Source organism: Rissa tridactyla, chromosome 14, assembly GCF_028500815.1.
Source record: "Rissa tridactyla isolate bRisTri1 chromosome 14, bRisTri1.patW.cur.20221130, whole genome shotgun sequence".
NCBI classification, from domain to species: Eukaryota; Metazoa; Chordata; class Aves; order Charadriiformes; family Laridae; genus Rissa; species Rissa tridactyla.
Genome location: NC_071479.1, coordinates 7,776,285 through 7,920,463, shown reverse-complemented (window position 1 = coordinate 7,920,463; position 144,179 = coordinate 7,776,285). Strand labels below are relative to the sequence as shown.

The 144,179-nt window shown below is 42.3% G+C and overlaps 1 protein-coding gene across 7 annotated transcripts; it reads right to left on the bottom strand.

Moving 5' to 3' along the window:
- Window positions 1-58,446: 58,446 nt before the first annotated feature.
- CDK5RAP2 (CDK5 regulatory subunit associated protein 2) lies at window positions 58,447-142,523 on the bottom strand. Of its 7 annotated transcripts, XM_054220293.1 has the most exons (40): window positions 142,034-142,522; window positions 141,787-141,848; window positions 140,054-140,121; window positions 135,322-135,432; window positions 134,979-135,055; window positions 133,542-133,665; window positions 131,002-131,153; window positions 128,830-128,992; window positions 127,302-127,355; window positions 126,755-126,874; window positions 126,051-126,143; window positions 123,982-124,200; window positions 118,222-118,392; window positions 117,253-117,426; window positions 109,996-110,093; window positions 106,762-106,892; window positions 105,037-105,152; window positions 103,363-103,491; window positions 98,581-98,676; window positions 96,804-96,851; window positions 95,981-96,168; window positions 93,210-93,660; window positions 89,729-89,996; window positions 88,240-88,365; window positions 85,493-86,093; window positions 83,290-83,522; window positions 80,488-80,536; window positions 79,523-79,707; window positions 78,257-78,382; window positions 73,778-73,894; window positions 72,384-72,573; window positions 72,048-72,169; window positions 71,057-71,083; window positions 70,391-70,639; window positions 68,636-68,719; window positions 68,251-68,510; window positions 65,785-65,931; window positions 63,700-63,838; window positions 60,034-60,080; window positions 58,447-59,131 (listed from the first exon to the last, which is right to left on the bottom strand). In XM_054220293.1, the coding sequence occupies exons 1-40, from the start codon at window positions 142,321-142,323 to the stop codon at window positions 59,072-59,074; spliced, it is 6,165 nt and encodes a 2,054-aa protein (XP_054076268.1). In that variant the 5' UTR covers window positions 142,324-142,522; the 3' UTR covers window positions 58,447-59,071. The 7 variants fall into 7 exon arrangements, with proteins under 7 accessions (XP_054076268.1, XP_054076269.1, XP_054076271.1 ...); XM_054220294.1 differs by lacking the exon at window positions 71,057-71,083; XM_054220296.1 differs by lacking the exon at window positions 98,581-98,676.
- Window positions 142,524-144,179: the final 1,656 nt, after the last annotated feature.

The following is a 144,179-nucleotide window of genomic DNA, read 5'->3' as shown; positions in this document are numbered from 1 at the left end:
TGTATGCCACATCAACCCGCTGTCTCTCCGTTCAGAACTTGCCTTTGCCTAGAATTATTCAGAAATGTTTAAATCAGAATAATTATTCCTGAATAGCTCTCTCTGTGAGCACTTATTCTATAATAAGAGTGCTGTGTACCAGTTTAGTTTAATCTGCTTGAAAGTGAGCTAAACTAAACAGGAATAAGGCATGCCAACTGCAAAAGAAAAGATGCCACAGAATTTAAATTCACAGCTTACCTCTTGCTTTTAAGCACAAAATACCTTTTCTGGGTCAGAGAGGGCCCTGAGCAGCGCAGCCGTGGACGCCGGAGGGTTGCAGGGGAGGGAGCGCTCTGGAAATACCCTGTTCAACGCACCCATGGCGGGGGAGGAGGTGCGCAAAGGGACCTTGAGCCTGACCCCAAACGGTTGATCTGTGGTTATTCAAATTAATTCCCATGTGTATGCAAACCCGCTGGCTCACGTACTCCCCGTTCTGGGGTGTGCAGCTCCTAGCACAGCAGTCCCCCCGAGTCGGTGGTCCCCGTGCGTGGTGGGGTCAATGGGTCAGGCAGCGGCACGTAGCAAGGGGCAGAACTGGGATTAGAGACCAGTGTCCCACGACCACCTCCAAACCTCCACTTCTAACCTCTGAATAATATTAGCCCTCAGTGGAAGCAAACAGAAAGACTATCAAAACACTGCCGGATAAATATTCCTTCTGCACTGCAAACTGTTGCTTACAGCTAGTATTTTTTGGGTAATGATCTGCTTTTAGATTTTCCCTGAGATGTATATTCCATCTCTTTGACACTGTCTCAGCCTTATCTCCACTCATTTTTTTTTTCCTTCCCTAAATCTCTTTCTTTACCTTTAAAATACTCTTTCCCCGAGCAGTTACAGATGTGTCGTTGCCCGTTGTGCTCTTAGCATGCGGCTGAGCAACTCGGGAAGCGGAGGGAGGCGGCTCACAGCATCCTCCGCGCCCTGGATGCAGCTGAAGACCTGGCTGCAGCTCACCCTCAGCCCCAAGCACCGCCGAGCGCGGGGGGCACGGCACCCATCCACGCTGGGGGGCGAATTAGGCCGGAGAATAGCAGCAGAACGGTACTTTCTTAAAGGAGGCTAAAAACAACAATAACAATATATTTACAAAATGGGCGAAATTATTTAAAAAAAAAAAAATAAAATTTAAAGTCAGAAGTACGGGTTTCATTTTCTCAGAGTCAGCGGGAAGGCTCCCCGTGCAGTCACAGATGAGATTCTCACAAGTGCTTACGGCAGTTGCATTTCGGTAAAAGCCAGGTATCCGACTTCCACAGCGATACCGGGTGGGGTGCTTCTGGCCAAACTTGAGCTGTTTAACTTTGGTACCTGGCGTTACCTGGTGAGCCAAGGTTCGTACACAGCCGAAGGAGAGCACAAACCATCATCAGGCGGACACCTCGGCTGGCAGAGATCAGTCACCTTCTCCTGCAGCAGCAAATCCGCATTAGACCCCTAGTGAGGCCAGCAGGGGTATGGATTGCAGCAGAAAACGTGATGAAAACAGGGAAGGCTGCCTGGAAATGCGTAGAAAAAATGCTGGATATATAATGTATATATAAGGTGCGTTACAGGAGATTAACTTACTGCATTAAGAGCGGTCCACCTCTCCTGAGCTTCCCAGGGGCCGCAGGAAAGGGGGAGCAATTATGAAGAGTATGGAACGCCCAGAGTAACTCACCAATGCCCTCTACATCAGTCTTGAGAGAGAATTGTGAAGATACTGGGGGGGGATTGCAGGAATTGGAATAAAAGATATTCTCAGAGAGAAGATGTCATAACTGATGTTTGAACTAACAAATTTGAGGGCAACAAATTGCCAAGATACTAGGGGGGACGCTGGCAATTAGAGAGCTTGCATGTTAACGTGTGACAGGGCAGAGATGTTGAGAGCAAATCAAGCCACGCTGCTCTGACTGACGGCAGCAGACCCTTTCCCGTCCCATCACCGGCATCTTCCTCCCCTCGCTCCGCACCATCCTCCGTCACCCTTTAGTGGTGCTTCTGCACAGGCTTGGCACGACTTCCTCTAATGATTCGTTGTGTTAGTCCTTCTGACAGCTTTGCAAAGGCTTAACGAGAGTTTAATTCAAAGTTTTTGGTATGTCCCAGTGCCCTGACCCTCTTGCCTCAGTTTCCCTGGAGAGACACCACGCCAAGCCAGGCTTCTGCTGTGGGGCAGGACACAGGAGCATGGTCCTCACTGGGTGAAGATCCTTGGCTCGGGTGTCCCCTTGGCATCCCGTTCCCTCTATTCCTACAAGGCGCTCCCCTCATCCCTTTCTGCGCAGTGGGGGCCGGGCGCCGGCAGGCTGAAGCCCCACGGAGGTGTCGGTGGAAAGCACGGAGGTGATGCAAAGCTCCGTGCCGCTTCTCTAGACGGAGAGGAAATATTCCAGCCGGAGGCAGCGCGCGCGGTTGAGAGGATGCCTCCCCGGGGAGAGCTTCCAGCCGAGCAGAGCCATGGCTCTCCCCGGCCCCGTATTTTCATCAAGACGTTTCCAGGCTGCAACAGGGAGTTAAAAAATGAAGTTCTGCAGGTCACTCGCCAGCCTTCCCACAACCAAGTCTATAAAGAACAGGAGCTAATGTTTCTTCTGTGCTTGTGTTTCCTGGGAAGGGTATGTTAATATAGACGGTCTTTATTATCCTATCTGAAAAGATATTTCATTTTACCAGTTTTTACTACACAATCTCAATAACTGGAACTTGTTTAAAGGCTCACTGCTCCAGGAAAATGCATTACATCTTGGCTTTTAAATCCGCCAGCTCCCATTTATTGGTATTAATAATACATTGGGAAAGCTGTTCTTTTTATTTTATTTTGGTCATCTGAAATTTTTTTTTTTTTTTTGGTAGCTCTAAAGTCAAATATTTAAAAAAGAAAATGTTTTCAAACAGCATTTCTGTATCCTAGAGGTAACCGCACGCTGCATCCTATTAAGGAGTCATTTGCAGTGCTTAGGAAGGGGAAAGGCGAAGAAGAAAAAAAAAGAGAAAGTAGCAAAACTGTTTCATAATCATTTATGAGCCCAAAGTGTCCAGGGAAAAAGTTTTTAATAATAAAAAAAAATACCTAAATTAGTTTCCATTTAAAGTTTAGGCGTCTTTAATTTATAAACGCTATTTAAGCAGAGAAATGTTGATGAGGGCTAGAGTAATTATTCGCATAAGTGGAAATGCAAAACTTTGGTGCTTCTACACAGTTCATTCTACTTCTGCTAACTCCACTGAGCTTTTTTTAAGCTGAGCTCACCCGGGGAATCGCTGCCTGCATGTTTATGTATTTACTGTAGACGACACTTTTTTTTTTTCTTCTTTTTTTTCTTTTTTCTTTTTTTTTTTGCCGAGCTAGCATAGGCTTTTTAATCTTTCTCTCGTTTCAGCATTGCTATTGTGAAAGAGGATATTAATGGTCAGGCACTTCTCTCAGGAACACTGGTGTAAAATCAGAGTAAATGGGCTGAAGTCAGTGGAATTTTTCCACTTCTTAAGCCTAGCCGCATCCGAATACAACCCCCGGAGCTCGAAGGCGCTGGTCACCCAGGATCACCTCCTGTTTACCTCCATCTCTCTCCTACTGCGCTAATCAAAATGGGAGAGAGGAAGTTTGGCCAATAACAATTTTTTTTTTCCTATGCCGTATAAATGCAATCCCTGCATTATTATATTGAAGCTGGGAACCTCTAAGCAATTACTTCCCAGCACATTAGTGTCCATGTACTAAATGCTAAAGTGTTTATTCAGTGCATTGCAGGATCAGGTTATTGCTGAGTCTGTCCATCATGCCAAGAAATTATTGCTATAAGTGCTTTAAGAGCATGGCCAGTACAATGGAGATATAACCAAGCTGAAGGACTGCGGTGCTCCTGCTCGAGGTAGGGAGGTCAGGCATGTCTTTATTTAGAGGGGAAGGGAAAAAAAAAAAATAGAGGCTGCAAAAGTGTTCAGATGCACAGAATCTCATCATCAAACACGCATTGCTGTAGGAACCAAAAAATAAAAAAATAAAAAAAAAAAGGACACAAGCAACTTTATACTGAAATTGAGTGGAAATTGGAATGGTGAAGGAAATATGCTTTCTTTTTCAATTCCAGATGCTCATGCAGTCTTTTGCCTGGGATTAAGAGGTCACTTATTGCAGCCTTAAAGGATAAGGACTGGGCTAGATAGGAGAATCAGCAGCTGTTTATTCTGTAAATGTTTGAATATGAATCAGGTCCTTCGTTTTCAGAGCTTCGCTTATTACTTTTATTTACCAGGATAATATCAAAAGTCTAATTAATTCTCCCCACCTCTTTCAATTCTCAGCGTCTCAGTGCTTCAGCAAAGCTGGAACCCTTTAGAGCTTTCTATCTATTGAATGAAATATCCTTGTTTATAAGGATGGCTATGTCTTTATCTTTTCAGCTGAGATTGCCTTAAAATGTACTGGTGCAGAGCACACAGATAATGCTGGGAGAATAATCATTTCTCGTTTTTTTGCATTTGGTTATCAACCGGTGGTTTATTTCTGTAATCGTCTTTCTCAGAGTCCTTGCTACACAGTGGTTAATATTCAGGAATTATTCTTCTCCCTTTCAAAAGTTAGAAATATCAGCCTCAGTGAGACAAACTGAGGTCCAGGGCTGTTAACTGACTTCTCCAAAATCAGACAGGGAAGGATTTTAAGGCCGGGATTCAACAGACCTGAAAGTGATGTTCAAAAAATGGTGCCTAGTCCTCAAGTACTTCTGCAGACTGTCTCTGGGGGGAATTGCCACTCTCTGGAGGTCTTTCTGGAGACAAATCTTAGACTAAATGGAGCCCTAAAAGAGCTAAAGTTGGGCCTAGTAAGTCCCAATCTATATATCTGGGCTTCTGCTGCAGTGACTAAGCCAGAGGACCTGATTTGGGTTAAACTGCAGGGCAGTCTGCAGGCCTTTGCCATTGCCTTATTTCGCCCTGTTTCAGCCTATTTCCAATTACCACCTTCCAGAAAAAAGCTTGGGAGGAGGGCAGTTTCCTAGGGCAAAGATGACAACCAGCATTTCACCAAGCCTGCAGCAGAGCCCGGTGACTCCGGTGCCGCGTTGGGATGGTGCCAAGGGTCACCCCATCCCCAGGAGGAGAACAGTGCTGTTGGTCCTCACAGCGATGTTCCCCCCTTTCCCGGATCAGGTAGCAGGTACCAGTGTAACCTTGAGCTTCCCCGCGCTGAGATGACAGCTCCTCCTCTAAAGCCTTGTCTGGTTTGACTGTAAGCTCTTTAAGTTGGGTCTCTCTTGTAATACTCGTACATCTCGTCCTAGAAAGCTGCCACAATAACGGCCCTTATCTTGATGAGGGACTCAGTGTGCTGCTCTAGTGCATTGTAATAACAATATCATTAGAAAAGTTCCTTCATATCATCCAGCCCAAGGACAAACGAGATCTCCCTCTGCGCTAATTCAGCAAGGATTTTGTTTATTCTTGATTATTTCTGTTGGTGACGCTTGTATTACTGGAGTTCGTTCTGTTTGCTCACAGCACTCGCTGCTGCTAAAAGCCTTTCTTTTTCAGTTTGACCTAAATGTTTCCAGTTTTTAAAAATGTTTAGGTAATTCCTAGTGACTCCTCTTAGCTTTTAAGCAAAGCTTCTTCCTTGTTAAATCTCTGGTCTCCCCAAAAGTAGTTGTTGAGTAAAAATAGCTTGTAATAACATTGTGGCCCAAGGATGTGCACAAGGGGACCAGCCATTTCTTAAACATATCCTGAGAAGTTCTGTGTTGATTATGCATTCGTTATTGATAATTATTAATTATATGCTGGTTATTACAGCGCTCTCTTGTTTTATTGGCGTGCTATGCATTTTACAGAGGCTAAAGCCATTCTAAGAGAAATGGGTGACATTAGCTCAGCACAATGATTAATAACTTTATGATAATGATGTATATCTATTTATCATTGAGCTCTGAAACACACAAGAAAGTCCTATGGAAGCTCCTTCACACCCTGCTTGGTACATAAAGGGGTGACTTTGCCACTGAGATTGGGCCACTTCTAGAACGAAAAGAGGAAGATGATAATTAGTCCCTAATAATTAGCAGAGGTTGGCTGGACTTGTGCCTCTTGGGTGTTTGGAGGACTCTAAAGCTATGGCTAAGCTTACATAGTCAACTGGGCTTCTTTGAGCAGGCCTGATGTCCAAGAAATGCAAAGTTGGGAAAACAGGGTCACTCCCCTGGTGTCTAAAGGGTGACAACTAAACAGGGGTCACCTCTGGAAATCTTGACCCTTCTTCTCCCACATCTCTTTGAGCGCTTCAGTGCTGGAAACACCCTGGGAGCGCAGCCTCAGCCGTCGGGGTTGTCTCACTTTAGGGCAGTTTCTTCTCTCCCCCACATCCAGAGCCCTGGGGACACGGCGGCGATCCAGACCCACCCGGACGTGCCATTGACAGATGCCCTTTGGTGAACAGAGTCACTCAGGATTTACAGCAGCACCCAAACCCTTCCCCTAACGCTTCTTTAACTTTGGCTCCGCCGAGCCAGTGTCTGCTTTGATTTGCAGCCTTGGTGCTATTTGGATGTACAGTAAGTAGCCTCTTGCTGGCAAATATGAGACGCTGATAGCTTCTGAAATCTATATTCTATCCTTGAGATAACAAGACAACAAATTTTTTACATCTTGGAGGGGGAAAAAAAAGTGACAGGCTTTTAGAGGAGGAGATCAAGATACGTGTCCCTGTCCCTCCACTCGGGATTCCGTCATTTCCCCAAGCAGGGTGACATAATCGGGATGATGGAAATGTCCCATTTCCCAGAGAGGGGGCAGGAGGGGGGACTGCCAGCATTGGGACTGGATTGATTTCCCTCTGCTGGAGCGATTACACTTCTGAAGTGGCAAAAAATAAATAATAATAAATGAGTAATAAACACCCCATTTGAATCTTTAAATGAATATCGGATTTTAATTATGAAGGTTTAATTTTCAGAATGGAAAAGCTACTTTTACACAATTACTGCATGCAACTTTTAATTAACTTTCAAGAACTTTCTCTTTCTTAAAAAAATCTAATTAATAATACTTAGGGAACTATTAGCATAAAATAAGTCAAAGAAAGGGGTAGAGAAGTATAAAACATATATAGTGCAATATATGTTGGGAGAAAGAGACTTGCTAATTCTGAAAACAAAGCCAAAGCTTCCGGCTTTCCTAATTCTGGCCTATAAGGAGCTTTTTTGCTGAATGAAAGCGTGAGAAAGACATGGGAATCATAGGATTTAGAACAGAAAATACTGTTATGTTAATTAGCTGTTGCAGAGACCTGTAAGACTAGGAGAGATGACCTATCTCACTCACCAAAGTTCCTTTATTTTGGGGAAATATGACACTGGTGGATAAGAGATCCAGGGAGACGGTGAATGAAGGGGTAAAGAACGGGTTGGGAAGCCACACGGTTGCTTCCCACAGAGCCCTAAACCCAGCTGCAAAGAGAAGAGAGTGAGCCGAGCCTCCTGGGCTGGGCAGGAGAATGCAGGCGAAGAGGCACCGTGTTTGCTCGTGACCCGCCGGGAGGCTGGGGCTGGGGGGGATCCACAAAATCACGAGCAAAAGCGGAGGGAAGGAAACCTTTCTGAGGCACTGCACAGCCCTCCGGAAGGAAGGATGGAGGGACTACAAGGGTCTGTATATGCGAAATGGGCTGAGCAGAGCAGGCTCGGAGCAGGAGGAGGAACGGTGATATGATGTTCTGGAGCAGAAGTATATTACTGCAGGAACCAAGAGGGAAATTAAGTCAGCGTACAAGGACACAAGGGGGGCTGCCCGTGGTAAAACTTGTTGCTTCAGTAATGGAACAACAGCGAATGAGAGTCACTTCACAATAATATTTTGCCCAGGCCTTGTTCCAGCTGGGTTTTAAATTAACCAGTAGATACAGCTGTCAGCGTTTCTTTTATGAGATTGCTCCAACACAAGAAATCCTCCATGGTCTAAACAGCGTGTTTTGAAATATCTGTGTTTGAGTGTATAGAGGGGGTTGAGCCTGTCTAATCTAGCACTCTGCCAACATGGCGTTGACTCAGCTGAATTAAACTCAGTACCCTGAATTAAACCAAAACCTGAAATTTCTGGACATAATATCCTTTATGGCCAGTTCAGACAGAGCGAGCTTCCACCTCCATCCCCCTTCAGGGAGGGGAGGAAGGATGCAAAGCCAAAGATCTGAAGCATTCCATTTAACAGAGGGTGGGGGGAAAACTGATGTTTGCAGCCCCTTTTCCTAATGAGCTCTCTGGCCCATACGGCCAAATAATAAATCAATGAGCAGAAACAAAGTACCTGTAACAGGAACAGTGAAACTTTGGAATGGGAACCTACCTGAAGACCCCAAGGGCAAAAACATGCCGCTCTTTGCACGCTGCTTTTGCAGCAAGCCCATGGGTTGTGCCTAGGCTTCTCAACAGAGCATGGGCTGAAGCCCCCAGCCTTCCTCTTCCTCTTCGCCTGGCGCGCAGGCAGACAGCCTCTGGGCAGAGCGCTGGCATGCCTGAGCAAGCCTATTGCTGTCATACCAAGCTCAGGTAGACCAGGTCCTGTGTCAACCTGGTTGTTGGTGTCTGGGTTTTTCTGAAGCAGGACTGGCACATCTGCTGGCTGGACTAGACCGTGTCGGTCACTGGTTGGTACAGGTTATATTGTTGGGACTCAGAATCATGGAATCGTTGTGGTTGGAAGAGATCTTTAAGATCATCAAGTCCAACTGTCAACCCAGCACTGCCAAGTTACCCCTAACCCATGTCCCTCAGCAGTACAAATACACGTCTTTTGAATGCCTCCAGGGATGGCGACTCAACCACTTCCCTGGGCAGCCTGTTCCAATGTTTCACAACCCTTTCAGTGAAGAGATTTTTCCTAAAATCCAGTCTAATCCTCCCCTGGTGCAACCGGAGGCCATTTCCTCTTGTCCTATGGCTTGTTCCTTGGGAGAAGAGACTGACCTCACCTCCGTAGTCTTTGACTAAGAGTTTTCTTTACTGTGATGATGTCTACTTGCTCCTGTAATGCATCCTACATGCATCAAGCATTTAGATCAAGCATTTGTTGTAGTGTCCGGGACCCAGATTTCCCGTTTTTGCTCTTCTCTGCACATGTATTTTAGAGGGTCTGTCTTTGATGGCCAGTAGGAGCACAGGGCTGTGGGCTCAAGGATCTGTTGTGCTGCAGCCAGGCGGGGAGGCAGGAGATCCACAATGTGCCTGGCCCCCTGTGCTCACACCAGAGAAGCTGCGCATTCCCCAGAAAGCTAAACACCCAGCAAGCCCGAGGGGCTCACCTGCAGCCCCAGGAGCTTGTCTGAACTGACTTTAAACCACTTAGCTTGGGTTTTGTTGGCAGCTTTTTGGGTTGTTTCACCACCTGCATTGAGAGCTGTAACGCAAAGGGGATAATTTGGAGCTCACTCAGGTGTATCTGCCCCTGTCTGGGCAAGCTGCGGTCAAAAGAAGCGAGCACAGCGTGTGGATGCCTTACAACCAGAAAGGGGAGACAGATAAGGGAGGCAGAGAGAGGAAAGCACCGACTTGGGCAAGTTCACATTTAAATCAGTATAAAAAAAAGGAGTGGTCCAGAGCCCCCAGGTGCACGGGGCATGTGCTGGACCGCGCTTGTCTCTGCTCCTCTAGTGGACTAGGAACTCCTCTGGAGCTACGAAAACATGTCACAAAATCTGTTCCTTTTGTATTCCAAATAATTTTACTTTGCAAGAAAAAAACCACCCTAAGCTCTTGAAAAACAACCGCCACAACAACAACAACAACAAAAGAAAAGGAAAGAAAAAAAAAAAAGAATAACACCCAAACGAGTTTAGATTCTCACATCCCTGCCAGGATGTTCCAAATATAACCACAAAACACGGTCCTTAAGCCCATATTTATTACTATACAAATCTAGTTTAAAAACAGCTCTACAGGGGTTTGTGTTTAGCTGTAGCACTAGATCAGAGTAAAAAGGACATCTTGTTCCAGGCAGAACTGTAATGCTGCACTGACCTCCAGTGGAATTTGGAGAAATACTCCAGTTGCAGAGGCTTCTCCACAGCCCTCTGGAGCTAAAACTTGCCTTGTTTCGGAGCTTTATGGGGGCATCACGTTTGTATGGGGATCGGGGAGTTTATTGCCGATTACTGTATACTGTGTATGTTAAAATACTATAAGGGAATCACCTGTACAGTCCAAGCCTAGCCTCGTCAAATTTAAACTTAAATATGCAGATATTAAATAGAGCTTTCCAAAATCAAGCAGCTTGAGGGGTTTTTAATTGATGGAGGTGCAATTTTCCTCCACTTTTCCATTGCAGAGAATTTTCAGAGATGGTTAATTTCAGTTTTCCCATCAGAAAACCTCTTCTTTTGGTTTGGTCACCTAACCATAAAACTCTAAGGATAATCACTGCATGACATTTCTTCTCAGCACTTAGTAGGCGATTTTCAAGGTCGAACGAAGGTGATCAAACACCAAAGTGGCACTTTTCAATCTGTTGTGTGCGTGATTGATTGCCCCGATCAGATATTAGAGCAGCCCCGCTTGACATTGTGTCCTTTGATGTCCTGATCAAAGAAAAAGAAGTACATAGTACGCCCCAGATATTCCCCAGAGTGCCCTAATTTAACAATCCCAAGGTCAGCTGAAGGAAAACGTGGCATCTTTTTTTCTGGCAATCTCTAGCCGCGGTTGCTCCACGTCTGTTGTGTTAGGAGCCGTACGTACCCTGAATAAAAAGGCTGTCACTGACACACATAGCTCACAGTCTGAATATTAGAAAAACAGTTCAGCTTCAGTTTTAAAAGGCAACCTTTTCTGAAAAAAAAAAAAATAAAAAAAAAAATAAAAAAAAAGTCCCTTTCCCCCTGAAACAGCTAGAGGGCCCTTCCAGGTTGTTCACGAGTTTTCTCTGAAGAGCAATTAGAGAACTATTGTTCAAAGTGCGCTCAACAAGGAGGCAATGAGGACTTCAAAGAAAAGAGGCAGAGATTGATAAAGCCTCTCTAGAAACAAGCAGGGGGGAGTCACGACAGGCAAGGGGACCTGAAAGGAGAAGGAGAACAAGAGAAAAGGCGGCAGTGCTCCGGCGTTGGGGTTTTTTTTGTTGTCGCTTTTTTTTTTTAAGCAAGAGAAAAATATTTCTGCCCAAAATATTCAAATGAAGTGAAAGGAAATGTTTTGGCTTTGGGTTGTTTAACCTTATTTAACCTTTTTCTAAGTCTGCCGCTCCAACCGTCCTTTAATCTTAGGCCAAATTTTAAATGAAAATTGCAGTTGAACGAGTTGGAGGGTTTGGTTTCCCAAATAGCCTCCTCGGTCCTTCATGGTATTGGCTCTGCACCCGTCTACGTGCCCTGTGTGTGATAAGATGCAAGAAGCAGGCGTGCAAGGGGCAGAAGGGCAGTGTATCGCTCGCCGTCTTACACCCTGCCATGCCAGCAAGATCTTGCTTTCAATCAGAATCACGTAACTTAGCAATTCTGCTCCCCAGACACAAGCATTTTTAAAATTTTTTTTAAATTTTGCATGCCCTGCTTAGGCTGTAATTCATCTGAAGCAAGTACCATTGCGTTATGTGTTTATATGCTGCCTGTTTTAAATGGCTTTAAACTAGAGCAGGGCAGGTTTAGATGAGACATGAGGAAGAAGTTCTTTACACTGAGGGTGGTGAGACACTGGCCCAGGTTGCCCAGAGAGGGGGTGGAGGCCCCATCCCTGGAGACATCCGAGGCCAGGCTGGATAAGGCTCTGAGCGACCTGATCCAGTTCAAGATGTCCCTGCTGACTGCAGGGGGTGGGACTAGATGGCCTTTAGAGGTCCCTTCCAACCCAAGACGTTCTATGGTTCTATGGTCCTGTTGCAGTGGGATCCTGCTCCATCACTTGGGCTCTCGGTTACTGCTCTACCATTAACGCGCAGGTCTGCAGGGTGTACGTGCATTTGGGCCCCCAAATTTCCCTGCTGTGGTGGCAGAAGCAGAGATATATTTCCTTGATTTAGATTTTGGAAGTGTATTTTCTGATATTTTAAAGCAAAACAAGCAGATACCAACCTGTCGCCGGGAGACGGGCAGCAAGGCAAATTCCAGCCCCAATTTTTTCCGAAGTTTGGCAAAATTATAATCAACCGACAATAATGGTTTTATAATGAGCAGAAAGATAAGTACAAATGCCACTCCCTTGTATAACATATTGTGAATATGATTCGAGATGTATGCCAAACTATTTAAATACATAGTGATTTTGGTTTTGCCAAAGACTCTGATCCACCTCTAACAGAGTCCTCGAGGGGATTATTTTTTTTCCCCTCACTGGTATTACACAAGCAATAAAGAACTTCATATGAGATTTCTTGATATTACTAATATCACGGAGCAAAAAAGTAATGCACAGCAGGTGGGGAGACGCTGCGTATGTAATATACTGCACGCTTACTGGGATTTTTTTGTTCAGCGGGCAGGTTTTGTTATTGCAATAGGGTCAGTCCAGCTGTGACTTTTCAGAGAAATCCTCCCCGTATGGCTAGAGCAGCCCGAGACACCTTCTCTTTCACTCTGGACATAAAACCCGCTGCACTAGAAAGGCCCCGTCGCTGGGTGAAGTCCCATTGAATGCTGTAAAAGGGAGGTACTTGTGAATGTCTTTGGAAGCTGCCAAGTTTTAATGCCTGTGGTGTATTATTTCCTTGGGAATGCACAAAAAATGTCAGCTAGCGAAGCACAGAAATGGGATCCTTAAAAAAAAAAGAAAAGGAAGAAAAAGACTTAATTTACCTTCTAATGATGATTCTCTGTGAAGCTCCAGGGATCCACAATTTCTAATTGCAGCTAGAAATGCCTAAACAGCGCTATTTGGGGTAAAATTTACCTCCACGCAGCACTGCGGTGTAAGGTAGAGGCAACCTTTCTGTTTTGAGCGCCGGCTTGGGTTTTAGGAGACCTGAGCGCCGCGTGCGGTGGGTGTCGCGTGGCCCTGTTCGGGGCAATGGTTTCCCCTCCTGCTGCATGAACAGCCCATGGCACGCCGGGGACGCGCGTCCCGGGGGGGGAGCGCGATTCAAAGGCATCGTCTCGACCTCTACTGGCTTCCCAGAAAGGAAAACATTTCTGCGTTTCATCTGTTGCCGCTCTTTCAGCTTCTACTTGCGCGCTAATTGTAATGCAGCAAGTGTAGCAGGTTTATACAATCTATCATATCTTAATTAAAAGGTCTGCAGCTTTCGCTTGGACTTTGTTCATTTTGGTTTAGTATTACCAAACTAAAGCGATTGGACATTATTGAAAAAACATGTCTTGATGGCACTGAACCAAGACTCCTGACAAAAACGTTGGCAGGAAACTTCACAAGTGTGACTGTTCATCATGCCTTGCGATAGTTATTTATTTCAAAATGTCAGAATTTTCCACAGACCAGAAATTCCCATTCCTTTCTGTCTCTATTACTGAGCCCCTCAGCCCACACTCCCCTACACCCGAGCGCTCAGGCGCCGAGCCTGTAGGAATGCATAGATCAGCACGACGTGCCGAGAGCTACTGGAAGGATAAACAAAGTTGCTCAAATTATTCTTACAAAGCAGAAAAATATGGATGCAATTTTATAAGATTTATTTGCTGAGTGTTGAACAATGAGACGAGCCCTCCAGCCCAAGTTTGTAACATCTCAATTATGCAAACCCCGGATTCATTATTCCCACTTTGATGTCATGCTGCATACGAGTATCTTGCTGTAAATCCTCCTGTCACGTGGCATCAGTTTTCAGTTTACTTTGGAAAACAGCTTTTTTGCACGAGAAATTTAACCTGTCGATTAGTAGGTTATGAAAATGGGGCAGAAAACTTTGTTAGAGAAATACTTTCTCCCTCTCAAAAGGCAAGTGAGTTTTTTTATTTAAGTATTCATTTGTTTTGTACTTTAAAATCCAAACTATGTTTATTTTCAGGGCCCCAGTTATCACTATCACACTGGGGAATAGAACACGGTGCGATCTCCATCAGCTCATCACCTTCAAAGCCAAGGGTGGAGGCTTTTGAAGGAATCTCTTGTGAAAGTTCCAGTGTTGATGCAGAGCTAGCGGCATGGTATTCCTACGGCTGCGGTAGGTGGGCAGACTGGACTATCTTAGGACCTTTGCGGTCTTAAGAGCAGCGCTGGGGACTGGCAGAAGCATTCACAGCTACAGCGACCCATAGGCAAACAGCAAAGGCTCTTTGTAGGAAACAAATTTCCCTTGCGTTCACCTCAGAAATCTAATTCAAAGGATTAGATCACCCCGCCAGAGAGCTAAAACAATATCCTGCCGCGGATGCCCAATCAAGAGCAATCAACACAGCCCTGAATTTTGTGACTGTTTATAACACACCGCCCATAAACAAGCTGCAGACCCAGGCAGGAGCTCCAGATAACAAATGAATTTGAGCAAATCTCAGCAACAGCTCCTGGACAACTTGTGAACAGAGAGGAAACTAAATTAATCAGATAAATTATTTGCTCAGCTCTGGTGGAAAATGTCAAACACTTCAAAACTAACCTTTTGGCAGCAGGATTGCTCTTCCCGGATCTATTTAAGATTTCTGCCTTTTGCGTTTGTCAACAGAGCTCGGAAGCAAGTGTATTTCAATAAGGGTGATGTGCCATTCTTAACACGTAGGCACAGACCCTCGGACTACCTGCAGCGCGCGGGCGGCGGTGGCTACAAAGCCAAATGCTGTTTCCTGGGCTAAGGGGAAATACTTTCGAGCAGCTTGTAGCTGAGCCTGGGCAGAATATTTCTCTATTCCTATCAGCACTGGTTTTTATCCAAAAAGCTTTAACTGCTGTTTTTCTAAGGGATATTTCAATGAGATTTACCCGTTCGATGGAAATATTAATTTTGTATTTAGAAATTGGGCACAAAATTGATTATTTTTTTTTTTTTCTTGCTGGAAGTTAGAGTGTGTTTATTCTGAAAGGTTGTTGCAGTGCCAAGAAGAGCGATAGCCCAGCTGGCTTGCGTTACCTGTCCCTTTGGCAGCAGGGCTCCCAGCTAAGGCTCGGCTGGCTCCCGGGTGCCCTGGAGGGCTGGATGCCCACCTAGAAAGTTTGGGTTTTTTCTGTTGGCGATCGCCATTTTTCTCCTGAGCCAAACCACGCTTGCTGTAAACTGGCATTGCAACGCTTTCACCTGGAACAATTGTGGCTTTCAGACAAAGAATAAAAAAACTGCCAGAGAAGTTTTCTATATTGACACAGACATTGAAAGAATGGAAAAAAAAAAAAAAATAAAAAAAAAAGAGATGTTTTGCAAAAGGGGAAGCATTTTTTAGTACAGCATAGTTGTGCATCTTGCTTCATTTCAAACCTCTTAATCGCCCGGAGTGATATTCCCCCTCCATGGATTAAGGTCCACGGTTAATCCCCTTCCTCCCTCGGGCCCGGGGTGAGCGAAGGGTGGGAGTGAGTGCTGTATTTTACGCACGCGCTTAAGTTGCATTGAGGCGAGCGCGTTGCTCAATCGGATCATCGATTCTCTCCCTGCTTTTACTGCTCTGGGTGGATTCCCCGTGACCACGGGTGAGGAGGCCTCGTTATACGCTGCTCACTGCCCCGTCGTCCGCGGCGTATTGATTAGTCGTGGGTGCGTTCGGAGTGGAGTTGTCTCTTTACTAGGTAGAAGTACAGGGTGTTCGATGTTTATTGTGTTCTTAACAAAGTCTGTTATCAGCAAGTTTGAAGTTTGTTGCTATCTTCTAGCGTCTTAGACTAATCACAGTAATGAAGGCATTGAACGGAGCCCTTCTCAGGTGGCATTTACCATTGTTTGCTGCAGATAACATAAAGCTTTCTGATTACAGTCGGCTTTTATCACTTCAGAGCAAATCTACTCCACTGAAATGTGCTAATAAAACCCACGGAAGCAACAAACTGGAAAGAAGTGTTACAGCAATAAAGGAACATGAGGGAAAATGTACAGCTTTTGCCGCTGTTATCATTTTCAATTTATTAAGATCTAACCATTTTTGTAATATGGCGCTATTGCTGGGGGTTAATTTAATCTTCTCTAATTCCAGGCTCAGGTCAGTTTTCAGTGTCAATTTAGATGTAATGCATATTTCTGCATTAGAATCACAGAAACACCCTCCGTGGCCCCATGACCATATGCTTTCAACAATCCAAGTGTAAACGTCCAGCACTTTACACGTCCATTTTATGAGATTAGCTCCAGCCTTTAAACACCCAAGTCCCAATAAAAACGTTTGGCGTCGTGGCTCCAAGGACGGCGTGGGCTACTTGCTGCCGCAGAGAAGCGCTGAGTTATGACCTGTGGCAGCCCATCCGCCTGCACGCCACTCAGCCAACCGTCCCGTATTTATCTACTGCCTTTCACCGTAAAGGGTCCCAGAAGCAGATGAGAAAACTGCTGGGCTAAATCCTGAGGTCTTCATTCAATCTTTGCTGAAGACAGCAGTTGTTTTGCCTGTATAAGGGTAATGTGAAATCCAGTAAAGATTTTATGCTGCCACTGGGGAGGCTGAAGACAGCAGCCCAGGGCAGCAACCTGCATAAAACAGAGAGAGGGGAAAACTGCATCCAAATATTTGCGCCAACGCAGGAGAAGGACAACCAATGTCCTCCACATCTGCACATAGGAGACAAGATATATAGAGACCTCATCTCTATCATCACACAAAATAAATAGTATCAAACTTTGTGTCTGCTATGTGTGAGACACACTGAACTGGCTAAGATTTCAATCCCTGTCTTTGTGTTCAAGTTATCTCTTGCAAATCAAGGACATCAAACCTCTTCCACATCCCACCTCCCCAATGGATACCCGGTTCAATTCAGTCCTGCTGTCCTATGATCTCTTTTGTTGTTGTCTTTTCTGAAAGATTCAGCCCCTGCTTTTTCTCCTTTGAAGTGCTTCTGTGCAGTTAATGCATTCATCTCACAATAGGAGCCAGGGTGGAAAAGCAAGTTACTAGAATATGCTTCCCTTCTTTGGAGCCTTGTAGGCCCCTAGATTTCATTGAACATTGTTCAGCCTCTGTCGTTAGAGACTGCACATGCTTGGACCCATTAACATCTACATGCCCATCATGGGGGAGATGTTTCACAACCTGCTTCCCGATTCATTACAGCCTCCTGGCTGTTTTTCCAGCCTTCATTTTGTTCCCTTAGCTTTTAAGAAGAGAGAAGGAATGGGATTAAAGGGGAGGCAAGAGACGTCACACAGGTATGGGACTATCCGAGAGACCAAGTCTCTTGAGACATACAGGAGAGTTAACAAGAGGGCTGAGCAAGAAGTGCCCTGCAGTAGGAAACAGCAAGCCCAGAGACTTGGTCTGTCGCAGCGCTGCCCCGTGTGCCTGCAGATATTCAAAGGACAGGGTGGTCACACTGTCCCAGTCCGTATTTGACCCCCACCCTGCCTGTGTCCAAGTAGCTCATGAGCTCTGGTGTGCTCAGCCTGACATAACTGGGTCCCTCTCCTCTAATGGATCTGACGGAGAAATTGAATCTTCAAAGGATCTAGTGATTCAACAAGGTCACGTAAGACAGAAGGGGCAGAGATTGAATTTAAGTCTAAAGAACTCACGTTCTTCCCCTCCCCTCTCTGGCCCCAAACGTGGAGCCAGGGGTGACAGAGCTACGAAGTGTAAAGGCAGCGCATACGCAGTATTTTGTTAAAACCCTTGCACGGACATCGTCCCTCTGTACCAGTACCTCTGAGAGGGACCATGCAAGATCTAGCGGGCAATTAATGAGACTTTCAAGTCCGTGCGTAAATTAGGTGCCAGCAGAGAGGCTTCAAGCTTCACAGAGGGCTTGGGGTGAATGAGAAGGGTGGGTGCAGAACAGCAACCCAGCGGGGAGGGATGAAAGGTGTGCTACCCCCTCCCTCACCACCACAGCTCCTGGCACGAGCATCTGCATCTCTGCACTGTTTAATCCCGGGAAACGCTGCAGGATGCTGTTTGTGTGGCTGGTGTGATAACGAGTGATGCACTGTGCAGGGCTGAACTGAGTTACATGGGATTGCATTACGCTGAAGCAGAGTGAGAAAAATACCAATCGGCTGTGAATCTCAGTGATGGAGGCTGGGAGAGAGCGTGGAATGGCAGAGCCTTTGAATGCTCTGCCTGCGCGGTGGGTGTCTTGTTTAGAGCATGCTAAGAGGCATTGCTCATTGCTGAATCAAGATTTCCTCTCAAACTCGCGCCAGTAGCTGTCCTGTGTTTGCCCCAAGCCACCAGGCAGAGAGCAGGGGTTGTTCCTGGCAGAACAACTTCATCCCCCCTGTCGCAAGTGCCTCAATACCGAGGTGGGACCGTGTGGGGTGGGAAGGGCTGCCTCGGAGGGCTGGAAAACATGGAATCACAGAATCATCTGGGTTGGAAGGGACCTTTAAGATCGTTGAGTCCAACCATCAACCTGACACTGCCAAACCCACCACTAACCCATGTCCCTCAGCACCAGGTCTACACGTCTTTTAAATACCTCCAGGGATGGTGACTCCACCACTGCCCTGGGCAGCCTGTCCCAATGCTTGATAACCCTTACGGTGAGATTTTTATCAATGCTTGATAACCCTTTCAGAGATTTTTCCTAACAATGGTCGAGCAGTCATAGAATTGTCAGGGTTGGAAGGGACCTTAAAGATCATCTAGTTCCAAGCCCCCTGCCCTGGGCAGGGACACCTCCCACTAGATCAGGTTGATCAGGTTGCCTCATCCAGCCTGGCCTTAAAAACTGCCAGGGATGGGGCCTCCACCACCTCTCTGGGCAACCGGAGGACCCAGTGTCACAAGAGGAACCAAGAGTGGGCAAAAAGCCAGAGGTGGAGTTAATTAACTCATCCTCCGCTCCGTGTCGTGAAACAAAAAGCCCCGGCAGGCGCGTGGGGACCGGGCACAGAGGGCAGATGTGTCCCTTCACTTCTGCACTCTGCCTGTTCCCCGGCAAGAAGCAGTTCAGGAGTTGCATTGTGAGCAACTAATGAGATTAATGCAAATGGGTATACCGAGTTATACAACATATATATGCCCTTCACACAATGACGGACACCTTCTGCTACAGTTTATTTTTCTAGCAATCATCAGTAGCACTAATAATAATTAAATCTCGGAGGCTGTAATGAATAATACATAGCAGCATTCTGTTAGCAAAACAAAAACACTTTAAAGGGTTTTCTCCTAAGCTAACATCAGTGCTTATTTCTTGGAATGATTTATTTTTTTTAATGTATTAAGCACCTTTAAAGTTCGCAGTATTGAAACATAGATAGTTCTGAGTCAGTGATGCGCAAAAAAAAATCCTGGAAACAATTTAAAGGAAAGCAGACGCCACTAAGCTGATCAGTTTTGTTTGTGTGTAACCGGCAGAGGCAAGCAGCAGTCACCGCTCCAGCTGGAGCAATGGACAGGAACGCAGTGGGGAGACTGAGGGAGCAGGGTTTGAATCCTTCAGTCTGACCTTGGACACATCGATTAGGGATGAAATTCATCGCTTCCCAAAGTTAGGCATCCAGCTGAGGCTTCTCAAAGCCAAGGAGAGGACAGCACCGCAGAGGGCAGCGCTTCCCAGGAGAGTTTCAGTGGCCGAGGTGAGATGAAGTGATTTGGGATGGTGTTATCTGTGTAGGTATCTAAAGTCAGGCACAAATATCTGCTGCTCATCGCAAGCCCTACTGCGGCTGCAGTCCCACAAGCAAATAAATGTCCTTTTGCCAAGAGAGCATCGCCTGTGCCTGGAACTGCAGATGACAGCATGTTCCCTCGTACTGCTGCGTTTGCAGAGCTGGAGGAGAAAAATGACCATGTCGAATGCCCCTACTTACACCAGCGTGTAACAATTTGGTCACTCTCAGAAAGGCTTCCAAAGGATCATCACTTACAAAGTGGGCCTGTGACGCAGTCATTACTCAAGGAGTAGAATGTCTGAAGGCTGAGAATATGGTAGGTCTGGCCCAGAAAGTGTTTGAGCGTCGTGTGTCCCAGCTTCATCGGACACTCAGGCACCGCAAATTCATGTGACAATGTGCATGTTACCGCCGGACTCACTCAGATTGAAATATCTCATCTCTAGTATGTGATAAAAGTAGAAGCAGAGGATGTAAGACACCTGGTAAAGGAAGGGGTGAAAAGTCCTGGCCGTTTTTTCTTTTCAGGTACAGAAAGGGTTAATGCATTGTATACCTGGGTTGCATGTGGATGTCCTGCTGCTTTGTAAGTTGAAATTATCCCAGTTCTGAGCAACCACTGGCTTCAAGTCCTACAAGGGCAACAAGTCTGATTCTGTGCTATGCACCGTACCAGTTGCCAAAAGGCTAACCAGTGGGGTCCAGGACTGGTTGGTTTGCTCATGGAACTCTTATCAAGTGAGTAAACCAGCTGTAGCAGACAGTGAAGCCGTTCAGATGAAGAAGGATGGATTTGGAGCTGGCAGCAAATGAATTGCAAAAATAGATGATCTTATATAGTATGTTCAGAAATTTCTAAGAAGAGAATGGCTTGCAGGAGTCCTGATGCCAAAGAACAGCAGAACAAAGGCAAATCAGATGCAGGACTCAAGAAAACGATGGGAGCTCTTTGTCCAGATTTCAGTGCGACGCAGCTCGTAACCTCCACCACGCTGCTACAGAGATGCCAGTTCAGAGATGGAGCTGGTACAAGAGAAGGCAGCCTCGACGGCGCTAACACGTCTTCGCTGCTGGTGCAACCACTTAGAGACTCTGTGTCCAGGTTCTCTGGTGGAGATTCACTGCCAGGAGGTTTCACAGAGAGTCAACCAAAAGCAAACATTAATGTGAACCTGATCTGAAGAGCAGAGAAGGGACGATTTTCCTCTCTGATACTAGAACAGGCAACGGAATAGCCTACCAATAGGAGCAACTGGTTTAATCAGTATAATCAGATATCACAGGGATAAGTACAAGATAAATAACCCGATACCGCAGCTACGAGCACGGCATGAATAACACAATACCCTGGCAATGAGCTCAACATAAATAACCCGATACCACAGCAGTGAGCTCAGTATAAATAATCCAATACCATGGTGATTAGCTTAGCATGAACACTGCGATACCACAGCAATTAGCCTGGCGTAAATAACCCAAAATCCCGGCAATCAGCATGGCATGAATAATTGTATCCTATACCAACAACCACGGCATAACTAAGGCAGAAAGAAGACAGGTAGAAGAGCACTGATACGTGTTTATTAATACACGTAGAGGTTTGTACAGCAGTGTCAGCGCTGGAGCACTCCCAGCCCTTCCCTGTGCAGCCAGCAAAGCTAACCACTGCAGCCAATTCAGGTTTGCGGGCTGTGCACGCAGTGTTTCTGGAGAGGAGGAAAACCGGTGGAGGAAATGAGGTGGGTTTGGGGATATTTTTAGGCAGGTGGGATGAACCCAGCCCTGCAGGTGGTGTTCTCAAAAGCACTCCCTGGTTCCCCAATCCTGCTCCCAACAAAGTCAGTGCAACGGAAAAAGTCCTGCAGCAGAGCCCAGCATCCGCCAGGTATCCCGGCCGCAGAGGTGGGATGCAGGCGGAGGGGGAGGATGGGAAGGATGGGTGCAGTGGGGCTGAAGCTCGGTTCTTCCTTCTGGGGGTCCCTGCTGCGATGCTGCCACAAATCCTGCTCCCTGGCCCTGCCGGCCCTCCCGAGTCCTCCTCCCATTGTGAGTTTTGCAGTGTTACCACCCGGAGTCCACCTAAGGCACGAAGGCTGAATTTATATGTGAGTCACAAATACATCTTTTTATGCACTCTTAAAAACCAGAAGCATAATTAACTAAGGTCAATATATAATGTTTATTTCCTTTATAATAGACATTATAATTTCACTTTAGGGAAAAGGGAACTGTATGCATAAAAATAATGACAAATATTAAAGTCACCAAAATAATGGAACCAGATCACTCTACTAATCCTAAATTTAAATGCATTAACGATCCCTGTAACATTAAAGGTCTGATAAGCCAAATTAGGTTTCTTGTAAGCATAATTAATCTTCTTTTTCAATGAAGATATTACAAGGGAGTTAATTTGAATCCCAAAGGCATTTCTAAAATTGAATTATATAGATAAAGCAAATATTTGACCTTTTACTGATAATTACTATAAAAAATCAACAGGCAAATGAAGCTTATGAAAACCTCTCCTGAAAATGGTATTATTGGGGTAATAAAATTCTTTAGAACCAAAACCCAATAATTTAATGACTTAGAAGACAGGTAGCCCCTACCTTCATCTATGATTTGAGAGTATTAAATTACAATAGTGGGGCCTGTGTTTATTAACAAATAATTGAATGGAATAAAACATTGATGATTATGTCAAACACACAGATTATCTGGTTTCATTCGTAGGTCATTAAATTTAAAAGACTGCTAGATTTGGTTCACCTCTTCTGAAATGATTTTTTAGTGTCGTTAAATGATGGTAATATTTATTGATCTAAATTGTCTTCTGATTGGAAGGTACTTTTTCATGGCACTGAATCGGGACATTTTTTAGGAAATTTCCATTCAGTTCAATGGAAAGAGCATTCACTCCTTTATCACAAACTGAAGCTCATAAAATCTCACGCAGCTGGAGGTTTGTAGCTGAATGAGTTCAGAACGTGCCACAGGGTCTCCGATGGTGGGCATGGTACCCACAGGCTGGTGGGATTTGCAGAGTAAGACAGGCTGGTGAGGATCTGCAGGATGACCTGTCATCAAATAAGTAACACGATCCCCTAGGGAAAGCCTTTTTTGCCAAGGTTCTGAGTTAAAACGGACGTTTCTAATGACCAGGACAACATTTCCTTGTGTTTGCGCAGCACCTTGTGCAGGGAGACTGGCTGCCAGGTGTTGGTCTATCGATTATTCTTGATTATAATCACACATGCCTGCCTGGACTCTGTAGTGCAACAGGATAAATGTGGGGCAGTTTCTCTGAAATCTCTGATATCAGTTTAAATTCTTGTTCACTTTTGTCAATTTTAGCTACTACTTGCCAAAAGGAGCATTTTCGTGCAAGGACCAAGTTCTCATCGCATGAGCCATCTGAACGCTCCAACTTGACTGTCGTCACACAGGCACGATGGCTTCACCCTTTTGTCCTTGCAGTTGTCTCAGCAAGATGGCCTTCCCTGTTGAGGTTCTCCAGCCTTGGTGCTTGGTGAGGAAGCTGCCGTGAGCAAGGCTAGACCAAAAGAAGTAGTAAGTGGGCTTTGTTTGGTAGGAGCAGAGTAAAAGCACTGAACTTCTCACAGCTGGGTCACTGTTGTTAGCCAGGGTTTTCGCTAGCTGGAAAAAGAAAATACAAGAATAGATCCTTGTCACCGAAGCCTCAACTGATATAACAACTAGGTTGAAATCAAACCTCCGTGTCACCCATAAAAACAGCAAGCTTCCTGTTAGCCACCCTTTTGGCATGTGGATAGGCCAGGAAGTAAAGGAAAATCTCTCTCATACTTAGCGTGCTCCATTCAGCCCAAATTTGAGGCCCAACAAAACGCTAGAACAGAACTAAAGCTCATATTGTAACCATCCTGCTCCTGTTTTCCTGCTAAATTAAGGACTTCAGCCTCCAGACCTGTCAATCAAGAACCTCTCACAAGCAGAAAATTCACTTTAAAAAATGTATAAAGAAAGTGAAATGCTCTGCTGACCCTGGCTGCACACCAGCTCAAGACAATGCATGTTGTTATGAGCGTGGAAGTATCTCCAGTCAACGCCGAGGTGTATTGTGATGAGACCGCGCTGAAGCAACACCGGCCCATGTAGGCTGAATGTGCAGTGAGTAAATGAGCTGCTGTTCCCGAGGTCGGCAAAAGGAATTTTACAGCTCTAACAGTAAGCGGTGTCACATCAAGGAAAGAGTGGCTGTACAGCCATGACTCCTAGAGTTTACTTCCAGCTGTGCCACTGATTCTTCAGCCAACTCTCAGTCACGTAAACGCTAAGTTTCTCAAACATGATCTTGTAATTTGGCCCCTCCTTGATTTTTATTGTTGCTGAGTCAAGCATAAGGACCCGGCGAGACACTCCAACAGTTCTCAACACAGACGCTGTTCTGTTGACATGGTGCCTGGTGGGGATTTCTTTCTGGGAGAGCAGCTAGACCAAACAGGTGGCTTTTGTCAAATTTTGCCTCCAGATATATCCTCCTTATGCTTGTGCAGCTCCAAAAGCCCTGATACCTGCTCAGAAACTCCAGGCATTGCTGTAATACCAACAATAACATTTCCAAAAAGCTCAGTATGCTTTGAATGTCCATCTTCAAACTTCTTGAACTGCTCAGTGTTAGGATTGAGCTATCAAGAAAGTCAAAGGAGCAAGTGAAGCTTATGTAGATAGACCTAAGCTCATTTTAAACCAGCTAGCTCATGTGTCTGCAGCTTGGGTCTCATTTCGAAGTATAAAAGCCAGCTATGCCAGCCAGTACCAAGCAGGGTAGCCAACAGCAAGCCAGGAGATGGTGCAGTCACTCTGGGGCTGCTGGCGGGCCATGCTGTCAAGCACTTCAGAGCCTGGGAGCCAACAAGGCTCCTCAGTCCTTTAGGCTCTCTTGAAATACCTACCTAGAAACACATAATAACCTGCTTTTGTCCACATCTGGTTTTGACTTAAATAGTGCTGATGGAAGACGCTCTCCACTACCAATTTTAATCTGTTCAAGGTCATTGGAAGCCTGCAGAGAAGCATCATTCCTTTATCGAAAGACTTTTCCGAGACAACATTAGCCAGTCTGTTCTATCTCAAGCCCCTAGCCTTTAGATATAATTGCTTTATTAAATGTCACAAATGCTCATTTGACTTAGATGGTGTCTCCCTCTCTCTCTCTCAAAAAGAGAGAATGTTAATTTAGACACAGAAAATGGCCCATTTGCTGTTGAATTCAAAGCAAATGCCCTGTCTCTGTCTCTAAACACAGCCTCTTCTGTTGGAGTGTTTGCAGTAAGGGACATTTAAATGGCCTGAAACAAAGTCATTTTCTTTGTCATTATTACACTGGAGTTTTCTATCTCTCTGATTACATTAGAATTGAATCTGGTTGAGAGAAATTGAATTTGTACATTTCCCTAATCATACAATCTTCAAACACTGAACTTTCTAGTACCAATTAGTCTGTCCTGATCGGAACGAACCTTCAGAGATGTCCCTATTGATGGGAACAAGGAATGAAAAGCTGTTGATGAAAGTGATGATCGATTGATAAACTGCCACCTGCATAAACACTCTCCTGCTCTTTTTGGGTGATTGCATTTGTGGCATCTTCAGAGTTTCTCTGAAGCCAGTGACTACTGAAAAAACATGCTGTTCTGCTCTGTATTTGTAGAAATTTCCTTCATTCTCGTGGTCATGATCAGGATGTGACTTGCTGTGTCATGATATCCCTGCCTTGCACTTGGTTGAATTCTGGTATTTTACCCGGCTGGGCTGGGCAGAAGGAACCTGGTTGAGCACACTGGGTATTGTAAATCCCTTCTGCGTGCGGCTAACTGTCCTTGTGCCTCGTGTGCCTCTGGAAACTTCATCCAGGATTCTCTTGGACACTCATATCTAAGCACTGCAATATGCAGTTGTTGTAACGCTTTATTTCCTGGATGTAGAACTCTGTTTCCATCTGTCCCTGTTTCCAAACTGAAAAATATTGTACGCCCATGGATGCCGATCGCCTGCCTTTTTGCAGTAGGAACCAGCTCCAACTTCAGACTTAAACAACTCGGCTAAAGATGGCGAAGGGCAACTCAGTGCCGTATCCCCCAGCACGAGGCAGTGGTAATAGATGTGTGCCCCTGTGAGCACGTCGGCAGCGCGCACGATAAAAAATTACCCTGAAAGCTCAGCAGCGCTTCTCAGTCTGCAGCCCCTGTCAGCTGTGACCCCGCTACGGTGGGCATCACCACGAGCAGGAGAAGGGACCCGGGAGGGGGGGCTGATGAGAGGAGCAGGGGGAAAAAGCGCAGCGTTGTTACAGATTAGGGAGTTATCGATGGGAAGCTAATGGCAAGTATTCAAGGCAAAGGAGATGGTTCCTGACAGCCAACCAGAGTTAAATGACTGCTGAAGTGACGTTAAATTAAGCTGGTTTTGACACAGATGTATTTACCTCTATGTAAGCAGAGAATCACCTCGCTGGGGCTGGGGTTTTTCGTCAAGTGAAAAGTGGAGACATTAAGACAGTTTTAGTGACTGCTCAAATGGAATGTGTTTTTATATTGAGAAGGGTTGTTTCAAGGAAACATCTATCAAAAGGGAAAAAAAGATTTTGGCAAGCAGAAGCACTGTTAGATCAGAACCCAAGAGATGAAGTGCAGGGTCACTGTTAGTGGAAGAGTGCAAATAAAACAGGAGAACTCCAACTTTGAAACATTTTGGCTTCATTACTCTTCATCTCTCAAACGATCAGAAGTGCCTCAGGTCATCTCTGCACAGGTTTGTTTTTTTTTTTTCCCCCCTGTTTTGAGCATTATTCCGCAGGGGCACTCTCTGCACTCGCTCGTGTTTGTGCTGCCTTGTAAACTGACGTACTGTGGGAAAGGCTCTCCTTTTCCCAGAGACAGACGTAGCCTGTCTGGCCTGGCTCTTGGGCAGTGTATAGCACAGCAGTGGTATTTAAAAGAAATAATAACTGTCCCACATAAAATGAGCAGCTAGGCTCCATCTAGAATCAACAGAGAGAGGGAAAGGCATTTCAAGGGGGTGACTCACCATGAGATCTGTCTGAGATAAGAGTGCTCAACGGACTTGTCCTCATCTCCACGGACTACAGAGGAGCCTAGATGAGTGGCGTAGCGGTAGATGGCAATAATCAGATAAAATGAATCCATTCAAAGTGGCTAATCCTTTCCAGATGGCTCAGGGGATGAACAGAAGTCCACAAAATGGGAGTTTCAGCAAGAAATCAGTGATACTGTTGAACACCCTTTAGATCATGGAGGAACAGGGGCTCTTCCAGCAAAGCAATGTGCCGTGGTCTTTGCAATGCCTTAGAGGGCAGGATGAATCCCTGATCCTCTGGGAAGCCTGAGCACAGGCTGGGACAGACCATTTCTCCCAGAAGACTGCTAAAGCAGGCAGCACCGGAGCATCTAGTGCTAACAAAGCTCCTGGTTTCTATTTGTACATCCAGGCGCGCCGCCACCCCCCCGAGAGTTCATCCCATGGATTCTACACAAAAGACTGGTTTGCAGCCTGTGCTCTGCCTGATGCAGTCACCCAAATTTTTGCAGGCAGCAAGAGGGAATTCTGCTCAGCTTTCTGTGTAGTGGCTTCTAAGCCTCCTTCCCCATCTCGTCCTTCTTGGATAGACTAAACAGTGCCCTTCGGAAGAAGTCAAGGATAGCTTGTCCCACATCTTACCTCGCTGGCATCTATCAAATGATCTCCATGAACAGTGACTTCCCCTCATGAAAAAATTATAGTGACGCTCATTTTTAGCATCAAACAGTGGCTTTGCAGAGGCTCCAGCTCAGAAGCTAATGAATGGTTGCTCAAGAAAGGTATTTTTTGCCAGCTGTTGGCAGTAGTTATTTTGCCTTTAATTGTGCATTCACACGCCTGGGTCTGATAACAGTGGCTGCTGTGGAAAAATGCAGTTTCGTGAATAATAAGTGTCCCCTTAAAAAAACCCACTCTGTTTTAGATACCAGGAACCCCCTGATCCACTGTTGTCAGCTTTGCAAAGTCTGGTATTCACTGACGCATTCAGCATCCTCCTGAATAATGATAATTCATCTGTGTTCACTTCACTAAACTATCATATTTTATGGAAGAAGTTAATTAAATGGTGATTTGCACTTCCGCTGAACATTAAACATTTAATGCAGATGCTCCAGTCATTGCCTGAGCTCTAAAGTGGGAAATGGCTTCAAAACTTCATATTTCCTTAAGAGGTTTAATGATGCTAGATCAGGCTATTTGCATACATACATATACAGGCATATTTTACACCAGCATTTATTGCAAACAAACCCAGGTTTCTTCTTACCATGTTCTCAAGAATATGAGGCGGGACATACAGATTGCAACTGAAGGGTTCTCTCTGGATGATTTGCCCCAGCCACCATTAAATTAATGGGCTCATTAATGAAAGATTTTCTAGGAAGGCATTAGAAAGGAACAGTTATCTACAGCAGGTCGCCTCTCCTATAATTTAGAAGAAATTAATTGGTAATAAATTAAGAATTCTAAAAATTAATTCTTGTACAGTAGGAGTGGGGCTTATACACGTTGCCTTCAGCTGAAGTGTCACAGTAAATCCTTTGCAAAGTAAATAATTGTTGGGATGGGGGAGGAAGAAGAAATTAATATTAATGTGCATTGGAGGGGGTGCCACAGAGGTGAAATGTAGGGCAGCCTTCGGGTGGTGTGCAGTGAGTGCTCCTGCTTTCTGAAATATGAGTCTTCACAGGAGGGAGTAACATAAAACAGGAGATACTGCTGGGTGCCTTCCATCCCTCCTGCTCTGGGTGGCCCTGATAAATTACCCCGCTCTTGTCCAAACGGTCCTGTCTGCGGAGCAGGTCACATTGAGGGCCAGGCTTCCACCTGCCAAGCAAACGGATGGCTGTCAAACCTTACCTGGGTTTGCTTTTTGCAGGACTGCAGTGATGGGTTTTGTGCAGAAGCGGTGTAGAAGTGGGTTCTCGCTTTTGCAGAACTTAGCACTTTTTTCCCTATTACCCTTCAAAAGGAAAAAAAAAATAAAATTGGAAGCACTTCAGTTTTGGAATGCAATGTGTAAAAGTGGAATAATTTCTTTTTTTTTTTTTTTTTGAAGTTGCATGCTTTCAAGCGAGGGGGAGATGGGGAAAGAGTGGAGATGTTTCAACACATCTTCAAAAGCAAAGAAGTTTCTTTCTCTCCACCCCCAGTAACCATTTAAAAAGGAAAAAGGCAAACTTTTTCTTTAAGTTGTTCCATTAATAACGTTGCATCTTCTAAGTGCCAAATTGCTTGGGTCTTTCCCTTCTCCCAAATTTGCACAAACTCAGTTTGAAATATAAGAAGCGCTGATTTGTCATTCTACCCCAGGATTTTCAGATCTAAACTTCTTTTAGCTATTACACAATAATCTCTTTCTCAAAAAAAAGGCTTAAAGCAGTTATTGTTCCATATAACAAATGCACTTAGCGTACCAGTTATGCTTTAATGTACATTAATTTTAGATTTGCTGGCCCTTTTCCAACTAAGCCTGTGCCCAGAATTTTTTTTTAAACTATGAAAAATTATTCACAGATATGCCATGCATTAAGTTAGTAAATGAATATAGGTTTGAATTCAATTTGTTTTAGCAAACTACTGTTATAAAGAGTCTAGTGTAGCGTGAATTATTATCCAGATTTATGCTTAGCATCTGACAAAATGTTAAGCTACTTTTTCAAGTATCCACTAATTCTAAATAAAGGCGGAACCGTGCCATTCCTGCATGGCAGTGCCCAACGCCAGCTTCACACTCCATCGCATTTTCAACTTGATGCTGTTCCTGCCATTGATATCTTCCATTTCCAGGTGCTTCAGCACAGGCAGGATTTATTCAGAGCCTGATGCACGCTGGCTAGCCTGTTTGGAGAGAGGTACGTGACTTTTCGGTGTCAAATCAACTCAAGAGTGTGTTCTTCTCTGCTCTTCTCATGTCCTACACGCGCTTCGGGGCGAAGGACCTGATCCTGGGTGATTCCGGGCACACAAACTTAACTCTAAAGGTCAGTATTTTTTTTTTGAGATAAAAAGCTCTGCAGTATTTTTGGCTGGGGGAGTAGAGCAGTTGCTGCCATGTGATAGCCCACAGCAGTTGTATCGGACTGGATGGAGCGTGCTGTTTCCCCCAAAAAAAAGACGCAGGAGAAGCAGAGCAACAGGTGGGTGCTCCCAGGCATGTCGGGAAGGAAGGAGAGGGGGATACAGCCGCTACCTCCCCTTCAGAGATCCTATCCAGTGAAAGAAGCATCGTGTCTTAGCAGACCCTTCCTCCTCAGCAGGCAAAGGAAGGGAAATGTGGGAGGACGGTCCCTTCTCAGCACAGGAGGATGCTTCCGCCTCCTAACCCAGTCTGGTATCAGCCTAAATCCAGGGGGGGTTTATCTGAGCTTTGCTTTGGGTGTAGATGTTTTTATACCCCAACACACGGTGTGTCAGCGCTATCTATTTACACACTGTCAACAAATATGAGCTTTAAGCTTGCCACAAAAATTGGGATGGGATGTGCCGAATGCAGGGCTAGGGGATGGGGACAGAGTTGTTGTCCATCACAGGCTCTGGGGGGAGTGACAAGGCTCAAACGTGTCATTGCCACATGAAGAGCAGGCAGCTGACAGGAGGTGCCCAAAGGACTTCAAAAAAAGATGGCTAAGGTCCATATCCCCTTCCAGAGGTCAAGTCGCATGAGCAAAGCTGGCTTACTCTCCTACCAGTCATGGCAGCTCAGGCAGTAGAAGACAATCCTCATGGTTAACAGCTTCAGTCCTTGCTTGAGACCCGTAAGGAGGAAAAATGGTGGATTTACGATAGATTTGCAGTCAGGCGCTATGCACAGGACCATATCTCCATCTCCAGAAGGGAGCCAGGCAGAAGCCTAACACAACCCACGCACCATTCACACCATTAAACTGCTCTTATAGTGGGCCTGAACATCTGATTAAACATTCACCAGGCTGAGCTCCAGCCTCACCCTGGAAAGAAGCCACCAGCACATCACACCAGCATCGCAAGATTTACAAGGAGCAGATGAAGTCGAGTCCTACAATAGTTCATTATAATTAACAAAGCTGGAATTACACTGGGCTTTGAGCTGTATATCAATGCTAAATATCTCATTACCAGTGTAAAATATTTATGTCTCCTGGTCTTTATCACAAATGCAGGCTCGCAGTTAGCGCGTCCTGGTCCAGAAGATGAATTCCAAGGAGAAAATGAACTGCTTGGATTAAAAGGCTGGCAGCCCCGCAGGATAAAATTCCTTACTGCACACGACCCCAGTGATGGAGGGAGAAAAGACAGCAATGAATGCAGAGCCCGGGGCTGCAGAATTATGGTCCACGTAGGCTAACGCTCTCCACTTTTCCCCCTTGCTGTCTCCATAGGGCCAGATCAATCCCTGGGCTGTCAGAGCTGATGGCATTTTGTGCTTTTACTTCATCAAGTGCTGACAGGCGCTTCTGGGTCCAGCTTGAGCAGCGGTGGCAATTGCTGGTGCACACGTGTCCGTGAGTCTGAAGCCTTTCTCTGTAGCACAGCCTGCTCGCCCTCCAACACGAGTGCCTTGGGGGATTTCCAGGTGTTGAGTGGGAAATAGGACTGGTTGACTACCCCTGGAAGGGTGGGGGTCTGCATCACCCAGGAGCTTTGATGAGCTCCCTTAGGGTCTCCTTTTCTCTCTCGCCTGGGAAGGATGCTCCTCTGCAAGCACAGCCATCCTCTGGTTCCACCAGCACCCCGTGCGCTCATCCCCAGCCGGGGCTGGGCTCCAGAGCCACTGTGGCCACACGTAAAGGAGAAGTGAATGTTAATCTTTGTTACTCTTTTTAATCTTTTCTCTGGAGAATGGGGGTCAAGTCCTGGGCAAAGGCTGCGACTCATTTTTGTTGGCTCAGCACTGCTTCACTGAGGACTTGAATAATTTGAGGTGTGAATACTGTGCCGGGACTTGGAAGCATGGCATCCCTCCCTGCCACAGGCTACTATCTGTGCAGCCAGGCAAGTCTCGTCGGCTTCACTCCCTTCCCCTTCTGCAAATGGAGGCAAATGAGCGTCCTCCTTCCTTGCCTTTGCCTGGCTGGATGGCGTGGGGCCGAGCAGGCGCCGCCTGGTTCTCTGCCCGTGTTCAGCAACAGGAGCAGGCGAGCCCCGAGCTCCACTGGGACCTCTGGGCTCCACTCTAGTATGAATAAACAATTTTCCCCTCTACTGCCTGTTAGTCCAAATTTGTTAAATAATTCCTAGACGCACGACAAAGCTGCCGCGTGAAGGCTGAGCCGCCCCAGAGACCCAGCAGAAGTGCAGCACGCGGGCAACCGTCTTAACTCAGGGAATGAGCAGAGGAGCCCCCGTTCCTCCTGTTGCCCGTCCACCCAACGGGCAGAGACGTGCTGGGCTGGTGTGACACTGTCCCCCTTCCCCTCCAGCCTGCGGGTCCCCCAGCACCTTGCACAGTTAATGGCTAAACCCTTGGCCTTGCAGGGAACTGGCTGGGGGAGAGGGCACACGCTGGGGTCGGCCAAGGAGGGAGGAAACAGGATTGCCGGGGGTTTTTTAGCCATTTCGACTCCCATCAGTGGGAGCAGCGGTGCCACGGATCCCGAGCCGGCTGGAGGAGGGCAAGGCAGATGGATTGCTTTGCCCACGCCAGCTTTCACAAGTGAGGTGCTAAACTGTTCGCCTCAGCAGAATTTAGTTTCCAAAAGCTGTTAGAGCTGTTGCCAACACGCTCCAAAAAATGGGGCAATTTTTTAGATTCCGATTAGCGGGTGAACAGTTTTTGACAGAGGGAAGTTGGGAGCACGGAGGCACATTTTGTGTGCTTAGGACATTTATTTGGGAGATTAGCACCTCTGAGTAAATAGGTATTAACTAAAATCTGTCTGAATTATGCTTCTAATTACTATTTCATTTGCAGTGGTGTTGTATTTATTACAATAAGCTCCTTGTGTATTTATTGTGTTATGTATTATGCGAGACTCTGGATGCTGAATGTATGTGCTAAATATGAGGGCTCATAAGCATTACAGAGAGTATAACCACAAAACCCTTGATAGGAGTCAAGTAATTTTATTCAAGCCTTGGAACCCTTCTCGTGCATTACGTGGGAGAAGTACCCCGGGTGCCCACCTTCATTCCCATCTTTACATGTATTGCTCAGTCATCTTTGTTCATTACTTCTCTCTCATTTTTTAGCCCGTTGCCCAAAATCCTACCTTTTTTTCCCAATAATCTCTCTCTGTTGGAGGTACGACTAGTAGTCAGATCACCCTGTGCTTTTGCTGGAAGTACCTGGAGGTATCGCTTTGCTGCTATTTTTTGAGGTGGACTTTCCCCTCTGTTTTCGGCAGGCTCGGGTAGGCTGCGTCAATCCACATTTCTGGGCTTGGTTGCTGTTTTTTACAGTGATGGCAACCTCCAAAGTGACCTAAGAAACAGCTGTGGATGGAGATCTAGCTCTAAGGAGCCCATTCCAGATTTCACACTATAATATATTAAGTCTTTACACAAACTCCACAGAGCCAGGACGGCTATAAATCGTAGTCAGACGATTGTGCATTTAATGTTTCTCATAAACGTATAAAGTTTGTCTCCAGAAAGCTATAATGAAGAAAAGCAGATTGAAGCCAGGAAGTGTCTCGTTAGCATGTGATGGAAATGTTAATCAGCAGTCTTTAAGGAGGATGTAATTAATTCCCCACACAGGCTGTGTGAGGTTCTTGGGGCCAATCAGGAAGCAAAGGGCAAAGGAGTTGGAGGGGGAGGTGGGGAAAGGTTCTTCTGCTGTGGGAGAGGGGCTGCTCTGGGTGCTTTTCCCCTTTTTATGGCTATTGTGGTTGGCCTGGAGCAAGGACCTACCTGAAACCTGGCCTCAGTTCATGGAAACAGGTAAGTCATGTCATTGCTTTTAGCTTCCTCGTCAGAGAGTTGAAGGTATTCATATGCGAACTGTTAGTAAAGCTGTGGAACAGATACTGATAGAACAAGTAATTAATGGAGAGCTCTTAGTAGGTTCTGCTGAGTACCTGGACCTTCCTCTTCTCTCTTCCTCGGAGTCCTTCTCCCTGCTGCTTCTACAGCCGTATTTTGTCTTACTTGTGTGTTCTGCCCTGCACTGAGTACAGCTCTCTGGGTCAGGCAGTCTCTGATCTCGTTTGCAAAATGCAAACTAAACTTGTGGTGCTGTAGAAGTGCCTTAAAATTGTCTGTGGCGCTGACTCCTCCTCTCGTGGTGTGTTCTCTGAGCTGTGATCCCCATGAACCCGAGCTCCCTGTGCTGCAGGCAGCACGGTGCCTCTGGCATGCAGCGGTGGCTGAGGGCTGTGCCTGCCTCCGCGGGGATGCACGGACTTTCCTCGAGGATTGTCTTCCCCCTTGGGAGTGGGAAGAGTAGCTTCCGGTGTCTGGTTTCGGTGCGATCCTGGAGGAAAGGTGGGAGCGCACGCAGCTGCTCTGGAGATCTCCGTTAGGGCTTGTCTTGGTCCGAGCCGCCTCTTTCAGCGTCTGAGATAAAAGGTTGCTGTGTTTTTCTCCAAATGATCTTCCCTTGTTTCTATTTCTAGTCCAATCAGAGCAGAGCTTCAACTCTTATGCTGAAAATACAGTCGGTGTGTTTTAAACCTCCCCCCATGTGGAACCTCTTGCATTTTTCCAGTGCAAAGAGCTTTCCATCTGAATGGAAATAAAAGTTTGAGTTTATTCCCTTGGAATTAAGCACTTCTGTTAGTTATCACTTCTGGTTTGGATCCAAATTTCATCCTTGTTATTGCACTCTTTACACTCTGCCCGAGGCCTCAGCATTATAACAGAACAAAAATTCCCAGTCCCTGGGGATCTCTGCTGACTACGACTCTTCCAACATCTGGGACTCTCCCACCCCGACAGATTTGCAAGTACAGAGAGACTTTATTTTACTGGCTAATATTGTAGAAAAGAATAAAACATGCAAACCAGTGAGACTGTAAACCAAACCTATTAAACCTGATTATTGTCAACTTGTGCCTAGTACCTGCGGCTTGTAGAAAGTTCTCGCCTGTGGTTAACTAGCAATTGTTGTTGTTTATGTGTTTATTAGCTTGTACCCAACATATGCTTAATGGCTCCTCTGCTCATGTTTTTTAGCTGTGGCTTTAATCTCTCTTTTTGTAAGACACTGCGGCCACAGCAGTCGCAAACTGTCTCTTCCCTGCAAGGTCTACTGACCTTTTGGTAAGAGGTCCCTTTTGTGACAGGGTTTGAACTTTTGTCCCCCTCTCTACAACTCTTCTTGGCTGATGAGCTGCAAAGAAGAATACAATAGTGAGGGAAATGGCTACGACAAGAAGTTCTGGCTCAGGGCTGGTCAAGCTGGGATCAAGGCCAGACCCTTTAGAGATGGCTGCTAGACCCAAGCATGGTCTGGGCAACAGGGGGAAGAATTCCAGCGGCTCCAGCGCCAGCAGAGAGGTTACTGCTCTCCCCATGGGAGATGACAAATTTGGGGTTGTCGTTTAAACTGGATCTTCTAGTGCCTGAAATGATTTGTGTGATGACTCTAGGTGTAGGACCCCACATAGGAAGACATGACCTTCCAGGATGATTTGGGAGGATTTCAGATACCGTTTCCTCGAGGTGATTGCCTGAAACAATTAGGTTCAGCTGCCACCTATGCCTAGAGGTGCCTGAACCCCTTGGTTTGGGGCTCTGCTGTTTCCAGAGATCTCTTTCAGTAGAGCAATACCTCTTTGCTTACTCTGTCCCTACACCTAATTGTATCCAGAAACTAAGCCTTTATTTAAGTCTCTGAGGAGGAGGGCATTTTTATCGCATGCCTAACGAGACTGGGAAAAATTGGTATTCCCACAAAATGTTATCTCAGTAGTCAGAGGAAAAAGTTCATGGTGTGGCTCTCCTGGGAGAATCAGTGTCCTTGTGTGAGGAATAAGTCCCAGATTTGTTGTGCAAAGAGAGCAAAGGACCTGGTGGCTCACAAACCATACCTGGGCACTCGGGCCTAAGGGTTTGCCGGGAGTTGTCTGATTTCTGACAACCCTGGTATTAGGAATACCTTAACTTCAGCAAGTGGACTGTCTCTTAACTCTGCTTTTAAATCAGGGGCCAGTGATCCTCCCCTGGCCCAGCCAAACCTAGAAGGTCTCAAACTTCTCCTGCAGAAAGCCTTTCATGGTAGTTGCATAGCTGCTCTCTTCTTAACTAGAAAATGAGCGTTTCTGCTCACGTTTTAAACTGAGTCAGTAAGAAATGCAAACTATTACTTCAGTGTCTGCCTGTCTCTTACGGGGCTGGAGGAGTGTTACCTTTGCTTAGCTGGTAGAATAGATATATTCCATAACTCTTGAGGGAATTAATATTCATGTTATTAACTTTAACATATTGCTCTCAGTTTCACATCTTTTTGGTTTAACAAGCAATTGCAGACTCAAAATGATGAGCTTGGTTGAAAATGCTGCACCTCTCTTTGGGGTCTGGGGACTGAGTTTTACCAATTAAAGTGGAAATATGTTTGAACTGCACAGTGGAAAATCAACATCCAAATTAGTAGCATGTAAGATTAAAAATACTACGGTAGAAGGACCTCACCGGAGAGTAGCGTAGCCCCCACATCAGGAGGCTGTCTGGGGGAGCTGGCTTTGCTCCCTTTGCGTAACGTTTGTCCCTGGGGAAGCTCATGGCTCTGACAGAGCCGGAGCATCCTTGGAGAGTGCTGCAGCCAGTGGAACTTGGAGAAGCTCTTCTATGGGGTGGGCGCAGTGGGACCACAGCGGGTCTCTGCAGAGGGTCGAGTGCAGGTGGACAGAAAGAGCAAACCCCTAGCATCTCTTGCCAATATCTGCAGCCCATCCTCGCTTGCAGGGTTTGTTTGATATTTTTCCTTTCCCAGTAAGAATATCTGGGAGAGCTGTCCCACAGACATAAGTCCTGTGGCTCTGCAAGGCCCAAAAGTCCAGCTCCCCACCTCGTAATGGGGTGGCTAAAGGTTTCTGCCAGAGGCATTCCAAAAAACACACTTCTGGGCTTTCTTTCCAGCCTTCCAGTTTAATAGGTGTCTTCACGCCCCCTGTTCACTGCTGAAATACGATGTGTGACGTGCTGGGAATGGTCTTTAAACCAATGAAGTGGCGATTGGAAAAATGTCTCCCCCATACTTAGGTTGGAAGATACCCAGGTTCAGGTGTTCCTGTACTGCCAGCTCAACTCCTCCTCCCTCCCTGGGAATGATTGCCTCTTGGGAAGGCTGTTCTGCCCAGCAGGATAGAAAAATATACCTCTACTGCCTTCCTTCTCTGAGGTTATTTTCTAATGCGTTAACGCTTTTCAGCCCTCTCTCCCTGCATGGACTTCTTTTCATGAATGCAGTACAAAGTGAAGCTCATCAGGGAAAGCTGCAGTAACGTCGGATTATTTATTAGAATGGGCAGCAATAATCAATAATAGATGATTTGGAAGAAGTTTAAAGCTTTTTAATGAGCAACTTATCAGGAACCTGCTTCTGGAACATATTTGTTGGGATTTTTTTTTACTTTAATTCCAAGCAGTGGCTGCTTTTTTTTTTTTTTTTAAACGTCTGGAAAGTACTCGGAGTGATTTGAATGTGATATGAGCACCTGAAGGACACTATTTTTTTTTTTATTTCAATTAAAAAAAAATCAAACCTCTGAGAGAAGCACCCTGTTATCCTTTGTAGTAAAGGTGGGTTTGCTTTGCCCTGGGTTATTGTGTGGCACTGAATTTCACAGCTAAAAGTGTTTTTAAAATGTTTTTTCCATCTGTGAGTCCCGAGCCGTTACTCCCGCAGTGTCCGGGTGTCAGTGCTGCTGTGAGCTCCTCTCTCCTGCTTTTCCTGACCTTGACCGACTTTCACTTCTGAAGCTGACACACTCGGTCCCTTCCGTCTCACCACCCGTGTGTGTGCAATTGCATAAATAAAGAAATAATAAGCCTCCACACCATTAAATTCAGGGAACCGATGCACTTCAAATGCAGAAAACGGAAGCAACTGAAAGTCTTGCTAATTTTTACACTAATTTACACCAGAGGGAATAAGAAGTCTCTTAAATCAGATGCTAATTTTGTTTACTTAACTTCCTAGTCAGCACAATGACCTTCCATCCACGAGTAGGAACAAATTAGTGCAGAAGTTCTTTGTGGGAGACAGGAGAACTTGCCTCAACCTGATACTGAATAATACCCAATTAAATGTACTTCTAAACAACTCTGCCTTCCCTCCTAGAAGGAAGTTTCAGATAAAAGAACAAAATGATATGCCTTTTATTTGCCACTTTGCAAAATCTCTCCACGTAATGCAAACAATCCTAACCCTAGTGTGTCTGACACAGGATTTGCAACGCTCTCGGTTATTGCTGAGAGGATAAGCAGCTTATTACCGTTTATCGGGGGAGGATAAAAGATCCCGCGCTCCCCTTGCTAGGAGGGGAATGGATTTCCATGTTTATCAACAATCAGGGGAAGGTGGGAAGGATGGAGATATTTGGTTAACAAAGCTATAAACGCATTAAAAAAGAGAATTTTCTGGTGGAAAAGTGGGAGTTCTTTGTATTTGGTAATGGGATAAGAGATATTGAGCACGGTCGTTGGTGAGATAAGGAGCTTACACTGAAGTGGAAATGCTTTTCGGTATCAAGAGAGATCCAGAGGCCTCCTGATGATTAGGAGGCAGCTAAACGGCTACCTGGGGACTTGTGAAGGAGAGGGGGGGCCTCTTGATGTGGCAGTAGCCCTGGAGTGTATGCGTCCATAGGGGAGAGTGACTGGCCACCTGTAGCTCTTCATGCTGGGGCAGATGTTTCCCCACAGGTTGTGGATGGGGAACCAGCCATTGAGTCGTGGCTGTAGGAAGGAGAATGTGATGCCAGTTGTGCCTTTTTTCACCATGGATGTGACACGGTGCTGGACAGGGGATGGTGCCTTCGATCTCAGGGCATACAGGGCTTGGAAGATATTTGAGATAGAGGCATCTCCAGCACCATCCCTTCTGCCACCTCATGCTCTGTCCAGACCACAAGGTCTCTTCTCCAAGGAAAGAGAGAGGTTGTGGAATCTGCTTTCCTGGAGATATTCAAAACCCACCTGGACGCGTTCCTGTCCAACCTGCTCTAGGTGAACCTGCTTTGGCAAGGTATTGGACCAGACCATCTCCAAAGGTCCCTTCCAGCCCCTTCCATTCTGTGAAAATTGAGCTGTTTGTCCTCAGCCTGGGAGATGGTGATGAGGCAGAAGAAAAAGGAGAAATCCAGACCCGCGCCATGCATTCAAAGGGATGCCTGTCCCTTCCTCGCTCTGGAGGCAACGTTTCATTTCCCTAGCCGTGCTCTCATTGTCAGGTTGATGTAAATTTAATAACCTTGGGTTATAATGACAGAAAACCAAACAATTTCCAGGCATTTGTCTCACAGTAAATGAAAGAGACAATGCGGCGGCGGGCAGAATGTTTGATTCATTGGGCTGTAAAGGCAGCTGCCCACAACACCATGTTCAAGTGCTTGTCAGGAAGAAAACGGAGCGAAGCAGCCGGTGGAAGGAGGAGGAGGGTGCCATGGCTTTCCCTGACACTGCTCAGTGTCGAGAAGCCACAGGGGCTGGGTGGGCATCAGAGTAGGTTACAACTCAAACCTAGCTACGTGTTAAATCTGTAGCACAAGTCTTGTTTAAAATAGGCTCCTTCTACAGCTGGTGGCGTATTTTAGATATAAATGGCTTTCTGCCGCAGCTGGAGTGGCGGAGGGTTGATCTGTAGGCCAGGAACTGTGCTGTGTTGGTGGTACACCAAGTCTTGAACATCTCTGGTGCCCGCTTTCCTGCTGCAGCCACTGCTTCCACGCAGGTCGTTCGAAGGAGTCGTGAAACGTCGGCAGGGCACCCACGAGCAAGCCTGCCTGCTGCACTCGGGTCAGCAGGAAGACTTTGGGTTCTTCGTCCCCAGATCAGACTGGGGCGCGTTGCTCATGCCGGGACAGATGTGGGGTTGGTGGGATCTCCTCTGTTCGGCTGGGGCTCGTGCTTCTGTGCCGAGGCACAGCTGGAGCGAAACCCCATGACACCTCCTTCACGGATTCGGGGCGGTGAATGGCTCTTCCCTCCTGTCTTGCATGGGGCAGTGAAATAGGAACTGCTGGCACTGGCTAGAAGAAATAATTTAGAATTTATTTTTTTTTTCCAAAGAAACCGAGGATACTAGCTACGCAGTCTTAGGGAAGCTTAATGAGAGTAGATACCGAATTTCCCTCTTACCTCTTCTGTAAATCTCTACCAAGGAGTCACAGCTGCTGTTTGCATCTGCCAACTGAAGCATCTTCTGGGGGCCTCCTCTCCTCCCGGGAGCCATGAGAGGGCCCAGGTCAGAACAGCAGCCCCCCAAGCACCCATCTCATGGTCAGGCAGCTCCTGTCTTCCCTTCGGAATGACTTTCTCCATAAGCACGTTTATCGTTCCAGCAGTACAATTCCTGTAGCTGTGCTTTTCTGAAGGCATGAATGAGACAGGGCTTGTGAAGAAGTCAATACACCTTTCTTTAACCCGCTAATGCCACTGAGGGAAAAGAAAAGAAACTATCCAGCATACACACCTTTCTTCAAACATGTAGTGCTGTGCAGATGAGGCTGTGCCACCTACCCCCAAAACTTCCTGGGTTTAGTGCTTTGTATCAATCTTGCACCCTCACCGGTCTGTGCCAATGCGACTGCCTCCAGCTAAAACATCCCAGGGAACTTCAGAGAAAAGAGAGCCTTTCTTTTTACTTTCCTTTTTAATCAGCTGTTTAACCTAGTAACTCTAATATTTTTTTTTTCTTTTTTAGTTTGAGCAAGGACTTTCAAGGTAGCAATGGCTCTCTGAAAGGAAAAAAGAAAAACAGATTGCCATATTTATTTTTTGTTTTTAAAGTCAGCTTTCCCATGCTTGTTAGTTTTTGGCAGCTTCACAGTCTGTCACTTAAATTAATTTTTCAGAGGTAGCCACTAATTGTCTCTGTTTTCTGGAGACGCTGGGGTGCAGCGCTCGGAGCTGAGCGTTCTGCACCCGGGAGTAACTTGGATCTTCCAACAAAGTAGGTTTAGGCTGACTTGTGACTTAGGAAAAAGAAACTACAGGCACAAGTGTGGCACGGGGGCCTGTGTCAGCTTTTGGGCAGCCCCCTCAAGTCCCTGCAAAACAAACCTGGGCTTAAATGAACCACGGTGAGGAGAGGTGAAGTCGCCCTTAAGCTTGTGGCAGAGAAGTGAGGGCAAAATACGGGATCTTGTACTTAGCATGTTTTGCTATATGTGTCATGGTGTGTGGCTCCTTTTTGGTCCCAGATGGTGAAGTCCGACTGCCAGGGGATCTGTTGTCCTCTCCGGAAGCTGCTTCTCCCACCAGGATCTGGAGACCATGAGTTAAGATGCAGAGGGAGATTATGTTGCAACCAGCGCTCGCTAATCCTATTGTGTTTCTATCTCCTTCCTGCAGCGTCTGGACGAAGAGCTTGGGAGCCGTCTGTCCATGTGCTGCGCAGGTCACTAGGTTTCTTCTCTGGAGAAATGTCCACTTAATCCTCTCTATTGCAGTAGGGCCAAGAAGCCAGCACGGCCCAGGACTGCCGCTGCCATGCGGTGTGTGGCAGCCCACAACCCAAAGGGTTCAGACTGGAGGCTTAAATCCATATTCATGGCTCGCTCTCTCCCACCGCGCTGCGGATCCGGGGCTTGGGCTGCCTCCCTCGCAGATGGGAAGGCCAGCAGGATGCTCCTCGGATCCAGATCCAGAGCTCAGGTCTTTTCAGATAAGGATTTAGGTTTGGGCTCCTCTCCAGTTGGGTAGAGGCAGCAGATTCATGCCTTGCTTATCCTCCCCTTGACAAACCCTCCGGCTCGGAGGATAAGCTCCAAGCCTAACGAGTTATCAAAGGGACCCAGATGCCAGCTTGCCGAGTGCGCTTCCTGGCAAGGACCACCGTTGCGCTTCGGCCTCTCCAAAGGATTGGGGAGTGGAGTGGCATCGTGAAACGGCTCCGGTGGGGCTGGCAGCGGACCAGGCTGCCAGCGCGTTTATTTATCGGCGGTGGAAACTCGTGCGCTAAGTCTATTGAGGTGCATGAGTTTTCTTCATGGATATTGGGCTGTGAATTGGGTGGGCTTTATTATTTTGAGATGTGAAATGTGTCTGTTGGCTTTATGTAGGGGCAGAGAAAGAGGATGGAAACACACTCCCTCTGAGCGCAGTTCCCTGTTGCTGCGTGCCAAAGTTTTATGGTAAAACTCCCTCAAGTCTCTAGGCTTGCGGCCTCTGCGCTAGGGCCTGAGGACCTGTGGTGGGACCTGTGCTGGTCTGGCAGGAGCTCAGCGAGGGTGAAACAAGATGGGGAATCCTGCTGCCCCAGCCAAGGCTGGGAGAGGGGAATCGCATCGTATTGCTTTTCACAAGAAATAAGAGCGATGTTTTGTGGTTTATTTGCCTTCCCCACCCACGAATCCTCGCAAGGGCCATGGTTCAGCCTGGCTTCTCTGCCTGCAGCCTCTTCACCACCCAGCCGGGAGCGTGACCAGCTGCAGGTCCAAACCCTGCCCACCCAGGGGACCAGGCACACGTTGTCCGCCCATAAATAAATCACTGCGACCCCCTCGGGCAGCTGCTGGCCCGACTGTGCGCCCCGTGGCCAGAGGCCGCTGGCGAGCCTCTCCCTGCCCTTCTGCCTGCGGACGCGGGGGGACTTCTCATATCCCCTTTCCAGATGAATCTTTCTCTCCAGAGCTTAACTCCAGCAAAGGAATGATTTGCTCTTACAGCCTGTTAATGAATTTCTGAAATAAGGAATTAATTACCGTCTGTCTAAATTAGAGTTGTCCTATCCTTTGAGATCCATCTTTTTGATTCTAATTAATTTTAAAAATTACTTTTAGAGTCTTCAGTAGAGATTCTAATTTATTTTACTCTAATATTATTTCTCTGATAAGCAATTTAATTTTTAGATCGGAATCCGCCTAATCTCAAATTTGTCACACAAGCTCTGCTCTCTAAGATACTGTTTACAGCTTTTTGGAGATGATAGATCTCGATGCACAAATCATTCTTTCTTCTTTTTCCTTTTTAAACACCTGAATGTGCGTGTTCAAAGGAGATTAATCGCAACCCTTCATTGTGCTACGTTTAGGAAAGATCCTTAATATTTTAGAACCAAAAACAAATATTAGTTATAAAGCTTCTCTAATTGCACTTTTTCATGGAGAAAAATGCATGTCTAATTTTCTTTTTTAAAAGAACATTTGCTTTATGGGTATTTGCTAGAGTTTGACAGTTATTTAACTGGCTGTTTTTATTAACTCGTGTTCTCAGCATCGAGTGCAATGGCAGCTGGGGAAAATTCAAATATCAATTTTATGTTCTTATCAAAGCTGCCATCCCACAGGCCACAATAAACTGCATACTTCATTCTGACTGCTGAATTTGTCCTGCTTGAATTTCGGACTTCAGATCATTATTTTTGTTTACGGTGGGGATTGCAACACCTCGGCTGAGACTTCAGCCCCCCGTGTACCAAGCCCTTCCTCCCCCGGTCTTCAGGCCAAATTGAAAAGGCTGCGAGAGGCGAGTGTTCAGACGGACGGTGCTTCTCCTCCCCGGCTGGGTGGCAGCGCTGGCACAGGGCCACGGTGAGGAGAGGGATGGATGGACTTGTGACACCTGGAGATCAGGGAAGAGCAGGTGGCGTAAGAATCATAGAATTGCCTGGTTTGGAAGGGACCTTTCACATCATCTAGTCCAACCATCAACCTAACTCTGACCAAAAACCATCACTAAACCATATCTCTAAGCTCTATGTCTACCCATCTTGGGTCTCCATCACGATGGATGGTGTGTAGGCTCACAGCCCTCTCCTCGGCAGAGGGAAGGATCAACTGGGGTAAAGGGTTGAACAGGCATCGCAGCCTTTCCCTCACTATGAACATTCTATTTTTTTCCTGTCAAACTTGCTTAAAATTTGGTAGAAGGTTTAAAAATACATCAGCAAGGGACAGAGACATAACCTGAAGTCTTACAATGTCTACCGAATCTCTTGCAAGCAAAGCCCTAGGGAGTCCGGGAAGTGTTTCTGGTGACCTGAGGGGAATTTGCATTCTCGTGGTATGTCTGGTTTGTGGAGAAGACCACTGCTGCCGAGTGCCCTCCTTGGCCGCTCTCTGCAGTCCGACCGTGCCCCACCTTGGGCTACGTTATGGATCATTTTTTGGCCCCAGCATGTGTTGAAGACCGCTAGTGCAGGAAGCGGTTGCTTGGCTGTGCGTCTGCCTGGTGTGTAGGGTGTCCTACAAGAACCTAACTTCCTACATTTGTATGCAAGCTAGGGAAGAAACTCCTCAGTCATTTTGGACAATTTTATATTATAGTTTGTTTGTGTTCTTAAGCCCCTTCTATTTGTATTTTTTAATTCCCACCTGTGTGTGGTATGGATCTTGGATTCTAAGAATCCCAGATGCTTAGCAGATGGTTAGCTTGAAAAAATAATCAAAGAGGCAGCAAAATTCTGTGTTCATGAGCTCCTATTTATTTCAATCTGGTGTTTTGCCTCACAACAAGACTAATAAGCAATTACTCTAGCATCTCAAATGCTTATGCAGTGTAAATGCATCTGTCAAACAGATTCAACATCATCAATAAAGCTGCCAAAGCTGTTCATAATTCAATGATATATGCTTTGAGCATCTTTTTTGAATATAATTTAAAGATTGCAGTCCTCTGATTCCGACATTATTTTCTATGTGTTTAAAATACCTCCAGCTGGAAAGATCCATGTAGGCATCACATAATCACCTCTGCCTGTGTGGACCGGTAGAAACTGTGCCATTTGGCTTGCGTGCCGGTCTTGCTTTCTGGCTGGTCTCTGCCAGGGCTCCCACGAGGGCTGCTGGGGCTGCGAGAGCCTTTCTGGGATTTGCTGTATTTCTTTCCTCCTTTCTCTGCTAGTGAAATTCACCCCTGTGCAGAACTTCATCGAAGTGCTATAAGCCTTACACGCTGCGCAGGAAGGGAACTTGTTAGCAGGGAAGGTGTACTCTGCAGTACCCCGGGGAAATACTTGCATTTGTGTTTTTCTTAAATATCTTTTACAGCCAGATGTCATTAGGAAACAGGGCGTCGTGATCTGTCCCTACGTGTACGTACACAGATCTTAATTGCTCTTCTGGATTTCAACGCAATTTGACAGGGATGTCCCAAATATATTTTCATTAATGCACGTGAACAAATCATGGCACACGTCTGCAAACTCTTACCTTGCCTTGGGGCTTTAAAATTACTTAACGCTAGTATCCAGCACAGGCATTGAGAGTCCCCCACCACCTTATACCTCTCTCTTCTCCCCTCTCCCTACCACTGCAACCTCCTCCCTCCCCTCTGCACCTCGCTGTGCCCACAAGCATCGCGTAGCGTTACAGCCCATCGGCGCTGGTGGGAAGAGTCATGCTGCAGAAAGCTGCAATGTTTGGGCCTAGGCTGAAGAAAGAGCAGCCCTGCAAGCTCAGCCGTTCATCTGTGTGTGGGAAAGGCAATGATAAATGTCCCAGCTGCGGGAAAAGCTTTGATCAGATCTTGCAGTTCGCCCTAGAACACAAATCCGTGGGAGATGGTCCTTCGTTAGGGTCAGTGCTGGTGGGGCGATGCTTTCAAGCTAGGGCATCACGTTGTGAAAATAAGGAGTATTTCGTATGGCAAATGTCGGCTGGTCTGGTTGGTCCCCATGCATCGCTGGGCTGGTGTGGGGGGACCAAGACCTGCCTGGGGTCCCGGCTTTAGCACCCGTCTGCTGCCGCAGCAGGTGAGCTTGCAATTACCTGTTGGCCGTGCCCAGAGGCCTCGGTGATGCCGAGACCCGTGCCAAGATAAGCGTTGTCCTCCTCTGCCCTAATGCTTGTACCAATGTGAGCTAACAGGGGGAAACACGGGGGGCAGAGGGGGACCCGCTGCTGCTGGCATGTTTTGGGGGGGGCTGGCTGCGAGCATAGCCAAACCAAAAATCAAATCGTGAGCCATGGTCCTGCTTTGCCGCCTGCCTACCCGCTGTTTTCTGATAGTGTTCCTCCAGCTGGGGGGTCTCGGCATCCCGAGGGCGGTAGGCTCTTGCTCCTGGATGAAATGGGGGGGGGGGGCGTCCATTTCGCTTTGCCAAAAGCCCTCCCTGGGAGGGGCGGAGGATTTCGTGCGCTGCTCGTGCCATCTCCGGAGGAGCTGGAGAGCCGCCGCGGCTCCCGCTCCCAGCGGTGCTGCGTGCCCACGGCTGGGCGCCGTGCCCGGCGGCTCCCAGGGGCCAGTGCCAGCGAGGCCCGTAATTAGCGCTGAGCAGGGTTTGTCACGCTCCTGTCCGGGGGCTGCTCCCGGTGCTGAGCTTTCCAGCCCCCGGGAGCCGGCGTCTCGCCAGGTCCAGATGGACCCGGCTCCGCTTCCCAGCGAGGTCTTCCCTCCCAGGGACAGAACAAAACTTTTTGTCACCGTGTAATGGGATTATTGTCACTTTCTTGTTTACCAGCTTTCCTTCAGACGTCTGTGCGTGGTGGTTTGCTGTCAGGGTGCTCTCGACTCCTATTTTTCCAAGTGCGGTGCAGATGTTTCCCAGCTTCAAGTAGAGCAGCTTATCAATGGCAAGAAAGCGGTGCTCACTGGAGCTGGGCTCCTTCTTATCTCTGCTACCAAATTCACGCAGACCCTCTTGGCCATAGGCTTTTATTGCAGCTCCGAGGAGGGACTGACTGTTCCTCCCATCAGGATCGTTTTATATGAGTCGAAGTCCTCTGTTGGCTTTGCACACTGAGTATGCCAATTTACTCTGCCTCTGTTTTCTAGCTACCCACCGGTGTGAGTATCTCTTTTTTTGTTGTTGTTGTTGGTTTGCATTGTGCCTTATGCCAGAGTTAATGGAATACAGATTTCTGAGCAAAGAGAGATCCCAATGATTTTGGGTTGGGTTTTTTTTAGGGTTTTTTTTTTTAGGGGTTTTTTTTTAGGGGTTTTTTTTAGGTTTGTTTTTAAAATCTCTGCGTGAATAAGAATCTGAGTCTATCAATGCAGGAGGCAATCCTGCACAGTTTAATTTCTCTGCTCTCTCAACTGTGTCAGTTCCTGAAGGGACAAAAAAAAAAAAAAAAAAAAAAGGAGAGGGGGGAAAAAAAAGAAAAGATAGGTAAAGCAACACGCTAGGAGCAGTAGTCAAAGGTTAGAATAAAGAAGTGTTTTGCAATTGGTTCTTTGGAAAAGATATGTCTCAGCTTCAGGCAAGACGGAGCAGGGAGGGTGTGGAGGGCTGAAGGGGGAAGGGTTGGTGACCTGCAGGGCTGAGGTCCCCGGGTGATGCTCTGCGCGGCCCTGCCCGTCGTGCACATGCGCTACGTGTCGTGACGGGTGTCCCTGAGTCCGTCCTCCTGAGCAGAGACCTCAGTCAGGGGCTGAGCCTGTCTGGTTCGAGTCCCTGACCTGTGCGTTCAAAAGCTTTCTGGGCAGGACCGTGTCTCTCCTTGGCCCTCTGCCACCCCAAATCCCCGCAGGCAAAGGCAGGAGGCGAGGGCAGGTAGTGATGCCCCCATCGCTGCAGAGCTGGCTGTGGGGTTTCTCTGGGAATAACGGGGGCTGGATAATGCGCAGCTGCATTATCCTCGTTGCCAGCCCTGTAAAGTTTCCGGTTTTAGAGAGATTTTGGAGTGATTACATGCTAATCTTTGCCTATGCCATCAAAAAGACATCCTGGCTGAGGTTTGCGCGAAGTGAACGTATTTTGTCCTAATGCTAATTCCTTCGTCGGCCCTCAGGAAGACGCCAGATTGCTTTGACTGACCTTAGGTTGGATTTGGGAGGTTTTTTATTCCTAGATTCTCCAAAAAATTCAGTGCTCATCTGGTGAATGCTGGGAAGAGGTCAGCTGGGCTGTGTGCGTCTCAGCATTGGGCTGGGTTTTGGAGGGTTTTTTTGGTCTGTTTCCTTGACGTTTTGTAAATAGCTCCCAAGACTGCAGGAGATGGGTCCTCCTGTTTCTAGAAACACACGTGTTCGAATCAGTCCTTTGGATTCTTCAGTAAAAATAGATTTAAAATCCAAGTTCGCCGGGAGCTTTGTGAAACCAGTGAAGTCGAAGGCTTATGGGAACCCCAGCCATAAACAGTGAATCTAGACTTTTACCATCAGGCTCATGAGCAGCTGCAGGATCATTTTGGATGGCGTATTTTTACACACGGGATCACACTGCAAAATGTTACTCCATTTCATGCTTTCGCAGCTAAGAAATTATTTTTTTTTAAGACCACGGTGTAAGAGAAAAGCGAAGGTGGCTTCCCCTCCCAGCAAGCCCCGTTCAGCTGAGGTCCCGGCTCTTAAACCCAGCTGGGTTTTTACAGCCAAGAGGGGCAAGGAAAAAAAGACGACAGAAAAATTTAAAACACTTTATGAAGTATTTTACAGAAGAGTGATGTGGCATATATAGGCCCGTTAATAGTGTGGTATAAGTGTTTTACTGGCACTTGTGAGCGATGCAATCGCCACACAAGCTCACGCTAATAAAACCTTTAATCGGCACCATATTACTGTGGTGTCTGGAGCCAAATCCTGCTGCCATTGCTCACAACTGGTCCCCGGGGAGCTGGGGGGGGCGGTCCCTGGGGAGGGAGCCAAGCCAAGGTCCTGAGAGGGTTCCACAGCTACACACGGCCACCGTGCCAGTGACAGGGCATGGTGGGCTGAGCAGGTCCCTCACCCCGTAAATGGTGCAGCTGTGAATCACAGAGTCACGGAATGGTTTGGGTGGGAAGGGACCTTCAAGATCATCCAGTCCCACCCCTGTCCTGGGCAGGGACACCTCCCACCAGCCCAGGTTGCTCCAAGCCCCGTCCAACCTGGCCTTGAACCCCTCCAGGGATGGGGCAGCCACAGCTTCTCTGGGCAACCTGGGCCAGGGGCTCACTGCCCTCAGAGTGAAAAATTTCTTCCTAATATCTCATCTAAATCTCCCCTCTTACAGTTTAAAACCATCACCCCTCATCTTATTGCTACAATCCCTCATAAAGAGTCCCTCCCCATGGCCCTTTAGGTCCTGTAGGCCTCTTTTAGGTAGTGGAGGGGGCTCTAAGGTCTCCCTGGAGGTCTTCTCCAGCGTGAACAACCCCAACTCTCTCAGCCTGTCTTCACAGGAGAGGTGCTCCAGCCCTCAGATCATCTTCATGGCTCTTCTCTCACCCATTCCATCAGGTCCATGTCCTTCTTATGCTGGGGACTCCAAGGCGGGACACAGTACTCCAGGTGGGGTCTCACGAGAACTGGGATATGTTCTTGCTGTCTTTCACAAGACAGTGACCATTTGCTGTCCGCAGTGAGGCCAGGTGCATGGTTTCTGTAGAAACAACAAGTCAAGTAGGCTTGGACGAGCTGCAGTCTCTGGTGGAGGAGCTGCAGCAAGGGTGATGGCCATGCGCTGCCTACGGTGGCCACTCACCGCAGCACGGCCACCCTTTTGAGAGGCAGAGGGTGCGTTTAGACTAGAGAAGCTCCAGGGTTCACCTCTCCATGCAGGAGAGCGCGGAGGTGGCGGGTGAGACTCCACTCTTGGTCGTGCTGAGGTTGTCTCCCAGGGGACGCGTCAGCAGTTTGAGCGCTGCTGACAAACTCAGCCGGGAGCTGCAAAATCACTCCTGAAAAGCGGAGCCCAGAGGGAAAATCAGCACAATGCAGGAGACCTTGAGGGTCCATGGAGAGCAGATCATTACGAAGCTGCTCTGCCTGCATAAAATTTTCATGATGTTTCTCAGTTTCCCTGTGTCAAGCCTCAGTGTAAACCCTGCGCTGTTTGCGGAGGTTACCAGGCCAACGCACTTCGTATTGATCTTTCTCTCTGCATTATCATCAGATGTAACTAAAAACAATCAAGGAGCGTGTACATGCAAGCCTGCATTCAAGCGGACATAAATACAAATATCCTTCCTGTTCTGCAGGCTGAATTCCATCAAACAAATTGGTTTTGGGGTGGAAGTTAGCCCTGTTTCTGCTTAAAGTCACGTTTTTTCCAGCAGAAGATGTAGAAATGTCAGGTTTCAGGACCATATGCGTCTCTGCCTTTGCACCAACAAAAAACAATCAGGCTCCAATCAAAACTTGTCCCCTGTTATCTTGACAGTTGCTGACGATGATGGATGGAGACAGGTTTAGAAGTTCAAACGCGAGACAATCTGTACTGCGTTTCAAACCACCTTAGGCTTTTAAGTGCCAATGTGACATCTGGTGGACTCAACAACACGAACCGCGCTTTAAAACACCTCTGCTGTCCCCATCAACCCTTATTTACCATTGTTATAAATTAATAGCTTTCTCCAAGATATTTTAACTTATTATCCCGCATGTGCATTGTGTGTGTCACTCTGTTAGCGACAGGCCGTTGAGTGAAATTATAACCGCATGGTTCTTTTTTTCTTTTTTTTTCCTTAACCACCACTGGCTTGCTATTTTTTTATTATTTTTTCTGCCTGGAGGGGTTTTAAAACAAAGTAACTTTTAAAATCACGGTATTTCGTTAATGCAATGCCTGGAGATAAGTTTATTGTGCTTTTAGGGGATGTAAGTAAACAGATTTCTTGAATATATTCCCATCCACAAAAAAAAAAACCCCAAACCTCCACTGTCCTGCTGTGGCTTTAGGCAAACCGAATACTGGTGGAGACTGTCAGAGCACCAGCGTGTACCACAGGCGAGACTGGTGTGGGTTGGTGGGATGGTACAACCTCTTTCTCTGGTTTTTTTCATGCCTTGAGGGCAGGAGAACGCAGGGAGGGCTGCGGGACCTGGGCGTCTAACACCCAGCTGCGAGGGCATGCTCTTGTGCCTGTGCCGAAGAATCCATTGGGATCGCAATGCGGATTTCACAGCAAGTGACACCGGCGGGAAATCACCAGCAAATGGGCTCAAATTGTGCTCAGGGGAAGCAGAGAACTCGCCTCCCCCATTCGCAGCAAGGTCGGGGCACAACGGAGTCATTTAATTTTGTATTTTGCGACTGCTGGAGAATCCTTAATTTGCTCTGACGACTTGAGGCAAACACTGGTTGGTTTTTCACGTCTTTGACGTGGTTTTTCAAGGCTGGTGCCACCACTTGCTGCCTCGAGGGCCAGCGTGGGTCAGGGCTGAGCACTCGGGTACCTGCCCGTGTCCCGGCCGCTTCCCGTGGGAGCCGTGGGCACCGCGGTGGGACCGGGTCAAACCGCAGCCGGGGCAGGAGGAGAGGGGCAGAGGGTGGACATGGCACCCCCGGGATCAGTGTGGAGCCAGGCAAAGCATCAGGGTGTGATTTCTCTGTGTCGTGCCAGCCCTGTGCAGTGCGGATACCTTAACGAAGCCTTTAACGAACTACTTCTGCACACTTCTCCCTGCTGAAGCACCAAGGGATGGAGCGGGGCTGCGGGGATGGGGCGGCTCCGGCGCTTCCCGGTATCTGTAACGAACCACCTCGCCCCTTCTAACGTCTAGAAAGTTTCTTTCTATATATACAACATCTTTATAAAGCGTAACCATTTTTCCCTGTCAGCCGAGATACGCTGTGGAAGTGTGATGAAAGGCTCAGCCTCACCTAGTTATTTTATACAGCCCATCTCCACCCCAGAAATCGCAGCTGAAGCTCTCGTATCCCCACCTTCCCCTTCCCCTGCGGGGGCCGGGGGGACGGACATACACCAGCTAGCATAGATGTCTTTTTTCCTTCTTTTTTAACATCTTTATATGGGTCCCCACGGTGCTGGGGTTAACGCGTGGGTGGGCGCATCCCCAGCACCAGCGCAGAGGGGCAGGGAGAGGGGAAAACTCTGGTTTTTGGAGCCCGAGCCCCGCTCAGACCTTCCAGGGAGGGACATGAGGATCAAGAAATGCAACCCTTGGCCTTTCCACGAAACCCTTCTGCCCCGACGTGAAGCCCCACGGCTCTGGGAAAGTGCGGTGTTTCTTCACGCTGAGCAGAAGGGGAGACCGTAAAGACACGGCCTGTAGGCAGTTAACATTTTCCACTTTTCTGAGCATTAATATCATGATTACACTGTCTAAATAACATCCAGGCTCTGGCTGCTGTATTACCTATCCTAAGCATGATTTACCGCTGTAATAAATTAGCCCTGAAGCTAAAGAATCAAAAATAATTTGCCTTATATCCAGGTCCTCACTTTATCCTGTTCCTTTTCCCTTTCTGCGTGTCGTCCCTCTCTCCCTCTTACTCATTCTCTGACCTTTTTTTTCCCCCCTTTATTCCTTCTCAGGGGCCACTTTGTGGTTCTTTTCCACTCCTCACCCTCTTCTTGGGATTAACAGACTGGGTTTCTTATCCTTTGTTTTCTCCTCCAGCCGTTTCGAGGTGCTGTGGCTGCGAGCGGGGCCGGCAGAGCCGGGGGTTTCGCCCTCCTCCGGATCCAGGGCACCCCGCGCTGGCTGGAACCCAGCTGGGGGCGGGGGGCTGGAGGAGAACCCCCTGCCCACCGTGGCCAGGAGGGTGGGGATGGAGGGCCTGAGGGTGGCACCGCAGCAGAGGTTGGTAAGGACATCAGTGTCGCAACGGCATTTTAAATGGACTTTAAGATGAGCTACATCTCACTGCTCTAAAACGACACTAGATAACCTCCAAGCATGCAACGCGGGGGGGCTGGGGAGGGGTAGTTTTGGTGGCCTATGAATTTTCTGTGTCTTTTTTGTGTGGTTCTGCTTCGTGCATTTAACCCAAAGGCTTTTGCCACAGCGCTCGGGTCCGTGCGTCCTTGGTCACTTCACCTTCCCGTGTCACCGGCTCCTGCCACATCCCCACCGGGAGCACCGGTAGTCTGCTCCCGGCGTCACCGGCCAAGGAGTCAGGCGTCCAGCCCTTGGGCAGGAGAAGGTAAGAGGAGACGGCAAAGGGGTGCTGGGGGGAGAGGTGGGCTAATAACAGCAGATCTGGCAAAAAGGCTCAAAGCCTTAGTGGATGTGGCCGGTGGGGTTTTGCCCAAGAGGTTTGTCCCTGTGACGCGCTCTGAAAGCGGCACAAACCATGGGACCGGGAGTGGCTAATACAGGCTTTATTTATCTCTAGCAGCCAGAAAGAATGGGCTCAAAAATGCGAATAGACGTGCACCTATGTGCGTGTGCATAGATACCAGGAGGGATGCAGTGAGTGAGCATCCTCCTAGGAGGGGGTACGTGCCACCTGAGCTCCATCGCTGGGGGACATTCAGCCATGGTGGGCTCCTTTGGGCTCGCCACCAAGGCTGTCTGCTCCTGGCGCACCGAAGGCGGCAGCTCTGAGCCGCTTTAGTCAACAGCGGTGCAGAAATGGGAACAACTTGACCGCTCTTGCCGTTTGGCTGCTCTGAGCAATCCCGGTTAGAACAGCTTGAAAGAGTGGAGGGGTTGGGTTTTTGGCTTTCCTTTAAATAAATGGGCTTTTTCTTTTTTCTTTTTTTTCTTTTTTTTTTTTTTTTTTTTTTTTTGAGCTGCTAATGTTCGTTTTGCGTGCCATTCCTGTTTGAGAATGCACACAGCGGAGTGCAAAAATAAAGATTGCATCTCATGCATAATGCATGGCCCAGCAACCCACTTCGGCAAATTACCCGAGCAGATTCCTCCGACGGGGCTGGGGGGGCGGGAAAGAGGGGGGAAAAAATATTGTAACAAGTATCTTTGTAAAGAAATGACAAGATAAACACATAAAAAATAGGCATTCAGGGCTTTTCTCGAGAGGGGGCGATTCACGATTTAAAGGTTATGGAGCAGCTGGATGGGGCAGGGGCAGCAGCGGGTCCCGTCACCCCTGGAAGAATGCGGGGGGGAGATCTGAGGGCTCAATTTTGGGGCGCTGGGAACTTACTAGGAGTGAATTCCCGGGTGGATAGGTGAGAAAAAGGGTTACTCATTGGTTTATTTATCCCTTTCGATTTGCTGGTTTGCAAAGACGCGTTGTAACTCTGCGCCGATGCTTGAGTTTTGCGCCGCTTCTCTGGGGACAGGAGCGAGGGGCAGGACACGGAGATTTCATGTGTGGGAGGAGGGCGAGGAGGGGGCCAGAAGGGTGGGAAGGGGCCACGGAAGTGACTTGAAATCTTTCTTTTTTTTCCTTGGTGTCACCAGCCCTGGTGCAGCCTTGGCTTCCCCGGCTTGTTGCTGGTCGCTGCTCCAGAGCCTGGAGAAGCCGAGGGAGAACCCGGGTGTTCCACTGTGGGTCCTGCGTGATGTCGAGCTTTGTGGTGGTGGGGAGGAAGAAAAAAAAGGTATTTTAGGAGCAGATGGGGTTTGGTTTGCTTTTGCTTCACCCTGGAGAGCAAAGGGGTGGTCCCCTTGCTCCAGCGTGGGGTTCGGTGCTGGGCTGCCCACGGTGCCCTGACGGGGACGGGGCTCCCCTGAGGTTTCTTCTCGAGAAGCCGCGGCCGCCCAGCAGGACCTGGGGGTTCGCCCCGGGGGGAGCCGCACCGCGGGCAAAGGGCAGCACCCGAACTGCAGCAAAGCACCAAACCTGCTGGTAATGGCACCTCGACGCCAACATGGCTTCCACGTAGGGCACGTTTTAAGACTGACTGGGATTGGGTTTGTTTTTTTTCATTTAAGTAATGAAGTCAGTAGGCCCTGGATCCAAATCTCGCCTTTTTAATGTCATTCGCAGCGACGTGCCCAGGCCCGACCCGGCGAGGTCTGTTTGGGTTTATTTGGGTTTCCTGCAAGCAGGAGACGCGTGAGACCGGCAGGAACAGACGCGCGGGGTTGTGCTGGGCTCTGCATGGCGTGGGCCAGCAGCGCTTCCATCGCTCCCAACGCTTCCCATCGCTCCCAATGCTCCCGTCGCTCCGCCGCCAGCACAAACTTGTTTTTGCCATCTAGTGGCTGCCGGACAGGCTCAGAAATGGACCTGGGAGCCAAAGTGGAGATGGAAGAGGTCAGGAAGGGAAAGGGGAGGGAGAAACGCGGGAGGGGGAACCGCTGCTGTTCAGGCAGCGTTTTCCCGAGTTGTGGCAGGGTGGGGGGTCGGTCACTTCCCCCCAGGTAACAGGGAGAACAAGAGGGAACGGCCTCAAGTTGGGCTGGGGGAGGTTCAGGTTGGATATTAGGAAAAATTTCTTCACAGAAAGGGTTGTCAAACACTGGAAGAGGCTGCCCAGGGCAGTGGTGGAATCGCCGTCCCTGGAGGTATTTAAAAGCCGGGCAGACGTGGTGCTGAGGGATGTGGGCCAGGGGTGGGTTTGGCAGTGTCAGGGCAAGGCTTTGGCTGCTTGTAAATCAGGATTTTGGTGTCAATAGAATTCCGACGAGTGCCGCCGCTTTCTTTTTTAGGTTTTCCTTTCCATATTGTCATTTCTGTTGCATTTGGAAGCGACGACAGGATTCGCTTTTCCTCTAGGTCAGGAGTGGTTAAAATAAACCCAAAATGGCAAGTGGGCGCGTTCCCCCCTCTGCTCGGATTTTTCAAGACACGGCCTCAGCCCCACGATAACCCTGTGTCACTGTCCCCCAAGCCCCGTCCCCCAAAGCCTCCCCGTCCCCCTCCCAAAAAATGGCCCCGGCAGCTTTTGCCGAGATGAAAACACCACACAGATCTGCTGCGCTTTTGTTTTTAACCGCTTGAACGCATTAGCACTGATTTATTTTTAATACAACCAACCACCTGCGATTTTTGGGTATTATTTCTATTCGTTCTCTTTGGCAGGGGTAATTACACCGTCGTTCCTGAGCCACGAGCGCGGCTCCCCCCTGGCCGTGCCGCCCCGCAGGGAGGGCTCGGGGCTGGCCGTACCCGCGGGGGTCCGGCCCGCGCTGCGCTGCCCTCAAGGGCACTAAATAGTTCCTTTATTCGGTGCCCGTATACAGCTGCACGTGTTGGAGGGGGCCTGAAGACAAGGAAAAAAAGCTGTTTGTGCCACCTTTTTGTATTTTTTTTTTTTTTTTTCCTTAATCTCGCAGGCCTTCAGCATCCTGTTGGAGACAGCCACAGCCTGGGAGAAAAGCAGAAGTTCAAGGTCGCGGGTGAAGCCAACAGCCCCCCCCCCCCCCCCCCGCGGGTCCCCGGCGCCTACTCGGCTGCTGCTCCCTGACCCCCCCCCAAGCGATGGCTCAAGTCACCTCGAACCCGTAACCGAAGCGCGGGCAGGAGCCCACTGAGCAAACCAGCCCCTCCTTTAACGCCATTTCCTTACGCTGCTTATTTTCCTCCTGCGTAAGTATTTTTAAAGGAAAATTTAATTTTGTTTAATGGGAACAAAGTTTAACACTCCATAAGCTTTGTCTTCTGCAGCCCTCCATCTGGTAAGCTTTTTTTTCTTTTTTCTTTTGTTTTTTTTTTTTAATTATTTTTAAACAGGCCCAGTAAATTGTGTGTGTTTAAGAGGCGCTTCTCATTAAGACGAAATACTTTGATCTCGTAGGATCATGTTTTTAAAGAGGTACTGATATACTGTATTCCCCCCGCTCCCAGTTAACCAAAGCCCAGCCGTGACCGTGTCCATGCTCTGCCGTGAGCTGGAAGCAGCGATTGGAGCTGATGGGAAGGAAAAAGGGGTGAGGAGAAGCGCTCCGAGAGGGCACAGCGGGGACCGTTAAGGAGTAAGTAAGTGGCAAATAATCTCAAGAAAGGGAAACGTTTTATTTATTTATTTCTTTTTAGGTACAGATGGTGTTGGGGCGGGGGGGAATGGGAAAAAAGGCTGCAAGACGACCAAGTGCCATGGGCGTGCTATATATAGATGTACAGCTGTTTCCTTCAGGTGTTGTAACTCAAAAACGTAGGATGATTAATTTTGAAAGTTGAAATGTATAGCAGATTCTGATTACATCTGAGTGTCTATAATTTAGCTACTTAGTAAAATTAACTTGACGTTTTTAGTGAGCTGTGAGGACAATAATGTGTGAAGAGACTGAAGAACAAGTCTGACTGCATGCTCTTCCTCTGCCCCTCCTCCCTTTTCAATTTGCGAAGTTTATTTTTAACTTTTCCAATTTTTCTGGCATCTTTCCTCTAAGCCAGACACACGCGGTTGCCTCCCCCTGCCGCCCGCTAAAGACAGCGGCGTTTCCTTACTGAGTTTTCCTTTCCCGTGATGGGCTGGAGGCGCAGGAGCTCAGCAGCCAGGACGCCAGGTGGGGGTAAGGGCTGGAGGTTGGCATCTCCGAGGCCCGTAAGGCTTCCCAGAGCAGGATGCCCCCAGGAAGGCCATGACACCTCCCACTAAATCCATTTTCATACTTCAGAGAAGGCCCAGGGCTGAGAACTGGGAAAAGCTGGTCATACCAGGGACCACATAAGCGGGCACTCTGAAAGTGGGTGGCTTTATGTTGTTTTTCTTTAATAAAAGCCCACAACGGCTGTGTGGCAGGACAGAATATGGCCAACCATCCCGCTGACCCCTACAGGGAGCACATTAGGAGTGACCTGTGCGATAGCAGCCACCCAGACGCAGGAGCGCGGGTCTGCCCAAAGGGAGGGTGCAGCAGCTCCAACCATTTACGATTTAGAAGCAAAGTGATTTAGAGCGTGTGTGGTATTCGGTTAGCTGAATATCAGCAAATTGTTGGGAAACTAATTTGAAGGGACCAAAGCTTTAGTGGAAAGAAAGAGGGGAGGTATTTGGACTGGTCTCAGCCTCTACATGTACAACCAGCCCAGTCAGAGCAGCCCCCAGCTCTTGGACAAGGCAATGGCCAAGCTCTCCAGCTCCACGGCCAGGTTTCAACGAGCACAAATTCAGTTTTGGTGGAAGCCTATTACAGGTCGATTGGTCTCTAGAGTGCAACATCCAAGGACCACAACCCTGTGCTGACATTTCCCAGAGCTGGTGCTAACCTCCTCGGGTGGACGAGGGCAAGTCATCGTGTAAAACCGGGACATCATCAACTTGGGGAAAAAAAGTGTTGAAAAAATAAATAATCACACTTTGTGTAATTGATTTAGTTCAGTAAAGCCACGATAGCACCATACTTTTGTAACCAACAATCACTTTCAGTTATGGTCCTGTTGGGGTTAAACTAACCTATTTTCCCAGTTCACTTTGTGCCACCCGGGCAGGCTCCAGGTCGGCAGCTCTGCGGGGAACACAAGTGCTCGGGCAGCTCAGACCAAAGGCAAAACTGAAAAGGCCCCGGGCAGGATGAGTAAGCACGAGGGAAGCATAATCAGGCATGTTTTATACTGGCCTTCTATGGCCTTGCCCAAATATCAGTATTAAATGTATCAATATGGGACATAAGAACCCATATTAAAAAGACTTACTTAAATTTGAGAACCATTTTTCAGAGTTTTTAGCAGAAAAAATGGATTTCAAAACTGTTTGGTTGTGTCCCCCACATAGCCTTAGAATCATACAACGGTCTGGGTTGGAACGGACCTTTCAGATCGTCGAGTCCAACCATCAACCTCACGCTCCCAACCACCAGCGGCCCACGTCCCCCAGCACCACGGCTGCCCGGCTTTTAAATCCCTCCAGGGATGGCGATTCCACCCCTTCCCTGGGCAGCCTGTTCCTTCTGTCCAGATCTCGGGGAGGCTGGAGGGGGACAGGGATGACACCAATGTTTTGCCCACAGCAGGACGGCCTTCGATTGTGGCTTCTGAAAGCCAGTTTCCAGCAGCCCCGCTCAGGCAGGACGAGCCCTTCCACCGCACCTCCAGACCCCGCTGCCAAGGACGGGCTTCATCGTGCTTGAGCTCTGGAAACAAACGGTCTGACGTGGCGTCTTTGTTCTGTAAGTAAGTGCTCAAAATCCGGTTTTAAACAAAATAACACAAACATGTTTGTGATTATTTTTCTTTTTAATTGTCTGATTCGAAGTAATATTTTCAGACCTACCATCAATCTACATTCCTAATAGGGCAACAAGAAAGCTCAGCATCAGGCAGCTTCCAGAAGAATCTTCCAGATATGTTTAAAATGCTTTAAAATATTGAACATTTCTCACATTGCTACAAAACAATGACAACTGGCAGAATTATTCTGATTTTTTTTTTTTTTTTAACCTACATTCTTTTAGCAGTAGAGAAACAGTCTGGAAGGTGATTTTTGATTCTTTCAGGACCTGTTTGACTATACAAACAAATACTTTTATAACATGACAAGTACAAATATAAAATTTTAAATGAGCTAACTTTAAAAAAAAAAAATCTGGATTTTTCTTCAATACCTCCAGTACCTTGCTTCAGTAATAAATATTAAAAACAATCTTTTACAGTACAGAAAAATGTTAAATAAGTTATCTTCCAAAAGATTTCTTTTTTGTCTGGTTTTTTTTTTTTTTTTTTTTGGTCAAAGGCTGATTGCATTAAAAGAGCTGAACAAACATTTTTACATCAATAAATAGTAAGGCGTAAAGAAGCAAATAACAATCACAGGACCAGTCTGTACCGGTGGAACTTTCTCCTTCAAATAATCCTCTTTTTGCTGGTATGGGAAGGGGACTTTTGATTCTCAGCCGCCGGGACCTGGGTAGAAAAGCCGTAATTATTACTATTTTACAGTACTTAAAATGCACACCATTTGTCCTTACCCCTGGGCCATAATGCTGCAAACGGATGTGCAAATACGAGCTTCTGTGTTCAGCAAATCTTTAAATTCAATTGAGAGGACTTCTGTAAGCAGAAGGACTTTTTAATGCCCTCACTTTCTAACTCCGGTGTGGCTGAGCCAAGAGCAGAGCAGCTGCCCGGGGCCGCGGTCCTGGAGGTGCCGCCGCGAAGGGCACGGGAGATCCACGGAAAAGGGGAGAGGAAGGTTTAAGGAGAGGCTGGGAAATGTACGATCATTCAGAGCGCGGTAAGGAGAAGGATGGGATTTAGGAGTCAAGGAGTGTATTACATCCTTCCGGGAGTAAAGTCTGAACCTTCTGTGAGAAATCAAATCTGAACAGTGATTACCTAAACACTCAAACTAATTTAATACCCTGCATTAGCAAATAGCTGTTTGCAAAAGCTTTGCCTACTGGGTCTTTTTTTTTTTTTTTTAAGAAAAAAAAAAGCACCACCGGTTATTAACACATACACAAGCTTTAAATAAGGGTGTCTTTTGTGAACTTATTCAGTAGACAGGTTATTGGACTGTGATCTGCTGAAAATAAACTACTAGAAGAAGATGACAGACATGAATATTAATCTAGGTAAAGCTTCAAAAAAGAGGTTTAGCTGTTTACGTGGTCAGTCATAAAACTCTAATTTAAACATCAAACATTGGAGATTATTTACCATACTAAACTGCTGTCACCCAGACTTGATTAGGTGGCAAACCTAAAGCAAAACAGACTAATTCTGCAAAATACTACTGACACAGCAATGCATATTTCTAATGAGTATATACCAAAGAATTAAATGTGAGGAAAAATTTTACTTACTTCCAGGTTTCCTCTAGCCTTCTTCAAGACATCATGAGTTAAAACCACTGGAAAGAAAGAAGAGATTAAAAAGAATAGTGCAGAGTCTTTCTATATTCCCTGTATTCGCATCTTATGACCAAATAGTAAATAACGTAGGAACTCGCATCTACATTACGGGCTGTGACCAGGCAGTCATACAGACCCCCCCCCCACCACATCAACTTTCATACTCCCCAAACTCCAGAGCCGTTCCTCCCTCCTGACTCCCGTTCAGAAGCTCGGGCTGATGTACAACCCTCCGCTGGCACCAACCCCAGACGACGGGGCAGCGCTGGACAACCAGAGTTAGGGCAGAGCAGAAGGACTCGCTCGGGAGCGCAGGGCAGGGCTGAAGCGCCGCCACCAGGAGAATGCCATTTCCTACCCCCAGTCTACGTGCCATCGAGCACGTAATCGGCTTTTCAGATCGAAACATCAGGGAAGTGTTTTTACAGTTTTTCTACCATAGCAAGAATGATACATGTGAAACCACACACAGCTCATCACTGCATGTAACGCTGCAGATACGAACAGCCCCCTGTGACACTCATCCCCTGGTTCCCTTCTTCCAAGTCGGCAAAGGAAGACTTTCTCTTAATTTTAGAATCATAGAATTGTCTGGGTTGGAAGGGACCTTTCAGATCATCTAGTCCAACCATCAACCTGATCCTGACAAAAACCATCACTAACCCATGTTCCTCAGCACCACGTCTGACCGTCTTTTAAAAACCTCCAGGGATGGTGACTCCACCACTGCCCTGGGCAGCCTGTTCCAATCCTTAATAACCCTTTCAGTGCAAAAATTTTTCCTAATATCCAGTCAAAACCTAAATTTAAAGGGGAGATGGTGCATGAGCTAACTACAGTTGATCTATTAGGTAGCCTGCTTGGGCTAGGGGGGTTGGTTAGCAGGAGGGGGAGAAAAATTGTGCAGTGAGAGGGTATGGGGGACGCTGGGCTGGGAAGAGGACAGATGGCGAAAGAAATCGTCCAGCTCCTCCAGTAGTTCAAGGACAAGGCAGCCTATGTAGGCTTAGGGGAAATCATGTCAGCGGCTTGCTCTGAAGGGTTCCAAGTGTCCTCTACTCATCGAGCTACTCTGCCTCTGCGGGGACAGTGCGGGACCTGCGAACGGAGGAGGGGATGCTTCTAAACAAACCTGCTATTTAGAAATGTCAGGTTAAATATGTGATTCTTTAATCTGTGTCAGCTCCGTAACTGCTGAAAAATACCATTCAAAAGTACCACTTTAATATTCCAGTCTCAAAAATAAACAATTTAGCCATAATAAAGATTTTTCATTACAATAATAAGAACCCAACAACTCCAAGGGTATAGCTGTCATGAGATAATTATACCCTTGGCAGATTACTGCAATTTGGCACTGCATTGTTACACGTTCAGAGGTTCAGATGAGGTTTATAAGCAATGAGTTTCTCTCGCCAGAGAAAGCACACAGAAGACTCGGAGCCACAAGAACGTTCCAGTCTCTGCTTCTAAATATATTCAGGAATGCTCAACTAAATAACAGAGGGAACTTGAATACCCTCAGTGGAGTGGCCAGCTAACAGGATGTTTGGAGAACGAAGGCAGGCAAGGTCACCTGCTGCCATGCCTTCGCTTTCTCACAAGCAAAAGGAGAAAGGAAGAAATAACAAAAAACAAGCGTAAGCATCCTAACGAAATCCAACAGCTTCACATGATTCATCAGTTTTGTTGTACGTTTGGTCAGGAATTTGTGCACAGATGCAATTTAGAAACATTTTGGAAATTGCTCTTTAAGGCAAAGGTAACTTGACATCCATAATTCCCATAATCAATGAAACTTACAGAAAATCGTATCTAGATGTCTTCCTGTGTAGCAGAGTGCACTCTGCTCATAAAGAACTCCGCTAGTAAATTCATTTCACCTGGCAAACTAGATTTTTCTAAATCAAAAATATTAAATTCAGCACATGAAGAGAATTTCGAAGCTGTGACACTAACAGTGAAGCTGCTGCTAGCCAGGCAGTAGTTTGCATTAAGGAGATTTCAGAAAATGCAGGCTTCATTTTATTAGGACCTGGTTCAGATGAGGTTGAATGCCGTGAAAAGCAGTGAGCAAAATAAGGGGGAGATGATGTGCCGTTTTCTTTTTTTGAAAGTATGGGTGGATGGAGTGGCTGTGGGGATAACATTTTGGCCATAAGGGTAAAATCTCTGTTGATTTATACTCTGCCCAGCACTACCGAAATCACCCAGTACGTCTGAGATGTCACTGCAACTAGGGACTGACCGAACTAAACCAGTAAATCTACCCCAGGGATATTATTTGGACAGACATAATAGAATAGCTTTGATTTTTATATGACAACCCCAAACTGAGCTATTTAACTTTAAAACCTGAACAAAGCATATTTTTGGATTTAATATAAGTAACTGGTACATCATTTAATACAACAAAAACCAGCCCATAAATGCTTAAAATAAAAAATAATCTGCAGGCAGAAGATACATGTCCCTTAGATATAAAAATTACGGGCTATGGAGCAAAATAACATTTATTCCTCTACATTGCATTTAAATGACTTGAGTAACTTATAGTATTATGGCCATATTCATAACTTTGTATGATGTGTAACATTTTACAGTCTAGTTGAATTACTGATAACACAAATGCCATCCAGCACAGACTAATGAGTCATTTAGTCCCACCTCTTAAGAGAAGGTAAGGATAGATTTTTTTTTTTTTTAAGAAGAAAATTAAATCCTCTTCCTGCATATGCACATTGCCATAGCATGAAGGTAGAGAAGAGTTTAGCTCCATTCAGATCTCTTCTGATGAGTGATTAAACTCTAAAGCAGAATCTCTTCAGACGCCTGGTTTAACGCAGCTACAATACAGCCCATGTCCCACTTGTTTTCATGTTTCCAGATAATTTTTTAGATACGGCTGCTAAGGGTAAAATACCATTTCACAGCATGTCCTCATTTTTCTTTAAAAATGACTCACAGTAAGCTTTTCTTTCCCTTGTTCTGAGCCTTCTGTTCTCTTGCACTTCTCAGTCTGGTGTAAAGCATTAACAAATCTCCTTTGCTGCTGCTTTGGCTTTTCCCAGTATGCAGCTATCTCGTGCAACACGCACAACAGACAAGCACCCCACAAAATCTAAAAGCCTAATTCCACATTTATCAAGATTGAGGCAAAATCACAATTTTGAGCAGGACAATGTCAAAAACTTTGGCTGGAATGGTGCACAGCAACAGTAACTTTGCCTCTGTCAGGAACTGTCGTAGGATAGAAAACTTGGGGAATGGCAGTATCTGAAATGGGGTAAACTCAAGTAATTAGTGGCAATTAGTGGCAGCTGCATGGATTGACACATTTATCAGTGAGTTGGGTAAAACCACGAATTGCTTCTCATGATGTTCTATGCAGCCTTCTGTAGCTGGGCAACGTCTTTCCATTTGAGTGAGGCTCCACCAGTCCTGTACAGTCTGAACCTCATGAACTGTTGTCACTAACAACTGAGTGCACACAAGGAAACACCAGTCAGCGCTTGCAGAAGAACAGGTGCCTATATTCATTTTGTTGTTTCTCCAATTTTAGAGGTAGCCACGGACTACAAAAATAAAACAAGAACCAATAATAAAGCATACACTTACACTGGTCAATGATGACTTTCTCCATGTTCTCCTTCAGCTGGTTTGTGGAGTGCAAGCGTTTGACTGTGCTATGTAACTTCTTCTCTTGCTCAGACAATTTCTTACGTAATCTAAATATTTCTGCTTTCATTCCTTCATCCTAAATTGAGAGAAGAAAATATCACATTAAAGTATTACATAAAAGTACTTTGTACATTGCGAATTGCTCAATACTTTTGTACAAGAGCCCTCGAGCTTCCTTACAGTATGAACAACTTAAAGGAGTGAAACATCGCTTAGTGCCTGTCCTTCCGCACTCCCATCCCCAATGACATATGATTATGACATCTGCCAGGAGACAACTACAATTCTTAGCTGGCTTTTATTAATTTTTCTGTTAGTCTGAGAAAAGTCTTAACACCAGTGCTTACTTTTGTTTTTAAACTTCCATTCCTCTCTCCTTTTTTTTTTCCTCGCCTCAACTAGAAAATCTAACGAAGGCCGGTGCTATGGGATCAGCAAGTATCCTGTCTGCCAGGTCCAGAACTTCCATCTTCCCTCCCTAGAGTTCTGTTAATAGTTGATGCTGCCTTTATCAAAGGGCTAAAAGGCATTGTACAAGTGACCGGGACAGCTTTACTGCAAAATTATTTGACAGTATCATTAGTTTAGGTTCGGTTTTCACCACCAATTCCAACCAAGTTGTAAAACAGTACTCTGAGTAGCCCTGATATAGTCTGCCAGTATCACTCATCTGGATCCTCACACAAACTTAAGCTCGTACATATTTTTTTCTTGTTGTGCCACTTGTTAAATAATACTGTTCTCTGGAATTCGCCCCTCGCGTTTAGCTCTTCAGAAGAACTGATTACTCACATCTCCTGTGGGGCTGAAGAGAAGGCAGTGATCTTTTAGAATCACTCAGTATCTTTTAGAATCAATCTTCAAGAGACATTCTTTCATATACTGCATTTAAGACATGAGAAGCAATCTAATATCCTTAAGATCTCAGGATGTCGGATAAGATTCTATTAGGCTCTAATTAGGTGCAGTCCTGGGAACTCAGATCCCCCACACGTTGAAGCCGGATTTGCAGAAGTGACTGATCCAGATCAAGAAGGTGTGGACAGTAAAGCATTAGATGCATCACCTACATACTAAAAGGCCTGCATGTGTGTGATACGTTCAGATACTGCAATCAAGGCCAACATGCAGCTGTCTTATATAGACTATACACACCAGGATACAAACGGAAATATTCCAAATATGGAGCTGAAACATTAGTGAATATATTCAGTTGAATATATTCAATATGAAGCACAGTTCATTCTTACTGCTTTTGTGATTTTACACAATTGAGGATGCTAGAAAATAACATCAAAAAATGTTATTAAAATTATATATAAAACAGTTACTTTCCTAGAGTTTGGGGTTTTTTTTCATCACTATCCTGCTTCCCTTAAACACATGCAAAAACCTCAGTGAAAACACTTTAGATTTATTTTAAAGCCAGAGTTTGAAACAGTTTCATTACTGAGTGCTGGTACTATGACAGTATAGATACTTCATTCCTCATTCAGCTTACTTTCACTCATTTGCATAGTGCAATCCTTTTTAGTTAAAATGTTATAAAACTTGTCTCGAGGTTTTGTCACACTTTTAAAAAAGCATCCAATTTTACAGCTTAGGCATCAAAAACGTAAAAGGAAAACGTAGCTCAGATTACGTCGAAGTTGCTGAAGTTTCTGTTGTTACTAGTATATACATAATCAAATTGAATTTGGTTCTATAATAGGGAGTCCAAACCTCTTCTCATTGAAATGGAATGTTTGCCACCTGCCTAGGTTTCCTGAATATCATGTAACAGGGTTACAGATTTTATCTTTAATATAAAGTATTTTGTAAATAAAGCCAGCACACACTCAGCCTTAGCCTTCAGTGCTGAGAGGTAACTAAATCCACGTGTCCTGAGACCGGGCATCCTGGGTTCATGATTTTCAAAAGGTTTTCCCAAAGGACACGTTCCTAACTGGTGCGTCTTCCTTGACACATAAGAACAGTTAACAAACCCCACAAAACGCAAACCAAAACGAAACACAGTAGTACCTGAGTGCTGTGAGTAGTACCGTGTACAGCTTTCAGCGGAAGGGAAACCCTCCAGAGAAGTTTCAGTAAACGTGCAGCCTCCTCTAAAATCTGTTGTACTCTGTGAGTATTGGCGGAAAAGCCATGCAGCGATGCCTGGTCTGGTACCTACATCGTAAGATTAGAGTCGTATTATATTTTATGCTTAAAACATCACAAAAATGTAATCTTAATTAATGGTTTAAATCCAGTTGGTATGATTTCATATTTAAGATGATGTACACAGCTATTGTGTGCCACAAAAGCTAATTTGTTAGTTTACAAAGAGTGCTGAATTATGCATTATCTGAGAATTTCAGGGAGGAAGGGGATTTATCCTAATCAATAACCGTGATTAATAATACATTATATTTACTAGATTTGCTACACCACATGGTAATAGCTGGCAACTCTCTTCTTTCTCCATTTGCATTTCGTGTCACATTATTTGAAAGTCAAATGATTACAGACATCAATTTAAGCAATATAGATGTTTCTTCCTTAGCAGACCCTTTAAACTGTTCCACTTAATGCTAAAATAACTATCAGGACACACATAAAATGTTTTCCTCTGCTGACAGATGAGAAAACGAAATTGAAGAAATGGCATAAATGTGAAATAAAGGAGGGAAAGAATGCAAGGGGAGCAAATGAATTACCAAAGCAATGGTGATACAGAAGGGGGAAGGAGAATGAAAGAAAAGCATTCACAGTTCCTGCCCCACGCAGCATATAATTTGAATGCTTATTTAGCATTGTTATCTAACCAGAATCCTCCTGTCACATAAAATATCCCATTTGCTAAGTAGTTTGAAACTTCAGTGATGTAAAGCTTGATAGGAAACTGCAAATGGTGAAACTTACTGCTTTTATCTTTACACCAACAAAACAAGTTAAAAACTTAGATTACTTTTTCAGTCATTATCAGTATCTTAACTAGGTCATTTGAAAATATATGATACTTCAGAGAGTCTTAAGTGTCATTCAGACATACTTTTACTGTGTGAGCACACATGTGATACCACAAAAAGAATTTCAGAATTTTTGAAGACTGCATCTTCAATACCTTTACTAATTATAACTAGAAAAATAAGTAGCGCGAATTTATCCATGCGGTTAAGCCCTTCTGGTTTTTGAATAGCAGTGAGCATGTTTTTTTACAACAGTAATATTATCATAAAATCACAGGGGTGAAAAGGAGCTCCATTAGTCACCTAGTTTACTTTCCCACTCCAAGGCAGGACAGCATTACATGTGATTATTCAAACATTCCTGTAATCTGGTTTTAAAAGTGCTTCCAGTAACGGTGTCTCTGAGCAGCCTCCATTGCAGTGTTTCACTATTCTTACCACTGGCACGTTGTTCTAAATGCCAGATCCAAGCCTTTCCTGTTGTAGTTTAAGTTTCTTAGTTCCTTTATTAGCTGCCACGAACACATACAGTTTATTCCTTCCCTTTTGTTGACTATTGTAGGTAGATTTGTCTTATTCAATCCACCCCAAATATGCTATCATTAACTGTATCCAGAAATTAACAATATTAAATAAGAAAAAAAAAGCATACTTAAACACCAGTTGTTCTCCCGATACTAGAGGAAAAGGACTGACGTTATCCAATACAAGGCAAACATTTTATTGGTTTAAGAATTATGTTTAAGATTACAGCAAGAGCGCCGTGACTTGATAGCACTGTGTCACACACGATGCAGAAAGGATGATACACTGTGTCATAGAAGGCAATATTTGATCATTAATGAGATATTCAAGTTTCTAGACTAGCTACTGATATTGCTAAAGTGTTCCATTGACACCAGGAAGTGGGAAAATATTAAAAAGCTTCCCCAATATGAAACGACCTTCATTAGCATACATCAATCATTAATGTACTGTTATCACCTGGTGTTACTGAAGGGCTGAATACAAGTTAAGTGAGGAACTTTAGCATCTGTAGATCAGATTTCTTTTAACTGTCTCATACTTCCTGTGTTTATCCCAAGTCTTCATTACAAGAAAATCTCCTTAATTATTTTTATCCTTAGGTTACTGATACATGCCCCTAGTTTAAGCCCTTTCTAAAGCTTTTTAGAGTTTTATGTGGGTTTTTTTGTTGTTGTTTTTGTTTGGCTTTTTTATCATTTCCAGTGTAACAATCACCAGTTTCCGTAGTAAAAGTAAATAGTTTCACCTCATTTCAAGTTGCAAGTAAAAGTGAGATTGCTTACTAAAGGACCAGAATTAACTAACTTATCCGTAGCCTCATTAACCCAGAATCACAAATAGGTGCCTCCATCTAGATGAGACTTGGGCTGTCAAGGTTGAGGTGTCCTGGCAAGAGTTATTCAGTTAATGGTGTCTGCTGCACCATTAACCTTGTTTTTTGCTTTTGCAGCCTATACATTTTGCACCTCTAGGTAAAATTCACCATCCTCCAACAGTTTACACTGTTTACCTTTATTCCAGGCTCCTGCAGTTTCGTACCAGTGACCTCTTGTAAAGAAATCTCCATTTCTGCTAAAGCCTGTTGCCCTTCTGAAATCTGTTTCCGCAGAGCATTATAATCCTCTATCAAGCCAAGAACGTGGCGCCCGTTTTTGTCTGCCCACATGCGATGCCCAGGCACAAGACGAGGGGTACAGGCCGTACTGGAAGATGAAGTGCTGCTGCAGCGTGAAGTGCTGTCTACATCGTCGTTAGAGGCTGAGTGCGTACCTGGGATGGAAAGAGTGTTTAATTTTTTTTCTCCTTACATATAGGATTAATGGACACTAAACTTCTCTCAAACAGCAAGTCTGGGATACTGATAACACGCACGTTTGAGATACTTTTGGATGTACCTGTTTTCACTAGCGAAGTGCAACGTCCGTGTTTCTGCAGCTCACAAACGTTTCTGCTGGTAGCAGGGCATTTGCAAAGATTTTCTATAGACAAAAACAGGACAAGGAAGAGTAGATCAGTAGAAGTTAACATGCATTAAAAAAACACTTCCTGGCTCTACTTCTGTTCCTGGGTTTTTTTTGCTGATGCTGCACTTGGGCTCAGGAAGCAGGAAAACACAGCTCGTTTTCTAGTACCATGCCATGTATCTTCCACTATTTACCTACATTAATATTTTTAGCATCTAGCCGAAGTTCTAGATATCTCCCAAAATCAAATCATAGTCAGAAAAACTAAAATACATCCTGATGAAGACATTTTAATCAACAAATGCAAGCTTTCCATTAACTCCACAAAAAGTATGACTCTCTCCACAGCTATACCACACTTAAGATCATATCTATATTCCCTCTCTCCAGAACTTCCAAATTCCCTACGTACCTATGAGTAAAGACTAACCACAGTACCTCTAGAAAGGTAACAAATTCAGATGTTGACATGCCAAGGAGTCTTTCTGGTCCACATCAAACCAAGCCATTGTAACTCCATTCACCATTTTGTCAAAGAAATAACGAGCTTCTCCAGCTCCTATCTACTCTGCCTGATGCAGGTCAAAAGCAACATTTAGGATTCTACCTAGAAACTAACCAGGAACAAATGCAATCTGGGGATACTGGTGGTACAAGTTCCCCATGACAGCTGTTCCACACCTACTTGATGACGACTGTCCCTAAGGAACCATCCCCATTTGGAGCACATGACCGTAATTTAGCGTTCAGGTATAAAGTGCACAGAGCACGGTAGCAAATGTTACTGGCTACATTCCACATCTTTCGTACTTGTACAGAGGAGCGCAGAGTTATGCTCATTATGTATTTTATCTGAAATATGATTCTGATTGGACACGATGGAACCACAAAAGTAGTAAGGTGGTAAAAAACCCTGTCGCGTCTCATGAGCTCTCACGCTAATGCTCTGGCTGGAGCTGCTCGCTCTGTGTGGTGCCCAAGATTGAGGTATGCACGTGCAGGTGAAGCGTATGGACCCCAAACCCCCATTATTACTGGCTCCCATAACACAACACATCCCTGCACAGGCAGTAGGAGAGGTGGCTTTACACTGCAAGTATGGAAAGCTGTTACTATGGAGAGTATTTTAGCAGCAAAGAACAACATTCTTGTGCCCTCTCTAGCCCATGTACCTCTATATTGGGACAATAATCTAACCCTGAATGTAAACACTACATTTTCCCTGATTTGCTAAAACAGTATCACTTAACAGTGATTGAAATAAAGGTAAACTATCCCTCAAGGGCAAAAAGGGGACAGCTGATTTATACAAAGGCCATTTAGTGCACTTATTGATCATACTTGAGTAATACATGCTCACCCTTAGCAAATGCTATAGAGCTCTGCATTAAAAAAAGAACCCCCAGGTAAGCAAAATTTATGGCAATTTAATGTAGGCATCCTTCCATCCCAGAGACCCTCTGCAAATGCTGCTCTTGAATGAAAAGGAAGTGACAGTTGGAGGCTCTAAGGCTGCAGTTTGCATTTCACCTGCCCGTGCACTAATAGCTCTAACAGGAAAGGGATGTGAAAGGCTGATGGGCAGCTCCCAAAAGTACAGCTGATGTTGTATAAGGCTTTAAGAGCATTTTTAAAGAACAAGGCAGAAGGTTCTACAGCATAACAAAAGCATGTATGGCACAGTACCATTCATTCCTGCATAATGCTGAGATTCTTGTTTGAAAAGATAGTTGATATTCACAGCTGACACCGATCCCACTTCCTCTCTCTTTTCTTTTGAAAGCTGTTCCTCTAATTTTTCATGCAAAGACTTGTTTGTCTCTATGCTTCTTTCGAGCTGCACTCGCAAACTCTGTATTTCAGTCAACAGTTCATGTAAGTCAAGTGGATTATTCTGATCTTTTCGGAATTCTTCTGATGCATCACATCTGGGATCTGAGACAATTTCAAAAGAAAGACTTAACATCTTTAACAATTAAAACAATATTAGCCATTATCAGAATGCTGAGCAAGTAAATTATAGCCAGATTTATCCTCAATATTAAGAATTAACTACAAACAGCATTAAGATAATGGTTTGACAAAAAAGCATGTCTTAATTGCTTCTACCCTCGAAAGATTTAAAGAGCTGAAAATTATTTTTCACTTTGTCCATAAAAGCTAATAAGTCTCATACCAAAAGCAAAAAAATATAATAAAAAGAGAATGAAGAGGATTTACAAAATTTGAAGTGCATTAACACACAGTCTGGGGAAAGAAAAAGGTATGTGTAATCTCAGAGTGTGGAGGAGGGAAGAAGTAGAATGGGAAGTTTAATTTTATACACAGAAGAAAAAAGAAAATAGTGATCACCTGGCAACCGGAGGAACAAATCTGAACCTGAAAAAAAGCAAGGGCTCTGTTCGTCTTTTCATAGGAGGAGGTCAGTACACAAACAATTCCATGTATTCTTTCCATGCTGAAAGCAAACTGTTCTCCCGACAGTGAGAGGGGGCTCAGCTGCATGAGGAGGGTGCTGCTGCTCTCTAATTACATTACCAGTTCTGCAAGGAGACTTACTTCATCCCTGAGCCAACTTTGGCTTAAAGCCTTATGCCAACAGGGCTCTTCTCCTGCAGCTAGGCATGACATACAGTGACAGCAGGGCATATTACTTAAAGTAGCAGGAAGAAAAAAAACATAACCAACTTTTACAACAACTTCCAATGGGAAATTTGCTGGCTCCTATAACGCGTACGCAGCAATGAACAGCATTCCACTTTTTTACCTAACCATGTCACCTAACCATGTGGTGGCACAGCTTCCTTAAAAGGGGTAGGAAGAACTCATGTAAGTCTCACTCCTACCCCTCACCTTTAGTGACAGAAAAGCGGACAGGAACTTATTAAACGGCTCCTTCGGAAAGCAGTGCCAGCACCTGTCCCCAGCCCAAGGGAGAAGACACTATCCTCGCATTCAGACAAGAGAAAGCACAAGCTCTGTGAGTAAGCACTGCCTATGAGGATGCAGCAGCGTGTATTCAGATGACAAGTAACTATCTAAGATCCCCATGAAGCTTATCCGGCCTGAGCCACTGAATCGTCAATATTTGGTTTTAGCTTAACTAAAGTTAAATGAAACTTAGGTGTGCCTAGTCAGAGCATATCACACATCTCAACCTCGCAGTTACACCTCCAAGTAAAAAGCAGCATTTTATCATCAAGTTGTCAGTTCTACTTTGCGTAGCAGACACAAGCAGAAGCAAAGAAACAGAGACCTAGCCCTGCTGTCCTTTGACAAGATCATATTCAGAGAGGGAAGGGTTGCAAGGGGTAAAGGTATGGAAATAATTGTGCATTTATACCTGTCCTCTTCCTTCTTGCTTCTTCCAACTTTTCATAAACCTTGATCTCAGTTCGGAGTGACTGCAGTAACTTCTCATTCTCAGAGAGCTGATGTTGCTTTGCGTTAATTTCTGTTTGCAACCTGTTAAGTCACAATAAATGGCTAAGTTAGAAGTTAAATTCTTATCTCTTGTTTCAAAATCTAAATCCATTCCCCTTTCCTCCATAATTCTTTGTTTGCCTTTTGAATATACCTATGCACCTCGTTAATGTTAATGGCTATGGCTAAACACATGTTTGTCACACTGACAATTTTCTTCTCTAAATGAATGTCTAAATGTGGGCAGAATCAATACCTGTTTAATTCATTACGACTGCTGTAAATTTGACAAGTTAGATATCTGGTTTCATCCTCCTTTTGGCCAATTTGTTTTTGTAACCTTCCATTTTCTTTCTTGATGCATTCATAATCTTCATGAAGATGCTCAATGATTGCGTTCTTTTTAGAAAGAGATTCTCTTAACTTTTCATTTTCCTTTTGTTTATCTGAAACAAGAAGAAACACAAGGTATTTGCAATGCCCACAACCCACTAAAGCTATGCTTTTTAAGAAAACCAGCTTTTTCAGAGACTGCCAGAAAATAACAGCTGCTCTTGTGAGTTTTATGGTTTCAGTACTTCAATTTTCTAATGACTTTTGCTAGGTCCATCTTCTGTAACGTGCAACATTTAACCCCCAGGACTGACAAAGGCTCAGTAAAACCTGGGTACAGCCCTATATGCCACCTCTTGGAATTTGGTCAGGAGGACAGTATTCAACAACTAGTGTCAGCAGGGTCTCAAAGCAGGCACATGAATTTTGCCAATCCTCACAAAGTAATGGAGTTGTCTTCTTATTAGCAAGAAAATAACTCAGAGGAGTGTTCTAGGGCATGTTGCACCCATGTTCCTCTTTGTCTCACAGAAACCCCTCCATCCTCTCCTTCCCAGCCCTATTCATCTACGAAATGTGTCATTGCAGTCCTCCTTCCCTTGGTACAAGATATTTCCCCAAACTGGTTCTGGGACAAAGAATTGCTGACAGGGGCAACTGAGCATTTTGAGACAGCGGCTTTTATGAACCTAATTGGTGAGTTGTTGGTTTTCTTGGGGGAAAAGAAGAGGGAAGACTTCTAATACTCTCTCTTCACAGGTGTGAAAATGAGGAAAGTTTAAAATTAATTTCGGTAATTACAAATACTTCCAAATGGGTTCCCTCAGTCCTGTTCTCTTCTAAAGCGTTTCCAAACAGAAGATGACTTGGCCTGCTCACTCAACCTTCTGAACTCCTCTGTACCGAATGGCTTCATTTGCAGCAATAATGTTATTCTGTGGCACTTCCCTCCCTCCCTCCTCCCCTTTTATTTTAAGAGAGCTTCAGAATGGAAGCATGGGGAAAAAAGAGCAAGAAAATGTGAATAAAAGGCACGCCTAGAAAGGGATAAAGAACATATAAAAAGAAAGGAATGCAAAAAGAAGAATGGAGAGATGAAAGTCAATATAAAATGGAAAATGCCACAAATAAACAGAAAGAAGGAGCATTAATGACTACTCCTTTGTAACTGTTAGCCCCAGTTTTAATGCTTGTGGTTGAGCATGGAATTTCAGGGATGGGAAGAATGGTCAAGTCAGTTTAAGTGAATATTTTACTGTTTTCTGATCTGAAATGAGATGCAGTCTACTCCTGCAAAGCAAAGTTTTACATTTTTACCTCTGGATCCTTTTGCTAGCATTGCATTCAGAACTTGATTTTGCTTCCTCAGGAAATGTATTTCAGAAGTCAGGGAATTATGCTGCTCTGAGCCATGGATAAAAATGTTTGCAGAACCTATAAATATATACATAAAAGATGATTTATGAGTCATCTCTAGGTCATTAAAGATTAAACTTTCCAGACAAGAACAATTTAAAAAATTGCAGAAAAACATGTTATGAAAGATATTTCTCCCCTACGTATTTTGAAGGTTAACCCTACCAACTAAAAGGCAGCTCAGGTTCATGCCAAGTAATCCAAAGCCCTGCATCACAAGTACCTCTCATTGCTGGGCAACCATTACCAAAATTGCAAAATTATCCCTGCCAGTCTTTACCTATCAGCTAAAATTCCAACAGGACAAAACGCAGGAGTATTTTGTGATATTGCTGTTCTGTGAAAATAACGCAAACTCTCTTGCTCTGTTCATCCTCTGCTGTGTTTAATGACACCATCGCAGAAGACCACTAGATTCTACCAACTAATCCACGGCGCTTACTGCAGGAAGTAACATAAATACCCCGGTAACACATTTGGCACCATGCCAGTCTAGAACATAAGGCTGCAGTCACTGTCTTTGCCTCTGATTACACGCTGAGAACCTATTTCTGATCAGAGGGACAAAGATTCATCCCTCTTAAATTTGTGTATCTAAAATTTAGATAACCGAGCCAGTGCTGATCAACCATCAATAGTCATGGGGAGGAATGAGCGCCTCCAGAGAGTGACTCATCCGACATACCCTTCACACACCTCCCTGCGGATGAGATGCCCTGTCCTCTGAAGAGACCCGCCTTTCTCCAGCGCCTCCACGAGAAGCTCTGGGTAACCAGCACAGATTTAGATGTCTAACTAAGTCTAAGTGTGATGAATCCTACTCTGACAATCTTATTGCGCCAGTCATATAAGTGTTAAATTGTGTATCCAGCCAGTCAAATTCCAGCCGAAGTAATCCTCATAATGTACTGTATTTATGCTACTCATCCCACAGCGATGTGTAATGTTACAGTACAGTCTGAGAAGTGCCACATTCCACTCTCAGGGTGGCTGCCTCTGAAATGCAAGTCAAGTAATTGTTATTGCTCTTTATAACCTGCTTATACCAGTAAAACACTTCAGGACCCACTGAAATTAACGTTACTATTAAAAGTATTTTTCAGTTGATTGGTTATCCCAGTATCTCCTATGCTTTAGAGCTTGAGATAACTACATGAGTGTCAACTATTTGGTTAATAGAGAAATAACCAGGTGGCAAAAAAATTAGCTGAATGTATGAGGAGGATGCCTTTCAGCTCTGGCAGTTCAATTCAATTTGATGTGCTGCACTTCCTCCGAGTAATCTCATTTTATTGTAATCCCAATTGAAGCTTTTACCCACTACCTAACTGGGATGTAGTGTGCCATGATACGCACCTCTTGTCGTTACTGAAAGACTCAAAGGCTCTAGAAGCCTGGCACTAATGGCATTTTACTATCTATATGTTAAAGAGTTGAGGTAGCTATGTGAACTCAAAAGGCTTTTTCCTTTCAGATTCTAACAAAGCAATTCAACTTCAAGTGGCAAGGCTTGATGGTCTCATCTTGATTCTAATTTAATTTATTGCCCATCACCCAGCTTTATCCTATTTGAAAAGTTATGCTATCACAGTTCTACTGAAAGGCTTTAGAATATAACTATTAGTTATCTCACATAATAAGGGATAATGTAGAGCCAGTGGTAATAAGGCCACAATCCTGCAATTTGACCCACTACTGAGACTACTACTTCTGTGCAGAGCCCCGCTGACATCAATTACGCTCTCCATAGCTGCAAAGGTCCATCTAACCGGAGTAAAGTGGAGCATCAGGGCCTACAATTGCAACACACTTGAGTTTTCATTATGTTTTGTGCTGAAAAAGTGAGTGCTGAGGAAGCGTACCTTGAAGGTTTCAAAGGAAACGCTGACTGAAAGACAAGCACTATTGAAAATCACAGCAAAGAGGAAGGAAATATTCATTCCCACGTTAAGCAAAATAAAGGCATACTAAAGCTGACGGTAAGTCTCAATAGATACTTTAGTTACTTACGGGTTAAAAAAAGCAAACAAACCCCCTTTTAATGCTAACTGCCATTAATAACCTTTGAAACCTAGGAAACTCAAAATTAAACCTTTGATTTTATTTTGAAGCCTAACATTTGAAATGATTGAAGCAATTATTTAGTTCTAGTTGCACTGCAAACCTCAGCTCTATAGTAACGATGCAGTCATTACCAACACTTGAGTCATTTTATAGAGTACTAGAAGCCCAGAGGCATTTAAATACTTAGAGAATCTAAACATTAAAAATAGCATGGCAAAATTAGTGGGCAGATGTGTGCATATACATCCATATAATATTTATCAGAGAAGAATAATTCTATGCATTAACTTTGGTTGCACAAACAACTCAATATCATACGAATTTAACAGGCTCTCATCAACAATTAAGTATCTTACAACTTCGTTTTGTTTTTTAAAGGAAAACGAGCTAAGGTTATTAAGTCAAAAGTAAAAAAAAAAAGTTTTAAATTATTATGTCCCAAAGCTAAAATCTCCTTCAGCTTCACTTAGGAACTACTTCTTATACTGAAAGCCAAAAAAAGCCCATCTATTAGGAAGAAAATAGCATCATTACTATAAAAGAGAATCCGCCTATCTGATAACATGAAAGAGATCTTCAAAACGGAGAGAAACAGGAAGCACTGAAAGAACACAGTAACAAAAAGGGCTGTTCTAACAGGTAGTTGCTTTTTTCCTTTCTTTTCCAAATTTCTCCTCCATGCATTGGTAGATGCACTAAGGCAACAAGAAGACAGATGGAAGGCATAAGACAGTTTATAAAGAAAATATACTTTCACTGCATTAATGGATGCCCTTGCCAGAATCTTTATGAAGCCGTAAAAGAGTTGGAAGTGTTTCAGTGTGGTTATTTCAGGAGAACAGTATGCCTTTCCAGCAGTGTAAATACTTCATGAATGAAATGGATGCTTTTTATACACCTTTCCATCACTGTAAATTATTCCTGAAAGCAAAGCGCCATTTGCAGGTAGTCTCCATTTAAACAACAACAGAAATGGATCATGGGGATGATGTAAAACATAATGAATCTAATGTCAATATTGGTGAAACTGAGTAAAAGGAAAGCATGTATGTATTTATTGCCTCCTTCCACTCTGAGTAATATTGCATATTAATCAACTGTCCTATGGGGAGAAACAAGGGAAGGAGAGCAAGAACAGCGTAAAGTGTAGGAAAGCATTCCTGGTACGGTGTGCTTGAAAAGGTGTTACAAAAGCACCCTTAGTGAAAGCCTGGTACCCTCTGGTGAAAAGTTTTAAACGCACCACAGCACTTGGCTTTCAAAGATGCTGAACACCAGCAATGGAGAGCAGTGACTCTGAATTTGCATACCTATTTTTAGTATTTCATCCACTGCTTTATATTAGAGTTTGGAATGAAAACCAGCTCTATGTTAAGATGGCCATCAGTTTCTGTCAGGTATTTCTCATTAAAAACTCACAATGTCATTTTGTGTAGAACACATCTATCACACCAATCAATTCAAATGACAAGCCGAACACCATGGCCTGGGCTCTGTCTCACAGATATTTTGTCCCTCTATGTAAACACAAGCTGGCTCTTTTTAGAGCAGTCAGAAAATTCCAGAGAAGGCATCTCCACCAGTCATGTTAGCAGTGCTGCTGTAGTGACCACCCTAGGTATACATGGAGTAGGTGTAGGAAAGCTAATTCCACAAAATTCCTACTTTGGATGAATAGCATGAATGTAATTCAGAAAAAAGCGCCTCCTCCCCTATTCCTACCAGACCCAGGCCCCAGTGAAATTATGTTGATAAAATGGGCTTCCTCTCCCGCAACTGCCCCTGGCTGGACACGGCAGAGAATTAAAAGAGGATGACATCCTGAAGTCCAACAACATTACAACAATACTGATAGTCCAAAGACACACAGGAAAAAAAAAAGCAGGCTATTTGCTGGTAACAGAACTGGAAGGATCTTTCGATACTCTGTATGAAATTCAACGACAGCATCATCAAATATCATAAAACTACCTGGTAGCCCTGTTCTCTTAGCAACACGTGCAATTGTAGGTCTGAGGCTGTGTGGTATACCCGTATCCCATAAAAGATCTGTTGTGTATCAGTACGGGATACTCTTCAAGCAATGGACTCGAGGAAGAGGCACAGCAGATCTGTATTTATGCCAGTCTACAAGCACGGAAAAGCCGTGTCTGCTGATGGTGCTCAGGATGCAGCAGTATTCAGAGAAAGGCACATCATTTTCCCACTGTAAAGGGGTGGGGTTTATTCAAAAAAGCACACAAAACATCGCCAGCAGCATTTGATCCCTCAGGCTTTAAGCAGAAAAGGAAAATTTGTCATGAAATAAATTCTTACCTTGATCTAGTTCCTTGTCTGTTACTTGTCTCTCAAGCTGCTTCCTCAGTCTCTCATTAGTTTTTATGGAGTATTCTAAACGTTGTCTCAGGATTCGGATTTCTTGCAGATGCTCCATTAATAACTCTAAATAAACCAAGAGACCACTTCGTATTTAAATGACTGTATTCCTTTACACTGTGTACTCCTGTCAAATCTAATGTGTGTTAATACTAAAAAATGATACAAAGCTGTTAAAATTTGCAGATATTAAATACCTGACTCCACGACAGTCTTTTTCCATATAGTCCCCAAACTCTGCATTTAGTGACAACTCCTACTGTACATTTTAACCTAAACAATGATCCAGTTTTAAGGCACTTTAAATTTCTTCTTCCTACAAAACTGTAGTAGATAACAATTTTATCTAGTTAAAAACGTTCCCCGTACTGGGAAATGAATCCAAAGTTCTGCAATGCAGCTTCGCGTTCACGCTCAATGCACCAATAGTCTACATTTTTCCTTATAACAATAGGAAGCTTACCAGAGTAACTCAGATATAAATTTGACTTTGACTTACACAATGCATACCACAATAAATAAATCTGTTCTATCAAGTTTCATTACCGTACCTTTTCCTTCTTGCTTTGCCATTCTACAATTTTTCTTCCATTGGCCGTAAGTTTCAGTTTTACTCAGGAACTTATCGGTTCTAACTGTCACTATCTTATTTGTCAGTTTATCCATGTCATACACTCCTGGTTTACTCTGCAATATTTTTCTCCCGAACAGTACGTGCTATCTCAGCTATTAAATTTTCATCGCTGCTTATAAGAAACTACTGCAAGCATCACTTGTGCTTAGTGAAACTATCCAGGTCAAACATGACACCACTTATTAATTATGCAGCAGTTACAATTCTCAAGGAAACACAACACTAGCTTTTATAAAATTAGAAAATCTCTCTTTTTCAATGTAATAATCTCTTGACAATTGTCTATTTTCCCCTTATAACTTGTCTATTTAAAGACCGTCTGGAGTACTGTAAAAGATGATAGTCTAAAACAACAAAGACACAAAATATCATAGTTAATTTTGTTTCAAACAGGAGGTAGTTCAAATCATTGTCATCTCTGTATGCCTTATTACTGAAATTGCAATGATTATGCAAGATACTGGGAAGCTGAAGCAGGCAAACATTCTTCATTATTTCTTAATTAGTTCCCTTGTGTCTTATTTATCACATTTTCCCAATATCTAGTGAATCTTCAGTGGGAAAAAAATTACCTGGGGGAAACTTGTTTGGCAGCAGCGGCAGCGTGCCACGCGGGCCGGCTGGGTCATGCCTGTGCTCAGGTGATCCAAGAGATGACTTTTCTGACAAATCAAAGTCAGACAAGCTATGAAGAGCAGATGGTACAGGTGATTCATCCTTCAGTTGCTGGTACATTGTGGTGTTCTTCTCATTATCCCTTTTGGGCCAAAGAAAACATTTTAAAATTTAAAAGTTATTTTGTTACTTTGGAAGTATGAGCAGAGAACATGGTGTCAAATTTACAGGACACAGATAAAGCAAGTGACTTTGTGTGACAGAACACGGCAAACCACTACACATCAGAGGAACATATCAAGGCTGAAATTCAGACTTCCCTGAAGTCAGCAGGCACAATCAATGAACCTCCAGCCTGGTGGTCACGTTCCAGCACCAGGTAGTCACCTTCGCGTTAAGGGGACCTCAAGTTGCCTTGAACAGGCAGCTGAGGATTTCTGCAGCGCAGAAGAATCCCAGGCTGGCATAAAACCAGCATATGCAGCATAACAACACCTGCTCTCTCCACCTTCAGCAGAAGGGTGTTCTGAGAGTGAAGTTCAACAGCACCGTAACTCCAGTGATCCTGAGCCAGCCCCAAGGTGACGGACACAGCAAGGCAGCTGACTGTCCCTCCTAGAAGCTGCAATGAGGGTAATCTCTGAATAACACAACAGTACATCATGGCGCCTGTTTTGCTTATTCATGAAAGAACAATGCTGGTAGCGTGATGCTTCCTCTCACTATCTCAGTTGTTTGCTGAGGAGTGGGGGGAAAAACGCCTTACTTTGTTTTCTGTAGAAATGGATATTAATGAAAACAGGCAACAGAAGCAAAGCCCTCCCAAAAAGCAAAGCAGTGGAAGTTATGCGACAAAACATGGAGCAACCTTTATAAACTTAGCAAACAACCGTGTTTGATAAACATCCAATTGCACTCTTACCTTTGAGCTAATTCATAAAGAATAGTAACTTCTGTACCCATTGATTCACCTGCAAAGCAGAAATATCTGATTAAAAACAGATATTGAGAATTATACGTTTGTATGCTCCATCTTAAGCTAGTTAAATACAGAATGGTAAATTAATGAAAAAATAGAGAAGTCAATAGATACTCAACACACTGTGTATTAATGTCAAATGCTGTACATGAGCAAAACTATTTATAGCGCAGCAACAAAGCAATAGCTTTCTCTGGATTTCAAAAAACAAAATTATTAGGTACCACAGGTGCCAGATTTTACAGCCTTCGTGTTTTAGTTAGCACACAGATGTAAAATATTGTGCTATATGGCAAAAGGATTAGGGGTACATGCCATTACTTCTTCAATAAAAATTATACAAAAACAATTCCATCGCATTTGGATTTTGTCCACCCCGAGTCAGGCAAACCAGTTATCCTTAATAAAGGGGCATACACAGGATTTTGCTGCAATGTTCTCAGTGCTATAGTGTGGGAGCACAAGCACAATTCAGTGCAGGAGACCTGGACTCAGACACTAATTTGAATAAAGAAAACAAACTTTCGTGGTGTCACCTTGGCTCCCCGTATTTTAAAATTTTTGTGCAATTAAGCAAAAGCGGCAGGCAAGAGTCGCACAGCTGAAATTTCAGGGGAATGAACTGAAGGTCAGGATGGAAATGCAGAGACAGACGGTTGTTTATGCTTTTTCTTTACAGTCAATTCTTAGTACGCTGGATGTTCTTTATAACCCTACAAAGATCATTTTATTTTAATGTGTGATTCAATGCAACACCATTGTGTTAGATATATTGAACTGTCTCGGTTGTCAGTGACTTTTCATAGTATATAGGATACCATCTGTTGGTTTTGGGATTTTGTTTTAAAGGCATTTAATGTTTATTCACTACACAGTCTTCTCATTTGTAATGCAAGGAATCTCTGTAGCCACTGAAATCATTGAATACACTCAATCTTTCATTACACTGCTATGACACACTACCCGTTAATACCTTTTTCTCGTATACAACTCCTTTATATGAGCAATCGAAACTGCAACACGCTGCCACTACCTTTAATGAAAGGCAGAACACAGATCATTGTACGGCTGGGCCCTGAATGTTTCTGAATAAAGTGATCTTCTAGAGCCAATTTCAGGGAGACACAGGGGTCGGGGTCCCTATTTCAGGCCACTTCAAGTGTTTTGCTGAAGATGGCAGCTTTGCAGCTGACAACTGAGGAAGCATTGCCAGTTGTTTGGGTCAGAAAGAGGAACACTTGCAATGACAGGAAAAGGTCTTTCTTGCTGAATTTCGCTCATGTTAGCATCCCTTTTCTGTCCCTTTTCTGTTAACTTTCTTCAAACTGCAGAGTGAAGGCAATATGTGTGATACACTCTTCGACCAGGTGACAAACGTCAATTTTGATGCTCATTTTACAAAACATGGTTGCATTTTAGCTCTCTATCATGAAAGACAGCATGATTTTCTTTACCAGCTAGACTATTTGGCAGCAAGATGCAGGTCTCAGTAAAATTATTAGAAACGTTAGGAAGAATACGTCTCTTGATATGGTCCTACTTCTTAGATGTTTAAGGCTTTGCTTTTCCAACTTAATGCTTTGCCAAACAATAGGTGGGGGAACTGGGATAAACAGTCAAAGGACAAGAGGATTTTCCAAAAGCTCCCACTTTTCAGACAATAAGCTAGTTCTCACTGATAATTAAAAGGGCTTTGCTGACTGGCGCACATTGCAATGTCCTTTCCTGGGGCTCCATTCAGCACTTGGGCTTCTCTAACATCAGGACAACACTTCTCTGGTTGACTTCCCCTAGGAACCCTGGCTCAGGAGGCTCTTGTTCTACTGCTACAGAAAGCCTCAAATACACATTGATTTGCAATACCACAATGTGTTAAATTCATAAGCTACTCAGAATTCTGAAAGGAATTACCCTCTTCTGCCTTCTGACTAAACAGATTTTCCCCTTCTCTCTCTTTGTTTTAATTTTCTATGTACACCATTTGGGTGGGTTTCCCCATAAAGTCTATGGCTCTTTTTCTTGGTGCATCCAGTAACAGACAGATGATTTTATACCTACATGTAATTTAACTTGTGTTCTCTCTACAGGAATATCAATAATGTGCAAACCAGCATGGTATTATTTTCCTACTGCCCAATGCAGGATTCCTTGCACTTTCTTTACAGGCATTGGTCGTAGAAAATTGCCTAGATGGACTACTATATGATAATTTCTTCTTTCACTCTAGAAGCACAGCCCAGATCTCTGTCCTGCATTTAGCCTTCTTGCAAGCAACTGCACTTTCGGGGAAAAACTTCAGGAACCTGTAATTTTTTTCTTTTTAGTTAAACATAGATTGTGTGAAAAACCAACTGTGAACCATGCCCATGAGAACCTTTCAATGGAGAGAGCCGGTGCTTAGGCTCAACAAAGTCAGCTGGGCTGTTTCCCAAAGCCTACTTGTAACTAAACTTTTATTAAACTATAACCACTGTATTTTTAACAGTTAAAATATGCATGTGCTAAGATAAACAACTCAAAATGCAAGGTGTCAATACAGAGGACAACTACAAAATGAAAATCCAGCCTTGTTGGAGCACTAAAATTTTATCTTCCAAGACAGTCGTCCCTATAAATCATTTAAAAGCAACCAAAAGGAAGTAAGGCTTCCTTTTCACTAAAAAGAAGGAAAAAAAAAAAAAACAACTTCAATTTTCGAGAACATTAATACATCTCAGACAATAAGCACAAAATACTGCTACTTACCATTCAGGAATTTCCTTTCTAGCTTCTCAAACAATAGTACGCTTTGATTCAGTTGTTCACGGAAGCCTTCAGCAACATAATAATCTACATCACTGGCTTGAAGCAGTTCCTCAAAAGCTTTAATAAGGCTCGTCAGATGTTGATGGTAAGCGATACAACCACTGCAGATCTCTTTAATTTGTTGGTGTTGAAAGGAGAGTTCTCGAGCTTGTGAATGAACTAATGAATCATATCTGAGAAAATGAAATTATCTTTAAAGTAATTTTCTGACCATAAATAACATTTAAATATAAATAAAATTTGAATTAAACTTATATTCCTAAGCCATCATTTTATGGGACTCAATTTTCTTTTAAAATGCTTTTACAGCCACAATGAGAAATGCATTGTCTCTAACTGTTAAGTTTTGTATTTATGAGCCTAACTTGTGGGTTATTATCCTTCACTTAACTGCTTCATTTATAAGAGCGGCAGAAACTAAAATGATGAACTTGTTTGTCTGTATGCAAAGGTGCGAAATTAAAGTAAACAAGAATGAATACATTAAAAGAATTTTTAAGCATACACATATTCTTCCTGACCGTGGGGTTTTTTATTCAGTATGGAAGAGAACATGGAGCCATCCCTTTTTTTGAAAACAAAATATTGGACTTTCTGAGATGATGGTTTCACCCAGTCTGATAATTCGACACATCTCTGTATGTTTTCCTGTTTGTTTGTTTGTTTTTTTAATATTATTATTTTGTTACCAGAGACATGACCATGACAACCCCTGTAGTGTCCAAACTCTTGTACTCCACAAGCCAGGATATAACTTTCAGCTCAGATCAATTGGATTTATTCTGCACTTGCAAATACAGACACCCCCTTTATACTGCCACTGTCTGTATCACAGAGACGCTTCTTTCTACAGAATCGTACGTTAGTGAAGAGAGAAAGGGAGAGGATCTGAAAAGACGCAAAGAATCAAACAATATACAGGGCATAAACAAAATCTACGATGGAATGGGTTGTTATAGAATTTTTATTGTCATTTGTATAGGAAGAGATGCATAACTCATTCTGGGTCTGTCACTGGTGACTCATGCAGTTGTCCTAGACAGTGGCCATAAAAACTTTACAGCGATCCATACTGTCTCATTCCTTAATTTACACAGTTAGGCCTTCCTTTGTAAAATGGATGAGGTATATTTTCGAGGTATGTAAATTTATACGTACTATGTAGCATGGTTGTATTTTATGATAGTAATACTAAGAGATATACAATAGCCCATGTTGGTGGTTGCTCAGTGTCTCCAAATATTTCTACTCGGGCATTCTGCAGAAAGCCAACAGGCCAAATACCTTTCTTTGTTATACCTCCTGCCATTCTGTAGGCCCTCAGGACAATAATAATATTAACAGGGGAAAAATGAGGGAGAGGAGAGTTAAAAAAGGTTTGGTCTTACAGAAGCCCATCTGTGATTTGTATATAAGCTAGCCAAAATGCTGCCCCAGTCTTATTATACAAAACCCAAGACTGATACTTTCCAGCCTCCCAGAAATGATTTTCCAGCTTATCAGCTTATACTATAAAATTTCGTTCATTAATTTCTATATATATTTACCTTCACATCCTTCAAATGAAGGCACTATGGCACTCAATTGCAAAATAAATTATAACCAGAGAGTGAACTTTATTTTATACACAAAGTGTGGTGACACAAACAGCAGGGCTAGCATGAATCTGCCAGCCAGCTGCCCACGGAAACATTTGGATCTTAAACGGGATGTTCTGTTTTCTTATACTTGTCACCTGAAAAAAGCCTGAGTGATGCAAAACTGCAATACTTTGATTACAGACATCAGCCCGGCTCACAGAGCAACCTGAGCAGATCTGACTTTGCTCAAGAGAGGATGCCTTGCAGCAACGATGTTGTGGACCTGAGGTGTGGGGAGAGACACAGGAGTCTGGCGCAGAATCATTACAGAGGATGATATGAGCTTATCAGGAGCAGTTCTGTTGTAAGAGAAATACTGGTTTGTACTTCAAGGCATCTTTTAAATAAATGTTTCAATTGCTTTATGGCAATGTTAGTGAAATTTAGCCTTTTCTATAACAACATGCTCATACGTGAATAAAATTATCCTCACATTACCGTCCTCTGTTATTTGGTATTGTTGTTTACAAAAAGGAACCTGAAACGGTAATGGCTTTACTCACTTGGATGGTGATGCTTCTCTCAGTTTGTTCTGAAGATGATACACTCCATCAAGACGCATATTTGCAATTTGCTCTTTTTCAAGTTCTGCCTCATTTGCTGACAGAAGTTCCTTAAGGTTTTGCGCTGTCCATGTATCAGGTGCTTTTGAAGACTCTGATTTCCTATTTTCAGTGTGGATCTCGTCATCCATCAGCTGATGGCCACTAGAAAATGCTTTGATTTCCTGCATAGCTGTATCTTGCACTTGTGTAACATGTCCTTCCACGGGCAAGGCTGTGTCACTCCAAACTATATCGGAAAAAACACTCGATAAAAGCTGGTCAGAGGTCTGTAAATTAAACACGAACATTTTGTACTTTTCAAGCTCAGACTTCATATTCTTAATTCTTTGTTTCAATTCTTCTATATCGTCTATGACTTCACAGTCATCAAGTGCATCTGTACTTGTTACACTCAATTTGAGAGAACGCAAGCACTTGGAACCTGAATATGCGGTGGCTGAGTCAATGTCCTCATGTTCCATGGAATGAAACTCTTCATTTATCTCTTTTAATGAGTGCTGGATATTCACGTTGCTAATGTTATGATGATTTTGCGTTTCTGAAAAACAGGAGGCTTGCATGTGAATATTAATATTTCTTTATCTGACATTCTGTTCTTAACAGCACTAGAATGAATTCATTTACTTCTATAATAACAGAATAAAAATGCAGAATAATTACAAACTACGCAATATTAGTTTTGGACTTTTGACCCCTTTCTATGATTTGTGCATTAATTCAACTTGCACATCAAATATACCAAACCCCTTATCACCTTTCAAATAAACAATACTCAAAATATACCCGCTTTCTCTTCCCAAATGATTGAACATTACTTTATGCAGTCCTGAATCAGACACTGATGAAGCCCAGACTTTCCCAGCCACAAAGACGATAACCTCAAACATAAGGCACTGAGATTTAAAAGTAGACTCTATGACTTTAAACTGTTCTACCTAAAACTTCTAATTAAATATTCTTTTTCTCCTCACTTCAAAAATCTATACAAAACCAATTGGAGCATAAAGTCAGTGGAATTTTAAAAAGATTACCAACAAAATAGTAAAATTTGAAAAAGGGGCTTTAATAACTTTTTAAAATGCGTTCTAAACAAAATCCATAAAAACGTTTGGTGTTAAAGGTTTTATTGGCACTCATTTGGCATGCACAGCATACCCCTCAGTTGACTTTGCCATTTATAAGTAATGCAATCACCCCAGATTCAGACCAATAAAAGCTATATATTCCTCCATATATGCTATCTTTATAGTTCTGTGTATGTTGAGGGCTGCATGTAACTATGTAAGAAAATGGTTATTTTCTGGTAAATTAAATCTTCCCCTTCTATTAGTTCTGCAAAAGATCGCTACGAATTAGAACCTCCCTTTTGGGAGACATTCATTGATCTTGCGGAGGTCTTAATACTTTCAAATTGGTTTCCATGGAGAATTCGAATGCCCAGGCTCACGCTCTAAATCAGTACAAAATCTCAGGGGGAGCAGCTGTATACGAAGGACCAAGTCCAGCCCAAGCACAAGAGAATAAAAAACAAATATAACCTAAAAGCCGGAAAAAAAATGAAGCTGCGATACTGGGATATCAACATATTCGAAATTAAGGCTAGACGACGTTCTCTGCAGTACACACATTGCTGCAGACCATTACGTATGTCATTCCAAAGGTGACGGAATCACGGGACAAAATTCTTCCAATGAAATGCCCGTGTATGAATTCAAGAAGACACACTGAATAAACGAAAGCAACACTTAAGTTCCTGAGCTTCTCCTTCTTCTCTACCACTTGGTTGCTGCAGTAAGACAGATGTCAAAGGTTGCAGACTGAGACGGAAAAAACTCCAGGTACTAGAAGAACTCTTAAACTCTGCAATCCTCATTTCATGGAAACGTTCCAGGTAACAAAACCAGATATTAGGGAAGAACTATTTCTGATTAGGATACAGGTTGTAGTTTTTAATGAAACACTGCCCTTTAATTAAAGGAGAACTAATAAGCTCTCTGTGCGTGTGTATGTCCACACACACAAAGGGCACACAAAGAGCACGATCCTGCAAACCAACTGAGTGGCTTCAATGAAACTACTTATATAAATAAAACTAATGATGTGACCAATGGGTACAAAATTAGCCATACCCTCTGTGCTCTGTACGCAACGTGTTAACCAGGTTATTTAAACCCTCCCAAAAAAGACTAATGGACGATGCAGAAACACATAATACACAGTATTAAGCCTATTTACATTTTCATTAAATGATTCCATTAGGTTTCAACCTAGTTGAATGCCTTCAAATAATTCAGATAAGCAAAATTCTATCATTCAATTGCTTCATTCTAATAGTTCATAACTAGATGCAGAAGCATTAAATAACAAACATTTAATTCAGAGAAGAGTTCAGAAGTGAGGACATTAGCAATAAAGATCAGAGTTAGGCATACAACTCGTTATTTTTACTGGAAACCAGACTCATAAATCCCTGTGGCCCTTCCGAAAGCATAACCCTTAAAAGATGAACTTGGAATCTTAGAGCAATTAATCCATATTAGGTAAGAAAACGAGATTTAAAACCCACAAATAATGGCAAGGGAGACAATTACCTGCAGTAATTTACAATTTTGCACAATTCAGAAGAAACTAGTTTTAAAATTTCTTTTTTTTTTTTAATGTACTATACCATGTAAATGCTCTACCTTGACAGTTTTGCTGATTTTTGTCCATCACGTATTCATTCTTGTTCCTCCTAACTGGATCGACATCTGGACCAATGTGCAACTTCACCTGAACCTCACTATTATCCAGTTTGAGCAAAGAGTCAACTGGAGAATAGCGGGGGAAGGTAAAACAGAAAGCAGTAAGTGACTGAAAATAAATAAAGTGGGGTTAGTCAAAAAGAAACCTGAAAAAAACAGCTGGAAAGCCAAACCTGGTTCTGACAACTTAGAACAGGAAAGTTATCTAAGCAAAAACAACTATTGAAAATGTAACACAAACATCACTGATGGCACGAAACAGTGTTTGCACATCTTTTTTAAATACTTGAACTAATTACAAGGATAACTACCACGAACGTGAATTGCAAAGGCTTCCTACCAAGAAATGAAGATAAACATTTGCACGTCCTCTTTGTAACGTAACAGTTAATCAATTTTAGTGCATTTTTAAATGTTTTATGTTATGCTTAGAGAAAAGGCTAAAAAGCTTCTCCAATATAAGCACTGACCACAAAATAATCTTCTGCAATCTCCCCTTGCATCAAGTCTCAGAATGACTAAATGTGCAGTACAACTGCGATCCAGGGGAAAGAAATCAGTGTGGAAAGGAAATCCCAGGACTGCAGTACTTCCCTTCTCGGAATTCTCCATGGATGTTGCACCTACCAAAACCAACTGCTATAGTCCTATCAACTCGAGTATTTACAATGAAGTTGTGCCATATCTGTCCCTTACCACAATAACATCATCATTAACAACAAAGCCTCTGCAACCTCCGTGACAGCAGCTCATTTGCTTCTTGAATCTTACTTCTTATATTTACAACTCCTCTCTCCCCACGTATCCTTTACATCTCGACTCAGTTTTAATCTAACTGCTAAGCGCATTCTTTTTTTTACCACTCCAAATCTTTACATAAGACCCATTGTTCTCTGCCTTACAATTTGTCATACTTTGCTGATCCAGATACGTTGTCAACAACTGAGTTTAAATTAACCCAGCCACACTGGAAACATACACAGATGACTTGACTGATCAGTGGAATACTGGAAAAACTCCTTTATGCAGCATAAACAAATACAGTATTTTTATACTCTCCCATCTCCATTACAGACAGTGTTCATTAGACTTGGCATCATATAAAGGAAATTTTTCATCTACGTAAACATTGACATATATGTGTGCATGTGTGGGCACCCTGTGAAACTATCATTTATTATATACTTTATGCCATGTATACAAAGCACTTTGTATTCCATACAAAGCTCTTTGACATGCTAGCGGCAAACATAAAAGAAAAAAAAAAAGGTGTTTGTCAAAATCTATATAGATTTGCCGACCCAAGAAAATTGTAAGATTAAGTAGCATTGTACCTCTGTAAAAATGATCTGGTTTTACTTTCTACTACTAGAAAAGAAGCCACTATTTCAAGCCGCATTAAAAGTCATTATGTCTGCTCTTTATTTACCTCTCACTGGTGTGCTTTCCTGTGCAGGCTGCTCTTGAAGGTTTTCAGTTACAGACTCACTCAATAATAACTCTCCATTTTTTTGTGGCTTAAGTTGTTTGTTTTGTACTTCACACGCTTTCAGACCTTCGTGAGGTGTTCTGGTATCACCCTGTAGTTGTGAATCTGATTTCTGCATATGGGAGTTCAAAGGCACATTTCCTAACGGTCTGGATGATTTTAAGGGAACGGGCAGACGGGACTTCTTGGGCAGGTAAGCAGAATCAGTCTGAAAAAGGGATGGAATAAAACAGGAGATTGGTAGCTCGTATGTAACGGTCAAGTAAAAGAGGTATAAAAAAACATTCCAGGAAAAATAAAAATTTTCCAGCAGGATCAGCCAGCTGTCACATTAAATTGTTTTGAAAAGAATCAATCTCAATACCCTTGCAACATGGAAAACAAACAGAGAGAAAAACAAAATATCCCACTGGTTCAATTTGCTGTCAGTGCTGCTTATGCATCCACAGCCACACAGCGAATGGCTTCCAGTTCATGAAGCAAATTCACCATTGACTACCAAAGGCTTTTCATCAGTAGCCAGATTAGCTAAGTCTCGATCTGTGTGTGCCCTAGGAAAATAGTTTCTCACCCAAACTGACCTCTCTAACTGCTACTTCCTACTCTCCTGATTTACATCATAAATGTCTGACAGCCCAGTAACCATCTTCCTTGAATCTTTTTTGTTTTTAATTGAGGATCCTCCTAATTTTTCACAAATTCCTGAACATATTTTCCTTTCTTCCTTTTGTCTCCATGCTACTTCGTACAAGCCCTCTTTCATACCTTTGAGCAAATCAACATAGCTTTGCATCAGCCACAGAGAAAATTTATTCTGCCATAGAGAAATTCTTTATGAGCAAGAATAGCTTCTTCACCCACAGACCCTATAAATCACTTCCGCAGGATTCCCATTTCCTACTGTAATGGACATTCCGTCATTGGAGTTGGAGGGAGAAGTTAAATTTCTTAAGTCACTACATTTTGGCATCTCACCTTTTGAAAACTCTGCATAAAATGAATGTGTCCTTTTTTAAACCACAGAGCATAACATTGTGCTATCTCCAAAAAGATAAAAACATGCTATATGTTGATGAGAGTTACGGAATTGTGTGTAATAATAATAAAAGTCAATAATGGCATGTTCATACAGATTTAGTTTATTTTTTTGCTGTTCATTTGCTCCACCAGTGTCATAAGTCCCGTAATTTCTTTTACCACCCAATGTATTCTGAAATACCTTTCCACATCCATTTCTTAGCAATTATAGTCCTTACACAATTTAAAATAATAAAAAGCAAGTTCCATTTTCCTAATGACATACTCAGTTCCTTTTGCACATACATGAATACAGTGTCATTTGGAGGCTGAAAAATAAATCCAGGCGGGATGAACTTCCTGCTAGTTTTACTAAACCGCACTAATAACGTCGAACAATTTCCAGCTGTCTCGGGGCTGTTGTACAGACATATACGTCACCCAGATTACCCAAAGGCCAGTTCAGCTGGCTACATGAAATTATTTATAAAAGCCATTCAGAAGCAAAAGATACACTGCATTAGTCCAAACAAGAAAGCTTTTAACGCAACTGACTCAAGGATTGCACGGAGATTGTAACTGATTAAACTAGAGAGGAATCTGGAAAATGATGAATCAAAACAGTACACTGAAACTCAGGGAAAACAGGAACCTGAAAAAAAGAAGAACTGCAGAGAGAACTCGAGGTATTCCCTGTGGAGGGCAGACAGACCTTTTTTTGTCTTCAGAGAGCTTGTCCTTCATTCCTTAGAGATGAGACCAGCAACTCAAAGACATCATTAGCACTCTTAAGCAAGCCATCATAAGCAGATCTTTATTACCAGACCAGCCAGGATCTCAAAACCCTTCCTCCTCTACTCCCCTCCCCATCTTCACTCTTCTGTCTTCCCCCTGCCCTTATCTCTCCATGTGCTTCTGGAGCCAGCTGCCCTGGAGTGCGCCAACATAGCACAACCTTCCACTCCTCCTGTCTCGGACCAGTCACGGCATCCCAAGGATGCAGGAGCAGCTATCACAGCAGCCAACCTGCCAAACAGCACAGGCCAAATGCCTAAAAGACTAAGAACATTAACAATAGCCCAAGAACATTTCCATTATTACCCTCCTTCCTCCAAAAACATGATTTTTCTTTATAGCTAGGAGATTTACTGACAATAAGGAAAGCTTAAAAGACTAAGAATGTATCTGGAGATACTCTGGTAGATGTTGATTACATGTAAATCGTTTGGTGAAACAGGACATAGTTTTTGTGAGTTACTCAGGTTTTGATTTTTCAGGGGTATCATAACCTATTGCTAAGACTGGCATGAATTTTCTGGGGTGTTTGCCAGGAACCAACAGTGCATGCCAAAATCTTTTCCTTAAAATCCCAAACTATACCGAAATATTTATGCCTGTACAGAACAAAGTCTCATCAACATCTCTTGGTTTACAAGCCCTTTCCTTCAGAAAAATGAATCCAACAAGAACAAACCAGAACAACAATGAATTGCTCCCAATTGCTAGCTCACGGAAATCTCTTGATCACTAAAGTCATGGAAACCATTCTTTGCAGAAGGTGCTACAACATTCTCTATTAGCAGTGCAGAAAATCAAAAGCAATCCTCTCCTTTGTCTGCTCTGCAAGAGCCAAGATCTTCAAAGAGTTTTCAGCTTCACTTCTATAACTGCTACTGAAACAATACGCGTGCACTCTTTAGCAGACGCTGCTTCCCCACCTCTTTGTTTGGGACCACAGACTGCTGCATACAAAAGGCGTGAAAACTTATCCAGCACAAGCAAATTACGTCTGTACTCACAAAACAGATTCTGTGCACTTAGATTCCAAACATGAAGAACTGCCCCCAGAGTTTTATACAGTACTACTACTAGTACTATAGTACTACTTCTCTAAAAGCAAGACACAGTGATGAAAAGTTAACAAAAGCCTAAAATTAAGATTTGAGCTTGTTGAAATCTACCATTAACTCTTCGCCAGCATGCTCTCTGACATTAGGCAGGTCTTCAATGTTCTAGAAAGCATTTGCCAGTAAGACTTAATAAGCTATCAGTTCAGAATGCTCTGGTTCTGCATGTTATGAACATTGATGCAGAGACATAAGGTAGTACAGAATCAGGCCATTATGTTAAAAACCACCTCTTTTTCCAAAGCTATAATATTTACTAGTATCTGTTCCCAGTGAGGATTGGAATTCAATTAATTAATGTTCTAAAGCACAGTGAAGTATGCGATGAAAAGCTCTGAACATTAAGAACAATTATCTAAAATATATTTGGCTTACATCTCTTTTTCTAATTTTAAAAATTACACAAAAGCAAGATTTAATATTAGAAATGGAACATGTTTTTCTCTTTTACACATCTATTCCCCAAGTACCAGAAAGCGAATCTTAAATAAACTTACTTCATTTGTTCTCCTTGTAAAAAAAAGTCTTTCATCCTGTTCACCCTTCTTACACACATTTTCTTGCTGATGTTCTCTTTCTGCATTTAATCTTGAATATTTTTTTTTGTCTTCTGAGGCTCCTTTTCTGTCTTCATGTTTGAATCTCATGACATTACTCTCTAAAGTCATTGTTTGTGTAGCTGCATCTTTCAATTCCACTTTCAACAACTCGATATCCTTATTAATCTGTGGCATTGCATCTGGATAAAGCTTCTCTTTTCCATCAAAAGTTGATTTCAATTCTACTTGCTGTTTTAAGAATTTATTGACCTGCTTGAAATGTTTGAGTTCAGCTCTTAGTTGAATAATTATTTGCCTAAGATCTTTTTCATCCTTTTTCTCTGTATCTTCTTCAGTTGTGTTCAGATGATCTAACAGTTCATTTACAGTTTTCATTTGTTCTTGTCTGCTATACTCAGGAAGGAGGAAAGAAAAGGCATGAATTTTGATTTTTATTTAAGCAAATAAGAATACCTTCTAAGAAATTCTTTTGCTGTGCCTTGACATTTTAAATTTCCAGGAGATTCCATTTTACTCACTAACAAACTACTCACTAACAAACAGAGTTTTTGAAACCTTATCAGAGCTTTAGTTATATCTTAAATTATCTCATCAGTGCATTTCTCCTATGTATGACCATATATACCCTACTGCCCCTTTCTGCATTCATGAACAAATACTAAATCTCTAGTAACTAAATCAATTGCTTACATAAAATAGCAATCTAAGAAATAGGAATGGATTTTCAAGAGAGTTTACTCTCCAATTGAACTACCTTAAAAATAAAATTGTACCCAAAACACAGGAGACTAAGATGTTGAGTTTATCCCTTCATGTATTTCTAATGTAACGTGGAAGATGGAAACTGAGAAAGCAGCCAAAAGCCTGCAAAAACAGCTCACTACAGAGCACCGAACTGCCCCACAGATAACTACTGATCATGGACAACAGTTTGGAAAGCAATGTTTTAAGAGAAACTGAAGCCAAAGAAGAGATATTTAAAGCCCTCAAATTCTACAGATGATTTCATGTGTCCAACAGAGAGCTGTTTGTGCCATTAAACATATATACCAGCATTTAAAACAACCGCATTTGTATAGCTAGCATTTGAAATGGTAGAAGCTAACTAGGCCTTTTATGTCTTCCTCTGGCATCTAATGTCATTAGTGAGAATTAAGTTATGCAAAGTACAGGCTCAGCCGCAGTCAATCCGGTCATTTGTACTTGAACACAGAAAAGATTACACACTAGAGTGGGAAAGATGATGGTGCTGGAATCACTCATTAGCAGACTTTTAAGTAAAGTTAACAAATAAAACAATATTATCTATTCATCTTCTGAGAGAGTAGTATCTCCTCATTTACCACTAACTAGTGCTTCGACAACTAAGACCATTTATGCCTGTTGGAGAGTTTTAAATAGTAATGTAAAATACAGAATTGCTTGAGGAAAGTCAAGTGCAGAGCATGCTGAACACAGACACCAGGATTTGCCTTGTGTAAGTCCACAGGATATTCTGCTACCAGCACTGCCGAGCACAACCTATATGGAAGGTCACTCCCATTACTCTCCAGAAACCACTGTGGCTGAAGGAACAACGCTGACAGGCACTGAAAAAAGTCCCGTAATACTGTACGTAGTCATTGCAGTGTGGACAGAAAAATGAGAATGATCTCCAGCAAAGCTCTTAATTCACTTTTCAACCAGGAGAGTAAGTGGTGTAAGCATGAAATTGGGGAAAACAGAACCAGTCAGGATGTGTTTTTCTATACACCCTTTTCTTGCTTGGCGTTGTCCAGTTCTTACGGAAATGAGCATTTCAGCTGGGAATTGATCAAATTACACTGTAACACACACACTTGAAAAACATTTGTTACACCAGGGCTTATACAGATTTAGTTGCACGAGTATTTTCTCACGTATTGCACATGCAATTTTTAGTTGCACAAATATATATCTCTAAGTACTTATAACATGGCTCCTCTCAGCAGACTCCTACACGTGGTTACACTGGAATAACCAATTAGTCAATTAATTGGCTGGGCCCATCTCCTACACGTGGTTACACTGGAATAACCAATTAGTCAATTAATTGGTTGGGCCCATCTCCTACACGTGGTTACACTGGAATAACCAATTAGTCAATTAATTGGTTGGGCCCAGCACATGGGCCCAGACTCCCTAAACTGCTGACAGAGAGTAAACCTCTGTCCAAGCAGTTCAGATGAAATGCCCAAGGCCATAAAGCATAACGTCCACTCAAAATTAATCCTGTCAAACAGCCATTGTAACTTCAATTCCTCCACCCTCAGTTCCTTACACGTATCAGTTTTACAGCAGCAGTTCACCCCCTCCACCACACCACCCTGCACTGGCCTGTGCTCTCAGATACTTTATCATTTTTTTTAAATACCACCTATTATCATCTGAGCACTTTAGCACTGCTAGGCCCCACCCTGAAAACAATCCGTCCCTTCAGTAAAGCTCCGTATATCAGTAACTTTGGAGAGGTTTTTTTCTTGTAATGGGTTTTTCATAAGGATTTCTACTGATAGTATGTTTCCTAATTACTTAATTGCATGATAGACTAAAATGGCTCTGAAGGCGCCTTGCCAATCTCTCAGGTAAATTAGACTGTGCCATTATCTAAATTCACTTTAGCAAAAATTACTTTATTCTCTTCTCAAATAGAAATACTGTCAAAAGCAGTGCATATCCCTCATACTTACGTAGATTCCAGTACTGATGTTCTATTTTCTCTTAAAAGAGATGTGAGCAAGTTCTCTTCTGTTTCATGTTCGCTCATTCCTGTTCTGCCAAATTGTTTGCCAGTTGTATTATGTTCAAACTGAGGCTTATTTGGACTCCTGTAATGTCTATCTTTGCAGAAACTCTCTGAATAGCCTGATGGAGTTATCTGTTAAAAAATTGCAAACATTTTCTTATTACACAGGTATGTAATGTTGCATTAAATTCAGGGCTGTAATCTTTTTGTAATCGTGTTTTGTAATTCCTGATGCTCTTTATCTACATTAAGAAGCATCCACAGACATTTCACCTACTATTTATTAATAGAAAAACTAATTAACATCTATTTCATATTATTAATTCATAGTGATCAGTTGTTTAGTAAGTAGTGAGTAGATTTCCCTGAAGGTCTTTTATCTATGAAGAGGTACGAAATTTCTGGAATGTTGCCTGCAGATTGCAGCTAACTTTTTATTAGTTCACTTTTGAATCGTCTTGCCTTTACAGCACCAAATTCTGGCCTGGGATCTCCAGGCCATCCCTTATGGCCAGGACAGGATGTAACCTGAAGTATTTAAAAACTGACAGCTTTTTGTATGAAACGCTGCAGACGCGTCGTAGGAAAATTCTACATGGATTCTCTCCAGTAATTCAACCCCCGTTTAAAATCAATGAAAGTCTCCTGTATCAATTGCATTAGAATTTATACTGGCCTCATTTGGATGAAATTTTCATCAGTAGACATCAGCAGCGAGAGGTTAAAATGTTTAAGAGTCAAAAGAACCTTTAAAATACATCGCTCACCTGTTTATCCACCTCAGAAGGAAAATCCAAAGATACTTGAAGGCATACCTAGTAAACAGAGAAACACCGAAATTACAAATCAAAGAACAGAACATCATTATTCTTCAACATTAGTAACAAAAATGCCCAGTTTGTGCCGTATTTTAGCATGCTATAATTTTTAAACCAGAAAGTTGCAACTTTAATTGCACTCTATGATCCTCTAAGGTCCCTTGCAACCTGACATTCTGTTATGATTCCATGATGCTTTCTATTACATCACTTTTGAAAGACAGAGTGAGAGGACGGCAGATTCCTGTAGGTAGGAAAACAAAGTCAACAAGTTACCAAGGCATCAAGCATTTCAACCCTGAAGAAGGATCTACAGTATTTTTTCCTCAAGCACAGCAGCAAGTGAATCTTACAAAATTCCTCAGGGGTGAGTACTGGGACTGGTGCTGTTCAACATCTTAGTCAGCAACATGGACAGTGGGATTGAGTGCACCGTCAGCAAGATTGCTGATGACACCAAGCTCTGTGGCGTGGTTGACACGGTGGACGGAAGGGATGCCATCCAGAGGGACCTGGACAGGCTTGAGAGGTGGGCCCATGCCAACCTCATGAAGTTCAACCAGGCCAAGTGCAAGGTCCTGCACCTGGGTCACGACAATCCCAGGCACAAACACAGGCTGGGCAGAGAATGGATTGAGAGCAGCCCTGAGGAGAAGGCCTTGGGGGTGTTGGTGGATGAGAAGCTCAATATGAGCTGGCAATGTGTGCTTGCAGCCCCAAAGGCCAACTGCATCCCAGGCTGCAGCAAAAGCAGCGTGGCCAGCAGGGCGGAGGAGGTGATTCTGACCCTCTACTCTGCTCTCATGACACTCCGCCTAGAGGGGGTTCTGCCCCTCTGCTCCACTCATGTGAGACCCCACTGCATCCAGCTTTGGAGTCTTCAGCACAGCAAAGACATGGACCTGTTGGAGCAGGGCCAAAGGTGGCCACGAAGATGCTGCAAGGGCTGGAGCCCCTCTGCTGTGAGGACAGGCTGAGAGAGTTGGGGTGGTTCAGCCTGGAGAAGAGAAGGCTCCGGGGAGAACTTAGGGAGAACTTAGAGCCCCCTCCAGTACCTGAAGGGGGCCTACAAGAAAGCTGGAGAGGGACTTTTCACACGGGCATGTATGATAGGATGAGGGGTAATGGCTTCACACTGGAAGAAGACAGATTTACTTTAGACATCAGGAAGAAATTCTTTGCTGTGAGGGTGGTGAGCCCCTGGCCCAGGTTGCCCCGAGAAGCTGCGGCTGCCCCATCCCTGGAGGGGTTCAAGGCCAGGTTGGACGGGGCTTGGAGCAACCTGGGCTGGTGGAGGTGTCCCTGCCCAGGGCAGGGGGGTTGGAACTAGATGATCTTTAAGGTCCCTTCCAACCCAAACTACTCTATGATTCTATGACAATCTGTACTATAGTCCTGACTACAATAGAGGCTGAAGATCAGTGTGTGTGTATGTAAAGAAACACAATTTCAAGGGATTTTTTGTCATCTCCATTAAAGAAGATTATGAGCACTCGAACAAGAGAAAACAAGGACCAGAATGAAAGCTGCAAAGCCCTATCAGCAGAAAAATATAGCAAAAAGCTTTCAGAAACTCTTTAGGATAACAATTAGTTGAAAGCAAAATCAGATATCAGAAAAGAATGCTTTGTTTGCAAAAGACTTTGTGTGCTAAGAAAGTAAGAATTTTTAAAGGCATGCAGAGAAGACAGTAGTGTAACATAATGTACCCAGCGCAGAGTCCTACCTGGCTGACCCTCTCAGAAAATTGACTGCTCTGTATCTTCCTGTCATTGTCACCATCTCCAGTCTGCATCACAGGCTCCGCTGTTATTTCAAGACACTACACAAAGTATGGAATGATGTGAAAATGTAGCACCAAAAAAAATACTGTGATATGAAACATGCATAAATAAGTCAGTGACATGTCTTAAAAGAAAAATAAAAAAAGCCTGTAATACAAAGTAACAAACACTGAATTAGATTTCTTCAACAAGATCAAAGAAAATTAATATAAAACCCAGGAATGACTCACATTAAATACAGTGAAATTTTATCTTATACATTCCTTCATTTTTATTTAACCCTTTCTCTTCAGAATTTACAAAAAATATAAAAATCACTTAACCTCTTCTGGCAAAGGACCCCTGTCTTCAGTCACGTTCTCATTGTGCCTATTTTATTTTCCAGTTTCCAGAATTTATTTTCAATTGCTACACAATTTAGGCTCTTCTCCAGCATCCAGGAGACAGATGCTTTCAAAACAAAGCACAAGTAGCTTGCTATACAATAAAAAGACTTACTGTAACACTGAAGGTTACAATCTGCTTTGTCTTGCCTAAATTTGCCCATTTGTAGCAAGTGGTGCCAAATCATCCTTTTTTTCCCCCTATTTGCCCCAGAACCCAATCCATCTCCCATCACTAATATACGCTGAGCAAAGAGAAGGAGGAAAACTCAGCTTTTTCAGTAGCAGACCCCAAGTTCCTGACATCAGCATAACTGGCAGCAAGAGCAGGCTCCCTTTGGTTTGCTGGGATGCTACATCTCAGCGACAGACGGGAAGCGAAGGATGCGCCCCACGCGTTGCTCCTCTCTCAACAGCAGCAAAGACCACTGTTGAACGTGTGCTGCATCCACACACAGCTCATGGAGAATATTTTCATCTCTCTCACAACTCACCTCCACCACTCAAGTTTCCTCCAGCAACACAGGACAGAATTTAGCCTTGCCTGTGTCGGTTAAACACTGATCATAAGAAAAACTTGTATTTACAAAGAATTATTATATTCAGTAGCCGCATTCCGGCACAGCCTGCCAGAAAACAACCCGACTAAAAAGACAGTCTTTCATCCCACTTTGGGATCCATCGTGAGTGACCTGCAGTTACCACGTTCCACCGCTCCCCTGTAATAAGACCAGATTGGACATTTATATCATCTTGTTTTATAGTAACATTTCCCAATCTAATAGCAAAAGATAAATATTTAAGATCTTTGCTGCTAGAATCTCATTAAATAGTAGAAACGTGTGAGAGTGATGACAAATATCAACAATGTTATGCCTAAACCACAGGTAGAATACAGCACAGTGGAATAAAACTTGCTTTAGATAAAAATTTTTGTCTTAAAGCACTTGTGGCAATAATGTACCACTGCTGTGTGTAACAGACATATTTTGGTGTGACATGGGCTAAAGAAAAATTACCTTTAAGACAAGAAAAGCAGAATCTTGAGCATAGTTACAGAAAATTGAGATTATAGGTACAGAGACTCAGATGACAGACTGAAGGAAAGAAACTGGTGTCTAGGGGTCGTGGATATGATATTTATAGCTTCGATGGACACACAGCGCAGAGCTGAAACTTATGACATGAAAAGAGAAACCCGCTTCCCCAGTATCACATGCTGGAAAGTCTTGGCTCACAGCTTGTCAGTCCAGTTGCAAACAGGATTCTGCAGGTTATTTTTGCTTTCTGAGAACACTGGGAATTGAAAACATGCGTGGGTTTTGATTTTTTTTTAATTGAGTATGCACAGAATGTATGCCCATATAAAATATAGATATATATGAAATAAATGAGAAAAGCCTTTTTATCTTCCAATCCCTAGCAGTATAAGCAACTCTAATGGTTTTAAATATGAATTTTAAAAGCCGGAAACCGGATGGTGCAGCATATTAATATATTTGCCTTTTACTATTAGAAATCTATATTGAAAACTAACTTCCAAGTCATGTTTGAATTATTGTGGTATTTTCACTTGGACTTGATTTTCTAGGACGACACAAAGTAAAGACAATCTGAAAACTGGAGGAAGACACAGACAGGATTATGGCACATAGCAAGGGTGTGCATTATAACAAGATCTTTTTGTTGTAATCATGGGATGCCAAAAGTCCAATGCTGTTAGCTATTATTAAAAAAAAATGTTTAAGGTTTAATCTCCTATGTGTAGATTCAGGGCCAAACCTGCATTTGAGTATTAAAAATAAACTTATTTGCAAATAAACCTTATCCGCCCAGTGCAACTACCTTTTATGACTCAACATTTTTTAGTACATGCTTTTCCCAGGCCAGTATTTGGTTTTATAAGTGATGGTTCTTAGAATGAAACTACCACATAAGACCAACAGGTTATGGCTCACTGTTACAACAAATGACGGCAGTTTGAGCCTGGTCCTATGGTCCTGCGTCTCAGAGGCTGCCAAGAAACTTTCTGTGCTCCAAGGAATACAATCTAATGTTCAACAAAATATTAAAAGAAAATAAGTGTCTTAAGGCCAGAAAAGAAGCCTACCAAGAATATGCTGCCTGTTTAAAGTATTTCCTTGGAGACCGAAAACCTTGAGAATGTTTTTCCTAAATGAACCACTGATATGCTTGGTTTGCAGAGATCCCTGGAGCCCTGAAGGCTGAAATCGCCGAGGCTGCTTCTCTCGGAGAAAGCAGATGTTCAGAGGACAATACAAAAACAACCTTTTTCTCTCCTCCTTCTCCCTCCCTTCCGAACATGAAGCTGAGAAACAGAGTACTGGGGGCTGTCAGACCTTTGGGAGATGCCCTGCAGAGGCACCAACATCCAGATTCAGCTCATTTGTGCTCTGGCTTTGTGAAGGGAAAGAAAGATGGGTTCATTTTAAGAACCCGAGCAGGATACATCTTCCTGTGTCTGTCCAAATTCCTCTTATAGCACATATGTTAGTGTCATTTCAGCATTACCTGCCAACAAATTCTAGCCCAAAATACACACAAAAAAATAGAACTTAGTTTTTTTGACAATGGTTATTAGTATGCAAAACGCACCGTTATCACAATCCATAACCCAAAATCCAGGTTGCCATTTATTGTCGTGACTGATAAAATGGTACCTTTTAAACTAAAAACTTTTAATTACAGATCCCTTCATTTTTGAGATCCACAGTAATTTTATCATTCTAGCACAGGTTAAAATACCATATTTTACTTTCCTATTTCCTTCACCAGAATTTTGAGGTTTATTTATATTTTACAAGCTTCACTCTGCGTCATTCTATATCTAACTCCACGTCGACAGCTTCTTAAATATATGTTAAGCCCTATATGTTCTTTTCATGCCGAGAGAAATGCAGGAGCGCGCAGTATCTTGTCATGATAATCTTAGCACAGGACAAACTCCTTCGGCATCAAGTACAGCATCAGTGGGGGTGCAGCACCCTCTGCAGGATGACCAGGCAAATTGCTGGAAATATTAACCTACAGAAAGTCCATGTGCTCTGAAACAGATTGCCCACAAGCTTTCCATGCAAACCTATTAGAGTAACGTGTAAATTCATTGTTTTAATAAAAGCCATGGCACTCCTAAAGGTTGACCTATGATTTAAAACCTTTTTCAATCGAAGGTAACATAAGTATGTCTTAAAACTGAAAAAGCGAGTATATTTTGTGACTTCTGACGATTGCCTCCAGTGCATCTGCAGTACATGTGGTAAAAGACAGGACCCTTTTTCCAGAGTCCTGCAGAATAAACTGTCCTGCAGAAAAAATCATAAATACTACAGTCCCAGCTCTAGAATTAGGCAATGCCTACACGTAACTGATTCAAAATATTCCTAATTTTTTGTTCTTTTGAGTTTAATTCAGAAATTCAGGACAAAATTCTAATACCATCATTACGCCTTTTATATTTTTACCTTCCTATTCAATATGTGATGCACAAGAACATGTAACTGAAAGCAAAAACAACAACAGAATATAAAGAAAAGTACTACTAGCCACATTTCAAGTGATTCTTTGTAACAAGCTAGAAGGTTCACTAGAATCTACCAGAGCCTCCTGAACATCCTTCATCATTCACACATAGTAAGACACATGGGGACCCAGCACCCAAAATGCTTCTCAGTGGAAGTATTTTGCCAAGACCTCGTCTTCCCCACAGCTAAAAGCAGTCTTGGCTTTGGGCAAAAGAATGAAACATCCAGCAGTGATTACTGCCTTGCAGCTCTCAGCAATCTACCCCAATGCTGGCCACTTCTTCATATACTTCTACATTCTACATGAAGAAACAACCATGCACTTAAGTGACCGAAAGTGCTTATCTTTCTGGTTTGGCTACAGTCAACCCTAGTTGTTTTGCGGATGCGGAGGAGATATGAACTAAGCTCTTACAGAATTAGATACAGCATGAGAATGACTCTTGAACAGTAGACAAGCAAACGTTCAGTAGTAGCTAAAATGCTACATAAGATACTGCTTTCTTTGTAAAACTATTTCCTTCGCTTTCAATTGGCAAAACAAATACATCACAAACCCAATTAATATTTTGATGTGTAAGTTGTTTCCTTAAATCAACTTGACACATCACTGAACACTTGCATCTCTGTTGTGCTAACATCTTAAAGGTGTTTACATCATTAATTTAAAAAAATTATTATAAGGAATTAGCAACCTAAGCCCCGAGGGTTTTACACTCATTCTGCACTGATCTAAGTGATTCCACAAGGCGTATTAGACGCGAGAGTCACATTCACTACTTTAACACAGAAAACCTACCTCACTGTGGTTTAATATTTTTAGTGCTTCCTTCCCTTGAGAATCTGTTGTACAAAGTCCAAGCTGTTTTTTCTTAAGTTCTTGATTAATTGACTGCAGATCCTTAACCATCAAGAGAAGATCAGTAACCTAAATAACCAAAGGAAGAACAAGCAAAACTGGTAACATCCATACTAGTATGGAAACAAATTATGATATACGAATCTCCAGCTAAATCTAAACTGCAGAGTTGGAAAGCCTGGGCTTCTGTATCTGTTCATGCGGCAATCTCCCTATGTATGAAAACACGGTTATGTATCTGTGAGTTACTATTGAAGAAATCTTAACTTGTAAGAAGACTGTAGTTTCCAGCCATGTTATTAAGTTGAGATATCAAGTTTTACAACTCAGTAGCAAGAAGAAACCTGAGGGCACCTCAAACCAACAGGCTGATTTGAGAATAGACGTTTTAGTGCCAGGGAAACCAGCATTACAGAGAAATAGCAGCATTCAGAAACAACCTGTTCTTCTGTCTCAAACACCCTTTATAAGCCACTGTCATTCTGAGTTGTTTCACAGATACAAAATCTGAAAGGACAATCATGTTCAAAACTCTTGAACAGACATTACTGTCACAGACTCGTAGTGTATCAAGAAGGCAATGTTTGCAGAAGAAAGTGAAATCTTCTTACTAGACCAATTAACATATTCGGATAAACAAGATCAACTTTCAGACGCACAAACCCTTTTACAAGTAAGAGATGGTATAAAAATGTCTTTTGCTAATGAATGTCCCTGAATGTACTGAAGGGAATTTGTTCAGAGATAAAAGTGGTATAACCCCAGAATGGGACTGGGACACAATCTGGGGCTTTTTTTATTGACACCTGTTCAGTGTAAGGCAAACTTCTTTCCTTCAGATTACCCACCTCCAGATTTCGAACACCTGCCTACAATTCAGCTGGCCACGAGAAATATAAAACTTCGCTGACATTCACTCCCAAACGACCATATTCAAAATAATTACGATATAAATAAATTGCATGCACAATAAATTGGTGCACAGATCAGAGGTCACCACACAGGGTGAGGAGTCAAAAGAACAAGTTTCCAAACTCCAATAGTGATTTGTTGTATGACAGTGCTTTGCACGTTTAATCTCTGAATTTCAGTTCTCCTTATGTAGAATGGAGACAACATTAACTTACTTCAGGGTTATTTTATAACATACCGTATTTACCAAAAGATCTGCAAATTGTGGGATGCAATGTGCTATACAGACGTATAAATTATAGACACCACTACCATCCTCATGATTAATCAAGGTGCATACGCGTTGCAGGATACTTAATGCAAAAACTCTTCTTTGGAGCTGGTATACTTCATGATGACTAAAACGTGGCACTGAGTCTGAAACTTGAATCCAGGAGTCTATCATAAAACCTTTGCAGCAAGCCACCTATCTTTCAGCTGACTCTGAAGCTCACGTGGTGTAACAAAGACTAAATAGTTCATAAAAGGTGGACCACAGACCACGGATATGAGAACTTTCAGATCTACCTTTCAGATCTTCCTTTCAGAACTACCCAACTGTACCTAAATAATGAAAATGCTTCTTTTTGTGAGAGATGCACAAACTATAAATGAAGCAGAATTAAGCCATTAGAAACAGTAAATAATAAAACAGATCAATACCTTTTTCTTAAGTTCTTCAAGAGACAGATGGTCTATTTGTGGGCTTAAACGATCTTGCTCTCCTAAACAGATACTCATATAAGATGTTTGATCTCCACAGAAAGACAGTGTTTCTTCTGTCAAAATAACCAAGGACAGGAATTATTTCAGAGACTCTTATTTGCAGGAAAACACAGCAGAAAGTGCAAAGACAGGACTTTTTGAATAAGAACCTACTAGTAAGTCTGTGGGAGGCCAGTTAAAACGTTTCATCCCCCAAAATAAGCTTTCTGTTTAATTGAACAAATTTTGTCCTCGTATTTCTTTGTGCTTCTGACACCTAGACATGCTGTATTTTCGTGGCTGTATTTTCTGTGGTTATCAGCATGAGTGGCGATTGTAATTCTGAATTATAATTTGCATATTTAGCATTACAATTAGAAATAATTTCTAGGAAGGATAAGTAAGGCATGAATAGTTATTCCATTTTAACTATATTTTTATGAACATGAACTCAATGTCTCAAGGCAAAAGGCCAGGTTAGACAAAGTTACTGAATTTATTTTGCTTTTGGGTCAAAAGATTGCATTAATTGAATTGAAAATAGCTACTTATTCATTTCCTCTATAACTGTGGGAATGATTTTTTATGTTTCAATAAACACCTGTTCGTTTACAATATAGATGACGGTTAATTCTATAAATATATCTCATTAGATAGGGAGAAAGCACATGTAAATTACGACAAAGAAGAGATGCCTGAATCCTACTCCCAGCTCTGACACTGATCCCATGGCTGCTGCAAGGGCCCAAAGCTTCACAAATGATCACTAATTTTCACAGCCTTCATTCCGAGCAGCCTCACCCGCAACACCACTGCTCTTCAGAACCCAGGAGCATCCGCAAGCCCCTTTGGCCCACCCTCGTTGTTCATCACGTCTGCGCTTTGGAGGTTGGAAACTTTGAAACGGCAGAAGTTTAACTTTTGTCACTTATCATAGCTGTCAAGGGAGCGATGCTAAAATTGAAAAGCTAAGTTGAAAAGGGTAAGCGAACAGGTTTTATTGTTATTTATATATCCCTTATGGAATAAAACAGATACATCTGTACATATGCAGTAAACTATACTTAACAATGTACACTTATATTAATACCTAAGTATATACTAAAAACACCTCCAAAGAAGTACAATAAAAAAAAGCTAAAATAGAAGTTATATTTAAAAGCGCTGCTATTTCTGAATTACAAAATAACAAAACCTCTGGCTATTTTTCCTTTCTCTGGAAAAACTTATTCTGTTAGGAAGAGTCTGGCCATTTCCTGAGACACAACCTCTTTACCAGAGTATTTGGAAATAATTACATTCCATGGTCAGAAAGCAATCCCATGGCCACAGATTTATTCAAAGCCAGGAATCTCCAACTTCTACAGAAAACAGTAAATTCTATGGGTACAAAATTGTAGGCAGCTTGAAATGATCACTGCAGTAGAATTGCCACAGAATTACTAACATTTGCTGCATGGAAAGAGAAAAGCTGTCTCTCTGTATATGCCCTGATTGCTCAAAGACATTCTGTTACAAATCCCCCAAATAATTCTCAGTATAGAAAGCTGAAAAGAAGTCTTTTCACACCTTTTTCTACTCTCAAACGTTTCTTCTCCATCACAGCAAACTGACTGCAATAAAACCAGTTTTCTTTTGGGCAAGAATATCAAGAAAAGGGATGGGCTGCAGATGTACACAGACCTTGTCGGTTTTTCATGTCCTTAATCTGATCTTCTAAAACCTTCTGCAGATTACGATTAGCTAAAACGTCTTCTTCTAGTTGTTTTCGCAACATGAAAATGTTGTTTAGTTCTGTTTGCAAGCTATTTATACTAAAAGAAAGGAGAAAAAAAATATCTTCAAGATTCAATTCAAAACATTTTGTTGTGCACCTCAGCGTCTTTCATACATCTGGGCTTCCACAAAGAGCCCATTTCACATTAGCCATTGCTGGTTTTCATCACACACTTACATCATTTTGATGCACAAGAACAAACAAATCCCACACAGAGAGAAGAAACTAAACATTTACATATACGGCCTTTTCTTGCTGTTTTGAGCTGTGCTGTTTCTAAGTCAGATGAAACATGACAGATATATTCCACCAGCCAACTTCTGTGTAATTCTTTTTAAGGAAAATCAAAATTACTAACTTCTGAAAAGCATGCCAGAAAAATATCACTATCACATAATACTGATGGCTCTGTGTATTCTATTATATGGTGACCATGGAAACTTTGTTCCCTTGCTACAGAACTATACTATATAATCTAATGCTCCACTTAAGAAAAAGATTTCGTGTTTCGTTGAAAATATGACCCAGAAACAACCAACTGTTTTATTTCTTCATTTATCCAACAGTCTATAAAAAGACCTTTTAAGGTCTAAATTGTCTCAATTATCTCAATGGGATGTAAATGCCAAAACTTACAAATGAGAATATGTCAACGTGAATTAATTCTTTAAGCAGCTTTCTTCCAAGGTGGCCACTGAAGCTCTGAGTTTAGCCACTGCCCCTCAGGCAGCTCTGCCTGCACCTCTGGCTATCCCTTGCTAAATTGTCCCCATGCCCTTCAACAACATCGACAAGACAGTTCCCATCAGTCCACAAAAAGACTTAAGTATGCTAAAAACTGAAATTGCAATAAAATTAAATCAATTGGATTTAATAACAAATAAATAACAAGGTGTTACTGAACTCATTGCATTATTTATTTTCACACTTACTTCACTCAGAACCTCAGTGTTTTAAGATAAATTAAGCTGCTGTAGAATTTCCAATCCACTGCACCAAATGCCAGAGAATTCTGGAATCGTTTAAAAAAATTTAAATCCATCTTACAGGAGACTGTACAGAAACATACAGCACATCATACTTGCATGAGCATAACAGCATATTGTAGAAACGCATTAGTTAAAAGACAGCATGTATGAAAAGACTCTCAGTCTGTCTTCTGACAAGTGTGCTGTTGTCAGTGTTTCCTGCACAAGAAACTATTGCTTTAACCAATTCTCCGTCACTCAAGAGCATCTTTGAAGACAGAGCTCTTAAATGCTCAGCAAAAAATTAAGAATAAAAACAAACCAACACTTTACTAGAAGCTAAGTAAGCGCATTTTCTCCTTTTCAGGAGTGAAATGTTTTATAAGAAAAAGCATTGATTCCCTGCTTGAAGAGACAAGAAACGTCTTGGTCCTGACATCCAGTAGCTTATTTTGAAAAATAACCATCCAGGCTACTTAAAATAAATAAGGCCTAAAAAGATATGTCAGCAAGAAAAACAGATGTTTGCCTAAAATCCATGTCACTGCTGATGGCAGTTACACAAATGAGGAAGCTGCACTAATCTGCAGGGCTTGTTTATCGGGTCCCCAGAACTTTGGGGGTTCAAGTCTTCCCTGATAAGATTTACAGCACATCTCAGCCCACAAAACCACGAGGAGGAGCAACAAGAAGACCTGCCTCCAACTTCCAGCTCTACTGTTGAATTGTTGCGCATCCTCTCCAAATCACTGCGTAACATGCGCTGCTCTGTGCATCCTATAATTCCGTATCAAGAAAACGGAACTAATGATCCTGCTCCTGATCCTACAGAAGTTAACTGGAAAACTTCTGTTACCCTAATGATTACAACTACAGTTATGATTTTCCTTGTTTGAAAAATATTCTAAGAAAAACTACTATCAGAGCTACGTTACTTTGTTGTCATTACTACGTAGAGTGTTGACAATCTCCTTACCCACAGAACGTGTTTCAATGCCAGGTCACCTCCTCCATATGAAATATTAAAACAAACTGGCTTCTTCCTTCATTTGCTGATTGTTCAACTGGAAAGTCACAAAAGCCATTGCTCCTTTCCCAGAGATAAGAAATAATCTCCATAATCTGACTTCCATCACTATTTCTAATGAAAAAGATTCTAGTATCCAAAAGAGCTTCTGAGCCGTGGCCCAGCCCAAGATGGCATTACTACAAACGCGCTTAATTCAGATACCAGATCTCATCTACTTTAGTGCTACTCACTTTATGGTTTCCAAACTACAGTGGTCTATAAACCAACTGCAAAATACAAACACACATTCCCACAAAGTTGGCAGGTATGAGCCATTGCCTTCAGGCAGGGGGAGTCAGGAGCTGGCTCTCAAATGCTGCCAATACCTAATTAAGATATTTGTAATTGTAACAGTAATTTTTTAATAAAATGTTTAAATTTATTTTACCTAAAGGCTAAGAATTGTCTTTATTTTATCATAACGCCTCCTCCTCAACTGCCAAGCAATAATGGCATAAAAAATAACCACAGATTTCTTTCTAAAATGCTGCGTTCTTTGATTTTAAAAGGTTAAAAAACACTCGCTCCTGCCATACCTCTGAATGCTTTACATTGAAAGCATACTACGCAAACCTCAATTATTCTGTTTTCTTTAACCTTTTCCAAAATCTTACTGGCTTTTATTCTCATCAACATTCTCACAGTGACACTTTTGAGAGAAGCATTATCTGCATTTTAGGAGTAAACCATGGCAAATCATCCAGCACCCAGAAGTTCCCTGTAATTTGATTTTTCCCCTCTATTCTAACACAGGACATGTACCTCCTCTGAAAATCTAGCTGCTTGCTTTGGAAATCTGGCTCATATGAGATTCCAATCCAAACAGAAATATTTTCAGAAAAAATTAAGTAATTTAGATAATATAACCCCACTTACAAAACCAGTTGTCTTTTAAGGAGACCACTACTGCTAGTTCATAGAATCACTGAATGGTTTGGGCCAGAAGGGACATTAAAGATCCCCTGGTTCCAAACCCCCTGGCCTTATGAACAATGGGCTGGTACAAAATCATCACCACTCCAGTTAAGATGCACCTTTTTTCACAACTTCTGACTTTTGCCCTTTGAGTTTAGATTATCCACCAAAACAGAAAAAGCACTTACCTATCCGATTCTTTGAAAGTCTTCACTAGTGTAGAATAAATATTTTGTTCCTTTCTTAAAGCAAGAATCAGCTTTTCATATTCGGCTTCTTTATTTTCCTAAATTAAAACAAGAACATACTAAGCTTACAAGGTAATTTTTAAGTTTGCATGTCTACAACTATGTGTACACCTGCATCAAGAAGAAAACGTGAAAGAAGCAGAAATCCAAATTTGTTGAACAGGACTGCCTGTCTCCAAAGCCTAATATGAATCTGAAAACTATTCATGATACTTTAAAAAAGCTATTATTAAAGGAGGCAAATACTGTTGCACTATTTACCTACCATGAATGATGTATCTAAACAGTGGTTTATGATTTTTATCGCAGTCTAAAAAGCTTCCTCCCCCTGCCCGAGCATCCTCACACTTCCTAAGTTTACATCTCAATGAACCAGGAACCACCTGGGTATTCCAGAGGAGGGAAGGGAGGGAAGGGAAAGTAGAGAAGCCCAAGCTCCAAGCACACATTTTTGAGCACTGTCCTAACAGTCCTCTCTGTCTTCTGGATAAAATTAGCTTTCTTTGGGGGAGGGGTTTCTGCAAATTCTGTTCCATTTCTGTACAAAAAGGACTGTAGCGAGCCGCCAAATAAAGGATGAACATGTCAGATACACACCCGTTGAGTTCGCTTTCTGCACACTCAGCTGGATCACTACAAAGCTGCTGCTTTACTTGTGCAAAGAAAAGAGAATTGTTTACCTGCAGTCTTGCGCACAGAAAATGTATTATTATTATTATTAGAATAAATCCAGACTCTTATGCTACATTCTCAGTAAGGATCCACTAATTTCCCAAGACTTTTTTCACTCCAAAACAACCACACAGCCACTCTTTCCGCAGGAGGCAAAAAATGCAGCTATTTAAAAGAGCATTTGCTTGCACTTATTACATAAAAATATCCAAGATATCAGCCATCGCAGAAGAGAAAATAACTGAGATATTTATAGCAAATTTAGATGTATCAATGTCAGACACATATATTCTGCCTCTGTTCGAGAAGAATAGTAGGCCTTGTTGCTTCTCTCAGTTTTATTTTTCAACTGAAAACTGCAAGGAAGAAGAAAAAAAGTTCCACAGCAAATGGGGGATGTGCGTGGCTCTAGTTTGACAAGGTAACGCTGGAGAGCAAGAATGAAAGGTAATTCTGTTTTCTCCATATTACAACCTCCAGACTGGAAACCAGATTCTCAAGAGATACTAAATCATTAGCGAACAGATCATTAACAAGGAAGAAATCTACACCCAGGAGTTTTAAGCAGCTGTTATTACTCCAAATGTAATTCCTAAGGAAGGAACTGCAACAAAAGTTCAGCTACAGTAGAATCATGTTAATTCACACTAACGATGCAAAGATTCTGTTAATCTGAAAAATTCAGTATTCTGCAAAGTAAACAGTACAAAAGCAAGGACAACTGTTGTTTGCTTTTAATTATTTACACTCGTACTTCACAGTATGCTAGCAAATATGTTAAATAATATTTTGCAAGTGTAATCAAGTCTTGATCAAATTACTCCCGTTAAGATAATCTGCACATCAGATCTTACTGCAGAAAGAGTAGCTTCTACCACCTCACGCTATGGATGGTTTGAAGAAGTGACCTTGCCTTTGTACATCTGCATCACGTTCATCTCCCATCATTCCAACGGTAGCCATATTCTAGCAAATGTTTCCAGGTTCTAGTGCAATTTTTACATTAAATATACTATTCTGCATACGAGGTGGAAAATACTGAGCTTCACATCAAGTTTATTATCTAGATGAGCAGAGGAGGAGCACGCAGCAATGGCTTCTGTTGACTGAGTACTGAGAAACACAAAGGCAAACAGATGGAGGTGGGTGATCCGAAGTCCATTAATAAAAAAATCTCACAAAAAACCTGTAAAATAGTACATCTTGCAGCCTGAATTAAGGAGTCTCATCAATATGGTGGAATCTCAGACTTTCAAGAAAAGTCACTAAACATAAAACACACAGATTGTAATTTAAGTAGGAAAAAGTTTGATCACAATGACACCGATCAATGACGTAGAAAGCAACAGGAAGAAATAAATCTTTTGACTTAATTTAGTTGGTTAACAGTCTGTTAAAAGTTCTAGTGAACTCTTCCATATGTCTGATACAAGCCTTGCAATTATTACTGAAGACACTACACAACTATATCCTAATTAAAAGCACTTTCTGAAGCATTGGCAAAGTAATGTCACTTTGAAGAGTTTACAGTACACAAATTAGATAACAGTTGTCACCAATTGTTTAAGGTCTACGGCTGCTGTATTAACAAAGTGGTGTTACACATAGAACCATGCTCCAGTTTCTCACGTTTCTTTTAGAATTCACATGTTAATTTAATTCTACATTTGCAGCAAAATCTCAGTAAGCTCATGAAATCCTCCAAACTCTTTTTTTTTTTTCCTTTTTTCTGAATAACAGGAGACATGAGCTGTTTCTTAATTCCAACTGTCACAGACTATACACAGATTATTAAAATCTCAATTCAACTAGCTAGGCAGAGGTTAGCAAAATCATGAGGAAGTGGTTCTTGATTTTTCAGAATCTTTCATGAATAATAAGGATGAGACGATATAGCATGACATCTCTTTTTTTGTTGTTTGTACATTATTACTGTCATTTCCAAATTACGCGTAGGAGTGAATTATTCCAATCAACTTCCCAACGGTACACAAAACATAAGGCGGCTCTGTAACTTAAATAGACCATAATGCCGTGGGAGTTAATGAAACATTAAACCTCTTGACACATGGTGTGAGGGAAAATGTGTTACAGGAGATAGCTGCAAGACATCCAGGACCATATTGCAGTGAAAGATTTATATTCCCGTGAAAGGAGGCAATCTAATACATTAAAGTCTATATTTAAGCCTGAAATACTATGGCTAAGCAGCAGTGGTGGAAAACATAACTTATTTTCATTAAAGGTTTCTCAAATTGTAAGCAATGAAAGTAAAAGGTTTATACCTCCACAATAAATAACTTATTGGCAAAGTCACAAGAATATCCGGTTGCCTCATTGAATACTCTCTGCTCACAACAACCATTGGGATAATTTCAAAATCTCTGAAGGTTAAAGGATGAACGATCGAGAGAAGGCCATAACCTACACCTCATCCCTGAGTCAGCCAGCCAGCCACCAGCACCAGGATTTGGTAATTTCTTCTAACATTGCAGTAAACTTTATGTACGGTCTAGCATAAATGAAACAATCACTAATAAGATTAAAATAGTTATGGGCCACTGGGTCATATATCTAAAGATGAAAATTACTACAGCAAAAGGCTTTGTTGGTGACTTTTAGAAGATGTCATCTCAACCACAGCAAATGTCACAAAGCTGATGGCTCTGAGGAACTTATTCTTGGTGATATGCGAGGCAAGACTACTGGACTATATACTCCAAATATCACTTCATCAGGCTAACTCCTTTAAGATTAAATTTCTGCTAATACAAAAACGGTGAGATACACTAACCACGTCCATTCTATCACCAGGCCATGCTTAGTGTCACAGGTAAAGAGCACCAAGTTTGAAGCGTGTGAAGACATGGATATTGACAAACAACATTGCTGCTTTCAGCTATAAGCTCACCTCATCAAATCAGAAATTGAACTACCACCTTGTTTATGTGTTCACAGCATCAATTTCAAGAGACTGAAAGCAACAAGTACAATGCACTGATCACTATTTCATAGACAGGACACTTGTATAAAACACACATCAACTACATCACTTTCCATAATCACGACGACTCAGCAATAGTGTGCACCCTGCATCAATTTCGACAGCTAAGACATGTCTGCAGCACTGCAACAACTGCACCAATTCCAATTCTCACGACACCCATCAACTGCAATGCTCTAGTTACATCAATAACTTTCATGCATTAACTATAATTTCTCCAGCTGCAGCAAATAAGACACCCCAACTCTATGCACACAGTATCCTTCAGTTCCCTGGCTGCACCGTATTAACTCCTCTACTTCTGCGGAGTAATTATAACCAAAGTCAAATAATGTGCTGATCATACAGGAATTAGGAAGTGCCTTGGGTCTGCAGAAACGTCAGATTTGCCTTGCAGTGTTATCAGCTAACTGCATTTCCTACTCCACCCTCAAGTGCTATATAAGCTCCTCCTCCCAAAAACAGGCATCACAGAAAAGCTACATTACAGTAAATCCAAGGCTTTAATTATTATTTTTCTTTACACTTAGAGAAATCAATTTAGAATTAAAATTTGTATCACTGTGGCCCCTTACTGCAGTATACGCTGTGTGCAAGATTACACGTGCAACAACAGAACCCAGAAGCACAGCTCAAGGACTGAGCAAGAGCAAATTTTCTCAATTTTGCTGCTTTTCTCAGTAATAAAATGAATGACAAAAGTCTAAAAAACTGTAAGAAATATATTTACCTAACAAATGCTCCAACGAAAAGACCTTTGTAAATATAGGAGTATTGGCTGTAAGAGAATCATAGAATCGTTATGGTTGGAAGAGACCATCCAGTCCAACCGTTAACCCAGCACTGCCACGTTACCACTAACCCATGTCCCTCAGCACTACATCTACCTGTCTTTCAAATACCTCCAGGGATGGCAACTCAACCAGTTCCCTGGGCAGCCTGTTCCAATGTTTCACAACCCTTTCAGTGAAGAGATTTTGCCTAATATCCATCCTAAACCTCCCCTGGCGCAACTTGAGGCCATTTCATTTTGTCCCATCGCCTGCCTGTTCCTTGGGAGCACAGATCAACCCCCCCGGCTACCCCCTCCTTTCAGGGAGTTGCAGAGAGCGAGAAGGTCTCCCCTCAGCCTCCTTTTCTCCAGGCTGAACACCCCCAGCTCCCTCAGCCGCTCCTCATAAGATTTCTAGACCTCTTCGTTGCCCTCCTCTGGACACGCTCCAGCACCTCCATGTCTTTCTTGTCATGAGGGGCCCAAAACTGGACACAGGCCTCAAGGTGGGGCCTCACCAGTGCCGAGCACAGGGGTATGATCACTGCCCCAGTCCTGCTGGCCACGCTATTCCTGATACACACGAAGATGAGCAAGAAGAAAAGCATTAAGCACAAAATCAACTAAAGTTTCCACTGCATTTCTAAATTCCTTGTCTGTAAAATATATTTCATTCCGAGGCTTCATAGATACCAGAGTCAGCAGTTGCATGACTAACCTAATTATCAGTGCCCTTGCACACTCTCTCTCTAGCCCATGACAGTGGCTCAAGAATCCAAACTCTAATTAGAAACTGTCATTTATCTTCCCTGGCCTGGCCAAGGCACCCAGCAGGGCTTTGGATGTTGGTTGCTTTAAAATTTATCATTACATTAAAATAAAGTAAAAAGATATGATGAAAGAGAGAAAGTTCTGCATCTCTCAATTCAGTTTCTTCAACTTTAAAGATCAGTGCGGCTGGAAGAGCTTGGTTTCTGTTCTCTCTGGTGGGAGGCTCCAGCTGTGCGTTTGTTGAGAGTTGGTGCAGCACTGTAAAGTCATCAAAGAGCCCGAGGAACCAATGAGAGCAGAGCTCTGGATAATCTGTGTCCAAAAACTTATGATTAATATGCCGAAGTGGGTTCTTACAGGAGATATCTTACACAGAGATTGAGCCGAGAGGACAATGGGTTGTGATTAGGTATTGTTCACAATCATTAAGTGAACCAGCAATAGAGAATAGATTGTGATTAGAAGGTGGGTACTGGGTCATTACCATGCATGGCTTTGCTTGCTACTGCTCTCTCTCCTGGTTATACACCTATACTGGAAGTGGGGTGTACAGAGGAAAGTATTTGATTTTCATCAATTCTGCATGATTTTCCATCACTCTTAGCTCCCTTCATGACAGAAGTTACGTGCGTGCACTGCAGTTTGTTTTACGGAGGTAGAATTTCTACTCAGCCTTTCACAGACTTTGTTTTCTCCACATGTATATTCATATATTCTTTGATATACTCTGCACTGGTACCCTGGCAAACCATGATGCAGCTCCTTTACTCTAAGCTTGTCGTATAACCCATGACTCAATGTGTGCTTGGATCTACCTTGTTTAATAATAGTGTTCATAACATATTAAGCATCTCATCACTAGTGTGTTTGGAATGTGACACAAGGCATAGCATTCATGTTTCCTTTCCCATTGGCTCACTTTATTTTAAACATCCTTGAGAAAATCTCATTATTATTAAAGAAACTAAATAGCTTTCTCCATTATTAGTACATACTACTCTAATTCTTTTTACTTTGCCTGATGCTTCTGGAGACCTTAACATACTAGGCTGCAAACAACACAAAAACAGACAAGAAACATACCTTCAAAAGCAACTTACTTGTTCACTATTCTGTACAGAATAAAAAAAATGCACTGATTCATCACATCAAGTGATTCAAAAACTTCATAACAGTACCGGACTTTTTTATTTGCCAGTACAGAAGTGGGGGGTGAAGGGTGAAGGAACTAAATCTACATTTTAAGACTTTGAATATTGACCTCCAATTTCAGGTACTAACAAGTCTTTTCAATTTATGGCATCAAATAAAATAATGTATATATACTGTCCACCTTTTTTAAGATACATACTGTACTATTGCCTTTCTTCTTTGCTTTAATTTAAAAAGTGGTTTTCTTCTTGTCCTAGATATATCTTCTCTCCTACCTAAAAAAATATATTTTTTATCCTCAGATTCCATTTATCTCCTGTGGTCGCTAGCTCTGTGCAATCTTTCCCCTTATCTATCAGAACTACACAAACTCTCCTCTGCACTTCTCTTCAGAAATGCAGATACCACTGCACTCAGGGAAACACGTCTACCCTAATGACCACAAAACTCTTACCTCTTTATGGCAGGCAAACCATTTTAAACACTTTCTGAGACTAAAGAGTTTAGTGATGCCACACAAACTCATCAGAGTACGATACTCTGATGTATTAATAACTTACGATACCAGATCAACACCACCACAATCATACAAATCTTATCACACAATTATTAAAATCATATGACACAATTATTAATAAAGCCATTGTTATAAATTTAATAATACAGAACATTTTGTGACGGTATTGATCTGAAGGAAAAGCAGCCCCTTGCTACATAGGTAAATTTCAGCTTGTATGAGTCCACACCTTTGAAGCAAAAGTCAAAATTCTCTTCAATTTGAAGTAAGGTATTTATCTGCAAATGATCAGAGTTATGAAAAACTCACCTCTAACTGTCTCACTATCTTGACGATTGACTGTTGAGACTGCGCAGCACATTTTTCCTTTACTAAGCCCTCATTTTTCAGTTCAAGTTCTTCATTGGCTCTTAGAAGGTTCTTGTACTTATTCAGGAGCTCCTGCAATTCTGCATCCTTTTCTTTGACTGTTCCATCAAGTTTCTAACAAAAGAAAACAATGAGACAGTTCTACAAAATTTACTCTAGTTTTATACTGCAAAATAGAGAAATAAAGAAAATTCAGGAGAATATCCAAGGATGATCTGGCACATGGTCTTCCCATACCTCACAAAAGAAGAGCTCAACTTAACGTGAGAAGCAAAAAAAAAAAAAAAAACAAAACCTAAAATCAAACATCAGTTTTCCGCAGCTATCCAATCCTTTAAGTATTAAAAAATGTCAAGGCATGCACCTTGGTCTCCAGCTATACAGCAAGCTCAACTATTACTCTTTGCATTATTGCTTGAATAAGTTCGGTACTTTTCAGGGTTGTACCTCCAGCTATAAAAAAATTGAACACAGGTCCATTAACATTCAGGCAGCTCCCGCCTCATGTACCTTATTTTGAATGGGCTTTAAAAAAAAAAAAGAAAAAAGAGAAAATATTTCAGTATCTATACCTATTCCTCAGCTTCTAGCTTCTGCACGATAAGCTGAAAATCATAGGCACTTCAGAGATTTTAAACTATCTTACCACAACAGTGAAAATTCCACATAAGTGTTAGCAAAGCTGTCTTCCTCCTCTGTCCACACGCTTTATAAAACCCTAACAAGAAATCTCGTTGAATGCCACACATTCAATAATTATATGTCTGTTCTGCAAATACAGTATTATAAAGTGAAGGATTATCATCAAAATCAACAGTAATTCCAAATACAAATGTGATTTTGTAATAATTCCTCATACAAAATCAAATGATAACTTTCCACTTTTCATTTCAACTGAAGCCTACCTACCTGAAGCAGCAGATCCTTTTGACTGACGTTGTCTGTTAGCTGCTTGATAACTAGTTCTTGGCTCTGCAACTTCTGATTGCTTTCACTCAAAAGAATATTGTAATGATGTTCAACTGCTTTTTCTTTCTCAATCATTTCACCGTGTAATTTCTCTAGCTGGTTTCTAAGGTCCTACAAAAAAACCAAAACTGAATATTTAGCAAATCAACTTATTAGCTTAACTTTCCATTGCTTTAAATTTCTCATATCACTGAATAGTCTGGAGAATGCATTTAAGCCAGTATCTTTCTCTTGGCATCAATCAACGCAATTAAAGAAAGAAAACGTTTAGATGAGGTGTCAGTATTGTCTTCTGAAAATCTAGGTTGTTATTGTTTAAATGCTTTTCATACAGAACAACTGGACTCCAAGGCTGTTAGAATATCATGCACGTAGTTGTTGTCACTGTCAGAATGAACACTCACTTCCGAGTCAATTTACTGCCTTGCTAGAAATAGGAGAAAATTGGTCACGGGTGATTCAGTTTGTCATTTGCTCTTTTTCTCATCACACCATGAAAATTCTTGCACTAACATTATATTACTAGTTACTTTTGCATCAAACAAAAGGTCAGAAATGTTGAAACGTTTTCTTTTGACAAGGGCACAAACTTCAAATGACCAATGAGGTCAGTCTCGTGATTAGAAGTTGTGAACAGAACTTGATCTTGATTATGGCTGTTATTTCCTGCAGCTCCAAGCTCAGTTGCATCATCTCCACATCTTAATTCCCCACCACAGAAACATCTACTTCTTGTCCATTTTGCTTCTAAAGCACAGAAACAATCTCTTTCAATAGCCTTATGCAGTAGCAAGTCCAAAGCACCCTGTTAGGACCAACATGGACTACTGCAATGTAAAAAGCAGTATCTCCTAGTTTGCAGGTGATACACCTGACACACACCACAATTACAGCTGTCTCCACTGCATCCCTACAGATCCTGTTTCACTTTACTTAAAAATCCAACATCTGAAAATCTAGCTATATATGGCGTTTCAAAGTCTGACCACCTGATAAAGCCTTGGGTTCCAAGCAATAACATCAAACAATTTTTGTTCCTTACATTTTGCTACGAACTGGGACAATCGCTAAATCAATGGAAACACATATGAAATTATTAGCATGTAATTAACAGTCAGTTCCCAGTTACAACTGGAAAACGTGCGAGAGTAGAAAAATCCATAACGTGGCATCTCTGTCCTTCCACTACCACTATTTGTGTCACTTCAAACTTTGTTGCTGATTTGTTGGAAGTTTCAACACTGTCAGTTGAAGGAGGCACAGCTTGCATATACACAAGCCTCATTTTATAAGCTTTTACTCTGCAAGAAGATCTAGAGCATTTACTGCATGGATTGTGTGGAAAAAGAGAAGTAGAAACTTCTAACAAAGGAGCTGTTGTCTAAAATTAAACAATTAAAACTTACAGAAGACTTTATACTATCTAAACTTCTCTTCAGACCCAAAGAACCAGGTAACACAGCCTACATCTTAAAACAAATGTTTTCCATTTATTCCCAAAAGGGGCCCATTTGTGAAGTATCATAAGCCCTTTAAATAGTTTGCACATATGGTAGTCACCTATAAACTGTACATTTACCTCCACTGGGATTTAAAATTCAATAGTTGTTTCTTATTCTAAGTACAAAGAAATAGTACTAGTGACACTTTAATTGCAGTCTCTTTACAAACTGTTTTATGTCCTTTTCTTGACTTAATTACCTTGCTTCATGCAGGTTCGCATCAAATCTTTAACATCATTTTACTACTTCAGTGTTTTACTTCTGTTTATTTTGCACATTAAATACAAATTGTCATTTACAATACCTTTTGGTTTACTTGCTTAATTTTAGCTTCATTAGCAGGACTCAGCTAAGAAATCTCTAATAGCTCCCAAAAAACCTCAAGTGTTATTCAGTTTCCAAGAATGATTAAGCTTAGACCTTCAGTTCTGCAAACTAATAAAGTTAATTTCTTCAGGACCAAAAGAACTACTTATTTAACTATGAAAACTGCAGAATCAGGTCCAAGTTTTGTCTATACACACAAACTCTCAAAGAAGTTTCTATTTCTTCCTAACTGCTAGCTATAAACTGCAGTGTAGCACAGCTCTTTGGAAAGTAGTGCAATGGTCTGATAACTGCAAAGTCCTTTGGCTTGAAGTTATGGAGCTCTTCAAGTGGGTCACGTTCAGCCTAGTCACATACAACACGTGAACTGGAAGCAAGGGATCAACTGCAGTGTTACAATTCTCACTGCATTGCAAAGTTCACTCCTCGGCTTTCTATTTTTACGTTGGTTTTATACTATTGCATCACTAAGAGGCTTTAAGCGAATACATTACACGTTAGGTAACTAAACTTCAAAGGAACGCTTTTGACCTGTCCTATAACTTCAAGCGACTTCTCTTTACGAAAAGCGTAAACAGCTTTAAGAAGAAAAGACGACAGACATGCATAGATGGAAAAGATGCTGCTGGAATAACAGTACTACACCCCCTATTATCTAATCTGAGTTGTCTTGGCGTACCACACTTGTCAGGTACATAAAATATGCTTCTGCCTCTAAAGCAGCACAAATATTATGTCTAGGTTTACAGAAAGAGGTGGACTGATCAGGCATACAATTGCAGGAAAAGTTTAAAAAGCCTGCGAGACACAATTTGCAGATACTTTGCCTCTATTTCTGCCCCCAGAGTTCCCCAAATCCTTCCCAAAAGAAGCTAGAATTGAGATTGAAAATTATCTTCTCTGCATGAGCTAGAATTTGGTAACACACAAAACTATCCATCACTATAGCAGGTTGCTTGAACTCATTGACCACTCAAATTGTCTGGGAGAAAAATCTATTGGTTTCTATACATTGAGTTGGAAGGATAATATAGTACCCACAGTTCTCAGAGCATAAACTTTGCAATTCCCTCTGCCAACCTTTTTCCCCAAGAGACTTTCCTATGATTAATGATAGTTGAACTAAGAAAAATGAATGTGAAACACTATAATGTAGAAGACTAGAGCAGATGCCTCCCCCTCCTTGTCAGACAGAAAACAGGTTTGTAAATAATTAAGTCATGAAGCTCCAAAACCTCCCTCTCAGGCTAAACTACAGGTAGGAAAACTAAATAATAAATTCTGCCTAATGAGTTACTCTGCATTTCCCCAACCAACTGATCAAATATGAATGTCTAGTAAATACACTTTAATTGTCTACATTTAGGCCTGGAGAGAGAATGGATACTTGAAGTGTTTAATCATGTAAATTTGAACAAACTCTTTGATCAAGAAGCACTGAATCTCTGTTAAGAGATGCAGTAACATGGTGGACACAACCACCATTAACGATGAGTTGATGTTTATTGCTCATCAATTGTATGAATACACATATATGCCCAAAGTTTCTCATTTCAAAGAGCTTAAATTGCTGCTGAACTACTGCTTAAAAGCAGCTTCTGGAAAGTAGAGAACTGAAAGAGTTTTTTCTTTTAAACTTGACCTAGTAAAAAGCCAGGGCACCCACCCACGCTGAGGCAGGGACATTGTTCAAGAGCATCTATGCCCATTGCTCCAGAAGACTCCTAATACCAGCCACGGTCTGCGATTTGCATGATCAGCTCATAGGTAGCTGTCTTAGCTAATTTAGTTTAATTAACCTTCTTCCATTCTAGGACAGTAAAGCCAAAATCATCCTGACAAGCTGAGTCTACAACAGGGCAGATGGATCTCAAAGGTTTGCTGTGAATTTTGGTTTGTTGGTGTTTTTTGTTTTGGGTTTGGTTTTTGTTGTTTTTTTTTTTTTTAATAGATACATGCAAAAATTTGGATTATCCCAATTACAGTATATGAAAAGTCACTAGAAATCTCCATGTGAGTAAAGAGCTAAGACAGCAGTTCATTACAGATGTCAAGGGCATTTTCTACAGTTCAGGCACATCCTTGCTCGTTTTATTCTAACAAAATAGAAACACTGATAAATAGGTGTCTTGGAGCATAGATAGAACAGAATTTTTAAGGCAGTCTCATAAAAAGTTTGCATCAGATCACTGAAGTGGTTTTCTATTTGTCAAAGAGCAAAATATCACAGCATATTTTTTTACTCCCACATATCTACTACTTAATGGGCAACATTTCATAGGCAATGTTGCTGTATCCAAATGTACTAGCAACTCTGAAATTGAAGCAGCTGTTCTGCAAGGAGTAGGAAATAGGTTAGGGATATAATTTTTATAAGACTGCTCATCTTTTGGCAGGAATGCTTTTCCCCAAGGAGCTAGTCATTTACATGAAAAACATGGACATAATGGAGTCAAATAGGCTTCTGTAATACAAGTAACTTTGAATCCTCTGGCAACTCCCTACTCAGTTCTATTTTTCCTGTCTTTGCTATGCAGAGTTATGTTCCAGCTCCCCTGAAAGATGAAAAAAGTTCTGAACAGAGAAGACAGTTAAATATAAAATACTTTAAATCAATAAAATATGTTCTTTGTGGCTGTTGTACTGACAGAAGCGATCTGTTCTTTCTCTCCTTAACCTCAACACCCTGAAGAAATTTCAAAGCACACCAAAGATAGAGACTTTGTGACGGCAGCTTAACCACAGTTGACAATCAACCAGAAATGCGAGCGAAATTGGGGGCAGGAGATGGGGAGCAGACTTATTTGTTTGTGGGTAAAGAGATCCCTCTACTGGTTTTAAGTGATATTGCAGGAAGAGCAATTTCCACGTATACCTGCCTTAAGGTCCTTATTTAATAATTGAACCAAAACATCCACTGAATAAATACAAGCTCATTTAATCTTTTGTGTAATTTAATACAGCAGGAGACTAATCCCTAACCGAAGAGGACCAGGCTCTGCACGCAGGCAGGACTCTACTCGTTATGCAAATGCTGCCCTAATGGAAGCAGTGGTGAGAAGACTTTAGAAAAATCCATGCGACAAGACATGCAGGTGAGAAGTACGATTTATGCCAAACACTCAGCAGAAGGTGTGTCCTTTTTTCAAAGGAAGAAAATAGGAAACCTGATCATTCACTTTGTTGCACGAGCTGCGCGTGCTGGAAGCAGAAGTGCTTATCTAAATGACTACAGCAAGGTAAAAAACCCTGAATAAAATATGAAGCACGGAAAATTAATGAAAAGATACAGTGCGTCATCTTTACATTAAACTGTGAACAACTAATCCTGTGCTTTGGGAATTTTACAAGCAGAAATTATTAAGTGCACAGCCTTTACAGTGACCCTGCTATGATAGCAAAAAGCAAGCTGAAGTTTGGCTTAAGTTTGCAAATGGCTATTTACTCCTGTTCTGCATTAGAACTTAGAAGAAAGTTTAATTAAAGTAGTGTAATTTCAGATAAAGTATAGAGAGGTAACATGACAAATACAGCAGATATATAAAACGTACATTGTCATGCATGTTCAGACTTTCTCATCAGAAAAACTGAAACCAATAGCAAACATTTACCATTTATAAAGGCTAATTATTTTTTTCCTAGAACCCAAGACTATCAAAATTATATTTATTTAAAAACATTTTTCTACGCAGACCACATGCCAGAGTTTTCAAGCTTCTTGGCCCCATTCTTTTGAAAACTGGCTTTAAGCAAATGCGTTTACCTTTCCAAAAATTATTCAAATTTAAAAAAATAAACTTGTTAGAAAAGGACATGCTAGAAATGCTAAATTATTTAACTTCATGAAATAAAGGAAAAAGGTGATAATAACATTAATGGTTTTGTCACTTCTGCTCTTCTGTAGTTGTGCTTCATCCAGCTCCTTCTCCATTTTCTCTCTTTCTAAATTCAAATCATTTAGCTCTTGATCGGTTCTTTTAATCCTCCTTTGTAGTTTACGATTCTCAGCATCTTTTGTAAGGTTTTCTGAACGCAGCTCTGCTAAGAGGCTCTCTTTTTCCATCAAGAGTGCTTGATAATCCTCAGCACCCTGAAACACAAAGCAGCATTCAAGTTCTGTAAGGGTATTTTGTAGACTGGAAGGCTTTACTCCTCTTGCGTCCAAACCCACTCCCCCACACTTTTTTCCAGTACTTCAAAAATTATGGTGTAAAATTACAGTGAAGTGACAGTTACTCACACAACAGCAAAAACGTTACACTGAAAGTTTTCTCAACGAATATTAACACAGCTTTGAATGACATCGAGCACAGGATAACAAAGTCTTAGTTATCTAAGAATTAGATAAAAGTTGACCTGCAAAGGAGTCCATAGTGCAGAAGAGACCATATTATTATTATTATTGGTTCCTGAAGCTCTTATTACATAAAGCTTTCTACTTTCGGGTCAGTTTGAATCAAGACTCGGTCATGTAGTTACCAAGCCATAAGCATATTTTCTATACAAAATAGCCAGTCTGATTTGTGTTCTTCCCCATCATGTACTGTTACAACCGGCCTCCTCGATGTTCACAACACAGATGAGAGGAGTAGTGGGCTACACAGCGTGATCTACTCACAGAGAACTGCCTTCAACTCAAGTTTGTAGCTAAGTAGCAGAATAGTGAGGAGAAAGGCTTGCTCTGTCACCCACCATGCAATATGGATTCTGTGGACAGGAGGATTAGTTGCAGACTTTTTAAATCTAGAACTTTTCAAAAATAATCAAGCGCTCAAAAATGAAGGGGTTAAAATTAGAGTAATATTTCAAATCAGGACTTCCATCGTATGAAAAAAGCAAACGTAAGCTATAGATTCACACACAGGCCAAAATGACCTGAAGAAGAAATAGGATATACTTTTCTCAATCAAGCACACTTAAAATTTAGGCTTATGTGAAATAAACGGCTTTTGAAGAAACAGAGGTGCTCCGAGAGAACTAAACATTACTACTCCATTAGACTCTGAAATCAAAACCAGTACAGTCCCTGAAATCAAAACCAGTACAGTCCCTGAAATCAAAACCAGTACAGTCCCTGAAATCAAAACCAGTACAGTCCCTGAAATCAAAACCAGTACAGTCAGTCACAAAAGCTTTAGGTGTGCGTACTTTGGAGGCAAGCGTATCAACCTCTCCCACTCCTGCTGAGCCACAAGACCATGTGGATGAATGCACATCATAATGGAGGATTCATCACAGCCTCTACTCAGTACTAGTTAGTTTTATCGGACTTAGTTTTACATGCGTTGGAAAACATTACAAGAGACACTATGTTGTCTGTTTAAATATCAAATTCTTACTTTCTCCCATTTTACATTTTAAGACCTTTACAATACATAAATTATCATCAGAATATCCTTTCTCCTCCACACACATGAAAGCATTACTAAATCACATTTTCACAAACAACATTCCACTGTTTTATAAACAGTGGGGTTCACATTTATTACATAAATAAATCCAAACAAGTGTCTTATCCCCAGTTCAACTCTGCTAACATGAAGAGTGTGCTGTTACCATACTTTTGGGAGAAAAACCAAAACATTCTTAGGTCAACAAAGAAAGCTCAATATGATCTCAGCTCCGCAACTATTTGTGTCTTTATTTTTAACTCATTTTGCTTTTACACGTTTCTCCCTTAATAATTCTCAGTTGTTACAGAAGAAAAATCTCAAGAAACAAGATAATTAATCTGACATTTTAACACTATCATTTAAATAATTTGATTTGGGCTATTTTTTTTTTTTCAAAGTAAGAAAAATTAAACATTTTAAACAACATTTTGAACTAATTTCCATTCCTCCACTTTCAAAGATACAAAGCAGTACCCACTGGTAGTGAGAATTATGGAGAAGGGAGGAGCAGGGATGAGGGAAGCCACATTAATTGCTTGCTTCTTACCTTGAATTTTTGGATGTGTGCTTTATGAGTTGCTTCTCTTGCCTTGGCCAATGAAGCATTTAGATCTTCAATTTCAGAACCAAGCTCCTCATTCTTTAAGTAAAGTAAAATGAATACTATGTAGAAAGAGTTATTTCCAAGGGATGCTAATTCAGTAATAGCTATCCCATCTCATTATCCATTCATCCAACTACACGAAACAAATACTTTAAAGAACAAAAACACCAAATACGTCATAATAAATCTGGTATAAAGAAATTCTTGTTCTTATACAACACTTACCAGACTGCCTATCACTCAAGTTTAATATTTCCCATTCTTCCACTGAATTTTGGTTCTCATTGACCTCTCCCATTTCAGCTGCATTTATGACAGCTCCACTCACTCAACAACATAAAATATTTCTCATACCTTTTAAGTGGTGCTCAGAGCTGATAAAAATCAGTGTGCAACTGAAAAGATTTTTCCCCAAAGTTCTTAAGGGAGAAAGTACCAGTTAAGTATCTTTTTTCTCTCTCCTCCAGCCCAAGACCCAAAAGTCTAGATAAAGAGAACTGCTTACAGATATGATGGCAGTGATTAAGGACCCACTAGAAGCCTCCTAGTGGTTACAGTGAGATCAGTCAACCCCTGTCACACACACGATGCACACACTCCCCTCCCAGAGATAGTTTTACAAACCAGCGTTATCATTATCATCATACCTCTTTTTCCTTTGCTTTTAATGCAACAGTTAGGCCTTGAATGGTTTTATCCCTTTTCAAACCATTCTTCTTTTCAACAGCAAGCTCATTTTCTCTCTCTTGTAGCTCTTCTTGAAGTGACTAAATTAGATTACGTGAAAGTTGCATTAACTTCCCACTAAGAGATGCTGTAACTGCACATTAATAAGTATATTCTCTCAGAGTTCTTGTACCTTATTACTCAGATTACTAACATAAAATATAGTCCCAAAATGCAAATCATAATCTTAAAGATGTGCCTGGAATATAGTCTATAAGAAGCCCAGTCTCATGGGCTGGCCATGAGTATCAGCCTCAATATTTGATGAGCGTGCCTATCAGCTTTACTCAAAATTGCTTCAAAAGCAGGGTGAGCCTTCTTGTCATCTAACATAAAAGAGAATTTACCAGAGGACTTGCTTTGCTTCCTTTCGAGTCAAGGCCTCTCTGTAACTACAAATGCATAACAGAAGAGATCCCAACATGCACTGTAAGTGGTCGAGGAAACAGAAACAAGATTAGAACTTACCTGAATCTTTTTTTCAAAGGAATTTCTCTCATTTTTAAACTCCATTCTAATAGCCTATAAGAACAAAACAGTTGTTACATTCAAGTAATTTCATTGTAAAAACAAGTGTAACTCATGAAGCATTAAAATGAAACAAAAGGAGCTTAAAAACCAGGAGGTGGGGTGGGTGGGGGGAACTTAGTATATGCCTTAAAACTGTACTACATTCAACATTTTGGCAGCAACATATTGAATTGGTACCTTCCTGGAAGTCTACAAATCTACCTGGCCACAGTATGAGCCTGTCCAAATTAAGACAACAACAACAAAAACAAACCCAACAACCCACACAAACAACACAGCATGTTCTTCCATTAGACAGGACAACTGTTCTTGCCAAGTTAATAAAAATGCATTTTCATGTGACATTTATCTATGTCAGCAAGATGCTTTTACTAAGCGAGATTTTAATTAGCACTTTTCTTTGGGGAGGTTACAGAATGTTGTTTTTTTTTTTTTTTTTTTTTTTTAAAAGTAATCATATATAAAACCAGAGTTATGCAAAGGTATTCATCAGAATTTTTTCTCCAATACTGCATCCCACAATGACAGTATGTTTGTCCACCTCCCATGAAATGATTAAAGATGACCGTGTCCCTATTTTCACCTTGACACACAAATATTTTTGTTAGTTGGGTAGTTTTTCCTGACACACACTGATTTAATTGCAAGGAAACCCAGACCTGAAAACTTTTAATTCCACTAATCAGTCCAGTCATAGAAGGTTCTCTTGTCTATTCTTGATATAAACAAAAGTAGTATTTAGGTACTGATCAGTATTAAGTTCCAAAACAAATAGGAAGAAAATTTCTCAGAAGCATGACAGCCTCTATGACTGCTTTCTTAATTCTGACAGCTTTAATTTATTGGTTGAAGAATCAATGGGACAAAAAATAAAGACAACAAGCCTGAATACCTGTTTCTACCTTTCAGGATATCTGTCTTCCTGTTCTAAGAGCCAAGTGAAATAAAAGACTGATTCTTAGCACCTTTTGTAGGCTAAAGGCTAGACTTTCACTTTATTTCATGAGATTTTTTTATGCCTACCTCCCTTATCACAGCTTTCTCGTAACAGTAGAGATACTTCCCAAAAAATACTCTCAACTCCCATTCTTAACTTCTACAGAAATTATATCATCTATTGAGGGATCTATTAACATCTAGTGTTGTTTTATATATACTTCTGCAAAGCAATTGCACAGTATCTATAATAAAATACAGGCATAATGTCAACAGGAAACGCGACCTCTCATTGAGTGAATGGTAAGCATGGATAATAAGGATTAATATTGACTGCCAAACCACAATAGAACCAATGAATGTTAAGGGAATGGAGAAGGGAGTAACTGCGGAGAAGAGTATTTAAAAAAAAAAAAAAAAAAAAAACACACACAGGCTTAAGTCACTCACACGCTGTCACAGACAAAACCTTTAAAATCCTGGACCACATGAGATTTATAGCATATAACTCTTCAGTCAGTTTCCTCACCTCTATCTCACTATCTTTTTCATGCCTCAAAGCAATGGTAAGTTCTCTGATTTTTTCTGCTGATAAGCTCCCATCATAAGATCCACTCTGAGACTTTTCCTCTTCAAGGTGTTGAATTATAGCTTCTTTACTTTTCAATGACAGATTCAGTTGCTCTATAAGTCTAAAATTATAAGATTTTTAATATTAATCTTGCATCATCTACCACCAATTCTCCAGTCATTGCAGTAAATCTTGCAGACAGCTTTCCTAGGTGAAGACTCCAGACAATACTTGTAAAACGTACTTTCACAACCCCTTCTCCCTCCGGAGAAAACAGGAAAGGTGCTGTAACTTTAAAGCAAGCAATAAGGAGGGTTCAGCTGTCTGCAGAGTGCCCATTCTTATTTTCCTCCAGTACCATTTCAAGTGTCAACACTTAAGCTTGAATATTTTAGTTACGTTGTCTTTTACAGCCCACATGAAAAACTTATCCATCTATTCCACTTCTTAGCGCATACAACACCATATCCTAACATGCCATCCCTCAAGTACCTAGTTTCATTTATATTTGTACGTAAACTGGTTGTCGTTTCACAGCAGAAAAAAAAAGTTAGTTCAGTCAATACACATCTTGACACTTTCAGTATTCCAACTGATAAAAACTACAGTGCTTGAGTTTTCTGACAGACAGAAGGGTTATAGGTGAAACCTTTCTGGCATAAGAGGCCAACTGCGATTCTCTTAGTTTTTGTAGCCTAGAGGGTGAAAGTATCTTTTCAACACAATATGAATTCCAGATGTGCTACTCTCAGACAAGTTTAAAGCATTGCACATTAATATTTGAAGCACTTCAAGAAGTCAGATATTCTTCCATTAGCACTATGTTTTTCTGGTCCTGTGAATACTTACACTGATCTACCAACATGTCATTATAGAAGATCCTGCAAACACTGGATCACAAGGGGCGGGGGAAGGGGGGGGGAAAGAGAGGGGGAAAACAAACAAACCAAAAAAAGAGGTCGTTGTTCATCATACTCCATACAGCCTTAACTTTAGTGATCCAATCCTGACAGTTTGTTTCCACAATTTAAGCACTGTCTTCACACAAGCTATAGAGCTGGCAACTCAATTACCTCTGAAAGGGACTGGTTTTATAACTCCTTCCCAGCTCAAGTCACTCAGGAGGACAACTGTGTTCATGCAGAGATGACTAACAGATCGAAAGAGGAAGACAAGAAAGGGAAAGGAGGGAGATAACTTGAGAGCCAGGTTATAATTACTGTGGGGGCACATAAGTTGCAGTATCAAAACCTATTAGACTCGCATAATTTTACACCACTAGATTTCAGAAATGAAGTTTTCAATCTGTATGCTTTTACAAAAACTGGAAAACACTACAAACCTTGCTTTGGTCCTACCGTAATAAAAAAAACACTATGAAATGAAAGCCTCAGGCCCACATAACTTTCTGTTACCAGGGCAGATCAATTATGCAGTTACTCACAGAGTAGTTACCTGCAGGGTTCAGTCACAAACAGACAGTAAAGGATACTCCAAAGTATAAGGAATCATAACGATCTTTTGATCTGCACTCTGGGCTCACATCCCCAAACTAACTAAGCTTTACTGGGAAGCTTGTCAGTACCTTACCCTACATATCTTAAAACAATACACACAACAAACAAAGAAACTCCAAAACGTACACATTTCCCCCACCTAAATTTATTGAACAACTCACACACCTTTCCAACTATGTGCCAAACAAAGTAAAGCCAGTGCTTTGCAAAGTACAATCAAGCCTATGAAGCACAAACACACTGTGTTTCTCTTCCAACCAACCCCAAACAGATACATCACCGGGACTGATGAGTACCAAAACACCATGGAAGCAGTAAGTGAACACAAACGGTAGTCAAGTTCTATTCAGCAATGGTTCCAAGAAAGCAGCAAGCACAAGATAAGTCCATGAAGTTACAAAGATGCTTTAAAGCAGGACATGCTCGTGTCACATGCATACTGATTCTCCACTGCGTTCATTTAATAGCTGAATAGGTAGGATGGCCAGTAACACTCACTCATTTATCTGAGAGTAAGATCAAACTATTAAAATCTATATCCACGTCACATACTTCACACTTTAAACAACAAAGAATTCCAGTGGTTAGAAACATCACCAGCAAGAGTTCTGACCTGTCTTTCTCAGCTCCTGTAATCATATCCAGATCCTTTGCAGGGGCATTCATAATTAAAGAAAGTTTCTGCTCAGCAGCTATTCTCAGAGCTTTCTCCTTCTCTGTCATTGCAATGGCTTTTTCCACATCATCTTGGGCAGCTTTAAGATTCTGTAAATAAAACACACAATCCTGATGCTTATAAGAACAAAATGCTCACAAAATTTTTCACATATTGAAGTTTCTTCTACAAAACATATGTTGGTATGTTTAATTTAGCAACTTTTACCAAGTATTTCAAGCGCTTTGCAAATGCTTCTGAACTCTGTGTGTCTGCATTTTCAAGATTAATCTATTTTCTGTGGTACATAAGAAGGAAAGTTTGTTTCAAAGAAATAAAACAAATACCCTAACTTATAGCAGAACTGGAAACAAAAGTGCCCCTATGCTAAGGCTTTAGATTTAGCTATTATAATTTGGCTTTGTCCCACTGTCCTCCCACTATCATAATTAATAGCTACACTTAAATTAAAGAGGTTAAAGAAGGGCTTTTTTATTCCATCAGAAATTAAATTAATATTCATAGGCTCACTGTAGCTAATTGGAATTCTTCCCAACATCATTTATAATATTTTGCAAGAATTGATAAAGTATAAACCAGACACTTTTCTCTTGAGCAGCAATGGAAACAGAGGTAACACCCAGAGATTCCAGCCAACTTCCTCTAGTGACCCAACTCATGGAGACAGGGAACACCAGAAAAAACAGATTTATCATACACTACGTATGTAAAATTTGTTTCAGATCTTAATTTTTATATTGTAAGCTTTCCCACTGTGCTCACTCTATTTTCCTTTCTACAAAATAAATGCCTCCTTGTAGCCCAAAAAGCAATTGCCCTCTCTCCTTCAAGTCTATACAAACATGGGGAAGGTGAAGGAAAAGTCCTTCCCCACTAGACTTCACCACTCACCCCCTCTTCTGTAAAGTTGTTCTGCAAGCATTCATCTTTCAATCAAAACCTCTGAAGGAAATTAATCTTTGTTAGCATTACCTGAATCTTTGTAATTACATGGTGCTACCTAAACAAGTGACTAATAGTACTCTGCAGGGTTCACATTCATAAGCATAATAAAATTAATGTCAGAGGTCAACACTATCTTCAGGCTACAGAAAATACAGTATCACCATGAGATTAGAATATTTGCCCTTCTACCTGACAGATCTGGGGAACACCAGTCTGACCAGCTGTTTTGGTACAGAGCAAGCAACTTAGGAACTTCTCTACCTATCCAATAGCACAAAGAATGCTTTGAGAAATCCCAGTTCCACTGAACTGAAAACAAAAGGTCATGGAGGTTTCCCCCTCTTTCTCCATGAAACAGCTCACCGTTTTACAAATGCTGCTAAATCATCCTGATAGAAAATACCATCAGGAGATTGCTACCAATATCTTCCGTGATCAATTCATTCTTCAGAGAGGGAAAAGCAAATATTGGAATATAACCACTTGTGCTAGTTCTGTTTACTTACAGAAAGAGCACTAGATGTCTATCCCCCGCACAAACACAGCTACAAAATCCCATACCTACAGATAAGTGTATACAGTCAATGATGCAAAACAATCATGAGCTTATGTATTTCTAGAATTTGACACAAACATTTCCAGCACAGACCATTCAGTATCAAATTTGTTCTTTACAAGAAACTGAACTTCTCCTTGCTCCTGAGGAAGCATGTTATTCATACAGAGAAATTTTTTTTGCCTTTACACTACAAAATGAAGAAAACAAAGCAATTCCCCTGTAAAGATATCAGCAGTGGCTCAACAATAAATACAGGAATAAACTGTCTCAATCACAGACAGCAAGGAATTAAAAAAGATGTTAATAACAACCCTGTGGAACAGGAGAATGTTATGCAAAAAGGTGATATAGTGACAGCAGAAGTCAATAACATGGGCAGATAAAGGTCAAACTAACAACAGAGTGTAAGGCATGCAGGCACAACACAGGGAAGTGCCCACTGGTTCACCTATCCAGAAGCTGCCACGAGTAGGTGGCCTCTCTCAGCCTATAGGAGTGGAGACAGAAACCTCAGATCCTGTGGCTTTCCATATTGCAATACTGAGATCCTCTATACAGATGGGAAGTGACCGGAGTGCTTACAGAGCGGTTTCAGCTATTTATGAAGCTGAGACCTTATCAGTAAATTGTTCAAAATCCAGTCCTTCTTCCTCTAAACAAACTGCAGTTCTGAAAACATAGCCTGCTCACACCAGAATTTAGGGTTAGATCTATGCTGAACGTACCTAAATACCGCCAATAGGTACACATTTCCTGAAGAACTGCTATCCCTCATATTTGACAGATCTAGTGCAGCTAAAACAACCTTTCCTTCCCTTTTTTTTTTGGGGAGGGGGTCTGGTTTTGTTCTGGCTATGTTTCCAGGAAAGCTGAAACAATTTTGAAAATACAGGTAGATCATAATATCAAGTCTCAGACAACAGCACAAAGCCAGTACTGGTTTCTAATTACTCCTTCAGTTTTGGCCACTCACCTCTTCCAGAAAGTTTATTCTGCTAGTCAGGATTTCTTCCATTTCTTGCATCTTCTTTTGCGCCTCTTCTTTCACATGCTGTATTTCGGCATCACCACCCTGGGCCAAGCTTTCAACTGCCTTACTAAAAGACCATAACATAGATAGAAGTCACATTGCATATCAGAGTGGAAAACATTTCAAGTGCAGGTGGCTGATAGATTATGCATAAGCAAGTGTCTTCCACTTTATCTGTACCTGCTCGTCACTTTAAGGTTAAATACAACTATCTACGCACTATACAGCAATTTTGGTGATATGGTCTGGAGTTCCACATGCAAGCCTTGTCACAATGGATAAGCAAGCACTATGTATGTATGATGAAGTGTAACATTTCCTTCTTATTTTTAAAGCTTCCAAATACAGCATCAAGCCTTTGGTAGAGCTGTATTTTCTACAAAAAGCAGCGCTGGATTAAACTGAAGATACATAGCCCCTGAGACTTCTCCAATTGCTTTTCCAGTAATTGTTAATACCTTGTAAGAAAAGAACAGCTAGTGTTTCCTCACTCAACAAAGGATGATCACTTGTTTATGGTTTCCCCCTAAATTTTGCTTCCCATTATGAACTTGTGCAAGGCTCCATTCAAAGCCCAGCAATACCTTTTGACAGCTACCTGGAAAGACGAAACAAAAATTAATCTGGTCCTCGGGAGCTACTTGAAACTAGGCCTTTCTGAACTACTGAAAAAAGGCTAACTGGTAACAATTCAATGCCATGTGAGGTAGGCCACACACACAAAGAAAATTCCACTGAAGCCAAGGCCCATGTAGCAGTCAGTAGCAGCCAGTCATTGCCAACCTGGATTAGTTTCAAACCAGACATCTAGAAGGAAGCAATTTAACAGGCTATTGTCAGCCCTCCAGTCATCCATTCCCTCCCCAAAGCATGTTTCACCTTGCCCATGCCATAAGACAATGTAGCATCACGTAATCTTTAAATATATTTTAAAAATTCTAATATTTATTTAGAAAAGAGGTTCTAACAGGAAAGCAGGAATTTTAAGTGTATTAATTTTTAAATTAAATTTAATTTTTAACTAAAAAAAAATAATCACAAGATTCATTCTAGATTAGTTCTGAACTGCTCTCTCAGCCTTACGGAGAGAAGTTTTGCGTAGTGTCTTCTCAATCTAGCGCTGTTAAAAAAAAAAAAAGTCCACTTCTTCACCTGTTGAGAGAATTAAGCTCTTCACCTAACATCTACAATAGGAATGCTAAGCCATTCCCAAGAATGTAATTTAAGAATTCATTGTAATGAATGAAGCAATTTCTAGATAAGTGCCTTTAAAATACTACTTTGGGATCCTCATATTCCTAGAGCATCAGGAAAAAACAAAAAGAAGCAAGATCTTGGAAATCCTAAGTAACAAACATCGAGAAATACACTGATACTTACGAGGCTTTGATGAGTAGTTTCTCTCTCTCCTGCAGATCACGCTTCAGACTTTCTATCTCAACTTTCAGCTCAATGTTCTAGGACAAAAGAATGAAAGTGTCTGGAGAGAATTCAGAGGTCACCTTACCCAAAAGTTGTTGGCAATCTGTAGATTACTTTTTGCTTGGACCAGCAAATATAAAGTATCATTGGGCTAAGAATAGCCTAGATGCATTTTAACTTTTAAAAATATGCATTCTTTCAATTTAGAGCAATAAAACTAGAAGCTAAAACAGGTAACCTTCCCACAAAACAAACTCTTAAAAAACGTATGAAATTCTATTAGATTATTCTAAGTGCATACAATTTTGTATATTTCTTCAGTGGGACCATCAAACTTCTGCTGCATTCGCTCCTCCAGAAAGTATATACGAAGCTTCAGGTTGAAGTTCTCTTTTTTCAGATCAGTGATTTGCTGTGAAATAAGAAAAAGAAATTATGCCATGTGTTTCAAAACAAGTAAAATAAAGACTGAAAACAACTATCATCTGGTTTTGCTCTCCACAGGACAAGATTAGAATTCAACCCACTGGACATGGTTAAACATGTACTTATGTGTGCGAGATATACAAACACACGCATATATTCAAATTGTGAAGCTGTCAATAACAGCTTATGGTACCAAAGTCAAAATGAAAAATCCTTCCAAGACAGTGTCACCCAGGGAGATGCAAATACTCAAAGCCCTTTAATAGGTTTCTATCTTCTCCAGCTTCAGCACACATCACAACATTTTTATGGCTAGGGTGGTGTGACACAACTCTTTTCTCTGCCCCCACCATCCCCTTCCTCACCTGAACACGAGATCCTACTCTAGCCTACCGCTTCTGAATGTTTTGGGGTTTTGTTTGGGTTTTGGGGTTTGTTTTTTTTTTTAAGGTATATAAGCACATTGGCACACATATAAACTCTTTGTGTAAGATCTTATCATTTAGCATGTGTTCATTTTTAGCCCTGCAAAACTCCGAGACACTAGCACTTAAGCAAATAATAATTATAAAATAGTATTTTTTAAAATTATATAATATATGCTGTTGTGCAGGCAGCGCTCTTTAGAATGTTCCTTAAGTACTAAAACATTCTCTGACTTCACACAAAAAGAATCCAAGAGAATTTTTTAAATGTAAAAATATTAAGTAGTTCTTTATTCTATACAATAGAACTTGAATAAATTTTTAGATGTTATGTTGAAACAGAAGTATTTTCTTGGCAAAAGCTTGGGATGGTAGCCTTATTCATGGGGAGAAAAGCCACAAGCACACAAAGCATGTGAGTGAAATCAAACATCAATAAAACCTTTATCCCATCCCATGTTTCATAGTGCAATTCTTTGGGAAAAAATTGCTTACAATTTTTAACCTTCCTAGTAGAAGCAGTAACATAGTTGATGGCTTCATTAAAGAAAGGAGTCTCTCTCTAAATTTTTTTTAAGAGACTAAGCATAAAACATTCATTCAAATAAGACTTGTGTCCCCTGCCGTATGCTTTCAGCAAAAGGAAATCTAATATGTTACAGAGCTACTAATAAAATATTTATGTAGCCTTTTCCCAAACAGTATAGTACCACTTGTAAAAATTATTAGCAATACAATTCTTAAAATATTTGGCTCATGAAACCTAAGATTATTTTCTGTAACTGCACTCAGAACCGGCATCTGCAAACAATTCTTCAGTTTAATAATCTTTGCCCAGCAAGATGCCTCATCATTATTCACACAGTAAATATCATACAAGCAACTGAAAATACACTTGACAACACAAACTTTGTGGCCCATTCACACATCCTGAAGAAGCCTGTCTTTAGAAACAGCAGCAATACATATATTTAACTTTATCTTTGTTTCCCTACAATTGCAATTGGATGATCACAAACAGTAGTGGATATAAACTTGAACTACGCAAGTTACATCTGCTTAAAGCATGATACCTCATGAGTATCACATGGTATCTTGGATAATTGGAAAAACTGTTTCAGAACATTCAAAGAGATGAAAGCATGAAAACAATGCAACTTTGTACTTCAATTCACATCACAGAGCCCAATGCAGAACACTGATTGAAACTTAAATCCTTATTTGGAATAAGCAAAGAAATTAAAGATTTCTTAAATGAAGCAAAGCTGCACAACTGGGTTAGGTCCTGCCCGTCTTGCTGTCAAGTTCAGCACTATGTTCAACTAGTGAGAGCAGACCTTATAACATTTGGTTTGGGTTTGATTTTGTTGTTTTGTTTGGGTTTTTTTTGGTTGTGGTGGTTTTTTGTTGTTTTTTTTTTTTTAAAAAGCTGCCAATAGATCATTCCTAACAGTCTTTGTTTGCTCATTCAGAAGATGTCTAAGTGCCAAAGACCCTCTGAAAATGTATCAGTTGAACTCCTAGTTAATCTTCACATATTCGGTACATTTCTGAGTCAAAAGGAAAAAAAAAATTCAAAAGAACTCAGCATACCTTAATTCTACTCACATGTATTTCAGTGGCAACAGAATTAAACCAAAGAGCTTAAGGGTACTATTTTCAAAAGGCAAACAAAACGGACTACGCAATCATAAACCAAGAAGTGAAACAAATGTCTTTGACATTCAGTTTCTCAGAGGAAAGTTAATTCAGGCAGACTACAATTAAAAAGTTATAGCTTACTAAAAGACAACGTGTAAAATGTTAACAAGTTCACACTGGAAAAGGGATTTTAATGCCAATCCTCTCGACTTTTAAAGTTAAGGCATTTAAAGACTCGGTCTTGATTCCTTTATGCATTTTGATTTCTGTATTTAAAAAAGGAATGAAAGAAGAGAAATAGCAGACACTTCTTGAAAAAACAGGACACTGCAATACACTCTACACAGAAAACTGCACACCACAGACAGCATGGTAGCAAATACCACTTGCCTAGCTCAGTTTAGCTTCTTTCCAAGTCTGCATAGAGCCACATTTATGCAAAATTGCATCTGTCAGCAGAGGCTGTGGTTTCACAGCACACCACAGTTTTTGCCAGCAGAGGCCATTTTACAAGACAGCAAAACTCTAAGTGGGTTAGGGGAGACAAGAAAATACCCACAAATATTATTACTTAGTTCCCTAACTTGACACCATTTATCCTTTCTATTCACAAACATCTAATAAACTATAACAAGGTCCTCAAAGATGCCTTTTACTTTGCGCATGTAATCACATTTTCTATCACAAGGTGGTTCCCTCCCATCTTGCAAGAAAGTGAGACACACCATAAGTAATAAAAAAATAAAATAATAATCTACACCTCTAATATTGTCTAGCTCAGCATCTTCTCCAGGTCTAAACATAAAAGGACCTTTTCTACATGGATCCATCCTTTAGTAGCCATTCAAGGGTCATTACACCCATCGCGTTCTCTCTGAGCCACAAAGCAAGGAGCCTACTCTTTTCATTACTGCCCTCTCATATCCTGTATAAATAACGTTGCCTCAAAGATCAGCAAATTCATGCAGTAATATATACATACACAAACCATCTCCAAGCAGGAGATGCCAGGAACTTCACCTGCTAATTCAGATTTGTTTTAAAGTGGGCTAAGAACAGCCCTGCAATGTCAGTCCAAAAGCGCATCTAAACGCAGCTCCTACTGGATGCTTGGTAAGCAGTAGAACGACAAAGAAAGTAAATGCTCCCTTTCTCAAGTTTAGCCTTCCAGCTGCCAGCAATATTAAAGACTCAAAAACAGAAGTTATAGAAATATCTCTGTGTTTAAGTGTGTTCTTCCCTTACTTAAATGGATTTTTGAGCTCCATTATACTGTTGCATCCATAAAAACCTATGAGAAGTTTTACAGCTCAGTTTAACACAAGGGGTATGTACGTACCAGGGAGCCAGAGGTCTGGGGGGAGACCCCTTCTCCTCTACATCATACAGAACAAACAACAACAGATTTTTTCACCCCTTCTAAAGTTTTTTCCCCTGTGCAAACGAACACTGATGATAATAACCACTTTCAGAATGTACATTCTAGACTGAGGTCTTTGGCACATATCGCAGTAAAAAACTTTAAGCACCTACTGAATGCCAAGGCAGTGTCTTTCTACCCCAGCCAATACACAAAAACAAAAGAGAAAGTAAAATAGTTACAGACTGTAAAAAAACATCCTTCACCAAGGCTTTCCAAAACAAGCTTTAAATTCTGAGCAAAGAGCATAACTTTCTCCTCAGAGGGACATAAGGCCACGAGAAACTGAAAGAGTTTAGAAGAAACACTAATTTCAAATATAATAACGCTACAAAAGTTAACAGCAGTTACAGAAGTACACGAAAAACTGCAGACACTCGAACACATCCTAAAGATAGCAAGCCACGGCCTTATCTGTAGCACTCATCCTGGAGATGTTTCTTCACACAGTCATAAGAACTTGAATTAAACAATTTAAAACTTCTTACAGGGAAGTTGTCCTGCAACACAGCTACACTCCAACAAAATCATCATTCAGCAGTTATAAACAATTGGTTTATTCAATTTAAATAACCCATACAATTAATACATTTTTTAAAAATATATAATGTTTTTCTTTATATTCTAGTAAGTGTCAAAACCAGCTTTATCTACAGAATTGTCACAATGATACTAGACCTTTACAACAGAAGTATTCCAAACACACTCATACGTAATTATAAAGGTATTATACAGCAGTCAATGAACTAAAAAGTCAAATCTTGTACCAGTCTAAACAAAAATGAACGTGATGCTTCAGTGAAATAAATCAATTGCAGACTTGCAAACCAAGTTGTTATGTTTCTGGTGATTACGTGAACTTTTGAGCAGACGGTGCCAATTTTTGTTTCCCAACTTAAGAGCAGCAGTTGGCTAGTCTTAACAATAAAATTTTGCCTCGCTTTTTGAACACAATACTTAAGAAATGGAGGTTCAAAGCACAGAAGCCAGCTGGTCACACCTCCAACAGATCTTTGTTGACTGACAGAACTAAGAACCTGACTGGGAGAGTCAACACTTTAGCCAGCATGTTAGAAATACCATAGATCTGTCACCAAGTCTTATGTTAAAAGTCTGCTTACATTTTCGTAGTCCTTCATGGTCCGAGCTCTAGTTGGTGAAACTGTATCTTCTGTCACATCCGGTAACACTGAACATTTACAAAGACAGAACAAGTTCAGACAGCGGAATCTCTAAGCTAGTCTTCAATTTGGCAACAGCAAAGGGCTATGCTAATCTAAACATAACAAAAGTACACCACCTTTTGGGAAGCCAGGGAGGCATTTTTTTGCTCCTTGTTTACATTACATGTTAGTGCTACTAAGTAGTTAGCATCTAGATCTCTTTCTGATCACAGTAAGTTGTCTATCACTTAAGCTCCCAAATTCCAACATCACCCATTTAAGCCAAGATGTACACTGAAATTAAGCTATGTGAGGTACGCTTTCAAGAATAACTGCTCAGAGCAACTGCAAAGGACTCCCATATTAGCATTAAGTCCTATTAAACTATTAGAAAGCAGTTCAAATCTTTCAGTATCTTACTGGTCACAGGCCAGGCCTCCACCTTGGGCTCAGGGAAGCCACGGACAGAGGAAATGGCCACTTTCTAGGTTCCCAAAATGTAATCCCTGCTGAATATATACCTACTTAAACTTCTCTTTGCACACACGTTCTATAACAGCCACATTGAACAGGACTGCATAACTCACTTCCACTCAAGTCTGTGAAAGTAAACTTTTAATCAGAATAATGAGACTGTATAAAACATCTAGCACTTACATAATCTTAAATATAAAGCAGAGGTAGCTGAGGACTCTGACTCTCATACTAAGAGAAAATACTTCATTTAAAGTACTTCCAAAGTTGTTATGCAAGTACGTATAGCAGTCTTGAAAATAACCCAAAGAATACCAGCCAGTGGTTTTTAAATGCTGACATTCTAATCAATTTCACAAGATAGCTTTCCTAGGACACATGCAGAATACCGTAACATTATTTCACAGCTTTGGTATGTTTCTTGTATTTGCTTCCTTTCATGAACAAATAGATCTTCCTGGTAAACCATCTAATTTGTCTAAGTTTCAATTACATACTTCATCTATACAATGAAGTCAGCCAAGTAGTGTTACTGGACACATGCATGCATAAAGAGAAATCAAAAACATACACCTTGAGTTTACATAGGTGGGTTTCAAAATAATACTATTCAGCCATTTTAGTTTAAAATAAGAGTTTCAAGCAAGTTTCTCACACCTGAAGATGAGCAGAGTTCCATGGTCATGAATATGGGTACGTGGCTATCAGTAAAAAACATACTGAATTACAGCTTCTATTCAACAGGAATTAGATTGAATGCTTCTTAACCCACGACTAGATAAACGCGGAGATACTAAGTCTAGATCAGGTCTTCGGGCAGGATGTAACTCTGCACAGCTGAACTGAAAAACCCAATGATACGCACTACCCAACTTCCCTAAAACTACGTAGAATATGAAACAGTAATATTGCCTTCCTGAACATTCTAAGTATTTTAAGTGCACGAGCCACAAAACCAGTAATCACCTTATGTAAGACTCAGAGCCATAATGACCACAGGTAACAGAGCTGCCAGTAGCAACTGCAGCAGTTGCTGGCGGTTTTATAGTATTAAAAAGACGCAACTTACAAAAAGCTGCATTGCTTAAAGCCATTTGCTGCCTTTTTTCCCTCAGGCACGAGGTTTTTTTCCCTCAGGTTACGAGCCCCACAGGCACCGCCGAGCCAGGCGCCTTCCCGCCCCGCACAGGGGGCTCCCTCCCACCATCCGGCCTTACCTTCGCCGCCAGCCGGGCCGGGCCGGGGGTTCCCGCGGGAGACGTCTGGCAGCTGGGAGACGCTGAGGAAGAAGGAGGACACCGCTGAGGAGCCGAAAACCCCGACCGGTGCCGCCCCCCCCGAGCGGTGCCGGCAGGCCCGGCCCCGCCACACGCACCGGCGGGAAGTGGGGCGGAGGGCCCGGCACCCCGTCCCGGCGCGCCAGCACAGCGCCTCAGCCCTCGCCCAAGCACCCTGCCCGCCTACCTGCCCTCAAACGCCACCGGCAGCGTCGGGTCTTCCACCGGCAGCGAGTCCATGGCAGCACCGACCCGCGGGTCCCGCCGGCAGTCAAGAGTCCCGGCTCCTTTGTGCGCCGCTTTGGCGGCTTCGATGGAATTCAAACGGCTGCAATCGCTTCCGCCATCTTTGCGTCGACGGAGGTGAAGCGGATGAAGCCACAGCGGAGGAGCGTCCGAGGGGAGCACAATAGAAACTAAGGGAGACCCGCCATGTTTACTGCGGGCGGCGGCTGAAGTTGGGCGGGCAGGCGCCATGTTGGCTGAGGGCAGAGCGGGGCGGGGGATGATGGCGACTGCCAGCTAGACAAAGGGAGAAAAAGCCGCCGGGCGCCATCTTGAGTGAGGGAAGCCATGGAGACGTCCGCCAGCCGCCATCTTTTGCAAAGCAGGACAGGCGACGCGTTTAAGCCGCCGTCTTTATTGAGGGCGCAGCGGAGCGTTCCCGGGCACAGCTGCCATCTTTGCTGAGGGCGAGCTGGGCGCGCCTGTTGAGTTGGTGGCGAGGGGTCTGAAGGGCCCGGCCGAGGCTGGGGGACAGGGGTGGGAGCATGGCTGGGCGGCGGTGAGAGGTCCCCCCGCGGGTGCCTTGGGGCCCTGCTCCAAGAAGCATGGCGTTGGAAGAGGCTTTTGCTGGGCTGTGCTGGGATCCCGGGCTCCTGCCAGTCCTGGCAGAGCTGCTGGAGCTGATTGTTTCCATGTCCTCTGCAGCGCCAAACCATCATCAGACTTGGAGAGAGAAATAATTACACTTTAGTTTCAAATTCTAGTCACTATTCTTTGTAACTGGCAGGGGTGAGAATCTGGGAAGGCAGCTGCGTTCATCATCCGTCCTGCATTGAAGCAGGCTGAGTTTGAAACAATCGGGGTGGGGTTTCGTAAAGCAAAGATGTAAATGTTGCAGCTGTCCCACTTTGTCGGGGAGAAAACTCAATTACATTGAACATTGCAAAACACAGTTAGAAATGCTAAATTGAAGTGAATGCCGCCATTGCTTCCCGTCCTTGGTGCTGCCGTCCCTGAGGGCGCAGGGCAGGGCCTGGCCTGGGTGGGTAGGGGGAGCTCCAAACCTCGCCTGGCTTCTCCTGCTCTTGGCCCTCGTTTTTAATTCATTACTGGAAACCTGCATGTAGGATTGAAATACTTTCCTGCAACATTTACAACCCCAACCAGGGCATCGTGCTAGGACTTGCTCTCAGCATTACCTGTAATGTGAGGAAGCTCCGTTCCAGCGAGACACTCGCCTGCTCTCGCCCGCAGGAGTAACCATCTGCTTAAGCCTTAGATTTGGTTTCCTCTTCATTACCGAGTGTGTCAGGTTTCACGTACTCACTATCGTGTGTGCTGTCTCAAGGGGATTCTTACCTGGCCAGCAAACAGGACATGGATAAGGGCTGACCATGGGCCATGGTAATTTTGCGGTTTTATTATTCCGAATTGTCACGGTGCCCTGTTAGCTCCATTTTCTGCAAGTACCTGCTCCAGCTCTATTCAAAACAGATCAAAGTTGTAAGCCTGTAGAACACCCTAGACGGGTGGTAGCGGCCACTACAACCACTGGATGTATATGGTCATGGTGGGCTTCCCATCCCTGCTTCTGTTTTTCAGTTTTGTGTGTAAGTGCATGATGGAGGAGCTGTTAGTGCCCCAAACTGCCAGGAATTGCCAGGCACTACTTAGCACAATGAAGCTCTTAATCTCATCTCCTGTCCAATTGGATGTCCCTCATGCTTTGCACTTGGGGTCTGATGATCCTAAGAGACGTTTGGTCCCTTCAACTCCCCCACGGCCCTTGAGAAACATTTGTCACCTTACATGACTGGGTCCCCTTTTGCAGTGGCCTCACCTTCTGCCAAGCTGAGGTTAAGTTTGCAAAATCAGGTCTGCCAGATGGTGCCAGAATCCGTTCAGTGTCTGAAATGTGGCTTTACATGTTTACAGAGCAGATCTTCATGAATGAGTCCGCTTACTGAAAGGATGACACCAATTGGCTCTTGTTTAAGGGTACAGTAAGGTATTACATATTTGATGCGTGCCATTAAATCAGCATCCATCAGCCCCAAGCACAGCACAGCTCATTCACTGCTTGTGTGCTATGGGCTGGTAAAGCACCT

Excerpts from the sequence above, each read along its gene's own strand:
- CDK5RAP2 (XM_054220293.1), bottom strand. The coding sequence starts at position 142,323 with ATGGCGCCTGCCCGCCCAACTTCAGCCGCCGCCCGCAGTAAACATGGC. Across the intron at positions 133,666-134,978 it reads AAACTACTCATCAAAGCCTC|TAAGGCAGTTGAAAGCTTGG; the intron begins GTAAGTATCAGT and ends ATGGTCTTTTAG. Across the intron at positions 72,574-73,777 it reads GCTAGCAAAAGGATCCAGAG|ATAAACAAAAGGAAAATGAA; the intron begins GTAAAAATGTAA and ends TTCTTGTTTCAG.